The sequence below is a fragment of the Plecotus auritus genome, assembly GCF_963455305.1.
Source record: "Plecotus auritus genome assembly, chromosome: 8".
NCBI lineage: Eukaryota > Metazoa > Chordata > Mammalia > Chiroptera > Vespertilionidae > Plecotus > Plecotus auritus.
The window spans coordinates 55,041,497-55,160,403 of NC_137782.1; the positions used below are offsets into that span (position 1 = coordinate 55,041,497).

Sequence of the window (118,907 nt, forward strand, 5' to 3'; positions counted from 1 at the left end):
CCATGTTGGATGTCCTGAGGAGGGAGTGGTTGATTTAGGGTAGGGAGAGAGTTTGGAGTAGAGGTTAATGTGGGATCCACCAAGGTGATATGTGAATTTGGAGTTGAGGAATGTGGAATCATAAAGACATGCTACAAAGAAAGAAACATTTGTTAGAATTTGGAGGTACGCTGGTCATGAAAATGATTATGACTCTCATGTAAGGGTTTGGGAGCAGGGGGTTAGAGATGAGGTGAATTGAAAGAATAGAATAGCTAGGGGGTCAGATTATGAAGTGAACTTAGGCTTATTCCATGGCAATAAGGAGTCATCGATGCTTTGCAGGCATGAGACTAACATGATATGCTTTCGAAAGAAAAGTCTAGTGTCCATAACAAGGAAGGATTATAGTTTGTAGCGATGAGGTACAATGAAACAAGATTAAAATCTGGACAAGCAATTAAGCTATTGTAATAGTTTTGAAAAGCAGTGATGAGAGCTTCACCAGAGTTTCAGGAATGGGAAGAAGTCAAGAGAATAACTGGACACAGAAGAACTGTGAGGGGCAGGGGTTCAGTTCCGAACATGGAGTTGTGATGACCACAAAGATGACAGAGCGAGGGAACCCTGGAGAAGAAGCAAGCTTGAGGGGAAAAGTAATTATTTTGGTTTTGGTCATATTGAGTCTCAAATGTTCATGAAACACCCAAAAAGAGAGGACAGTAAGAAATTACATATGTGGGTACAGAGCCTGCGTGAAAGACCCCTCTCTGAGGAGCCTGGGTGATTCTTACATTGCACCCGATTTGAACACACTTGCTTCTCTGCTTTCTCAGCTCTCAGCAGATTTCCAAAATAAAACAGCTGTTTGAAAAGAAATGCTGACCTGCTGGATGCAGGAAACGAAGGAGGAAAACTGGAAAACAGACTAAAGCAGTAGACTGCCAAGCAGCTGGTGCTGCCGACCCTCAGGAGATGTGCAGGTCATGACGGGTATGCTCTACTTAAGAAGGCAGGGGCATGCGTCATAGCTTTGAGAAAATTTCCATTAAAAACAAATAGTGTCAAGGTTTGCACTTAAAGGGATAGAGCAAAAAATATTTTTTAATTAATCATATTACTGTGGTAAAATACATATACTAGTAACATGAAATTTATCATTTTTCCCATTTTAAGGATACAATTCACTGGCACGAAGACATTCACAAGGTTGTATAACCATAACCACTATTTCCAGAACTTTTTTCATCATCCCAAACAAAAAACATTGTACCTATTAAAAAACTATTTTCCATTTTCCTCTCTTCTTAGCCTCTGGCAACCACCATTCCACTTTCTGTTTTTATGAGTTAGACTACTCTAGGTAGCTCATATAAATGGAATCATACAATATTTATCTCGTTGTGACTGGCTACTTTATTTAGCATAATGTCCTCAGGCGTTATCCATATTGTGGAATGTGTCAGAATTTCCTTCCTGAATAATAAATATGGATACACATATCACATTCATCTATCAATGGACACGGGTTGCTTTTACCTTTTGGCTATTGTGAATAATGTAATTATGAACATGGATGTACAAATATCTCTAAGCATCTGCTTTCATTTTGTGGGGTATATGCCCAGAAGTGGGATTCTAGATATATGTTCATTCTCTTTTTAATTTTTTGAGGAATTGCCATACTGTTTTATCTTTTTCTTTACTCAACTGCTCCTCATCCTTCGAGGTCATAATCAAGTTCTATCTATTTCAGGACGTCCTCAACGGTCTCCTCCACTCTTTCTACTTGTATATTTTGCACCACACAATTTGGCAGGTGACCACATACTGGCCCATGTTATCTGGTCTTGCTCCCCCTGTGTTAGGTATACATCCCACATAAGATTGCAGATTCCCCAGATGTAGGTACTTCTCCATTGCATGTAGCCCAGAGAAGAGATTTTGGCAGGTGCTCAGGAGAAACCACTGATTGACTCTGAAGTACCTTTAGAAAGAAGCACAATGCCCTAAACCTTTATATCTGATATTTTAGGGCATTGGGTGCAGAGCAATGCTATTTTGGAATAGAACGCAGGAGAAGCTTCCACACGAGGTGGGAGATGTACATAATAGGGATTGAGGCAAAAAGATTAGAGTTGGGTTGGCATTGGCATTGGGTATTAATGAAACAAAACTGAGTTTTAATTTTGGCCTTATTGCCTCCTCCTGTGGTTTTGTGGCCTTGGACAAATGATCTAACTTCTCAGAGACTTAGTTGTCTATCAGCAAAATGAGGTTGGCTTACTATCACTTTCTAAGCTCTTGATGAAGCTGATGTGAATAATACCAGGAAGTGATAGCACCTACCCTTTTCCTTCACAGTTTCTCCACTGTCTCTCGGTCTTATGGATTGAAGGGGTAGACACAGGTCTTAGTCTTCTTTCTCTTTCTTTCTTACTTCCTGGGAGTGTGCCTGAGAGCAGTGTTGATGTTTTTAAAATGTAGATGTTGTTATTATTGAGGGGTGATGAAGCCAAAAGATGAGGCGATGACTGCCATTGAAGAGATCATTTGTTACTCTCAGTTCCCCAGAGACAGGAAGCACAGCAAGCCACACAGGGCCACAAGGGGAACGTCAGGAGGCACCAGCACAATCGGGAGGGTCAGGGAAAAGCCTGGATAAGAGACTTTATGGTGGTTTTTCCATTTCTATAGGTTTCACATCCATGAATTGAAAAAAATATATATTTTAATCCCCAAAATTCCAAAAAGCAAAACTTGAACTTGTCACACGCTGAGCACTACACTGAATCCAATGAATAAAGTGATATAAAGGCATACCTTGCTATACCTATATGCAAATACTATATCATCGATAATAATAAAAGCGTAATATGCTAATTAGACCAGGCAGCCGAACGACCTTCTGGACATCCCTCCAGATGTCCTTCCAGACGACCTTCCGGACGAAGCCGGGGCTGCGTGGGAAGCCCAGATCCTGGGTGCCAGAGGGAAGCCAGTACTGGCAGCCGGGGGAAGGAAGGCCTACTCTTGCACGAATTTCGGGCATTGGGCTTCTAGTTTTATATAAGAGACTTGAGCATTGGCAGATTTGGGTATTTGCGGGAGTTGTGGAACCAATCCCCAGTGGATACGAGGGCACTGGTACAGCATAATACAGTTGATGAGTGGGGACCACAGCCTGGCTCTTAAATACAAAGGTTGTGATTACTGTGCTCCTGGGACCCTTGGCCAAACCTGCCCCTGCGGGGCTAAGGAACCACGTAATTTACCACCTAAGAATAACAGTCATTAGGAAAATAGCCTCTCTTTCCCCCAATTGTCCAAGGATTCTGACTTTCCTAGGCCGTATCAGCTGTCTTCTCTACGCTCTCTACACAGAAAGGTTTTAAACTCCTAAAGATAAACATCTCCAAGAGGTTAAGGAAGTGACCTCAGTGGGAAGAAAGTGAAGTCCTCACTGGAAAATTTCAGTGCAGGATGGCTTTCTTTCAAAGAGGAAACTTAAAAAACAACCCACAAGAATACTAATAAACATCATAATAAAACATATGTTAAAATAGGGGTTGAGACTTAGCTGTAAAACTTCACTGAAGTCTAATCTGGAAAAAAGACTTTGAAATAATAAACCTCGCTCCAAATTAGGAACGCCTGCAAATGTAGTAATTTCTACCTAAGAGGCTTTGTGTCCAAACATGTCATTTGAGATCCCAGCAGACAAAGGAGAATGCCCTTGGAAACAAGGCCGCCATTCAGCCCACAGCCCAGGGCATTGGATTTCCTCGCTGGGCTCAATAACATTTTCAGCCACATTAGGCACCAGCTTCAAACCTGGTGGGAAGCAAATTTAAGTGTCTCTTTTAGGAGAAAACAATGAGAATGCTGTATTTCACAAAAGAAAGGAATCCTATCACTCTTGGACTGGCAGACCTGGAGTCTTAATTATTACATTTGACAGTAGCTTGTACTCCTAGATGTTGAATTTTATAGACCTCTTTGGGCTGGCAAAACTTATCCCAAGAGGGGAAACGCCTTAAGTTCTTGAATTGCATAGGAGAAAATGTTTATTCTATTTGTATTTATCTTTGTATTCCCAGGGATAAGACAATGAATGAATGATCCTATAAACAGAAAAGCAGCCCCATGTTACTGATGCTAAAGAATAATACAGCCCTAACCGGTTTGGCTCAATGGATAGAGTGTTGGCCTGCAGACTGAAGGGTCCCGTGTTCGATACCAGCCAAGGGCATGTACCTCGGTTGCAGGTTCCTCCCTGGCCTGGGCCCTGGTCAGGGCACATGCAGGAGGCAACCAATTGATGTGTTTCTCTGTCTTTCCTTCTCTCTTGGAAGGAGAGGGGAGGGGAGGGGAGGGGAGGGCAGGGCAGGGCAGGGCAGGGCAGGGAAGGGAAGGGAAGGGAAGGGAAGGAAAGGAAAAGAATAATACATTGCCTGGCTGGTGTGGCTCAGTGGTTGAGCATTGACCTATGAACCAGGAGGTCACAGTTCGATTCCCAGTCAGGGCACATGCCTGGGTTGTGGGTTCAATCCCCAGTAGGGGGCATGCAAGAGGCAGCCAATCAATGGTTCTCTCTCATCATTGATGTTTCTCTCTCCTCCCTTCCTCTCTGAATCAATAAAAAAAATATTTTAAAAAATAATACATTTTAGAAAAACATCCATGACTCAAATTCAACAATTGAGAGGAGAAGGGATGGAGCTCTGGCACAGGATAGAGGACACAACAATGCATAAAAGGATATCAGATCAGGGCGGGGAAGAACTTTTGTAAAAAAAAAAAAAAATGACTCAGAAACTAAGGGTTGAGAATGAATGGAAGAAGCTTTACTGTCAATCAAGGATCCCAATCCTAGTGCAGGTCTAGGGTCTAGGGCAGCCGTGGGCAAACTACGGCCCGCGGGCCGGATCCAGCTGTTCTATCCGGTTCTCTTGCTCTCCCCTCCGCTCCTTTACTTTGAATTTATATTAGTTCACACAAACACTCCATCCATGCTTTTGTTCCGGCCCTCCGGTCCAGTTTAAGAACCCATTGTGGCCCTCGAGTCAAAAAGTTTGCCCACCCCTGGCTAGGGGCTGAGGTTGAGGAAGAAGTGGACATCTTTTAAAGCTGAAAGATAATGGACCATCTCTGTCCCAATTTGGGAGAGCAAAGTCGCTGAGTGTGGCTGATGGGTTTGTTGGATAAACAAGTCCCAGACTTGCTAGAAGTGACTGGCTATGGGTGTTGGAGACATTTAACTCCTTCTACCATATATGTGAGGTGCCCATATTGGGATCATCAGGGTTCCCACTTAGGTTTCATCATTGTCAGCAGGTCAGGAGGCCAGACCAGCATTTGTCATGCCCAGGAGAGATCCTTTGACCCCAACAGTTCTTGCTTTTGCATATAAGCTGAGACCCTTGTGCTAGGAAGAATCACTGTCTCCCCTTCCCTCCAGTGAATTTCTTGTCCTAATTTCAGGGTCTGGGAATATGATGTGATGCCATGCCCTCATTGTGTTATATTACATGGCAAAAGGGATTTTGCAGATGTCATTAAGGTTACTAATCAGTTGACTTAGGGACATGATCTGCGTGGGTCTAATCGAATCACAGGAGCCCATTAGGAACAGAGAGTTTTATCCAGCTGATAGCGAAAGGGGAAGACAGAGAGACTGGAAGCATAAGAAGGGCTTGAGGTACCCTTGCTAGCTTGAAGATGGTGGGGGTCACGTACAAGGACCAAAGAGCAGCCCCTAGGAGCTGAGAGTGACCAGCTGGCAGCCAGCAAGGTCATGGGGGCTAAGTCTTACAGCTGCATTGAGCTGAATTTTGACAACAACCTGAATGAAATGGCTTCTTCCCCAGAGCCCAGCTCTGCCGACATCTTCTTTTCAACCCTGTGATGCCCAGTGCAGAGAACCCAGTTGAACCTGACCTACAGAACTGTAAGTTAATAAGTGAATGCTGTTTTAAGTGGCTACGTTTGTGGCATTTGTTATGCAGTTATAGAAATTAATACAACAATTGCCCTAGCTGGTTTGGCTCAAGGGATAGAGCATTGGACTACAGACTGGAAGGTCCCAGGGTTCAATTTCAGTCAAGGGCACATGCTCAGGTTGCGGGCTCAGACCCCAGTAGGGGGCGTGCAGGAGGCAGCCAATAAATGATACGCTCTCATCATTGATGTTTCTATCTCTCCCTGTCCCTTCCTTTCTGAAATCAATACAAAAATATATATATATAAAAAGAAAGAAACTAATACAACCTTCTGATGATCAGACATTGGACTGGATAACATGGAAACATCTGTAATTTGTGGGACAACAAATGCAGGCTGGTGCCGAGAAATGCAGGATTGGAGGCTAAATGACTGGGACATGGACAATCACTACTGAAATGTTCTGAGAAGGGAGAGGGCTGTGGGCAGAGGTGATGAAGCACGATGTCAGGAATGAGGGTGGGGGCTCTAATTGCAACACAAACCCCCAAATTTAGGTGATTGTGGGGCCCCAAAGATGATCTATGGAAGGATCAGTATGCATGTGAGAGCAGTCCTCTCTTTTTGACATCAAAATCAATGAAAAAAGAATCTAGAAGTGCACATTTAGTTAAGGAGAGGACATTGGGCTAAAATGTCCCTTGTTGCTAAAAATTAATGGATTGTCCCCTATGGTGTTTATCAGAGATACATTTGATGACTGTATCTGTTTTGCTGTAAACGATGCTGTTACTACTGCCCAATTATCCAAAATTCTGTTTCTTTTCAACAGTACTTAATAAAACGACAGCACGTTAAAATAAAAGGAGTGCTTAGGAACCCAGGGGAGATTAAGCTGTCAGCCAGCTGAGGCAGGCCCTCTCTTGGGAACAGATTAATTCCTTCTCTTTTAATCTCTGCCGACTCTCCCCCAAAACCCCATGGATGAGGATGTCAGCGAAGAAATACACCTATTGCAGACTTCTCCCTTCTCTGACAGGTGAGAGGTGGAGGGTGGAGAGGGGCGGAGGCTGGGCAATGGCAGGAGAGGGGAGGAAGGGAACAAGTGCTTATTGAAGTAAAGCCTGAGAGGTCCCCAGAAACATCACCCTCCAACTTGGTCATTTGTATCCTGCCGATTAGCATCTCCAAAGACCCTGAGAAATGGATGACAGAAACATCCGTTGGCTTTTGCCATGTAATGTTGCCACAGTAACAGTTTGCTTGGCTGTGACAGAGTGTGTCTTCTTCCAATTCAATGAACATTTGCCCTCTTCCTTTCCAACCTAAACTATCACAGCAAAGGACTGAAGACCGCAGACCATGAAGAAATAATCCAGTGCAAAATATTTACCACTGCACAAATCAATTTCTTAGCTTCCATTCACTTAAGTATCTGTCTTGAATATCGATATGGTCTGAATATTTGTGCCTCCTCACCGCCCCCCAAGTTCATATGTTGAAATCCTAATCCCCAAGATGATGAGATTAGGAGGTGGAGCCCTTATGAATGGGATGAGTGCCCTTCTAATAGAGCCCCCAAAGAGCTCCTAGTCCCTTCTGCCCTGTGAGGGAGGACACAGAGAGAAGATGGCTGTCTATGAGGAAGCAGGCCCTCCAGACACGGAGTCTGCCAGTGGCTTGACCTTGGACTTCCCAGACTCCAGAACTGTGAGAATAAATTCCTATTGTTTATGAGCCACCCATTTGTGTGCTATTTTGCTATAGCAGCCTGAACAGACTGATACAATATCCATGGAAGGTATTTTGGGGTTTGGACATAGGTGGGAAACAGAGGAACCTGGTGTTGATTCAATCGTTGGGGTGTGACTGTCTCCTTGAAGGGGCCCTTGCCATCCCTTCAAGGTCTCCTGTGGGTCCTTGATGCAATGACTCTCTCACTTGTTGCCTGTGGGAAGTTTCCACATTATGGCCTGCCATGAATTGTTCCTGACCACTTGTCTGGTTTCATAGTTGGAATTCTTCCCTCCATCCTGATTGCTGGGCTATTTTCTGCCTCTGGGATATGCTATGCTCTCTCTTCCCCTTCGTTATAGAACTTCTCTTTGTCTAAAAACTTCTGGGCACCTCCTTCTCTCTCTTCTAGGCAAATTCCTACTTACTCTTCAAGTCTCCATGCAAACTCTAGCTGCATTAAGCTTTCCAGGATTCTCTCAAACACGCAGGGACTGGTTTCTCCGTGCCCCCGCCAGCCCTTGATTGGCATGTTGTGTTGCAATTGTCCCTTTCCCCAAAAGGCTCTCCACTAGAGTCAGCGGCTTCAGGCAGAGATCCTGTTGTGTTTTGTAGAGTTTCTTTTTGTATTTGTACCACTAATGTTATTATACTTTCCTAATAAATATTTGTTGTGTGGGTGACATTGGTAAAGTGCCCTGCACAATATCTAGCTCATTCACCACAGGTGTTCATTCAGTGTTGGGCTTTTGTATGGAAAAGGAGTGATCCCACTGAGAAAAATGTAGAACCCTTTAGAGTGGAACCACCTGAAATGCTAACATACCTGGGGTGGGGGTGAGGGGAGCTTATTCGAGGTAGAAGCAAAACAATAAGGCAGAAAAGTGCAGCAGGTCCTCAAAATAACAAACCTGTTTTGTTCAGTGTCATTTCTTTATAACGTTATGAAATGCTGTAGGAGCTAACTGTTGTTTATATCAGTTAGCCTAGGGCAGTGGTCGGCAAACTCATTAGTCAACAGAGCAGCAAACCGTGGCTCGCGAGCCGCATGTGGCTTGCGAGCCACGGCTTGCCGACCACTGGCCTAGGGTAACATTGCTTTTGTTATATATCACTTCAAGTTGCAGAGCCTGTCCACAATGCTAAGTGATGATTTACTGTACATGAGAGGTATTCAGCTGTTAAGAATTTGATGATCTACTAGGGAAGAAAAAAATAAGTGGATATCCATTTCCTGTTGGCCCTGGTACCCACCTTCAATCTTACTCATTTCAAATGCTATCTCCACTCAGCAAAGCAAGCAGTTACATCCTAGTATCTCTTTTCCCAGCATCTGCCCATGGGCCATCATCTACCCAAGAATGTAAGGCCATTTGTGTACTAGGTCACAGCTCTTATGTTCATTAATGACAAGCAAATAATGTGAAAGGGTGTCACTTTTTTTTTTAAACTTGACAGTGGAAAGAACAGGATGTTTGGAGACAGAAGACTCCAAAAGTCCCAGCCTTGCCTCTGCCACAGTGTCTGCTAGAATGACCCAAAACGAGGATGACATCAGGACTGAAGTGACTACAACCGAGATACTTTAGATGCTGTTAAAAGATAATATTTAAAAAGTTGTAAAATTAGCACTTTTATACAACTATGGAATAAGACATGTGTCCAAGACTTTATATATATTTTATTGACTTCAGAGAGAGGCAGGGAGAGGGAAAGAGAAACAGACATATCAGTGATGAGAGAGAATCATTGATCGGCTGCCTCCTGTACACCCCTACTGGGGATCATGCCCGAAACTCCAACCTTCCAGGAATTGAACTGTGACCTCCTGGTTCATGAATTGACACTCAATCACTGAGCCACACCAGCTGGGCACCACACATTCATTTTATATTTGCACAGGTGTCATGATTTTACTCGTTTGAATAGAAATCTGTATGTTCCTATGGACAGGGTAAATTTGTGTGTTCAGTTTTCTATTTAATTTCTATCCCCACAGAGCTGTTCAATAGCTTAGTCAATCAAAAACAGTTCAAACCTTAGCTAGTTTGGCTCAGTGGATAGAGCATAGTTGGCCCTTGGACTGAAGGGTCCTTAGGTTGGATTCTCAAGAGCATGTACTTCATTTGCAGACTCAATCCCTAACCCTAGATGGGGGTGTGTGCAGGAAGCAACCAACTGATGTGTGTCTCTCACATCGATGTTTCCCTCTCTCTGTCTCTCCCCCTTCCTTCCACTCTCCCTAAAAATCAATGAAAAAATATCTTCAAAAGAATGCCCAAGGCTCCACAGCAGCTTGCATTGCTTCACAGTGGGGCCTCATCTGGACACCTCCAAGCCCCAAACAAAGAAGAGGAATCTGCAGATCTCTCCATAGCTCCCGCTGGGTGGCCTCAGGCAGAGGCTAAATTTGCACCTCCTTGGAGATCCAAGAGCCAGTGTATCCAGTGGTCAGAGTGGGACCATCCAGATTACAATTCTTCAGATCCATAAGGGACACACACAGGGGGCAAACTCAGTGAGCACCAAAGCCCCACTAAAGCAAGTCTTGCCTCATAAGGGTGTCTCCAGCACAGAAGTTCTCCCATCATAGACACAACTGATCCTCACAGCCAATTGGCCTGGAGGTCAATTCCTCCCAGTGATACCAACAACAATCAAGGCTTAACTACAACAAGACTGTGCACACAGTCCACAAAGGGGTGCACCAAGAGTGTCTACCTCAGGTAACTGGGGAGGCTGAGCCACTGGGCCCTATAGGACACCTAGCACACAAAGCACTCTATCAACACAGGGAAGCAGCCAAAATGCAGAGACAAAGAAACAGGTCACAAATGACAGAAATGGAGGAAAACAAACTACTGGATATAGAGTTCAAAACCACGGTTATAAGGTTTTTCAAGAAACTTCTAGAAACTCTGAGAAATTTAGTGAGATCCTCAAGGATATGAAAAAGGACCAACTAGAAATTAAGCATACACTGACTGAAATAAAAAATAATATACAGAGATCCAACAGCAGACTAGAGGATCCCAAGAATCAAGTCAAAGATTTGAAATACGAAGAAGCAAAAAATACCCAACTGGAAAAGCAAAAAGCAAAAAGAATCCAAAAATATGAAGATAGTGTAAGGAGCCTCTGGGACAACTTCAGGCGTACCAACATTCGAATTATGGGGGTGCCAGAAGAAGAGAGAGAGCAAGATATTGAAAACCAATTTGAAGAAATAATGACAGAAAACTTCCCCCACCTGGTGAAAGAAATAGACTTAGAAGTCCAGGAAGCACAGAGAACCCCAAACAAAAGGAATCCAAAGAGGACCACACCAAGACACATCATAATTAAAATGCCAAGAGCAAAAGACAAAGAGAGAATATTAAAAGCAGCAAGAGAAAAACAGCTAGTTACCTACAAGGGAGCACCCATACGACTGTCAGCTGATTTCTCAACAGAAGCTATGCAGGCCAGACGGGAGTGGCAAGAAATATTCAAAGTGATGAATAGCAAGAACCTACAACCAAGATTACTCTACCCAGCAAAGCTATCATTTAGAATTGAAGGTCAGATAAAGAGCTTCACAGATAAGAAAAAGCTAAAGGAGTTCATCACCGCCATACCAGTATTATATGAAATGCTGAAGGGTATTCTGTAAGAAGAGGAAGAAGAAGAAAAAGGTAAAGATAAAACTTATGAACAACAAATACATATCTATCAACAAGTGAATCTAAAAATCAAGTGAATAAAAAATCTGATGAACAGAATAAACTGGTGAATATAATAGAATCAGGGGCATAGAAAGGGAGTGGACTGACAATTCTCAGGAGGAAAGGGTGTGGGGGGTGCGGGAAGAGACTGGACAAAAATCATACACCTATGGATGAGGACAGTGGGGGCAGGGGTAAGGGCAGAGGGTGGGGTGGGAACCAGGTGGAGGGGAGCTATGAGGGGAAAAAGAGGAACAACTGTAATAATCTGAATAAAGATTTATTTTAAAAATATCTTCAGGTGAGGATTAACAAAACAAAAACAGTTCAAGAGGCACCACAGCCCCAGCCCTCTGCCCACTCCCCCTCCCCCGCAGACTCAGCTAACTCCTGAAATTCCACTAGAAGCCCCACACTCTGTGCAAGGACACCAGGATTGTCTTTTGCCCACTTTCCTGACACCCACAGCTGGGTATTCCTGCCCATGAACAATTCTATCTTGTCCTCTCTTCTTGACAACCACACCGCACCTTGATCCCACATCACCCTCTTCTCCGAGGGACCAGATCTCAACCCATTTCCACCAGCCTTAGCGGAAAAAGCTGTCCCTTCCTCCTCAAGGACCTTTCTCTTCCAAACTGCTCTCCTTGAATGAACTCCCCTCTCTTATTTTTTTCAGCGGTTCCCCTCCTCCTCCCCAGCTGCTCGGCTTAGACACATCTTAAAATCCCTCTCAACTTCAAAACAAACCAGCAAACAAAAATATGGAATTGCTCACCTCTAATTGTGCAGTAATGCTGTGCAACAATAAAAACCTTGACATTTTGATGGCTTACAGCAGGGATCAGCAAACTTTTTCTTTAAAGGGCCAGAGAGTAAATATTTAGGCTTTGTGTGGGCCACATATGGTTTCTGTTTCTATTCACTTTGTTTCTTCTTTACAACCCCTGAAAAATATAAAAGCAGTTCTTAGCTTGTGAATAGTACAAAAAGAGGCTGTAGGCTGGATCTGGTTTAGAGAAAAGCATTTGCTTTTCACTCCTGTCTCTGAGGCCTAGTGTAACGCCCCCTTCTCCCCCACACCGGTGTTGGGTGTGGCCACATGATTGCTTGACTGATGGAATATTAGCAAATGCGGTAGGAGAACATATGTTGGGTACCTGCTGGTCCAAGAAGGATGAAAGACAAGAAGGAGCAGACCTGGACCCAGACACCAGCTTGGAAATAGGGTGAGCTGGGCCCAGCTTAGATCAGCCAAACCTCAGCCATCCTCTGACGTGTTGCAATCTGGATGATTGACTACTTAAGCGGGAACTGCCTACTTAGGGGAATTCGTTAATTGCAGTCACTTCTGTTTTGCTGGTGAAAGTCTTATTGGTGTTCCTGCCAAGTGTGACCATAATTAGAGAAAGGAGGTACTTGTAAATCTCAGTTTCCTGGGCCTCACCTTGGAGGTGTGGGGGAGGAACAAACTTTTCTCTACCTTCAAGCTTCTTCCGCTGGTCTAATAATCAATTAGATGTGATACAGACTAGCAAGAGAAAAATAACCCAATTTAACACATACATAGGTATGGGAACCCCACATACATTAGAGAGTCAGAGACCCCACATACAGAGAGATTCAGAGACAGAAAGGGAACATGGGGACATAAGACATCCGAGGTAGGGATGAGGAAGGTTACCTTGGGGACTTCTCAGGGTCATTGCAGGAAAACGAGAAGAGCAGACGCTTGGTAAATAGACATTTGTCCTGTCCTAAAATAGGTCAAAAAAGCTTATCTCTGAGAATCTTTTGTTATGGGCAAGGTCCCTAATTCAAATTCTCCTGGACAGTTAAGGGAGCAGTGGAAGTTCCTCTTCAGCCTTCAGTTAAAGTTGCCTTTGGCTCAGAACCATTTGCATACCACAGAGGCACATCTTGGAGTGACTAGGTCTGAACTCCCACAGAGGGACTAATTTGGAATATCTGGGGGAAGACTGGATAATGTGCATTATCACTAAACTCCCTGGGGAGTTTGAGAACTGCTATCTCAGACTTTTCAGGAGTTCTTTGGTTCAGATTGGTAATAGTTGCTTTTTGGGCACCTACCATGCACCAGAGTCTTTGCACTTGCACTTGATCTTATTTTTAAACCCTGTAACAACTGCTAAGGTAGGAATGACCATCCCCATTTTACAGCTGCGGAAACGGAGGCCTGGAGAGGTAAATACCTAACCTAGGATCACATGTCTACCAAGGAGCAGGGTCAGACTTACCCTGTATTTCCTCCACTGTGCCTGCGGCCTGCTGGCATACTTAATTTGGTTTTCAGCTTTGGTCTTCCTTAACATATAATTATGCAAATCAACCTGTGTCGTCAGTCATTCTAGCCAAAAATAAAAAATAAAAAGTGTAGTGAAGCAAAAGAGAAGGGAAGAGCCAGGGGAAGGGAGAGGACAGTACTGGGAAGCTCTGCCTCTGGACTGTCAGGCAAGGCAAGGGGAGGGGCCAGGGTTAATAGGCCATTTCTGGATCCCAAGGACACAGAGAAAGGGGGTGGGGAAGGGAGAAGGGTCAGTAAAGAAAGCAGGCCCAGGCTGAGGGGTTGTGTGGCCACCAAAGTGTCTCAGTAGAGCCAGTACCTCCAAAGAAAGGGAACATTCACAGGTGGATTACATTCCCTTCTAATTGCCTGCAGAGGTGTCTAAAAGGCTGGTTTTAGGCCACCCCTCAGATTCTGACTCAATAGGTCTGAGTTACACCCAGCGATCTTCCTTTTCAGCCAGCTTTCTAGTTTGATGTTGGTGTTTTTAAATCACATTTTGAGAAACGCTGAACTAAAGAACTGATTCAGAAATCAGTTCTCTTTGAAAAAAATTACATGAGGAATATGTATAGTTTAAATTCTATAATGCAGAAGAGTAAAAGGAAAAAAGTCACTTGAAATCCTACCAGTCTGGGATACTCCTATCAACATTTTGATGTATATTCTTCCACATTTTTCCTGTGTGCGCGCGCGCGTGTGTGTGTGTGTGTGCATCCAATATATTAATGAGAATGTACACCATATATTACTCTGTAGCTTCCTTTTTGCACTTAACAATATATCTTAACACACCATTCCATGACAATAAATATAAATTTATATTATATTTATGGTAGATTTCAGGTATTAGTGGGGATAGTTGCTTTGAGGGATAGTCTGGGTCCCTATCTTGCAAACACCCCATTCTACCGGTGGGTAAGATCAGAACTTGGGTTCATTTCTGAATCCCAGCATCCTGCATCCAGCTTCACTGTACAGACCCCTCATGGGCCGGGAGGTGAGGAGCTCTGGTTCTGGGCAGGGAGCTTCCTTCCCTGCCACTCTGGGCAGATGCCCCAGGAGCTTCTGAAAGCAGTTGGGAATTTTCAGCCGCTGACACGAATACTGACAGTTTCCGGCTCTAAAGCCACTGTGAATCTGCAAGGCTTGCAGCTTTGGGTTACCCCGAGTGTCCATCCCAAGTCCCACCCCCTCCTGCCACTCACGGGGACCTCCGTGGGGACTGGGTTCAGGACTATCTCAGGGATTGAAACCACAAGCCGCGTGAAACCAGAGAGCTGCCTTTGAACTGCAGAACCCCAGGCCCCTGCAACAATGCAAAGTTCAAATCTATGGCTACTTGGAAGTGCATTTGGGAACAATCAGGGGCCCCCTGACTTCTGACCTGTGACCCCAAACCCGCCCTCTCTGCCCCAGAGCCTGGGCTTGAGTCCTTGGAGCCAAAGAGGGGAGGTGGGGGGTGGAATGTGTTCTAAGGCCTGTTTTTGAGAAGAAATAAACTTAAAATACAATCACAAGTAAACTTTCAAAAAAGTAATTGGGATAATTAGTTTCAGTCTGAGAGATAAACAAACAACAAAGCAAACGCTTTAACCTCCAGTTCAGGGTTGTAAAGGGACTGCGTCTGTATTTTCCCTGGTGCTTTTTATGACCTAGTGGCTGGCCCCGCTCTGCCCCTGGACTGGGGCGGCACAAAGCCTCGCTAATCACAGAGCAGTTTCGGAAATGAGGGTCTAGAATGGAATTTCCTCAACACGCCCTCCGCCCTCCGTCTGCAGTCTCCTCTCTGAGCTGCCCCCTCTGAAGGCCAGGGCCCAGCTCTGGGCCCAGCTGGAGAACAAAGGAGCTATTTCTCTGAGTTTTCCCTGGAGCCCAGCCAGGCTCCCTGCTACAAAAATTCAATAAAAGCAACTCCTATGCTCCCTGCCCCGTGATAAATCAAGGGCTGCATATGTATGCGTTTACTGTGTATAAATATCTGTGGGGGGAATACAAAAATGTAGATTGTAGCGAGGGGCCTTGCCCTCAAAGAGCTTACTGTTCATCACAGTGTCATAACGAATGGGCCACAGGGGAAAAGGCAACTCACAATTCAACACAGCAATTTGATCCTTTAGCAAATGAGAGTCAGAGGCCTCCAGAGTTCAGGCGATGGGAAATATCTGTTGAGCGTCTCCTCTCCTTGACAAGATAGGGGATCGCAAAAACCCTGCAGTGGTAACTTGTCTCAAAAGGTGGCTGCCATGAACTCTTTCCTTCCCAGCATGCACCTCCACTCCCTCTTGGAGAGGAGACGTGTGTTTCTTTTCTTCCTCGAGTCTGGGCTGGCCTATGACTGCTTCGACAAATGGAATACGGTGGAAGTTACCCTGTGGTGTTAGTTCCAGGCCTATCCTTCAAGGCTGGCAACTTCTACTTCCTCTCTTCCACTCCAGCTGACATTTTGTGAGGAAGTCCAAAAAGCCACATGAAAGTCCAAATGGAGGACAACTGAGGCCCCAGGACCACCGCCCCAGCTGAGCACCGGCTTGCCAGCTATGTGCGCAAGCCGTCTTGGCAATAGACCCTGGGATCCAAGGATCTGCCTCAGCTGACACGACCTGGAGCAGATAAGAGCTGCCCTCCAAGCTTTGCCTCAGTGCAGAACTTCGAGCAAATCAATAATAGCTGTTGCATTCATGCATGTTCTTTATTCTCACATAATCCTGTAAAGAAGATTCTATTAGTACTACTCCCGTTTTGTAGACGAGGGGTGAAGACTGAAAAGGTTAAGCAAATTATCCAAGACCACACAGCTGGGAAGTGGGGATGTCTCAAGTATACAGTGACATCTAGGGTTGGTGCATATACCAATTTGGCAGGAATCAAGGATATTAATTAGGAAATTGTGTGATATAAAACAGGAAGATGGATGGGTTGGGATTGAATTAAGGAGGGACCCATGTGCCAGGATAAGAAGTTAGCATTTCATTTAATAATGGCCACTTAAAAGTGGCCCTTGAAGACTTTTGCATAGAAGTGACAGGATAAAAAATAACTTAAACAAGCCCTGGCTGGTGTTCTCAGTGGTTAGAGTATTTGCCCACACACTGAAGGATCACAGGTTCCATTCCCAGTCAAGGGCACATACCTGGGATGCAGCTTTGGTCCCTGGCCCCGGTTGGTGTGCATTGCAGGAGGCAACCAATCAATGTGTCTTTCTCACATCAATGTTTCTCTCTCTCTCCCTCCCACCCTCCTTCCCAGTCTATCTAAAAATCAATGGAAAAATATCCTCAGGTGAGGATAAATAAATAAATAAGTAAATGACTTAAACAAGTGGTTGAATGTAGGAAAGTTTGAAGGGACAAGAGGCTGTAAGCAGATGGTCCAACCAAGAGGTAGAGTTGTTCAGGAGGGAAGTGATGGGGGATTGCTGCATAGGGTGCCAGGACTGGGTATAGAAAGAGACACATGCCAATACCTTAAAAAACAAACAAACAAACAAAAACCAGTGTTAGGATTCCTTAGCCAGTGGTTCAAAAAATTTGAATCCGGGTATCCTAAAGAAGAATGTACCACTAAAGAAATTAGTGATGCAGGAAGACAGTCCCTGTGGGGAGAGAAATACATCTTATGCACTCAAATGGTTATTTGTGGAAATGGAACAGAATTGAGGAAGATGCTGAAACTGAAGATCTGACAAGGAATGAAGGTGTGGAAATTATGGTCCTGCCATTTATATTCCTGAGTTCTCTCTCTCTCTCTCTCTTACATAACACACACAATGACACATATATACACACATGTACCCATATACAAGTTCAGAGAGCAAGCAAAAGTAGTACATACTGAATAATAATAAATCAATAAGTAATAATCATAGTAAAATAATAAATAATGAGGAGAACTGACTGCCAAAACATCTGGTTCTGAGAATAAAAGCCATCTGGAAAGGAAAGCTGGATGGCCCTGGAGCACCCACAGGGGTTACAGTAGAATCTGAGGAGGGGCCCTCCTGTAAGGCACACTTGAGGACAAATGTCCCAGGCCTGAAAGGACTGTGAAAAAAAAAAAAAGATTATTGTCGCCAGTACACATTCTTTGAAAATGTGATTTTTAATGACCACATGGTATTCCATCTCGTGAATAACCACACTTTATTGAACGATCCCTGTGGGCTTTGTGCATTTATGAGGCTGATAATTTTGGCCATTGTAAATAACACTCAAAGGAGGGCCTCTGCAATAAATGTTTTGCCTGCATGTGATCATTCTTTGAAGATAGATTCCTGGAAATAGAATTAGTGGGCCGAAGGGGCATAATTTAAAAATATTCTTGATACTCATGGCCAAAGAGCCTACTAGCAACAACCAAAATGGCCATTTCACACTTTGTCCAGCAGCATAAGGGGCCCATCCCACTTGTTAGAATGAGGTGAAAAGTGAACAAAAAGCTGCATCCTCTGTAGAACTTACTGTGAATTATGTGAAAATATAACCCCACATGTTAACAGTGCCTACCTAGGTGTTGAAGTTCATGGGGGATCTGTCTTCTTTATACTTAACGTATATTTCATAAATTTCCAAAATAGTATGCATATTACTTAAAAAAATGTTTGAGCAGAAAAAGTAATATGACAGGAAGAATACTTTGCTCAAGTCAAGAAAACTGTGTTGTCCCAGGTCTGCTGAGGACAATGCAGACTTGGCCCAGCCCCTCGGCCCCACTGGGCTCAGCTCGCTCATCTCTGGACCAGCCGCCAGTGGTTCCCAACGCAGGGGCTCATTGCAGCCTCCAGGGACTTCAAAACACACCTCTCCCTGAGTCCCACTCTACACTAACAGAATCCGCATTTGCAGGCGTGGACGGGGCCTGGGAACGAGCATTTTAAAGTGCCCCATGCGCCCTAGTGTGTAGTTTGGGGACGATCCCCTCTGAACCAGAGGATCTCAGGGCGGCCTTGAAAGCCTCCCTGGAGACTTCATCCCGGGGGAGCTGTGGTTCTCTCGGCGGCGGGAGGAGATGACTCCGTGGTGCTGCGAGGGAGGCACACCTGGATGTGTGTGTGCATCTGCGAGGGAGGCACACCTGGATGTGTGTGTGCATCTGCGAGGGAGGCACACCTGGATGTGTGTGTGCATCTGCGAGGGAGGCACACCTGGATGTGTGTGTGCATCGCCTCGGCTGCAGGTAGAAGGCAATCAGACTCATTTCCACCCACGTTTACGGTGAGTCAGAACCAAACAAATCGCGTCTCTCGCTAGGGCGGCCGGTTCCTCCTGGATGCCACGCTGGAGAGACCAGCGGCCTGGACCCTCCCTCCCGGGATAGGGAAGCAGAGCTGGTGGTCTCCCTCTGGGTGGCTTGTTGTTGAGGAGAGGGGAGTGGAGGTGGGGCAGAAGCGAGAGGTCGGCCTAGGCCTTCCTCCGGGCCAATGGGGCGCTGCCACCTCACCCTGGCGGGCTCCCAGCCTCCTGCGAGCCCCGGAGATTAGGGCAATTTAATCCTCGGCTCCTCTCCTCTGGCTATTTCGGTGGGAAGGGGGTTGGGCGGCTGCTGGTTCCCTCAGCAACAGGCCTGGCCGGGCTCCACGTGGAGGAGGCCCCAGCTGGGAAAAGCAGTGGGAAGGAAGGGTGGGGCCGCTTCCAGGGCCTTCCCTTCGCAGGGCTGGTGGGAGCTGCAGGCACCCAAGAGCCCTTAGTTCCAGAAGGGGGGCCTTTTAGGTCCTCAGTCCCGCCCTGGGAGGAGGCGGCCAGAAAGGGGCCCGTGGGCACAAGAGAGCTCATTGTTCCCGGGCTGAAAGGAGAGGAGGTGTTAGAAAGAGGACGGGGACTTTCTCTTTGATGGAGAGAGGAGGCCAGTCCCTGACAGGCCTGCCTGGCCGCTGTCCTGGCCCTCAGACCCGAGTCCTCACGCTTGGCATTTGCTGAGCAGTCCTGTCAAAACAACTAGGTATTCTTGTTAGCATTTCTATTCCAGGAGCTCCTTAGTCTTCTCCCTCCGAAGTCCCCTCTCCTGTGAGTTTGTCACCCTCGACCCTGGGTCCCAGTTTGGCTCTGGTCCGCTCTCCCACTCCGCTTCACTCAGGCCTTCTACTGCATGCTCCTCTGTCCCCATGCATCTTTCCTATCACACACACACTGCAAAAACAGAAACAAAGTCTCCTGCCCTCTTTGCAGTCCTAAAAGGTTCAGATGGTCTTTGTGAACTAGACCTGCGATCCCTTTAGGAAGATTCTGTCACTTGTCACTTTTAAAATATGTTTTTATTGAATTAAAAAAAATTTCTTAGAGACAGAGAAACATTAATGTGAGAGAGAAACATGGGTTAGTTGCCTCAGGGCCAGCAACCTGGGTACATGGAATCAAACTGGCAACCTTCTGGTGCATGGGACAGCGCTCAACCAATTGAACCACATTGGCCAGGCGTCAGCAGTCACTTTTAGATCCCTTGGCACTTAAAGATGTGAGCTTCCGGATCTAAATTTTGTAGTAAGATGTTAGTGTATGTTGTACATGTGATTAAATGAAGTCCTTTAAAAATAAAATATATGTCTTTGGGAGGGATAACATGCTGTTTTTAGTAATTCCCATCATGCCATTGGTTTCCACCTGGCAAATGCCATCTGTTAAGTGTCACATTGAGTAGACTCAGTCACCCATTCGCTGAGGTGCCTTTTTCTTGTTGGCTTCATCACCAAACACAGGGGAACATCAAGCAGAGCACTGAAACCCTGATGCAACCCCCGCCCCCACAGTCCATTCCTCACAGGGAGGAATGGGACCTGGACCAGCATTTTTCTCATGATGGCCAGCAGAGCTTTCCTCAGACATCCAGGTACCCACGAAGCACTCACTTCCTTACACTTCACTCTTGACTTTTGCAAAGTGGCGTCGTTGTGAGGATTAAGGTGATCCACATGTGGCCGATGTTTAGCACAGGCCAGGTGCACAGTAACCTTAGTAATACCATCTTTGACCTTTTCCTCTTGGGAATGTGCCTGTGCAATCTCCACGGCTCACCATGAGTTAGTGCCCAAGGATTATTAACCTTGATTTACAGATACAGACAAGGAGCTCAGGCAGCTTCTCTAACTTGCCCAGGGTCACCCAACCAGTCGGACAGCACCGTCTGGATTTGAACTCCAAGTACTCAGCCACACATAAGCTTGCTCCAAAGAGCGGACGCCTCTCCTGCATCAGGACAGTGTAGAAATGGTTTGCTAACCTGAGTCCCTGGAGGTTTGCTCTATGGAGACGGGTCCATTATGTCAGTGCATTTGAAAACTGCCGGAGGCAGTCCTTCCGTGGATGGCTTTTAATGCCTATTAAGCAGGTGGAGAGAGAAGATCAAGGAATGGTGATGTTTTTGCTCTCCTGCTGTCCTGATTGTTCTGCCCAGGTTCTGAGGCAGGACTGGAGTTTAAAGGCCTTTGAGGAGAACTTTACACGGAGACAGACGAGGTGGGTCTTCCATGCTGGTGTGATTTTAGGGTCCCTCCTGCATGTGTCCTCCAGCTCCAGAAGGTCTAATAGGAAATGTGCCTGCAGAGCCAACATTAAAGAATCATTCCTCTGAGGCTTTGCCTTGGCTAGAGTGCTCTTTGCAGATGAATATGCCTATTAAGGAAATCATCAGAATGACAGGGCCATCTTCCTGGGAAGCAATGAAGCATTGCCTGTAGGGCCAGAGAAAAATGGGGTGGAGGGGGGCTAGAAAACACAAGTGAGGGAGGGAATGGGGGGACAAAGGAGAGAGGATCCCACGTCTTCCCAAGGCGTCTTGGCAAATGGCTTTGATTTGGTGTTTGTTTCATGATTTCAGCTGGGTTTTCTTGCTCCTTTCTGCTGATTTTTGACAAAGAATGGAAAAGAGAAGAAGGGGATGTAGGTGAATGGAGGGGGTAAAGGAGAATAGACATTGGCTAACAAGCCGAGTGATGGTATAGACGAGAGGGAAATTGTTTTTCACCCACAACACGTGTGCACACACACACCTCATGCCACACACATGCACCAACAGACACACCACGCACTACAATATGCACCCCCCACATCACCATGCACACCACACACACACACACACACACACACACACACACACACACCCTGAAGCACTTTTAGAGAATAACAGTGCCACCTGGTGGCTATTTATATGCAAAGGCCCTCCCCCAAATCTGAACAGAATGAAGAACCCAAGTTGTGTTACTCTGTACTTATTTACTCTGCTTTCCCACAGTTGAAAGTCCCTCTTCTCCCTCCTGTCCTTTTCTGAGAAGTGCTTGACAGCATTCCCGGTGGTGCTGGGTGAGAAACAATACTCAGAAAACAGCTTTCAAACAGGTCCTCACTGTCTTACTACTCGGATGCTGCTGGTTGGGGAAAGGAGCAGCAGGGCCGAGGGGCAGAGGATGAGGGAGAAAAGTCTTGGTTTTAGGACCTGGTCCCAGCCTCGGATTGTTTACTGTAAGTTGCCAGAAGAACAGAGACCCACACAGTAGCCCTCTCATCAATGCCTGCTTCTCTGACTCAAGCTTGGTCTCTCCAGTAATGGCTCATCTCGCTTTACTACAATTAAGATAAATGGCACCCACTTGGGTCACTGAGTCCCCACCCCGTGCTAGGCCCCGTGCAAGGAGCTCTTCCCATGGTTGGTGACATCAGGGTCAATGCGAACACCCGCATAGGGCTTCCTCGGTCCCCAGGAGGCACAGGAAGCCTGGGTCACAGGTGATCTTTATCTCCCCAAATCAGCAAGATCCTGTCTGTAATGAACTTAGCTCTTTGCCTGGTACATCATCCCTGTTCTGTGACAGCAGCCATGTACATAATATGCATGGCACTACAAGTATGTAAGCATCTACTAGCTACGACTGGGGAGCAACATGCATTTTTAAGCATTTCTGGGATTTTCCAAGGACTCATTACAAGACATCAGAATCCAAGCTGTGAGATCTTTTATTTATGTAGGAGTTCAAGGAGTTCTTTCCAAGTGCTAACTTGTGAGTCCTCACCAAGTCCCCTGGAAGCGACTGGTTGGGAAAGAGGACACAGGTGGCCCATTGATCTGAGTAATATGGCATTAGAATTAGAGTCGGGAGAGGGAACAAGCAGCTCTTCAAAAAGTCTCTCCTCCTCCCTCCCCTCCAGCCCGGAGCAGTAAAACTCCCTCATAAACAACCTGGTTTTGCACTGCATATCCTAGGTAAGGGAGACTCCTTATCTGTCCCAAGGTGGAGAAGAAATAAAATTCTGAAAAATAATTCTGGCTTAGTCAGTGAGCAGCACAACACAGGAAAGAGTTGGAGAGCTCACATTGTCCCTTCTCGTTCGGCCCAACGTTTGAATGGAGCTGAACTCAGGTTAGAGTGAGCATCAGGAGTGTCTCAAGGGGAGGACGCAGGTAGGAGGGCTGGGAAGGAACTCCAGGCGGGTGGCAGGGGTTTTGGGGGGAAATCCATTTCTATGCCTTTTCAGTTTCGATTGGGTGCCTGTGATCCTTGGCTTGTGGCCCCTTCTTCCATCTTCATGGAGCATCCATGCAAGCTCTGCTTGTGTCAGCTCCTTTCACATCGAGCCTCCCACAGTTCTGTCCTGATGATCCTTGTGATGACATTGGTCCACCACCCAGACAATCCAGGATGATCTCCCCACTGAGATTGTGAATCACATCTGCAAAATCCCTTTGCCCTGGAAGCTAACCTTCCCAAGTTCTGGGGATTTGGATGCAGATGTCTTTTGGGGCCTCTGGCCTCCCACGCTGGGACATCAGGGCAGAGAAGAGAGACACAAGGACATCATGAGAAGGAACCTCTGTCATATAGAAATCTTTCCACAATGTCTCTCTGAATCCGAGGACTATGGAAAGTTTCTCCCTTGAGTCACCCATTGGAGTTCTGAAGTGTGCAAACGGGAGCTCTCTTTCTTGTGTCCCCACCGTGGGGGCCAGGGAGGCCGTTCTGGAACTCTCCTGAGCAAGGGGTGGCTTGAGGTCTTGGAACAGCACCAATTTCTTCCTCCAGGACGCTGAGAAAGCCCTTTAAACGCCAGCTACACAGGTGGGTAGGGAGATGCCCTTGGCAGATAGCCGTGGCCACAGTGGTCATGGGCTGTAGAAAATGAATATTACAACCGAAGCACATGAAGTTCTTTTTTATCGTCTCTGAGAAGACTGTTTCGGCCTTGCGTTAGTAAGAGCAGCCCTGATGGGGCCGCATACCCTAAATGTCAGCATTTCTTTCTGCTTCTCAGAGAACCAGATGTGAGGAGAGTTCTCAGCAAGGAAAGCTAGTTCCGAATGCCTTCAGGCTTACGAAGTCCCCAAATTGGCACCATTCAAAAGGAGGGCAGCTAGCCTCCCAGAGAGTAAGACAAGGAGGCGGCACCCAGAACCTCCAGGATGGTCCTATTGTCACATCTGGTAGTGGGTTCTAGGCCCTGATCTGAACCCCGGCTCTCCCGGCATCACAGCGTGACTGTACCCACACAGGCCCTGGGCACACCAGGTTTATCACTGCCTGGCTAGTATGGTGGCTTTCAAGTCCCCAGAGGGAGGCTCCATAGAAACCATGCCCCTTGGGTCAGCACCGAGGTTACACGATCCTCACGCCCTCAACATCCTGCCGGTCACTCCCCCTGGACCCCCGATTTCCAGCTGTCATTCCCCTTTGCGGGGCTGTAAGCTCCATCCAGATGAAGTCTTGGAAAGCCCCAAGTTGAGGGTAAGCACTCTTTCCCTCTTCAAAGCTCTGACTTTTTGTAGTCTTTCAATCCTTTTATTGTACTGGGAGGAAATTTGGTGAGGGGGTATCAGATAAGAATCTGTTAGGCTGCAAAAACCATAAAGTACGTGATCAATCCTGGCTAAACCGCTAGGGCAGGTCTCAGTCTCAGCACTAGTGGACATTTCGGGCCAAAGAATTATGGTCGTGGGGGCTCTCCTGGGCATTGTGGGGTGTTGTGCACCATCCCTGGCTTCTAACCACCAGACCAGCACTTCTCAACTAGGGCAATGCTCCACAGAGGACATCTGGCAAGGTCTGGAGACATTTTGGGGTGTCACAATTTTGGGTGGTGCTGCTGGCATCTAATAGGTGGAGGCCAGCAAATACCCCACTGCTAAAATAATCCCCAGTTCCCAGGACGGCTCCCAGCAAGCAGGAATGATCTGCCCCCAATTTCAATAGTGCCAAGATTGAGAAACCTTGGTTTAAAGAAATTGAAATAGACATTGAAGTTGGTCTGACAGGTTGGGAGGAGAATGACAGCCCCCAAACACAGAATTCATATCCTATTCTCTGCAAAATCTGGCCCCATGAGGAGAAAGCCAGAAATAGTTCATTTTAACTAGTAATTCTGGGATGAGCTGGCTCACCGGGGCTCTCCTGGCAAGGGACTCAGAGGGGTACGGGCCAGGAGAGGGGGCACACACTTCTTTGTAAGGGTGGCTGGGGAAGCTGGAGACAGTGAACACATGGGCACACTGCTCATTGGCAAAAGGGTCTGCAAACATGCCTTCGGCAGCGTGGACACTGATGATACCCTGGAAAACAAACAAAACAGATACCGAGAGGAAGGGATGCGAGCGCGGCCCACCCGGGACGGGGCAGAGCTGTGCCACACGCAGCACCTTTTGTCATTTGGATTTTTGTACAAACACTCATATCTGAGAGGACATTCAAATATCATCCACTTGTACATGCAAATAAAAGCAGGACTCAATTATGAAAAATAAGGAACAGATGGAGGAAAAAAGGAGTGTGTGTATTTATGCACAAACCAGTCAACTGCCGGGCACTAAAGGTTGAACCTTTTGTTCTGTAAGTACAGTTAGCTGATGAGAAATAAATAGACGCGTGTTGTCACCAATGAGAGCAGCGCTGGGTCCCTCCCCGCAGTCCCCCCGATGACAGTGGGTGGGTACAGGGTGAGGGGGAAGGTCAGATGCATAAGGAGCGAAAGAAAGGAGAGGTTAATAAAATCACTGTGTGCTCAGCGGCATGTACACCTGAAATAATACTGTTTTCAAACCTTTTTCTTTTCTACCGCCCCCTATCTCGATACTGTAGATAAGAGCCAAAATGCATTTTAGAAAACCACGTACAGGGAAATAGAGAATCATTTCCTATGTCCAGTTCTACGTTTCTTCCTGCCCTTTCAGGTCAGGGGAGAACACAGACTCTGTGTCCTGTCCCCCGCCGGGTACTCTCAGGTCCAAGGCCCTTAGAGAGATGGGCAGCAAAGTCAAGAATGAAAAAGAAGGGACAGGCCGGGGACAGTCTTCCACAGGCAGCGCATCCCAAGACTTGTCGGGTTAGGAAAACATTCTGGCTTTTCTCAGGCCCTTTGGGGACATTCTCTTCCCCACCAAGGCAAGTGGTAGGGAGAGGTTGGTGAATACCCTTGTGGCGGCACGGTGGTTGCGCTGGCGACCCTGTTAAAGCTTTCATGTAGAAATTAATTTACCCGTCAGAATAGATTTGGGGCAGTTCCAGCTCATCAGCACTGGTGCCCCTGACACTGTCCGAATGGGAGAAACTCACCTTCCTGCCACTTCTGAGCTCCCCCAGGATGGGAGCGCCCCCGCGTAGCTCATCGCTGCCCGCCAGCGCATTGTTGGCAAGGTGGGGGCATGCAGCCATGTCCCTGGAGCCGGGCTGCTGGGTCCAAATCCAGGCACCACCATCAGCCTCCTCGGTGGCCTCAGGCACATCAGCCAGGCCTTGGGCTTGTTCCTCCTGCGGCCACAGGCATAATGACAGCGGCGCCCTCGCAAAAGCCTGATAAGCAATGTAGTCAGCACAGTGCCAGGCTAGTAGGAGGGGCTGTCAGGGGTCCTCAAACTACGGCCCGCGGGCCACATGCGGCCCGCCGAGGACATTTATCCGGCCCGCCGGGTGCCGCTGCCTGTCCTGCTTAGCAACCGACTCATCCCGGGCCCGCAGTGCGCATAGGAATTTGTTCATAGTTTTTTTTTTAAACTATAGTCCGGCCCTCCAACGGTCTGACGGACAGTGAATTGGCCCCCTGTTTAAAAAGTTTGAGGACCCCTGGATAGTGACCACTGTTAGTATTGGGATTCAGGTTCTGTCTTGCTCGTTTTCTAGCTCATTGAAGGCCAAATGTCTAAGGCATTTATTTCTTTGTGTCATGATTACTCGTCACTTCCCATTTACATATCGTACAGACCAGTTTCAGAGGACCTGGACAGCCTTTGGTCCTGTTTCTGAACGTGGGCAGGGACCCCTTTGGCGGACTCATCGACCCTTCCAGGTAACTGTGGTCCCACCTGACCAGTGTATGGGAAGGTGTGGGGACAGACATGCGGTCTACAGGATAGAACACCCCCCAGCGCTCCCCTGCCCCCTTCCCCCGGGCAGCGTTGTCCTGGAAATGCATCAGTGCACAGGGGCCTGAAGAACCTCTCCTACCCACCTTGGATTTCCATCTTCCTCAGTGAAATTATTCTCCAGGCTCTGCCTTTTCTTGGAGGTTCACTTGAGGTGTCTCTCTGCCTCAGCTTCTGCATGTGAGAAATCACATAAACATCTAGAGTGGGAACAATGTGAGTACACGTAACATGATTGAACCGTACGCTTCAAATGGTGCACGCTTTATCTTATGTACATTTTACCCCCGTTTAAAAAAATTATCACAAAACATAATTAGAGTGGGGAGGACCTAACACTGTTATTCTTTTTTTTTTTAAAAAAATATTTTTTATTGATTTTTTACAGAGAGGAAGGGAGAGGGATAGATAGCTAGAAACATCGATGAGAGAGAAACATCGATCAGCTGCCTCCTGCACACCTCCCCCTGGGGATGTGCCCGCAACCAAGGTACATGCCCTTGACCGGAATCGAACCCGGGACCCTTCAGTCTGCAGGCCGACGCCCTATCCACGGAGCCAAACCGGTTTCGGCAAACACTGTTATTCTTTTTTTTTTTTTTAAATATATTTTATTGATATTTTACAGAGAGGAAGGGAGAGGGATAGAGAGCTAGAAACATCGATGAGAGAGAAACATCGATCAGCTGCCTCCTGCACGCCCCCCACTGGGGATGTGCCTGCAACCAAGGTACATGCCCTTGACCGGAATCGAACCCGGGACCCTTCAGTCTGCAGGCCGATGCTCTATCCACTGAGCCAAACCGGTTTCGGCAACACTGTTATTCTTGATTGGCACTCCGTTTTAAGAGGCTCGAGTCCAGGGTCACATCTTTTATTTTAAATAATTTCATATTCAGGGTCACATCAGGGAAGCCTGCCATCCTCTGTTTTTCTGGCTGGATGTGGAGATTTCCAAGCTCAGCTGGAACTGGAGGTTCTTTGGCTCCTGTGCCCTGACTCTCCCCCTACCCCCCAAAGAGGGGCCCCAGCTGGGCAGGAGGCAGGAGCTTCCCTCAGAGGAGGTCTACTGCCATGTGGCCAAGCCCAGGCCCAGGAGAAGCGGGTTGTCTCATGGTTTCTCTATGCTGTTTGGTACCAGGGTCTTGGGAGTGAGAGGACAAGAGAGGAGACAGCAACAACCACGTGCAAGGGCGGGTTCACCGCTTGGCTGAGCCTGGCGCCACCCACGCTGCCCTTGCAGCCTTTCCTTGGCTCCCGAGGCCTCCCTGTATCCCCTCTTCCTCCCCGCTTCCTCCTGTCGTTGCAGTAAGTCACTGGCTGGATGGTAGGCCCTGAGTGTGTGTGGAAGCTCCAGGTTGTAAACACACAAAATTGCCTCCTCAGTCATTCTTCCCACTGAACCTTGGGAATGTACATTGGCTCCCAGACCCGATAGCCAAGTACAAACTCAAGCCTGTACTGCCCTCTGCTGGCAACTTCAGCTTATGGCCTCCCAGAACAACCAGAGGGAAGACGGAAGGTGAGGCCTGGCTCCAGAGCAGGAGCAGGCCCAGCAGGCCTGGAGGGGAGCCTCCAGTCCTGCAAGGGGTGCCCCGAATCCCTGAAGGTCCCCACACAGGTTCTCTGTGGGTCCCCCTCTCCCTGCTCGGAGCCCTAGCATTTCTCACAGGCTTGAGCCCTCCCCAGTGTGGGTGCAGGCTGGCATTCCTAACAGCAAGCCATGTCCAGATGACCAGGACTACACTCTCTCCCCTCTGGGCAAGGGAAGCTCCAACTGTGCCCTGTTGGCTCTGGCCCCTGGCCTCCCTGCGGGTGCGGCTTCACCCTGCTTGTTCCTCCAGGGTGCACCCTGTCGTTGGCTTGTCTCTCTGCCGTTGCCACATGCCCCGATTCCTTTCTAACACAGAGTTCTAGGTGTCCTGTCCACTCTCAGTCCCCATCACTACATGCGTCTCTCAAGAGCTCTCCTGCTTCCAGGTCATTCCTGCCTGACCAGACAATTTCCAGAACCTATTAGCACGATGCTGTCTTGCCCGGCTGACCTCCTTCAAAGTCTGCTGATTGCCAAGAGGGTGATTACAAAACTTAGCATCTAACACAGAGCCCTGCATCATCAGCTCTTAACACTGGATTCTTCTGAGTGTCTCCCCTTGTTCCTGCCATGCTTACGAAACTGCCTTTGACTGAGTTGGCTGTCTACACAGCTGGGTTTCCATGGAGGGTATGGGCGGGCCAGCTGACCCAGCGTGCTGCCCACCTGGCCTTCCCCAACAAGAACTCTTTGCCTTGTCTGCTGGTGGGAATGCCACTGTGTGCCTTGAAACCATACACGTCCCAGGGCCATGAGGAGGTCAGGGGACACCAGTGTAAAATAGGGGTTTAAGAAACTTAATGTCCAGTTAGCTATAACTCATTCAAACGGGAGGGTATCAGATGGCACCTTGCCGTGTTAACAACACCCACCAGCAAGCCTCATCTTGAATGACAGAGTTGATTTGAGGGCCAAGTTTTGGGCAGTTGGCCAACACTGCTGGTCAGTACCTGCTCATATGGCCCTTGTTTGTCATCAGCAGCTATGAGGGACTGGCCTGCTGAACTCCTCCCTTTAAAAGGGAGGCTAGAGGCCCTCACGACTCAGGGGATCGTCCCGCCTTCTTTCTCAGCGCTGTAGTCTGCTCGAAATCACCCAGCTGGTGTAAGGAATGGCTGTGTGCATGTGGGCAGAATCTCCAGAAAATGGTGGCATCTGGTGAGAGGGGATCCATGGTTGCTGGCTGAGAAACCTTCTGTCAGTGGTCGGCAAACTCATTAGTCAACAGAGCCAAGTATCAACAGTACAACGATTGAAATTTCTTTTGAGAGCCAAATTTTTAAACTTAAACTTCTTCTAACGCCACTTCTTCAAATTAGACTCACCCAGGCCGTGGTATTTTGTGGAAGAGCCACACTCAAGGGGCCAAAGAGCCACATGTGGCTCGCGAGCCGCAGTTTGCCGACCACTGTTCTACGCAAACCGAAGCTAACTTGGAAAGGCCATCTACTAGTATAAACATAAAAGCAGATTTGCTCCAGATGAAACAGAGGTGAGGAGCCCCACTCCCACTGTTTCAGAGAGAAGCTGCTCTGAACAGTTTGAAAACCACTGGACTCCGTATGAGGTCCACTGTTAGCACAGGAAATTGGGGAGGGAGACAAAGCCACCTGCCAACACTGGGCACAGAGTAGAGGCCACCGAGGCTAGATGATAACATGGGCACCCAAGTCTGCCAGCAAGGGCGACAGAGACACATAGAAGATAATCTATAATAATAAAAGTGTTATAAGCTAATTAGACCAGACGTCCTTCCGGACAACCTTCTGGATGAAGCCGGGGCTGTGAGGGAAGCCCAGGTCCTGGGTGCCAGAGGGAAGCCAGTGCTGGCAGCTGGGCGAAGGAAGACATACTCTTGCATGAATTTTGTGCACCGGGCCTCTAGTCCTATATAATAAAGAGGTAATATGCAAATTGACCATCACACCCTCACAAGATGGCTGCCTACAACCAGGCCAGCAGGGGGGTTAGTGAGGGACGACCAAACGACTGAACAAGCAGGCTGTGTGGGGCGACCAGGCCGGCGAGGGGGCCATGAGGGTTGACCAGGTTGGCAGGGGGAGCAGTTTGGGGCGACCAGGCCAGCAGGGGGGCAGTTGGAGGCGAACAGGCCAGTGGGGGGGGGGCAGTAAGAGGCGACCAGGCCAGCAGGGGGAGGTCAGTTAGGGGCGACCAGGCTGGTAGAGCGGGGCAGTTGGGGGTGACCAGGCTGGCAGTGGGGGGTGGGGGGGGCAGTAAGGGGTGATCAAGCCAGCAGGGGTGGGGCATTTAGGGGCAACCAGGCAGTCAGGCAGGTGAGTGGTTAGGAGCCAGTGGTCCTGGATTGTGAGAGGGATGTCTGACTGCCGGTTTAGTCCTGATCCCCAGGATCGGGCCTAAACTGGCAGTTGGACATCCCCCGAGGGGTCCCAGATTGGAGAGGGTGCAGGCTGGGCTGAGGGGACCCCCCCCCCTGTGCACGAATTTCATGCACTGGGCCTCTAGTATAATATAGAAAGGATGTTTTTAGGGAAGACATAAATCTTTGTAACACAGTAATGACCATTCTATACAAAGTTGAAAAAACGTGGTAAAACTAAAGCTTATGAAAATACTTAAAAAATATTTTAAGCACCTTTCCCTGTCAGAACTCTGTTGAGCATAACATAGCAACATTACTAATTTCAGGCCAACTCCTTTGGAAGTTTTTGGAATATAACCTGTGACTTTCACACCTAGAGTTGGTAAATTACTTTCTCCTTTAAGAATAATGTTTGCAGCCCAGCCAGTGTAGCTCAGCGGTTGAGTGCCAACCCATGGACCAAAGGGTCACTGATTCTATTCCCGGTCAGGGCACATGCTAGGGTTGTAGACCTGGGGGGATCGGGTGGTGTGGGAGGCAGCAGATCTCATCGATGTTTCTATCTCTCTATCCCTCTCTCTTACTCTCTCTCTAAAAATCAATACAAACCTATTTTTAAAAAAGCACGTTTCCATATTTAAGACGTTTTTTTATATACTTAGAATGAAATATTAAGCCACACTGTTCACACACTTATGCCATCAAAAATCACTGTTGGCTCTTTTTCTGCTTGTTGGAAAAACACCAAGATTAAGCTATCAAATTCAAGATGCCATTCCTTCTGTTTTCAGAGTAGGATGGCTTCTTGCAAACTGCATTCAAACGATGATTTATATCTCTTAGACAAGTATAGAAAACTCCAGCAAACCTGAGCATTTACTGTCACATGACTTTTTCAGGGACTCAGCATTTATGTTCAACAATGCCTGTGTATCTCGTGGGTGTTGGATAATAAGCAGCAGCCCTGTGGAGAAAACAATGGGCTAGGTTCTGGGTTGGAGCCTCCCTGCCTCTTCCACTCACCAGTTGGGCTCTCCAGGGTGAAGTGACATCTCAGTTAGCCTAACAATTAGTTTCCTCATCGCTAGAGGGCAAGGCAGAGTTAAATGAGCCCTGTGTGTCAAACATCTGTACCTAGCATTCAGAAAGCCACACGCCCACCCCAAAGCTTATTTGCTTTCCCTCTTTTACATAAACATTTACTCCTTAAGCTTGGATAATATTTTTTATTTTTTTATTTTTATTTTTTTAATAAATCTTTATTCAGATTATTACAATTATTTCTCCTTTGTCCCCCCATAGCTCCCCTCCACCTGGTTCCCACCCCACCTTCTGCCCTTACCTCCCCCCCACTGTCCTCATCCATAGGTGTATGATTTTTGTCCAGTCTCTTACTGCACCCCCCATACCACTTTCCCCCTGAGAATTATCAGTCCACTCCCTTTCTATGCCCCTGATTCTATTATATTCACCAGATTATTCTGTTCCTCAGGTTTTTAATTCACTTGATTTTTAAGTTCACTTGTTGATAGATATGTATTTGTTGTTCATAATTTTTATCTTTACTTTTTTCTTCTTCCTCTTCTTTAAGAATACCTTTCAGCATTTCATATAATACTGGTTTGGTGGTGATGAACTCCTTTAGCTTTTTCTTATCTGTGAAGCTCTTTATCTGCCCTTCAATTCTGAATGATAGCTTTGCTGGGTAGAGTAGTCTTGGTTGTAGGTTCTTGCTATTCATCACATTGAAAATTTCTTGCCACTCCCGTCTGGCCTGCATAGTTTCTGTTGAGAAATCAGCTGACAGTCGTATGGGTGCTCCCTTGTAGGTAATTAACTGTTTTTCTCTTGCTGCTTTTAATATTCTCTCTTTGTCTTTTGCTCTTGGCATTTTAATTATGATGTGTCTTGGTGTGGTCCTCTTTGGGTTCCTTTTGTTTGGGGTTCTGTGCGCTTCCTGGACTTGTAAGTCTATTTCTTTCACCAGGTGGGGGAAGTTTTCTGTCATTATTTCTTCCAATAAGTTTTCAGTATCTTGCTCTCTCTCTTCTTCTGGCACCCCCATAATTCTGATGTTGGTACGCTTGAAGTTGTCCCAGAGTCTTCTTACACTATCTTCAACTTTTTGGATATTTTTTTTTCTTTTTGCTTTTTCGGTTGAGTGTTTTTTGCTTCTTTGTATTTCAATTCTTTGACTTGATTCTTGTGTTCCTCTAGTCTGTTTTTGGGTCTCTGTATAATATTTTTTATTTCAGTCAGTGTATGTTTAATTTCTAGTTGGTCCTTTTTTATATCTTCGAGGGTCTCGTTATATTTATCGGCCTTTTCTAGGATATTCTTGAAAAGTCTTATAACCATGGTTTTGAATTCTATATCCAGTTGTTTGTTTTCCTCCATTTCTTTCGTTTGTGATCTGTTTCTTTGACGCCGCATTTTCACTGCTTCCCTGAGTTGGTAGGGTAGATTTGTGTGCTAGGTTTCCTATATGGCCCAGTGGGTCGGCCTCCCCAGTTAACCTGAGGTGGACACTCTTGGTGCACCCCTTTGTGGACTGTGTGTACAGCCTTGTTGTAATTAAGTCTTGATTGTTGTTGGTATCACTGGGAAGAATTGACCTCCAGGCCATTTGGCTGTAAGGATCAGCTGTGTCTATGCTGGGAGAAGTTCGGTGCTGGAGACAGCCTTATGGGGCAAGACTTGCCAAATTGCAATAACCTCTGTGCTCAGCTTGGATGGGGTGGAGTCTCAGGGCGGAGCAGACAGTCTTGGCTTCCCGTCAGCCTTGCCCTTGCGCGCACGCGCGCGCCTTCAGACCTCTGCCTTTCCCGGCTCCCGAGTCTCCGCCCGAGAGTCCAGATTCCCCCCACAAGAGCGTGGGTCCCCAGGGGCTCGCCTGGACTGGGGTTCAGTGCAGTCAGAACTGGGGCTCAGTGCAGTCAGGAGCTTCTGACTCCCTTCCACTAGGGAAAGCCTGTGGCAACCTCCGCAGCCTTTGTGCGCACTGGCACGAGCGCGCCTTCAGACCTCTGCCTTCCCCGGCTCCCAAGTCTCCGCCCGAGAGTCCAGATTCCCCCCGTAAGAGCATGGGTCTCCAGGGGCTCGCCTGGAACTGGGGTTCAGTGCAGTCAGAACTGGGGTTCAGTGCGGTTGGGGGCTTCCTTCCTCCTTCCGCCAGAGAAAGTCAGCCAGGCTCTCAGCCACCCTTCCTCTCTGCGCACACAAAGACCCTTTGCCGTACCTCCAATTCTCTGTGAGCTTTTCTCTTTCCTTCTAGTTGTAGAATTTTCACTCAGCCAGCTTTCCTGTGGTTCTGGATGGTGTCCGTTCTGTCTTTTAGTAGTAGTTTTGAAATTGTTGTGCAAGGCAGCAGTTTAGGTGCTTACCTATGCCGCCATCTTGGTTTCTCCTTAAGCTTGGATAATATTGATGAACCACTCATTCTACTAAAACAGTAGCTGCAAGCAGCCTTTTACCAAGTGAGTTTGGGTGGAAGAGTGAACAGGACTCAAGACTCCTTACGGAAGACAAACTTTGTGTCAGATGCTGAAATATTTTTAATGGTGTCAAATTAGAAAAAATATTATATATTTATACAAACATTCTCATGTTCTGGGTATATTTTTCTTTACTAATATTATAGAATTATGAGAGCTCTATCACATAATTCAAGGGTAAGTATTAGTCCCGCCAGCGTGGCTCAGTGGTTGAGCTTCGACCTATGAACCAGGAGTCACAGTTCGATTCCTGGTCAGGGCACATGCCCAGGTTGTGGGCTTGATCCCCAATGTGGAAAGTGCAGGAGGCAGCCGATCAATGATTCTTTCTCATCACCGATGTTTCTATCTCTCTCCCCCTCTCCCTTCCTCTCTGAAATTAATAAAAACATATTAAAAATATATTTTAGTTAGGCCTGGATAAAATTCACAGTGTCAAACTAGGTAAACATGGAGAAATGCACAGAAGTAACATGTAATTTCTGAGTGTTTGTCATTAGTTTACAGTTAAAAGCAATGATAGTATATAAATAACCACAGAAGGTTCAAATAACAGAAAACAACAAAAATTATTAGTTAAAAACCCTTCAAAAAATAGATCTCACATTATATTAAACTTGTGTTGATCTGTGTGTCAGTAGATTAACTATCTGGGCTGTGGCTACATGATTGAATTTTCTTGAGTTTGACAAGTCAAAAATTGTGGTTACTAAAGATACCACCTCATTGTTGCTTCTTGTGCTAGTCAGAGACTTGAAGAGTAATAAGCATTGGTGAGGGAGGAGAAGGAAGGTGTGAAGGCACCTTTTCTGTTGGTATTTTCAACACACTTTCCTTCCTAGGCTATGCTGCTGCCTATTTGACCTGTTTGCCTTTGGATAGCTAGCCTTTAATGTCTTATATTCATACTAGAGGCCCAGTGCACAAAATTCGTGCACGGGGTGTGTGTGTCCCTCAGCCCAGTCTGCACCCTCTCCAATCTGGGACCCCTTGAGGGATGTTTAAACGGGCAGTCGGACATCCCTCTCACAATCCAGGACTGCTGGCTCCAAACTGCTCGCCTGCCTGCCTGCCTGATTGCCCCTAACCGCTTCTGCCTGCCAGCCTGATCACCCCCTAACCACTCCCCTGCCAGCCTGATTGATGCCTAACTGCTCCCCTGCCAGCCTGTTTTCCCCTAACTGCCCTCCCCTGCAAGCCTGGTCACCCCTAACTGCCCTCCCCTGCAGGCCTTGTCCCCCCCAACTGCTCTCCCCTGCAGGTCTGGGTCTCCCCCAACTGCCCTCCCCTGCAGGCCTGGTCCCCCCACAACTGCTCTCCCCTGCAGGCCTGGGTTTCTCCCAACTGCCTTTCCCTGCAGGCCTGGTTGCCCCCAACTTCCCTCCTCTGCTGGCTTGGTCACCCCTAACTGCCCTCCCCTGGAAGCTTGATCGCCCCCAACTGCCCTCCCTTGCAGGCCTGGTCCCTTCCAACTGCCCTCCCCTGCTGGCCTGATCGCCCACAACTGCCCTCCCTTGCAGGCCTGGTCCCTCCCAACTGCCCACCCCTTCTGGCCATCTTGTGGTGGCCATCTTGTGTCCACATGGGGGCAGGATCTTTGACCACATGGGGGTAGCCATCTTGTGTGTTGGAGTGACGGTCAATCTGCATATTACTCTATTAGATAGGATAGAGGCCTGGTGCACAGGTGGGGGCCGGCTGGTTTGCCCTGAAGGGTGTCCCAGATCAGGGTGGGTGTTCCCTTGGGCATGGGGTGGCCTGGGCGAGGGGCCTGTGGTGGTTTGCAGGCTGGCCACGCCCCCTGGCGACCCAAGCAGAGGCCCTGGTATCTGGGGTTTATTTATCTTCTACAATTGAAACTTTGTAGCTGGAGCGGAGCCAAGCCTTCTGCTTGCTCTGTGGTGGCAGCCATTTCTATTGGGATTTATGTATCTTCTATAATTGAAACTTTGTAGCCTTAAGAGAGGCCTGGGCCGGCCAGGGTGTGCGGAAAGCTTGGCTTCCTCCATCGCCGGGGGCAACCCTAGCCTCCTGCACTTTCCAGCTCCGTGGCTGCTGCCATTTGGATTTATGTATCTTCTATCATTGAAATTTTGTAGCCTTGAGTGGAGGCCTAGGCCGGCAAGGGCAGGCGGAAAGCTTGGCTTCCTTCATTGCTGGGGAAACACAAGTCTCCCTCCTGCTCTCTGTGGCTGTAGCCATCTTGGTTGGGTTTATTTGCATATTCACTTCTGATTGGCTGGTGGGTGTGGCTTGTGGGTATAGTGGAGTGATGGTTAATTTGCATATTACTCTTTTATTAGATAGGACTAGAGGCCAGGTGCATGAAATTCGTGCACTGGGGGGGGTGTCCCTCAGCCCAGCCTGCACCCTCTCCAATCTGGGACCCCTTGGGGGATTGAGCCTAAACCAGCAGTTGGACATCCCTCTCACAATCCAGGACTGCTGGCTCCTAACCACTTGCCTGCCTGATTGCCCCTAACCTGCTTCTGCTTGCCAGCCTGATCACCCCCTAACTGTTCCCCTGTCGGCCTGATTGACACCTAACTGCTCCCCTGCTGGCCCAATCGCCCCAACTGTCCTCCCCTGCTGGCCTGGTTGCCCCCAACTGCCCTCCTCTGCTGGCCATCTTGTGATCATGTGGGGGCAACCATCTTGTGATGACATGGGGCGGCCATCTTGTGAGGGTCAATTTGCATATTACCTCTTTATTATATAGGAGGATAATCTCGTGTACTGATATTTGACTTTTATTAGAAAACACATTGTTTATAATGGCTACTTTTAAATAATTTTTAGTTACTGTCCAGAGAATACCCCCTACCCCAGAATCAAATATTAGCTTTGGATATGTGAGCTTTTACTATCCGAAGCGATATTATAATTAGCATTGAATGGTCACCTTTACAAAGTTCCAATGAGGTATAAATCCTATGTTAATATTATAAAGCAATTGGTGTAAGAGATTCAAGTAAAATAAAAGCAATGGCTGATAGAAAAGACAAAAACTGTACCATCCCTGTAGCTATTTTAAAATGTTTTAAAATTATACACACTCAGCTTAAAAATTCAAATATACACAAGAGTATAAAGTGAAAAGTAAAAGCCCCTTTATCCTACCTAACTTCTAGCTCCACTTCCTACTACAGCACAGTCAAATATGGAAGCTATTAGCTAGATGTGGCTAAATTCAACCAAAAATTTAAAAATTCAGTTCCCCACACTTGCTGTATTTCAATCGCTCAATTACCACATGGTGTTAGAGGCTACCATTTTGTTCATTGGTTACTGTTCTACAATAACCATAATTAGGCAGTAGCATATATACAGGGTGTCCCAAAAAATGTATACATACTTTAACAGCTGATAGCTCAATTTTCAAAATGAAATATGTTAATAAACACTGCCTTTATAATTATTCAGTGTACACACTTTTTGGGACACCATTTATATGCATGTCTTATTATAAATTATACAAATTATATATTATGGATACAAGTCTCTTATCAGATATGATTTTCAAAACTTTCCTTCCATTCTGTGGCTTATCTTTTTACTTTATTGATAACATCTTTTAAAGCACAAAATTTAATTTTGAAACAGTACAATTCATTTTTTTGTTTTGTTACTAGTGCTTTTGGTGTTGTATCTAAGAAACTATCACTTTGTTCAAGGTCACAAAGATTTACTTCTGTTTTCTTATAAGAGTTTTATTGTTTTAACTCTTATATTTAGGTGTATGATCCACTTTGAATTAAAATTTGTAGGAGGTATAAGGTAGAAGTCCATTGACACATGGTTATGCAGCTTTCCTAAGACTCTCTGTTGAAAAGACAACTCTTTTCCACTGAATGGGATTGATACCATTGTCAAAAAGTCAGCTTATAAATATATGAATTTATTTCCGAACTCTAAGTTATATTTTATATTCCCTTGACCTATACATCTATCTTTATCCAGTTCTAAACTGTCTTGATTACTGTAGCTTTGCAATAAGTTTTAAAATTGGTGTGAGTCTTTCAACTTTCTTTTTAAAGGTTCTTTTGGCTATGGGTCCCTTGCATTTCTGTCTGAATTTTATCATTAACTTGTCAATTTCTGCAAAAAGAGCCAGCTGGGATTTTGATGGGAATTGAATCTGTAGACCAATTTGGGCAACACTTCCATCTTAACAATGTTAAGTCTTCCAATCCATGAACAAAGATGTTTTCCCATTTTTTTAGATCTTTAATTTCTTCATTATTCATAGTGATGCTACTATAAATTGAATTTTTTAAAAAAAGTCAACTTCAGAATGTTCATTGCTAGTATAAAAATAAAACTGGAGTCACCACGTTGAGGACCATGTTGCTTCCAAACATCCTGCTCACTGGTACACCATGGGTCGCTAGACAAAGAACTTGTATCAAGATCAGTACCGAAACACATTAACATGGGTGATTAAGCTCAAGAAGTCTAGTCACTGGATGCATGGAGTCTGGCAGGATGGCTTCCCCAAGAGCACGCCGAAGGATGCACAGATGATGGCACAAACCCTGAAGAATTATGGGGATTACAGAATGAGCCAAGAGTTATCAATCAGATGTTGGCATTTACCTATCTTCTGATATGTGACCACAATTCTAAATGATGCAAAAATTCCTTCAAGCCATGCTAAGAAAGCTGCTATTGATGCAGCTGATGTGCAATTGGCAACCCACTGTCCTCCCCCAATAAATTTTTCATTGGATATTGCAAGGCAACAAAATCAAACCCATTGCCATTGATCAAGCCACATTCAGGCCCTAGATTGCCACCTGATAGATATTGCTTGGCTGCTCCAAACTATAGACTTGGAAGTCTTTCCAAAAAAGGCATCTATTTCTGCAGAAAGAATAACAGTTAGTTAAGCGTTGGTTTAGTTACTAGAAGACCAAGTACTCTCTCACACTTGGCACATCAACCCCACAAATCATGTCAGTTTCAACTAAAGCAGGGACTCCAATGTCCCTCACAATACAAAGGTTTATAGTACAGATGCCCACTTCATAGTTCCCAGCTGTGAAAGCATCAATTCCTGTAAGATCAGCAGTTCAGAATGCCCTAATTAATCCATCAACTGCGTCCAAAATCATTCTTATTACCACTAACATGATGTCATCACAAGATACTGCCAATGAATCATCAAATGCATTTAAAAGAAAACATGAAGATGATAACTTGCAATCTGGCCTTGATGTATGTAACGTGTGGTCTTGAACCCACTGTACTGAGATTAAACATGCGTGTTGGATGTTTTCAAAAACTTTAATAGTATTTAATAAGTAAATACAGTTACCAGTGTTTAATTGAAATGTGTTTTCTTTAATAGAATTTACAATGGTTTTTCATCAGCCTTTAACTGTAAAAAAATAAAGTTGTCATTCATAAAAAAAGAAATAAAACAGATTTTTATATATTGATCTTATATCTATCCTATAACCTGTTGAACTCATTTGTTTTAAAATTTGTTTTGAATTCTTTAGGACTCCCTATACAATGAAACATGTCACTTGTAAATACATTTAGTTTTCCTTCTTTTCCAGTATGCTTGCCTTTTATTTCTTTCTCTTGCCTAATTGCCATGGTTGGAACCTCAAGTACAGTGTTAAATAGGAGTGGTGAGAGAGAACATCCTTGTGTTCTTCCTAATCTTAGGAGAGCATTCAACATTCAGTCTGCTGCCATGAAGTATGATCTTAGGTGTGGGTTTCTGATAGATGCCTTTTATCATGTTGAGGAAGTTTCCTTTCATTTCTAGCTGTTGACTAAGTTTATCATGAAAGGGTGCTGAATTTTATCAAATGCTCTTTCTGCGTCTATCAAGATAATCATGGCAATTTTGCCCTTTATGACATGGCACGATTGATACTCATTATTCACAATTCTGAATTTTGCATTTTCCAATTTATTTGTAATCCCAGAATCAATATTTGAAGCACTTTTTTGATCACTCACAGACATGTACAGACCAGTGAAGATTTTGAGTTCCTTGATGTGCATGCTCTCAGCTGAGGTCGAACAATGCAATGCCTTCTTGTGTCCGCTCTCCTACAGAGATGACCAGAGGCTAGAGAAGACGGGGACAGGGCAGTGTAGTGCAAGAAGGTCTGGCTCTGGGGCCATTTGGATAGCTTTGAATTCCCAATCTGACGCCTGTTAGTGGAATGGTCTCAGCAAGGCACTTAATACTTCTGAACCTCTTTCTCTTTTGTAAAATAAAGAAAACAGAATATACCAGGATAAGTTGTTTTTAGGATTTAAGGTTGCTTCTGGGTAGAACCAAAGGCAATACAGTTATCTCTTAAGGTGAGTAAATTTCAATAAAAAAATACATGTTATCAAGGAAGACATGTCCAATGTTTGTAAGAGTCAGACCAACAGCGACCAAGATTATCCAGTAGCAAACTTATCTTAATGTCTAGCTTTAACTTAGACAAACATTTCGTCACCTCTCATGTGCTTTCATGACCTTAGAACAAAAAATTTCAGCTTGTTCTACAAAAATTTATATACAAACCTTTTAACTCACATTTGTAGCAAAAAACCCTAAAGTTTGTACATTTCTAGATTATTTACAGATATGTATATTTACATATCTATTTTTAAATCTATCTACAAAAATAATATCTATCTCAGAACCCGTCAGGGAGGCAGTGTGTAGTGGCATAAACATGGGCCTAGAAATCTGGAGGTTTCAGTGCCAGCTCTCACTTAAACAAGATGCCTCAATTTGTTTCTCCTGCTGATAAAATGAGGTTAAGCTTGATGATCATTGGTTCTAAAAACACAACGACTTATTCTACAATAATGCCATTCCCACTGTTCTTACTTCAGAGTGGTCAAAATGAAAGTATTTTTGTTATATACACGTAAACTGATATACATCTACACCTCACTCTTAGAGAACAAACCAGCCAATTCACAAAACCTTAAAAGAGAAAGGAGGATGAGGAAGTCTGTGATTAAATAATATAACTGCAACATCTCTAAGTCCTGAGCTTGCTGTGAAACAGCTGTTATTAATTTTCTCTTTTACATACACATACGTGCTTTTTCACAATACCTCACTTTCTATAAGACTGTTGCATATGAGGCATCTAGTAATTCTGATAACTTTCAAAAACAAGGAGGTCACTTTTCAGAAATCCGGAGCCCATCAGAGAAGCTGAATGGTATTTCATCAGTTGTCTCGACCGGCACGTTACTTCTACCAAACTGACATGAATAATGGTGTGTATGATGACTTGAAATAAATGCATCTGCAGTCCGGCTGCATCGACAGCTATCCGATGGTACGGCACTACTTGAATTACCAAGATGTGAATGGTAAACACCAAGGAATGAGTCTTGAGAAGAATGATAATGTTCGGCTCCCACCGAGGTGGATGTAGAGCTCTGGTAAGGGCCACTGCACATAATACAAGTTTGAAAGCAAGTCTTCCTTCCTGAACCTCGGTGGATGTCTAGTTTAGCAATGAGAGGTTTCCCAACATTCACTTCCTGCTTTTCCTCTATGGTATCTTCCAATCCGGAGTACTGATATGATAAGCATACTGTGAAGATCAGATGTTCCTGAAAAGGAAAAGGAGTAAGTATATTCATACAAGTAAAGAAAAACCAAGCAACAGTGAAAATCCACTCGCACTCCCCTTTTTCAGGTTCAAAATCCTCAGGCATCCTTTACACCTTCCCTACATGAGAAAGGCCGGCTATAGTCTTCTCATTTCCCCTCAATCAATATTTTGAATTCATATAATTCTAGTCCTTACTATTAAAGTAGTCAAAATCACAGAGATCCTGTGTTATATTCCTGATGAACAGTGAAAAGGTATCTTCCAAGCAGTGGGGTTTCAGAAACTTCTCCTTGGAGATGGGGGTAATTCTTTAATGAAACAATACTCTGGCTTTATATCCAAGCCAAAAAGTTATCTGTTTTTAAAATATTGTGAAATAATAATCCACAATCATAGGTGGTATAACTAAATCAGAAAATGGGCTGATTTTCAAAGCTCAAAGGAGAATATAGATTAGCTATGAACAGGGTGACAACAGGTTATGTCTGTTGTCCATCTGCAAATGTCAATAGGGCCCACTTCATTCCCTAAGTTTTGGCTAACACATTCAATGGTCATGCAGCTATGAATAAATTACAAACTCAGGTTTGGCAAGGATATGCTTTTATGAGAAAGCTCAATCATAAAGAGGTAATGATATATAAGTTAATAAGAAATGAAAAATAGATAAAAATAAATTCTGATTCTAATTTGTTATTTGTTTTGTAGATTATCATGATGTTGGAAAACTTAGCCACAAATCCTAACTGAATCTGAACACCACATTGAAATTTAAGACACATACTTTCTGGAAGTTCGGAAAAAGAACAATAAGAATAACAAATATTTAAGGAGTGCTTGGTAAGTTTTCTGATGGTAAACAGCTAACAAATATTCTTTCTTTTTAAATTTGTTTTGTAGAAAGTCACGGAAACCAGGAAATGATTATTTGAAAATGCTGAGATATTTAAAAGCAGACTAAGCTCTATGTCTCTAACTTTTCAGCAGCATGGAGGGCAGTCACATATACTCTCATGTGAAAACCCTCAGGCTGTCAACAGAAATAGAACACAAGCTGAAAAGGGTCACTGCTAAGACTCACGTATATCAGTTATCTCTACTTTATTTATTTATTTATTTATTTATTTTTTAAATATATTTTATTGATATTTTACAGAGAGGAAGGGAGAGGGACAGAGAGTCAGAAACATTGATGAGAGAGAAACATCAATCAGCTGCCTCCTGCACAACCCCCACTGGGGATTTGCCCGCAACCAAGGTACATGCCCTTGACCGGAATCGAACCCGGGACCCTTCAGTCCGCAGGCTGACGCTCTATCCATTGAGCCAAACCGGTTTCGGCAGTTATCTCTACTTTAATTTCATACTCAATGAAGCAGCACATCCTATACAAAGGTCACATGCCCAAATAAATTTTCGCTTTCATAAAGTTTTGTTAGTTACAAACAGGAAAAAGTAGCAACCTTTAATTTTTGCAGTGAACTGAGTCTCGTGTAGAGGCAATGCTTGGGAAGCTCCTTTGACACTAAATAGCTGCCGGTTTCTTCAGGCGTCCCTTTATTTGCATCTTTTGGGTCAATATCTAGGTCCTGTGAAAATCAGTAAATGTTATTAATGAAATCACAACATTGTCTATGACAATAAAACATCTTAACAGGTCTTGCTCTCTCATGAATACTGGCCTAATTAGGTAATCATTTATTCAGGACTAAAGAAACAATGAAAACAATGTTCTAGGAATAACAGGAATCTTAAATTTTGTGCTGTTACATTTAAAATGTTAGCTCTGAAAGGATAGTTACTTTCAAACTATCCCTAGAAACACTTCTTAACCTACTCAAGATTTCTTTTTTAAGTTTGAGCCCCATGTAGTGGCTCCTGGATTCTCTCCTTCCTCATTCATCACTTTGGGGAAGGTGTAGAGAATTTATATGACTCATATATTTAAGAAGAATAAATGGACATGCCAAAGACTGCCTTTCCCTTTATCTTCTTTTAGAGCCAATCTTTACACATTTCTAAACTTGACAAATTTAAGGTATGCTGGTGATTAGTTTTCAAATAATATGACCATTGTTACTAAAATACAAATAAGTATTTATATATGTTCTATACATGTATACATATTTCTTTTATATTTACCATCAACTTTAAATTTTCCAAAATTTAGTCTTTAGTAATGAGGATATGTCATTAATTGTAAATAATAAAAAAAGGAGAGCCTTACAAGTGGAAAATCGGTAACATAGGCATCGCACATTATTATATCTGGCGGTTTGTGGACTATACTTGTGTAGATTATCATGACGTTGGAAAACTCAGCCGCAAATCCTAACTGAATCTGAACACCACATTGAAATTTAAGACACATACTTTCTGGAAGTTCTGAAAAAGAACAATAAGAATAACGAATATTTAAGGAGTGCTTGGTAAGTTTTCTGATGGTTAACAGCTAACAAATGTTCTTTCTTTTTAAATTTTATTTTATTTTTGACAGTATTACAGACACCTCCCATTTTCTCCCTCTCCACAAAACCCCCGCCCCACCCAGGCCTTTCCCATGCTGTGTCCATGGGTTATGCATATATGCATGTATATTCTTTGTTTAATCTCTTCTTATCCTCTCCCCTCTACCTCACCCCTGCCCACAAAGGTCTGTTATTCTGTTCCATGCATCCATACCTCTGGACCTATTTTGTTCATCAGTTTATTTTGTTACAAATATTCTTTATAGGGCAAAATATAGTTAGAACACTTTCTTTTTTAAAAAATTGTTATATAACTAACAAATTGTTAAAGATATATACTGCCGGAAGCTAATTCCAGCATGTCAGCAGGGCTGAATCATCTGGAATGGCTGTAGGCATTTCCCCAAACCTGAAAAGGATGCACAAATGATTGCTTGCTGCCAGACAGCTGAGAGCATTTCAATCTACATGTTATTGCCTCCTGCTGGTCAAACACCTGAACAGTCGAAGGCAGTTCCTCTAATCCGACAATGGATTCTGTATATTAAACCCTGGCCTTTGATGTGTGTATCTACCTTGCCTTAGGATAATTTGTGTTAATAAAGAGCAAGGGGTTCTGAGACAGAGAGAACTTGGTTTCTGTAGCTAAGTTTTCTCTGGCTCCCCAAAATGCCTTCCAAAATTATGTTTCGTCTCTGGACTCTTTATTAATTTACACACAGCGCCTTCTCCATATTTCTGAACCCCTTCTAGATGCTGGATCAAGACCCCCGGCATTAATACACAATTAAAAAACAACAACAACAACAACAACAAAAGCCCAGTATTCTGCTAGTCAAGTAAATAAAAATCTTTCATTCACTGTTTTCTTATGGTTCTTGTCCCTTCACATATATAATTGTGAAGTATGCATACAGTTGTAAAAATATTTTTCCTGTTGCTGCAATTTTCATGAAAAAAGTATTTAAAAAATGTTTTAACACCAGTCCATCATGGTTGATTTTGGATTTTAGTAGTATGTTTTTATTGATTTTAGAGAGAGAGGAAGGGAGGAGGAGAGGAATAGGGAGGAAGGAAAGGATGGAGGGAGGGAGAAAAACATCAATGTGAGAGAGAAACATCAATAGGTTCCCATAACCTGGGTATGTTCCCTGACCAGGAATCCAACCTGTGACCTTTCAGTGCACAGGACAATGATCAACCAACTGTCCAGGGTGAAAATAGTTTTTAATAAAGCATAATGTCACTAAATGTTTTGTTACCTTTAAAATTTTGCTACTGTTAAATATAATATTTCTGGGCTTTATTGTTTTTGTATCATAGTAATTTCTTATATATACTAAATTCTTTAGGGTTGTTGGATATAACTATTTGATAGAGCCTTACAATTGTGACAGTTTCACATTTACAAAGAATATAACTATACTATAGTTTCTCCATAACATTTCTACAAGGTAATATTAATTTTTAAAAAGTTTGCCTATTTGATGGGGTTAAAAAAAACACAACTTATGCCAACATAGATTTAATTTTCTTTTCTATGATGACTATTTTAGTTTGTTATTTTCTATATTTGTTTCTTAATTATTAATATATTCTCTACTATGTGAATTGTTGAATTTGTATTCTTTAATTATTAATTAAGGGTGGTCTTAATGGTTTAATTTTACTATTTTGCATGAGCTCTGTATTATAAAAAATTATCTACTTATCAAATTTGTTACAAATACTTTCTATCTTACCTTTCAGTTTCATTTTATAAAAAGGTTTTATTTACTGTTGATCTTTACTACTGTGATTTTGTTATTGTTGATTAGAGATTTTTTGAAGGAAGAGAATCAATTTCAATTACTTATCCCATTATCTGTCAAGATAATTTATGGCATTTTACATTTTAATATGTTAATTTACCTGAAAATATATTCTCATATATTATAAAAAATATATTATATAGGAGTTCAACAAATACAATTATTTTCAATTATCCATAAAGAGGGATTCACAGCATAGGTGTTTTGAACATAGAAAATCCAAAATCTTTATTTCAGTCAATAATTTAAACTTACTTTTTCACAAAATCACAAAGAATTACCAAAGGTAATTAAGTTACAGATATGAATGCCACCTCACCTTCCTTTTCTCTTCATCACCAACCCACTTATTCATCCAAGTGTCAAAGACAAAATGCTCAATGATATTTATGGGCAGATAGTATTTGCAGACCACCACGTGTGTCTTGTTACATGTGTGATCTCATTCAATATCAACAGCCCTATCCAGTAAGTGCTATTTCTTCTGCCCATTTTATAGATAACATGTTTATTAAGTGGTAGGGACAGGATTAGAACCCAGGCTTGTCTGAATTTTAAAAGAGAACACAACAGCTCACATACAGGACAATCTAAGAGATGGTACATGAGGTAAATTGAAAATTATTTTTTAAATGATTATATTCTAATTTTGCCAATGGTTAAAATAATGAATTAAATACTATACTATTTCCAACACCAAATAAATCAATGTAATATCTGTAACCAAAACATTTGTTCAGTTTTATATTTGTCCAATTAGCTAAATTATTTTCACTACAAAATTGGGAGGGCCCTGGCTGGTGCAGCTCAGTTAATAGTCTGGCTTCGTCTTGTGCACCAAAAGGTTGCTGGCTTGATTCCTGGTCACAGGGCACATGCCTGAGTTGCAGGCTTGATCCCTGGTAGGAAGTGTTTAGGGGGTAGCCAATCAAAATTTTTAAAAAAATATATTTTTGTTGATTTCAGAGAGGAAGGGAGAGGGAGAGAAAGATAGAAACATCAATGATGAGAGAGAATCATTGATTGGCTGCCTCCTGCACACCCCCTACTGGGGATTGAGCCTGCAACCTGGGCATGTGCCCTTGACTAGAATCTCACGCGGGATCCTTCAGTCCACAGACGCTCTACCCACTGAGCCAAACCAGGTAGGGCCGATAAATGTTTTTTTTTTTTTAATATATTTTATTGATTTTTTACAGAGAGGAAGGGAGAGGGATAGAGAGTTAGAAACATCGACGAGAGAGAAACATCGATCAGCTGCCTCCTGCACACCCCCTACTGGGGATGTGCCCGCAACCAAGGTACATGCCCTTGACGGGAATCGAACCTGGGACCCTTGAGTCCCCAGGCCGACGCTCAATCCATTGAGCCAAACCGGTCAGGGCCCGATAAATGTTTTGATGTTTCTCTCTCTCCCACTTCCTCTCTCTTTAAAAATCAATACATTTTCTTTAAATGGGAGGAAAGCTGTATAATTAGGAGGAAAAAACTTTATGATTTAATATAAGCACATTCTAGAAAGAGCTCACAAAAAGCAGCCTTTGCTGTACCGTGTGCCTTGGCCCACTGCAGGTTCCGCACCAGAGACTCTGCAGAGTACGCGGTTCCTTGAATTGGATCAGTCAGTGCTCTCTTTTCAGACAAGCTACTTCGAATCTCCAGAGCCTGTTTGCCTTTGGTGAGATGGCATTTACCCATATCTAAAAGATAAGAAGTAAATATTATTTTTTAGAACATAATCCTTCCATTACCTTTTAAATACTTAGGTCAAGAACTCTCCCATACATCAGGTTATGCTCTCAATAGCATTTATGCACTCAACAAATATTTACTAAGCACCGAAGTGTGTCAGGCATGGTTCAAAGTGCTAGGATGTGGCAGGGAGCAAACATAAAATGACTGAACTGGCTCGCTTCTAAAGGCCCCTCTCTAGCTTTTATCTTCTATAGTTCTAATAATACACCCTCACTAGTAATATTCTAAGCCTTGAAATTCACAAAGAGCTGAAAAGTATATTTCTTCACTGAAAGGGTAATTTTATGTCTATACTCTGCTGAGAAGTAGATTTAGTTAGTAAACATATGACTATACATCTATGAGAAAGTTAAGATATCCTGTCTTTACCACAGATTTCTTTATTTTTAACAAAGGAAATTATGTGTTAAAACCACCAGCAGGATTAAAGCACCGCCACTGCCCTGCCCCGGCCATTACCCCAGGTACTGCGCATCCTCCCACGCACGTTTAATTTCTACTCGTGGGGAGGTGTTGGTAAACAGTGTCTGCCCAAGTTTTAGGTTTTGAACTTAACACCAATGTTAGGCCATATACATTCTTGGTATATATCATATATGGGTGAACTGGTGCTTTTTATTAAGTTTTTAAAATAGTTAAATTATATTTAAAATACAAAATTAGAATAAACCATTTTAGAGTTTCTGAAGCACCTTCATAGATGTTTGAAAATAACTGACATACTTTCAAAGGCTTTTTTTTTTTTTCAGCATCAGAAACTTTTCTTCAAATAAGAGCTTAAATAGAAGCTCAATATGTAAAACAGATAAAAGCAGAACTTGTCTGGTTGAAGGAGGTCTGAGCCCCAGCTGTCTATGTTGAATGGGAAAGTGGTTAAGTCAAGTGACCCAGCTAAAAGATCTGCATTGATAAAAACATGACAATAAACAAATGTGACTAACAGCTGTTAGTGAAGCATTCAGACACTTTATATTCAAACTGCCATCTTTGGAACATGAAACTCCAGTAACTAGTTTGCAAAAGAATTGCCTTCTTTTTGATACGGCTTATAAAATGATATTTCAAAAAATACATGTCAATCTACTGATGTAACACTACCTATTTAGTACCTGACCCAAGCACAGCATGTACTGGCCGACAGGGAAGGGAGTGGAAGGAAATGAAAGACCTGGTGTTAGATCTCTAGGATCATGTCCTTAACACGTTTAGCACCGTGTCAGTCACCGGTGACTGAAACGGAAAGGGAGACAAAACAGGCTTGGCGCTTAATGTGTTAAAGCAAAAATTTAAAACCACTAAGTTTATCAAGAAAAAAATGAACCCAGTTTTTTTCCACCATGGCCTCAAAATTTCTGTGAAGTTTCATCTGTCTGATGCTGAGAGAGAATGCTGGTTGAATAATTCTTTTGCAAACAAACTTGGCAACATGAGGCACTAGGCATAGAAACAAGGTAAAGAGCTGTGAGGATCAATTTTTATTCATTTCTCATCATGTCTGGGTTCAGCCCTGTAGTTCAAGTAGCGCTGCACAGGCGGCATGTGGCTAAGTCAAGAGAGAAGGAAGGAATTAAATAGGAGTGATGCTGAGCATGACATTAAAAATTATTTTATAAAATAAGTATTAATTCCAAACCTGCACAATGATAATAGGAATAAAATAATTACCACACAGAGAACCCTGAGAAGGTTTCTCTTTATTTTTTATTTTACCTTCTGCAACTTCATCCAGTAACACAGTAATTTTCTTGTCTTCCAATAATCTGTCTTTTAAAAATTTCATGAAGATTCCATTTGCCAATCCAGAATGCTGGATTTCAAAAGCTTCTGCTCCTTGACACCTTAAAAATAGCAAAAATAAAAAATGTTTTAAAAGCAAACACTTGCCATGTGGGGTAAATACTGATGAGCCTCAATTGTTTCCCTGCCTCTTGCATGATATCCTAATTAAAGAGTTAATCTTTACACAGGAACTAAATGCTTTGGTGCTTAGTAAAAAAAACGGTGCCAAGATATGAAGTGCTAAAGTAAGTTATTTAAAATTTGCTATAAAAAATATCAAGGAGCTCTGGCCAGTGTGGCTCAGTTGGTTGGGTGTTGTCCAGTGATTCAAAGCGTTGCCAGTTTGATTCCTTGTCAGGGCACATGCCTAGGTTGCAGGCTTGAACCCCAGTAAGGGGAGTGCAGGAGGCAGGCGACAGATGTTTCACTCTCACATCGATGTTTCTCTCTGTCCCTCTCTCTAAAAATTAATAAAAATATATTTTAAAATGTTAAAAATATCAAGGAGGAAAATTAATTCCCATATGTCTATGGATATTTCTAGGCTTCTAATTTACAATAAAAAAATAACAAAGAATAAAGGAATCTTAAATATAAACATAAAAGTTTCTTACGTGGCATATCCAAACACAATGTTGGCAGTGACTTTCAATGCATCCAAGATTGGAATGGTATCATCGTAGTCATTTCTATTTAAAAGGTAGGAGGGGAGAAGGCCAAATACAAAGGTAAAAAGTTAAACAGTATTTTTACAAAGAGCACAAGTAACAATGTAATAAAAATATAACACTATTCTACTATACATAATTAAAAATTATAGATTCAAAATTCCTTTATCTAATCACCTACATATTTACCAAAACTAACCCAGGGTATCTACACTGTTTAGACATATTTTCTCTTGTATTTACAATGGAGTTACAGTTGAACTCTGGCATTGGATTTTGGCTAGCAATGATGAGCAAGCAAAAACGTGTGACTCTGAGAGGCATAATCATTAGTTCCCTTCCTTAGTAACATGGGTGGACAAACGGGATCTGGCTCAGCTAAACTCTCTGGATCTGCAAAACCAGGACTGACAAGCGTGAGCAGCGCCCAGCACTAGGGATGCTGTTTCTATGAGTTTCCAGAGCAGGCGTCCTCAAACTGCGGCCCGCCGAGGACATTTATCTGGCCCGCCAGGTGCCACTGCCTGTCCTGCTTAGCAGCCGACTCGTCCCAGGCCCGCAGTGCGCTAGAAATTTGTTCATAGTTTTTTGTTGTTTTTTTTTAAACTATAGTCCGGCCCTCCAACGGTCTGAGGGACAGTGAACTGGCTCCCTGTTTAAAAAGTTTGAGGACCCCTGTTCCAGAGGAATAACTGCAGTGGCCTTAGAGGCGGTCTGAGCAGCTGCACCTTTTGTAGAATGAGTAAATATCCAGACCCTTCAGTTCTTTACTTTTGTTCTACAGCAAATAGGAAAAAGTTAAAATAATTAAGTACACACAAAGAAAATATAGTTTCCTCTAGGTTTCTTCTTAATCAGCTTCGATCTATACACTTCACAAACTTAAGGGGTTCTTAGCATGTGTAGGTTTGCCTTAGATGTAATGTGCCAAGGTTGATATTTAACTCCAACAAGCTTCGTTGAATAAAGATGAGAGAGCTTACCTTTTCCTACACATGTCCAACAAGAACACATTGAGCCCAGTTTCTTTTTCTTGCATCAATTTCAGTATATTCTGCACACAGAGACAGTTTTCAGACCTATATGGATTTGGAGCATCAATAGGAACCATAAAGCTGTTCCCAAAGTTTTCATAACCATGTCCCGCATAGTATAATAATCCTGAAGAGGGGTAAAAGGGGCAAAAGTTAATTCTAAATCATACTCTGAACATGTATGTAGCACTCTTTAAAAAGTATAACTTTGATTTTCTCCAAGTTAATGCAAACTTATTTAAGAATTTCCCAGTTATAAATACAGTCCATGTTAACTAAATGTACATTGAAAATTATTTTGACAACAGCCTTCATTTTAGTACTGTGTTTTTTCCCATTCATACAATTGGGTTATTCAATTCTTCCATTCATTTAGTAGATCAGTATTTAAAGGGAAGACTCTGTGCCAGCCACTGTCCGGGCTTCAGGATTACCAACAGAGACAAAATCCCTGCTTTCATGAAGTGGCAATCTTGAGAACACAAACAAATAAATACACATATGTCAGATGGAGGAAAAACAATGTTCCAGGGAGAACTATAAAGCAGGGCAGGTGAAAAGGAGTGTGGGCTGGGGCACACTCCTATTTATCTGTTTTATTTTGGGTAGTCAGTGAAGGCCTCCCTACTATGGGGACATGTGAGCAGTGGCCTACAGGATATGGCGGACAAGCTGAATATTAGGGGCAGCACATTCTAGGGATCAGGTGGAGGAATCTCCAAGTGGGAATGTGCTTTGCATGGGGACAGTTGCAAAGTCCTGTGGATGAGTGGTGTGAGCTGGGGGTGAGCAATAAAGTTTAGTACTGTATTTTAAACCAACATCAACATGCTGTTTTGAAGCGTGTTTTAATTCATAAACATAATACATTTATAACCAGCAGTGTATAATGGAATTCAATTCATCTCATGGTGGATATAGAAAGGAAAAGGCTGAGGACTTTCTGACTCATTTGTCTCCTCCCTGAGACCAGTAGCTCCTGAAGGCAGGGCAGTCCACATTTACCTGTGTATTCCTGGCATACAGTGGGCGCTCAGTAAGTACTTAATAGATGAATGAATAATCACAATTGAGATGAAAAACAACCACAGTATCAAGCAAAACAAATTCCATAGGCATTTCAATGCAATTAATAAGGGTTCTGATAATATAAACAACTTTTTCTAAGAAGAGAAGGGAAATCTGATTTCACGGATCATTACTTCTTCTTTTATGTTATGAGATATAAATATCATTAATTTTTCATCTAGAATCTCTTGAATTAAAATCTAAAATTTGGGTTAGTTTCAGTAATCAATAGATGAGCCATTATTTCTTTTTTTTAAAAAATATATTTTATTGATTTTCTACAGAGAGGAAGGGAGAGGGATAGAGAGTTAGAAACATCGATGAGAGAGAAACATCGATCAGCTGCCTTCTGCACACCCCCTACTGGGGATGTGCCCGCAACCAAGGTACATGCCCTTGACCGGAATCGAACCTGGGACCTTTCAGTCTGCAGGCCGACGCTCTATCCACTGAGCCAAACCGGTTAGGGCTGAGCCATTATTTCTTTACTGAGAAATGATACTATGAAAACTGCACCAAACAACTCTAAAGATTTTCTTGAAGTTTGTTTTAGCTGTAAAAAAAGACACAACAAAAATATCAGGATGGGCTTCCTTATAAAAATATTTGAGAGAAGTACTTGTGAAGACAATATCCCGTAAGCATGCAATCTCTAGAACCCACTAATTTTGTTCTCTTAGATTCTGGAATGAGACTTCTTTATATAGTATTCTAAAGTTAATAGTAAAAAGGCCTTTAGATAGGGAACAACAACAAAAACACCAATATAGTGGTTACAGACCCAACTCCAGCAGAGAATGTGGCTTTGAACATACACACACACACACACACACACACACACACACACACACACACTTGCAGGATCCAGGTCTTCTACTTATTAAAATAACGAAAATGATCCTTTCATATGACAAAACAGACAACACATTAATTCTGTATGGGTTTAATTTATATCTCATGTGTGCCCTGAATATAATCACGTAAGTACTGCAGGAAATGAAAAAGAAAAGGAAGACTAAGTTCTTGTCCCCGAAGTTCTTGCAACTCAGTCAGGCAAACTCATGTTGTTAGTTAAACAACAAAGGAAATTAGCGTATAATTATTACCATAATTTTTGCAATCAGGGCAGCCCTGTATGATATGAGTGAAGCACAGAGAGGAATATAAGTGTGAGGGGTAGTAAACGCATGGTTTTGGGAGAAAGGGTACAATCTGGAAAGGCAGAAGGAAAGAGTTATAGTACAGGTAGGGAGAACAGAAGCCAACAGGGCTCGGACCTGAATGACAGCTAACAGGAAGAATACTATTCTGGCAAGGAATTAAATAATCATAAATGAAAATAAGAGCACACAGATAGGGAGCATTTTAAAAATTATGACAAAGGAAGTGGATTTCATTCACTAAGCAATGAAGATCAAGCAAATGAAAAGACAACCTAGAGAATAGGAGAAAGTATCTGCAAATCATATATCTACAAGTACAGCTTGTATCCAGAATACATAAAGGGCTCTTATTTTCAACAATTAAAAGGATAAATACCCAAGTAAAAAATGGGCAAAGGATTTAAATAAACATTTCTCCAAAGAGAATATACAAACGGCAAATAAGCACATGAAGCGATGCCCAACATCATTAGCCATTAGGGAAATGCAAAACAGAACAAAGGTACCACTTTGCACTTTCTAGGATGGCTATAATAAAAAAGACTGGCAATAACAAGTGTTGGCAAGAATGTAGAGGAACTGGAAACCCCATTTATTTCCGGCAAGAATATACAATAGTGCAGGCAATTTGAAAAGAGTTAGGCAGTTCCTCAGAAAGTTAAACTTGAATCAAAGTGTTTCCTGGAGAGAGAAACCAAGATGGCGGCATAGGTAAGCAGCTAAACTGCTGCCCCGCACAACAATTTCAAAACTACAACTAAAAGACAGAACGGACACCATCCAGAACTACAGGAAAGCTGGCTGAGTGAAATTCTACAACTAGAAGGAAAGAGGAAAGCTCACGGAGAAGGAGCGGCAAAGAGCTGAGGTACGGAGACACGTGTGCGCAGAGAGGAAGGGCGGCAGAGTGCCTGGCTGGCTTTCTCTGGTGGGAGGGGGAAGGAAGCCCCCGACTGCACTGAATCCCAGTTCCAACTGCACTGAACCTCAGTTCCGAGCGAAACCCTGTGGACCCAGGTTCATACAGGGGGAGTTTGGACTGTCAGGTAGAGAGAAAGGCACACGGGACTCAGAGACTCAGGGGAGCCGCGGCGGCAGGGGTCTGGAGGCGCGAGTGCGCACAAAGACTGACTGCGGAGGTTACCACAGGCTATTCCTAGCGGAAGGGAGTGGGAAGCTCCTGACTGCACTGAACCCCAGTTCCGACTGCACTGAACCGCAGTTCCGGGTGAGCCCCTGGGGACCCACGCTCTTATGGGGGAAATCTGTACTGTAAGGCGGAAACTCAGGAACTGCGAAAGGCAGAGGTCTGGAGACTTGCACGCAAGGGCAGGGCTGACGGGAAGCCAAGACTGTCTGCTCCGCCCTGATACTCCACCCCTTCCAAGCTGAGCACAGAGGCTTTTGCAATCTGGCAAGGCTAATCCTATAAGGCTGTCTCCAGCACCGAAAATCTCCCAGCGTAGACACAGCTGATCCTCACAGCCAACTTGCCTGGAGGTCAATTCCTCCCAGTGATACCAACAACAATCAAGACTTAACTACAACAAGGCTGTACACACAGTCCACAAAGGGGTGCACCAAGAGTGTCCACCTCAGGTTAACTGGGGAGGCCGACCCACTGGGCCATATAAGAAACCTAGCACACGAAGCTACCCTACCAACTCAGGGAAGCAGTGAAAAATGGGGAGACAAAGAAACAGATCACAAACAAAAGAAATGGAGGAAAACAAACGACTGGATATAGAATTCAAAACCACGGTTATAAGGCTTTTCAAGAATATCCTAGAAAAGGCTGATAAATATAACGAGACCCTCGAAGATATGAAAAAGGACCAACTAGAAATTAAACATACACTGACTGAAATAAAAAATACTATACAGAGACCCAACAGCAGACTAGAGGAACGCAAGAATCAAGTCAAAGATTTGAAATACGAAGAAGCAAAAAACACTCAACCGGAAAAGCAAAAAAAAGAAAAAAGAATCCAAAAAGTTGAAGACAGTGTAAGAAGACTCTGGGACAACTTCAAGCGTACCAACATCAGAATTATGGGGGTGCCAGAAGAAGAGAGAGAGCAAGATACTGAAAACCTATTGGAAGAAATAATGACTGAAAACTTCCCCCACCTGGTGAAAGAAATAGACTTACAAGTCCAGGAAGTGCACAGAACCCCAAACAAAAGGAACCCAAAGAGGACCACACCAAGACACATCACAATTAAAACGCCAAGAGCAAAAGACAAAGAGAGAATATTAAAAGCAGCAAGAGAAAAACAGTTAATTACCTACAAGGGAGCACCCATACGATTGTCAGCTGATTTCTCAACAGAAACTATGCAGGCCAGAAGGGAGTGGCAAGAAATATTCAAAGTGATGAACAGCAAGAACCTACAACCAAGATTACTCTACCCAGCAAAGCTATTATTCAGAATGGAAGGTCAGATAAAGAGCTTCACATATAAGAAAAGCTAAAGGAGTTCATCACCACCAAACCAGTATTATATGAAATGCTGAAAGGTATTCTTAAAGAAGAGGAAGAAGAAAAAAGTAAAGAGAAAAATTATGAACAACAAATACATATCTATCAATAAGTGAACCTAAAAATCAAGTGAATTAAAAACCTGAGGAACAGAATAATCTGGTGAATATAACAGAATCAGGGGCATAGAAAGGGAGTGGACTGATAATTCTCAGGGGGAAAGGGGTATGGGGGGTTCAGGAAGAGACTGGACAAAAATCATACACCTATGGATGAGGACAGCGTGGGGGGAGGTAAGGGCAAAGGGTGGGGTGGGAACCGGGTGGAGGGGAGCTATGGGGGGAAAAAGGAGAAACAATTGTAATAATGTGAACAATAAAGATTAAATTAAAAAAAAAAAGAAAGTTAAACCTAGAGTTATCCTATGACTCAGCAATTCCACTCCAAGTTACCTAGGCAAGAGAACTGAAAACATGCCCACAAGGATGTGTATATGAATGTTCACTGCAGCATTATTCATGATATCCAAAAAGGGAAACAACCTGAAGGTCCATCTTCTGATGGATAAACAAAATATGGTCTATTCATATAATGAAAGATCACCCAGCCATAAAGATAATGCTACAACATGGATGGACCCTAAAAGCACTATGCTAAGTGAAATAAGCCACATAGAAAAGGCCACATATGGAATGATTCCATTTCTATGAAATGCCTCAAATAGGCAAATCCCTAGAGTCAGAAAGTAGATTTGTTGTTGCCAGGGGCTTGAGATAAGGAGGAATGGGGAGTAACTGCTAATGGATATGGAGCTTCTTTTTGGGGTGATGAAAATGTTCTGGAATTAGGTGATTGATGTACGACTTTGTAAATACACTAAAAACCATTAAACTGTACACTTTAAAAGAGTAATACTTATACTCCTCTATCAAGTATTCAAAATATGACTCTATTCCCTGTCAGTCTCTTTACTGCTTCTAGAGAAAGATATGTTTATTTTTTAAACTCCATTTTTCTGCTCAAGGCACTCTCTCTCCTTTCTATCTATCCAAATCTAACCAATCCTCAGAGTTATGTCGACATAAGTTCCGAATCCCCAGCCAGTTGTCACCTGGTTTCTGCTCTTCTCACACTCAACCTCTCCCTACGTTAAACCCTCTTGCGGCACGCTGACACTAAACACATACTAGCTTTACGGACATTTTACAGTTCTATGTATATTTAATTTCTCTGACAAAAAGTGATCACAATAAAGACACTGATCTTATAACATTTTCATGGTTTTCAAAGCACCTTCATATACACAATCCCATTTTAATCCATATAATAATATTTAAATGGTTTATCTCCCTATAAGATGAAAAAATTAAATTTAAAAAGATTACGTGATTTGTTTAAAATAATACAGCTAGTAGGTGTTTGGACTCCATATACAGCATTTTTTTTTTTTCTCACTACATTAAGGGACTTATGATTTGAGAGTAGATCATGTTCCTTATTTTCTGGATATCCCTCAATACCTAGCATGATCCCTATCTGGGCTATGGATATAATAGGAACTCAGTAAAAACATAATGAATGTATTATATTAACAATGTGAATCAATCAGGACAGAGGTAGATCTGGAAACCTTTTTGTAAAGGCTCTGATTTCCAGTGGGAATGGTAACATTTCTACAACTGATCTTACTTAGAGACAGCCATGCAGAAAGCTGGATTTCACTCCCACTGTATTATTTAATACCCCTGGCTCTGAAAAGCTTGTCTTGTAACAGAAGCAACGAGGAGTAAAAGTTTAGTCTCCAAAGCTAAGTGTGGCCCATTATTTCATTGCCATATGCCCAGCTCTGCAATTACTGAAATGAAGGTACTTTCAACAAAATACCTTTTGCCTGCCCGAAAATAACTTATAAAAAGTGTAAGCATTTGTATAAAAGTCTACATCCAAATTATATGGCAGGAGATTAAGTTTTTTATGTAAAATGAACTAAACCAAATCATTGTACTTTAAAATTTCCATATCTAGTACTGCTTATTATTTTAATTACCTATCCCATTATGCAAGGAAAAAGGACAACATATATCTTCTTCTATACTAATGAAAGGGTAATATGCTAACTAGACCAGACATCTTCCAGACGTCCTTCTGGACAAAGCCACGGTGGTGGCGGCCAAGGCGGAGGCGGTTAGGGGTGATCAGGCCGGCAGAGGAGGGCAGTTAGGGGCGATCAGGCCGGCAGGGGGGAGCAGTTAGGGGGCCATCAGGCCGGCAGGGGGGAGCAGTTAGGGGGCCATCAGGCTGGCAGGGGGGAGCAGTTAGGGGCATCAGGCTGACAGGCAGAGGTGGTTAGGGGTGATCAGGCAGGCAGGCAGGCAGGCAAGTGGTTAGGAGCCAGTGGTCCCAGATTGTGAGAGGGATGTCCCGGATTGGAGAAGGTGCAGGCCAGGCTGAGGGACCACCCACCCCCCATGCATGAATTTCATGCACCGGGCCTCTAGTATCTTTATAAATGACAAAGAATTTAATGTGGTTAGAAATACAATCCTATAAATTAGATCTTTAGAGAATTTTATTTCTTGGGAATATGATTTCCAAGAATATAGTTAGTTACAGGTATTTATTTTTGTTTCAGTTGAGTTAAAGAGCAGCATACCTAGCACAGTGCTCTGGTTAGAAGACCCTCTATCACCACCATCAGCACTATGGACCCATATATGTGAGTATACAACCTGTCATTTGTATTGATGACATCAATTAAAAGCAAAAATCACCTAAAATTGGCAAGAATTCTAATAAGAACAATATTGTTTTGACAAAACAAAAAAACATGAAAGTAAAGACACTAAGCTAATTAATTATTCATATGGAACTATAGCATAAAGACCAAATCTATTATCTTTTACAATAAAACTCTTCAACTCAACAGTGTATTTACTGCACCTTTCTCTGATTTTTAACTCTTAATCTAACTTGTTCAATGGAAAAATATTGGATAATTATTAAAACGAAGATTATAAATATCTTACCATACACTCCTTTGTCTAAAAGTAGTAAAAATTCATCCACAGCGTTGCGCATCTCATATTCAGTCAGATCCAACAGTGAAACGACTTTGAAATCCAGCTGTCTTAACAAGTTGGTCAATTCATACACGTCCACCAAAGGAGCTTTAAGCTTGGGGTGCTCCCAGTAATTCATGTTTCCTATCAAAAGGGCAACCTTGTCTTTTGCTGTTAAAAAAGGGGAGAGAGAGGGATTTAAAGAAGGATATAAAGATTAAAATAAGACCCATGGAAATGGTATCATTATAATAAAAAGTATGCTTTACAAATAGGAGTTCATTATTATTTAATTTCATCTTAGGATGATCACTTTATGCAGCAGACCAATATACTGAGGACTACTAAGACTAATAAGTCAAACAACTGAAATTAAACTTACTGACACTTTTGAAAATCAGGCAAAAGATATTTATTAGCTGCATATGTAGTATACTGATAACTAATATAAATGTATACTTTTATTGAAGTATAACAAAAGTAAAGAATCCTATAAAGATGTAATATGCAAATGGTCGGTACGCTGTGAAGTGTAACGACTGACCGCATAATGACCGAATCATGGATCAGCAGGAGGGTGGGGCAGCGAGCTACAAGTGGGTGGCGGAGAGCTACAGGAGGAGGCAGGGCAGCAAGTTATGCGGGGGTGGGCAGGGGGCAGAGGGAGCTACAGGAGGGCGGCAGCGAGCTACTGGCGAGCTACTGGCACACGGATTCGTGTGCAGGGCTACTAGCATTATTATAATTCAACTAGGCTTTTAGAGCAAATTTTAACAAGGTATGTTTGAAATTGGGTTCCCATCAAATTAGGTCTGTTTTGCTGCCAATGGAAGATGCTAAGCTAAAGACAAAAAAACAAAACAAAACAAAACAAAAAAACACCAAAAAGAGGAACAGGAAGAATTTGAATCAGAGCAAGTAAGGGGAAATACCAAAGAGGACAGAAAAGCAGCAGCTTAACAAGTGACATACTGTCTTCTCTTGGCCTTAAAAATATTTTTTTCCCATTTGGGTGTGATGCAGTTACTTTAGGGATATGTGAAGACTTTTGTAAGAATATGCTTTAAAAAAAATATATATATACATATATATATATATATATATATATATATATATATGTATATATATATATGTATATATATTTTTAAATTTCAGAGAGAGGAAGGGCGAGGGAAAGAGAGAGAGAAAATCGATGATGAGAGAGAATCATGGATCAACTGCCCCTGGCACGCTCCCTACCAGGGATTGAGCCTGCAACCTAGGTATGTGTCCTGACAGGGAATCAAACTGTGATCTCCTGGTTCATGGGTCTACTCTCAACCCGAACCACATCAGCCAGGCTGTACAAATACCTTAACAATTTATTTTCTGACCTTAGTGCACTGAGACTTTGTTCAAAGTCGTATTCTTATACAAAGAATTTTTCTGTTTTTAAGGGACAAGAAGATCTCCACCAATGCCTTAAAAAACTATCAGCTAGCTTAATCAGGTGTGTAGTTTGTCCAAAAACAGCTGTGGAAGGCTGGACATAGCTTAGTGCTTAAGAGGTCTTCAAAACTGTACCTTTGCTAGTTTGGGTCAGGTTAAAAATTAAATACTTGAGACTATGCCACAACTGTAGGAACCTGTTACAATGTTTTTTGTTGAGGATATTACAGTGTGAATCTGTGAAGGAGACACAGGGAGCAAGGGAGATGGAGTCACAAGAGCATCGGGCAGCATCCACACTGGGCAGGACTGCAGGCCACCTCCTCTGACACAGGCCAGGACTAGGTGACCAACCTCTATCACAAAGTGCTGCTAAGTGTTTATTTAGAAATGGCTATGAATACCACTCTTATGCAATCATGCTAAGCACAAATAATCACATTGCTGATTATTTGTATAAAACTTAACATCACTGTATTTCCTTTTTAAAAAGTTTCTTCTTGAATAAACCAGACCAAGGTAATCACTATATGGTAAGACCATTAGCTACTAATCCATAGAAAGAACATTTTCAGTGCATTTGTTGGTGAGTCCACCCAAGCTCAACGCAGAGAAGGGCTCAGTTCAATCTACTTCTAAGGGAAAAGGGATATGTTGTCTCTGGTTTACACCATCATGGCCCAAATCATAAGGTTCCTAAAGATATTCAGGTATAAAGTGTTTGTAAATCATAGTGGGTTTTTTGGTGGAATATTATGATAATTTAATTCTAAGCTGTATCCTAAAATAGGTTTTATTAGCAGAAAACAATTAGAAGGTATATAAAAGAAAAACCCACTGGAGTCTTTGGGGGGGGAAAAACAGTTGTCAAACTATGCATGACAGGCTGTTTCTGCTAATATCAATTCTTGCTTTATTGGTTTTGCTACCTGATTGCAAAGAACACTTGGTATAGTTTACTAAGTGGAAGAGTTCAATAGTCTGAGAACTATATGCATTAAAATGCATGTGTTCATAATTGACCATAATGCTTCAAAATATGTTCCCTAATGATAAAACTTTTGGATTATTCCTTTTATTTATTTTTTTTACTAGAGGCCCGGTGCACAAAATTCGTGCACGGGGTGGGGGGTGTCCCTCAGCTCAGCCTGCACCCTCTCCAATCTCGGACCCCTCGAGGGATGTCCGACTACCCATTTAGACCCGATGCCCGGTGGGATCGGGCCTAAACGGGCAGTCGGACGTCCCTCTCACAATCCAGGACTGCTGGCTCCCAACTGCTCGCCTGCCTGCCTTCCTGACTGCCCCTAACCCAGCCGTGGGCAAACTATGGCCCGCGGGCCGGATCCGGCTGTTCTATCCGGTTCTCTTGCTCTCCCCTCCGCTCCTTTACTTTGAATTTATATTAGTTCACACAAACACTCCATCCATGCTTTTGTTCCAGCCCTCTGGTCCAGTTTAAGAACCCATTGTGGCCCTCGAGTCAAAAAGTTTGCCCACCCCTGCCCTAACCTCTTCTGCCTGCCAGCCTGATCACCCCCTAACCACTCCCCTGCCAGCCAGTTTGCCCCCAACTTCCCTCCTCTGCCAGCCTGGTCACCCCTAACTGCCCTCCCCTGCTGGCCTGATCACCCACAACTGCCCTCCTTGCAGGCCTGGTCCCACCCAACTGCCCTCCCCTGCTGGCCATCTTGTGGTGGCCATCTTGTGTCCACATGGGGGCAGGATCTTTGACAACATGGGGGCAGCCATCTTGTGTGTTGGAGTGATGGTCAATCTGCATATTACTCTTTTATTAGATAGGATAGAGGCCTGGTGCATGGGAGGGGGCCAGCTGGTTTGCCCTGAAGGGTGTCCCAGATCAGGGTGGGGGTTCCTTTGGGGCGTGGGGCAGCCTGGGCGAGGGGCCTGTGTTAGTTTGCAGGCCGGCCACGCCCCCCGGCGACCCAAGCGGAGGCCCTGGTATCTGGGATTTACTTATCTTCTACAACTGAAACTTTGTAGCCTGGAGCGGAGCCAAGCCTTCTGCTTGCTCCATGGCGGCAGCCATTTCTGTTGGGATTTATCTACCTTCTAAAATTGAAACTTTGTAGCCTGAAGCGGAGCCAAGCCTTCTGCTTGCTCCGTGGCCACAGGCATTTTTGTTGAGATTTATTTATCTTCTATAATTGAAACTTTGTAGCCTTAAGCAGAGGCCAAAGCAGGCCAGGGCTGCAGAAACTTGGCTTCCTCCATTGCCAGGGGCAACCCTAGCCTCCTGCTCTCTCCAGCTCCGTGGCTGCCGCCATTTTTGTTGGGATTAATTTATCTTCTATAATTGAAACTTTGTACCCTAAGTGGAGGCCTGGGCCAGCCAGAGTGTGCGGAAAGCTTGGCTTCCTCCATCGCTGGGGAAACCCAAGCCTCCCTCCTGCTCTCCCCGTGGCCGCAGGCATCTTAGTTGGGTTAATTTGCATACTCACTCCTGATTGGCTGATGGGCGTGGCTTGTGGGTGTAGTGGAGTGATGGTTAATTTGCATATCACTCTTTTATTAGATATGATAGTTTTTTAAAAAATTTCTTTAACGATTAAGGTATTACATATGTGTCCTTATCCCCCCATTACTCCCCCTCATCTCTCCCACTCATGCCCTCATCCCCCTGTTGTCTGTGTCCATTGGTTAGGCTTATATGCATGCATACAAGTCCTTTGGTTGACCTCTCCTCCTTATCCCCACCCTCCCCTACCTAATGATAATTTTTAATAGTTAGCTTCTAAAATGTCTTTGAGCATTTTCTTGAAATAAATGGTAATAAAAATGATGAGTAAATAAATCTTACCTTGTCCAATCTACTTGTAAAACAGTTCCTGAATGACAGGCAAACTGGAGAAGATTTAGAATACAGAAGCAGATGGCAGTGGTCGAAATGAGAGATGACAAACACATTCAGTAAATTAGTTGTAGGAAGGAAAGGAAAAGCCAGAATTTAGAAATATGATAAAGGATGAAACAGTAAAATTTGAAGTTGAGAAGATAAGAGTGAGGAATGAAAGAAAATGTCAAAATAACAACTATATAAGCAATTTATGATGTTTTTCAGGTGATAATATAAATGGAAGAAACTTTCTATAGAAAAACATTTACTGTAAGAGCCACCCACAATTTCTTGAACACAAACGACTTATTGGAAAAAGGAAACACAAATGCAAGTTGATTAAGCAATAGAGTAAAACCACTTCAGAAAAAGTATTTAACTACATGATCCTAGACATTTTCCAAAGCTCAATGCAATGTGTTCTTTAAAAATTGGTACAGTGTTATATCATTAATTCTATGTCTAATAATCTACTAGTGTGTTACTCATTTTATCTAAAATGGATTAATATTCATAAGTACCTGGAAAAAGGTCTGGCACATATTTATTGCTATGTAAATATTTGTTAAAGAAAATCTTTGACCATCTACCAAAAATTGAGTATTAGCATCAAATCTGACTGGTTGAATATACAGTCCTTGTTGGTCTCATGAGTATAATCTTTTATTCTCCTGTGTCCTACAAAATATAGTAAAAAATCCTTATCTGGCAAACAAAGCCTTCATATTCTAGTTCATGCCTACCTTTCCAGCTTCGGTGAAAGATGGCCCCCAATGAGACACAGTATCCTTGCTCTCACATAGTGTAGTCACTCCCACCCCAGCCCCCAGCCTCTAACCCCAAATCTGGGCTGCCCTGTGATTCTCTTTGAACAACATAATGTGGTGTGACATTTGCCAGTTCTGAGTCTCAACCTGAAGAAGTCTGGCAGCTTTCATTTTGGGGACCCATGCAAAGAAATCAGCCACCTGGTAAACCTACATGGGGCAGGAGGACAGGGAGAGAGTGAAGTAGACCGAAAGCTCACACAGTAAAACAGGGGAGCACATGCCTCTTGAAAAGGGCAGCCACTATTTAGACACAACTGACAGCTGCCACTTTTCATAAGAACCTAGAAACCTGAATTTTTATATGATATCTGACCAATGGCAACTGATTATGATTGTTAAAAACACTGCATGCCCCTCCCAAAAGCTCAGCCCGTTTTGTGCTCTTTTCTCTGTGGCCTGTAGCAACCTTATGTTTGCTGCCCCTTGGTTTTAACTTCGTATCTATGCTAATGGCACTCATAACTATATCTCTAATCCTGGCCTCTCCACAGAGTTCCAGATCCATGTACACAATTGCCTGCTGTATATTGTCACCTTGATGTGACACAAATACCTCAAACTGGTTAGGTCCCAAACTGTTAGTCATCTGTCCTCTGAAGCTTGCTTTTGAATCTGTATTATCCAACTCAATGGACAGTGTCACTACCTACCTACAGGTCCAAGCAAGGATCCTAGCAGGCATAGTGATTCTTCTCTATAGCAAGATGACAAAAAAGCTTACTGATTCCATCACCTAAAGATCTCCTGAATTTGTTCTTGTCTTCTGCATTCTCACTGGTAAGCCTAGTTTAGATTCTCATTTCTTCTCTAGACGATTACAACAGTGTTTTAATTGTTGTCCTAAGCAAAACATCTCTAACTACTTTACGTTCTACACCAATACAAGACTGGCTTTGGGAGAGATATATCTCAATCACTCCTCCACTAAAAAGTTCCTTCCAATGGCATAAATAAGAAATGCGGCTCCTGAAGATATAGTCTCACCCTTCTTCTCTCACTTCCTCCTCTTTATGCTCCAGAGCAAGGTGTGTTACTTGCAGTTCCCCAAATTCAACAGTCTCATTTCTTAGCACTTAGGATTTCAGGCTCCCTCTGTTTGGAAGGCCCTTCTCCTACTTATACTTCAAAATGCAGAACAGCTACTGCAACCTCTCTGCTGCTTTTCTAATCTAACCCCACCAAAAGATAGTATTACTCACCTCCATATAACATATATGTCTGTTTGCATGTTGCCAAAACAAAAAAAATTATTCTACAGAAATTGACTTGGTCCCAGAAACTGAATTCAAAATCATTTTAAGTCTCCTGTTCTGTAATTTATTTTACAAATATCCAAAATAAACCATTTGGTCTCAATGTCATTCAAGTATTTATAAAAGTTGTCAAATTGAAATGTCTTAAATTCCTTTATGCTCACCATAAAAAAGATATATGTATAATTATATTTTGAGCAGGTATTTTAAAGCTTTACTCACCCAAAGGCTGGTCAGCTGTTTGCTCTTTATTAGCTATAAGAAAATAAAAATGCAAAGAAATAAGGTGTTATTATCCATGATATAATTATCTCCAAGGTTAGGATATATAAAAACAGTGAATACCATCAGTGGCATTAAAAGACAGAATATGGTTTCTAATAGCTAACTTATGATGTTAAGATTCCCAGAATTTTTTTTTATATATGTTGTTGGGTTCGGTTTATTATCATTTTGTTGAGGATTTTGTGTCTAGATTCATGAGAAATATTATATCAGTCTACAGTTTTGTAATCTGTCATTTTTGTTGTTGTTAACAAAATATCACCCAAGGATATTTTTTCCATTGCTTTTCAGTGAGGGAGGGAGAGAATCACCAGTAGAAGAGATGAAATCAAGGATCAAATCAATGATTTGGAATATGATGAAGCAAAAAATATCCAATCAGAACAGCAAAAAAGAAAAAAGAATCCATAAAAATGAAGATAGAGTAAGGAGCCATTGGGACAACTTCAAACATACCGACATTCGCATCATTGGGGTGCCAGGAGGAGAAGAGAGAGAGCAAGATATTGATTTGAAAAAATGATATTGATTTGAGAAAACTCCCCTAACCTGGTGAAGGAAATAGACAAACAAGTCCAGGAACTATAGAGACTCCCAAACAAGATGAACCCAAAGAGGCCCACACCAAGACACATCATAATTAAAATGTCACAGGTTAAAGACAAAGAGAATCTTCTTTTTTTTAAATATATTTTTATTGATTTTAGAGAGAAAGGGAGAGATAGAAACATCAATGATGAGAGAGAAGCATTGATTGGCTGCCTTCTGCATGCCCCCTACTGGGGATCTAACCTGCAACCAGAGCATGTACCCCTGACTGGAATCGAACCTGGGACCCTTCAATCTGCAGGTTGATGCTCTAACCACTGAGCAAAACCAGCCAGGGCAAAGAGAGAATCTTAAAAGCAGCAAGAGAAAAGCAGTTAGTCACCTACAAAGGACCTCCCATAAGACTGTTAGCTAATTTCTTAACAGAAATTTTGCAGGCCTGAAGGGAGTGGCAAGAAATATTCAGTGATGAAAAGCAAGGACATACAATTAAGATTACTCTACCCAGCAAAGCTATCATTGAGAATCAAAGGACATATAAAAAGCTTCCCAGGCAAGAAAAAACTAAAGTAGAGTTCACCACCACATCAGTATTACATGAAATGTTACAAGGTCTTCTTTAAGAAGAAAAAAAGATAACTATGCACAATAAAATGACAATAAATACATATCTATCAATAATTGAATCTATAAAACAAAATAAATGAACAAGCAGAACAGAAACAGACTCATAGATAACAGATAAAATTTTGCCGGTTGCAAGATGGGAGGGGTGTTGAGGGCATGGATGAAAGGTGAAGAAATAAAGAAGTACAAATTGAGCCCTAACCGGTTTGGCTCAGTGGATAGAGCGTCAGCCTGCAGACTGAAGGTCCCAGGTTCGATTCCAGTCAAGGGCATGTACCTTGGTTTCGGGCATATCCCCAGCAAAGGGTGTGCAGGAGGCAGCTGATGGATGTTTCTAACTCTCTATCCCTCCCACTTCCTCTCTGTAAAAAAATCAATAAAATATATATATATATATAAAGAATACAAATTGGAATAGTCATGGGGATAGAGAGTACAGCATAGGGAATATAGTCAAATCATTGATATTCTAATAACTAGGCATGGTGTTGGATGGGTGTGGGATTTACTGGGGTGATCACTTATTAAGTTATGTAATGTCTAATCACTAGGGTGTATACCTGAAACTAATGTAATATTGGATTCTAACAGTAATTAAAAAATAAAAAAACGATTTAAAAAATATGGGCATGAAACTAAGCAAAGTAGTTACTATGCTAAAATAATGAGCTATAACACGTCAGGAAATTAGAGAAATCTCTATAAATATTAAATGATATAACTGCCTTCTTAATCTAGACCTGTCCCATCACTGCCTTTCAGAATGCCCATAACCTAGACATGTCCTCTGTCTTTACAGAGTCCTCACTGTTACTCTGCCTATCATCTCAGTTAATGCTTTCTCTTCGGCTGAACTTGTTTAAGAAATCTGTTCTGATTAAAATTGGCAAAGAGCCCAGTCGCCGTGGCTCAGTGGTTGAGCGTCAATCTATGAACTAGAAGATCACGTTTCGCTTCCCAGTCAGGGCACATGTCTGGGTTGCAGGTTTGATCCCCAGGGTGGGGAGTGCAGGAGGCAGCCAATCAATGATTCTCTCTCATCATTGATGTTTCTCTCTCTCTCTCCCTTTCTCTCTGAAATCAATAAAAAAAAAATTGGCTGAAGAATGATGAATATTCCTACCAACAGTCAATTTCTTAATGGTTACTGACCAACTACTTATTTATATAATGCATATTATTCCCACTAACACAACTCTTATTTCAAATAAAGACATCTCACCCAACTATTTCTGATATGTTCTATGAATGAGCAACTTTGAACACTGTCCCAGGGGTCTGGCAAGTTCAGAACTGTTACCCTGTTACTCTTTTAAAGGCTGCTTCTTGTCTTTCAAATGAAATATTACTCACTTCCTCCATTAACTGTCTTTTTATGATATAGACTAGTTCACAATGATAAAAAATGCATTCATATTTTATGTTGCCTCAGTATACTTTTCAATCCTTATATAGTCTTACAATCTAGAATATTTTAAATCTTTTCACTTGCATGAAATTGTACTTCATACAAGTACTAATTTCAACCCTAAGTCATATTATTTTAATAAAGAAAAAAGTTACCAGTACTACTATAGCAAAAAATTATCTATAGTATCTTTAAATTATTGTATTCAATAACTTAAAAATATAAAACTAATGCTTTATGCTTATATTACTCACCAGGATGCCCAAGATGATGTAATTCATCTGAAATGAAATAAAAAAAATAGATTAGTTTTAAATAGCTTAAATGCCAATTTAGCACAAATAATAAAGCTAATCAAAGAAGGTTTTGAGTTATTAAATCATGTTAAAATGTTTCAATAATTTAAAACTTTTCAAATACATTATCAGAAGCCATGCAAAACTGAATAGGAAAGTATAATGTAGTGGATATCATTTAGGACTTCTAAGCCATTATTACTTTCATTAAGTGACAAAAGGCTAAATAGATTCATTCACAATTTGTTCAAAGTTTTAGGTATTCTGGCCAATTATGGAACAAAAGCAGGCAAGAGATAGGTCTGTTTGTGGTCTCAATCATAAACTTTTTGAAACTAGTTAATCTCAAATGATCTTTTCTTTTTAAATAAACTTTTAATTTTAGAACAGTTTAAGATTTATAGAACTAACGTGAAGAGAATATAGAGTTCATGTAAACACCCATATACCAGGTCCCTATTTTTAACATCTCATGTTAGGAAGGTACATTTGTCCTAACTGTTAACGTTCTTTTTTGTTCCGAGACCCATTCAGGACACCACATTACATTTGCTTAAGTCGCATAGGCTCCTGTTTCTTGTGACAGTTTCTCAGACTTCCCTTGCTTTTGATGACCTTGACATTTTTTGAGAATTACTGGTGAGGTATTATGTGGAATGTCTCTCATGTGGGATTTGTTGATGTTCTTCTCATGGTTAGACTGGTGTAATGTGTTTTTGGAGGCACAGTGGTTTCAGAATTGTTAACCCGCACTCCCTGGCTAAAGGACATCATCTAAGCCAATATCATGACATTATAGCCATCTATGTTATACCATTCATGAGATGGTAGGTAGAACTTATTCTTATATGTGGTATAAAATCAATTAGTGAGTAGCATCAGCTAGAGCAGGGGTGGGCAAACTTTTTGACTCGAGGGCCACAATGGGTTCTTAAACTGGACCGGAGGGCCGGAACAAAAGCATGGATGGAGTGTTTGTGTGAACTAATATAAATTCAAAGTAAAGGAGCGGAGGGGAGAGCAAGAGAACCCTCTGCTCTTTTGGCTCCGCGGGCCGGATACAACAGCCGAACGTGCTGGATCCGGCCCGCGGGCCGTAGTTTGCCCACCGCTGAGCTAGAGTATATGGCTATGTACAATTTCTTTTCCCTTTTATCTTACAGACTTCTCTCATTTCTGATTACTTCGGTCAGTAACTTTTTCTTCCTTCCCCTCTTCAGTGAGGTCACTTTACACATTTGTAGTAAGTTTGGATTCTTTTGTCATATTCTGCATTCCACCCTGGGATCTACCCTCCTCTGACCTCCTACTAAATGATTTTTTAAAAACTTGCATACATCCAGCCCAGTGTGGCTCAGTGGTTGAGTGTCGACCTATAAACCAGGAGGTCATGGTTCAATTCCTGGTCAGGGCACATGCCCGGGTTGCAGGCTTGGTCCTATGTGGGGCATGCAGGAGGCAGCCCATCAATGATTCTCTTCATCATTGATGTTTCTATCTCTCTATCCCTCTCCCTTCCTCTCTGAAATCAATAAAAATATATTTAAAAACAAAAAAACTTGCATACATGTATTCACCATTACAGTGGTCATAAAGAATAGTTTCACTGCCCTAACAAATCCCCTGAGCTTCACCTGTTCAATTCCCACCCCTTGTCCTCATCAAATACCTTTAACAAAATACCTAAAATGAAATAGGTAACATCATGTTCCATGGGTAAAAAAGGTATGATATTAGGACACTTTTCATGACATGAATCAACTCACCAATTATAAAAGGTCTCAATTTTGTATATCTTTTAGAAAGAAAAGTTGGGTCTAATTTTTCCATCTGAAATTTCTGGAGTAGTTTCATGGTTGGATTTTCATCTCTAAGTGTTCTGAACAAATTTATTTGAAAATTATTATTTAACAGTGTGTTTGTTACTACAAAAATTATAGGGAGAATCTTGCAGATAAAGAAGCATCACAACAGGTGATAATTTACAAGCATCACCCTGAAGCCAAACAGAACGGTAATGCTAGTTTTATTTATTTACTCTTAGAAGTCTCCTATGTTAGGAAGTTTTCAAAATAATGCAATTAGGCAAAAAAGAAGGAAGAAAAGAAAGAGGAGTTGGTTAGGATTTCTTCATGTAGCTTCCTTCAAAAAGGGTTCAAAGACCACAGGATTGAAAATGTCTTATGCTAGAGAAATCACATTCACAATTATGTATTAGGATGAAAATAGTAATTATAGTATTTCAGAGTGACGCCCATAGTGATATAAAGAACAAGAAAACCAGGAAACGTAAGATTTAACATGATTTTCTTACTTTTCCCAAGTAGAGCCTAAGGTTATAGTTTAAAGAGGCAGAAATCGAAAAAATACTTTGCTATCCACAAACCTAATTTTGTAAAACAATGTGATATCATACTAAGGGAACTTAAGTTTTAAAATTTACTTATTACAACTTATGTACAATGCTTTGGTTAATTAGATCAAATTAGAAACTTACATTGAAAGAGATTTTCAATTCTCTTTATATATTATGGTAAAGGTGACATGGTAGATGGCCTTGTAGCTTCAAAAAATGGGTCATATCAATTTTATATTGAAACAAACAGAATATTTAGTATTTGGTAAAACATGTGTTAAACAATAATAATCTGTCTTGAAACTTTTAGAGAAACCACATTCAAATTTGAGAGGCATATTATCATGGCTAAAGGATAGATAAGAAATCTGAACAAGTCTCCATGACAATATAGTAATCTATATTTTTCACAATTTTTATAAAGGTAAAAATTAGCATTAAGAATTGCAAATGTTTACTATTCATAAGATGTTATGCAGGAAGTTTATTTTGATATAGAGTAGAAAATCAACTGAATAGTAGTTATTTTAATAGTGTGTCAGTTTAGCAGTGTCTGTGGCACTTTACAAACCCTCAAAGACTAAGATACAATATCCTTCGAGTGAAATTATTTCTTATAGCTAGTATTTTTTCCATCACTGCACTCAGTAGGCTAGAGCACGCCACCAATTCCAAGAGGAGCCAGCATGCAGGATATTTGGTTTCAAACCAAAGATTACACTACCTTCAGTGCACTCCACTGCCTCATCTGTTCTTCCTTGTTCCAGAGAAAACAAATGTGAATATATTGTAATTCATGATCTTAGGAAGGGCAGCCATCAAGCAAAGAGAGAGATAAGTAAGACAGAAATATGCTGGCAAACCAACATATGCATCAACACCTCTTACTATTAACAACATAACTATAAATGCATTAAGCTCAAATAAAACAAACTCCCAAATTATGTACTTCATAATGAATTGTTGATTGATCATTCTTTCCTTCACATGTCTGTGATGTTTGTTTTTTAAAAATGTTTTCTTAAAAATCTTTTTCCATGAAATCAAGTTCTTTATAATTAAAGTTTTAATACATTTTCTGCCATAAATGTTTAAAATAAACTATAAAATGCAAAAATAACCAAAAAGGTCTAAATAAAAAAATGATTTTTCTAGTACTTTCTGGTCATCCTATATAATAAAGAGCTAATATACTAATTAGACCGAACAGCAGAACGACCATCCGGATGACCTTCTGGACGAAGCGGGACCTGCGAGGGCTGGCTGAGGCTGCAAGGGGCTGCGAGGACTGGCTGAGGCTGGGAGGGGCTGTGAGGGGCTGCGAGGACTGGCCGAGGCTGTGAGGGGCTGCGAGGACTGGCCAAGGCTGGGAGGGGCTGCGAGGACTGGCAGAGGCTGCGAGGGGCTGTGAGGGGCTGCGAGGACTGGCCGAGGCTGTGAGGGGCTGTGAGGAGCTGCGAGGGGCTGCAAGGACTGGCCGAGGCTGCGAGGGGCTGCGAGGACTGGCCGAGGCTGCGAGGGGCTGCGAGGACTGGCCGAGGCTGCGAGGGGCTGCGAGGACTGGCCGAGGCTGCGAGGGGCTGCGAGGACTGGCCGAGGCTGGGAGGGACTGTGAGGGGCTGCGAGGACTGGCCGAGGCTGGGAGGGGCTTGAGGGCCAAGCCCTTTGCATGAATTTTGTGCATCAGGCCTCTAGTAGTATATAAAGCTAGATCATGAATTTAGTATGTATTCTCTCAAATATCTATATGGACAATGTTAACTCCTGATACTTACCACACCATTAAGTAGAAGGGGGTAATTAGTAGAATTTCAATTGCTTAAACGTTTTATTTTATATAGTTTCTATTATACTCCATTTGTCAGAACACTGAGTAACACTGCTTACCTATGATGATTTCTACCTTCTTGCTATCTTGACTGTCTCGATCATTATGTACACGACACCAATAGGTTCCTTGATGTTCCAACTCCACATAAGGCACCTATATCAATATCAGAATGCACACATTTCCTCCTCAATTTTAATTTAAATTGGCTTGGAGAAAAAGCTATTTTGTATTTTAAAAAACCCCTACCATGCCGGAAGCCAATTCCAGCATGTCATAATTGCAAGAGTTTCATCAAAAGGTTGACGGAACTTGGGGACTCAACAAGGGCTGAGTCACATATGTTAATGCCTGTTGGAAATGGCTAATGGCATTTCCCCAAACCTGAAAAGGATGATTGTTTGTTGCCAGACAGCTCAGGGCATCTCAATCTACATGTTATTGCCTCCTGTTGGCCAAACACCTGAACAGCCAAAGGCAATTCCCCAATCTGATAATGCTTCTGTATGAAACCCTACCCTTTAAAGTGTGTATCTCCACTTTGCCTTAGGACAATTTGTGTTAATAAAAAGCAAGGGGTCCTGAGACAAGGAGAACTTAGTTTCTTTAGCTAGGCTCCTCTGACCCCCAATGCCTTTCAAAATTATCTTTCGGCTCTGGACTCTTACTTAAGTTACACACAGCCTTTCTCCAGATTGCTGAACCCTTCTTAGTGCCAAAACAAGAACCCTGGCACTACCAAATAAAATTTCAGAATGCTTTAGACAGCCTGAATTATTGCCATTCATTAGGTTAAGTTTTAATTTTAGCAAATGATACAATAAATCCAATAATGATGAGTTTGGTGTTTTACATCTGACATTTTAGTATAAGCCCTTAAATGGGGGCTGGTGTTGTTTTCTGGCACTTTTGCAAATATACAAGTCAATTAATATTAAATAATAAGGACTTGAAACAAAAATACTGAAAACATAAAAACACCCCCAACAAAGATGGATTTTAACGTTCACCTTAATTTTCAATTATACGGTTTATTTTACTTATTAGCACAAAAAATGCCCCCCAAACCAACTTCATACCATGTATATCTTTTTTGTCTCATGCACTAAGGGTGATTCATTTTTGAACCACTGGTAGTGAGGAATAGGGCTTCCAACAGCAACGCACTGCAGGACCAACGTATTGCCTGGCATTAGCTTTTGGGACCTTGGTTCAACACAGATTTGCAACTTGGATTCAGAGATGCCATTAGAGCTTCCTTAAATTAAAAGAAAAACATCATTAAACATAAAGTCTCTAAGTTAAAAATAAAATTTCCCCCTATAATTTATAAAAGTAAATGAGTTTTCAAGTTCATCCTTCATTTTTACAATCTTTAATGGCAATGTTTCATAAAACTATAGCATTTTTAGAAATATTAAGAAATGTTGTCTGGATAGAAGAATGTGGTGGGCAAATACATTCAGAAAATTTGGAGTTAAACAGATTTTTTTAATTGCAGAACTTGTCCAAGCTTTCAAAGTGTTAGTATGCATTGTGCATGTAAGAGGGGAAAAGAGCTCAAGTGGCTTCCAAATGTGTTTGGCCACAGAATCTCTCTGGAGGGGGGCAAACAACTTATTAATATCTTGAGTGACATTCACGTTCAACACAGAAAGATCTACATTCTGCACTTGATTTAACTTATTAAAAAAAGGAGTTTTGTTATTAGCAGTAAATAAATATGGATGGATTATTACTAGCATTTCCTCCCAAGGCAGATATCAGAAAACATCATTTACTGAACACTCATTGTTACTCTTTAAGTCCCTTGAGGTCAGAGGGCTTGTCAATGTTATGCAATACCAGGTTTCCATCATGAAACTCAGAGTCTCACAAACTGCAGGTGATCAATAATATTTGTTGAATGAATAAGATTCTATTTATAACCATAGTAAATTTTATTATATGCACAGCAATAGTCTAGAAAGATAAATAACTCTCTTAATCAATCATGACTATTTTTAGAGATGGTTTATTTATTTAGGTGTAGGAAAAGCTAAATTGAGAGGGAAGAATGAGTCAGACTAGTAACAAAAAGTCTGTTTCCCTCCTATTCTTTTCTTTTGGCAAAAATGACAAAGGATATGGTCTTGACTGTGTGTGTGAATAAATAAAATAGTGTCTCATGGTTACTCTTTTAGAGTAGACTAGCTTTTTCCTTGATCAATACCAGTTACTGGACTAAAAAGATGAATGACAAAGAGTAGAAAAATAGTTTGATGAAATGTCTTATTGCAGCAAATGATATACTATATGCCCTTTTATGTCAACATCCACTCTAGTTTTATTCCACAACACAATTTTTTAGGAGTAATATAGTTATTTGGGAGAAAAATGTACAGTGTAGAAAGAAACTGTAAAGTGAGCAAAACTGTGCCTGGCTGGTGTTGCTCAGTGGCCGAGCGTTGACTTATGAACTAGGAGGCCATGGTTCGATTCCCCGTCAGGGCACATGCCCAGGTTGTGGGCTCGATCCCCAGTAGGGCATGCAGGAGGCAGCTGATCAATGATTTTCTCTCATCATTGATGTTTCTATCTCTCTCCCTCTCCCTTCCCCTCTGAAATCAATAAAAATATATGTATTTTTAAAAGTGAGCAAGACTGTATTAGATTTTTTCCTCCTCTAAAACCAGAGACATTCAAATCCAAGTTGGAAGAGATAGGTCATCAGCAGGGCCAGACTGAGAAGAGTACTGTCATTCGAAGGCATCTGTGTGTGTGTGTGTGTGTGTATTCGTAGAGAAGAGAATCTAAGTACACGGGATAAAATCTTAACAACTGCTGACCTTATACTGGGTTCAGTACATATGTGAGCTTTTTGTAATATTTTTTTTCTTTTTCATTTTATTTATTTATCTTTATTGCTGAAAGTATTATAGATGTCCCCCCCCATGATTGTTTCTTTTTTTCTTTATTGATTAAGGTATTACATGTGTGTCCTTATCCCCCCATTGCCCCTCCCCCCCCTACTCATGCCCTCACCCCCCTGGTGTCTGTGTCCATTGGTCAGGCTCATGCATACAAGTCCTTTGGTTGCTCTCTCCCTTACCTCCACCCTCCCCTACCTTCCCTCTGAGGTCTGACGGTCTGATCGATGCTTCTCTGTCTCTGGATCTGTTTTTGTTCATCAGTTTATGTTGTTCATTATATTCCACAAATGAGTGAGATCATGTGATATTTTTTGATACTTGAAATTTTTAAAAGCAAACATTTAAAATAAATGAAAATAAGGTAATCCCCTTCTCAACATTCAAATTACTTACCCTGGAAGCTTTCTGTTAGTTCTGTGACATCACATACATCCAGCTGTGACCACTGGCTGAATTCAAAGGTGCAGTTATTATTCACTCGACAGACATAAAAGCCTGCATCTTTTACATGCACTGTGTTAAAAATAAGTTCTGATGCATTTCCGTTTGGAATCTGTGAAATAATCAGTAGAGAACATCAGTGAATGACTCAGCAACACACCTTATAAAATGTGCTGTGCAAAATGGATGATGTCTTTGGAGTTTTGAAAAGCATATATTTTTTCCAAGATCTAAACTATTTATTACTTAAAAAACAAATAACATTTTGAGTAATTTAGGACTGAAGTCTTACAGTCTTCTACAAATCCATTCACTAAAGAGCTCTCTTCCACATATCTTCCCCAAACTCACTAACAGAAAAGTACTGTTCTGCCATCTAAAACTGTCCAATTGTTGGTATTTAAAGAACCCTCAATGTCAACATTTACGAGTAAAGTAGCCATATGACATGACAAGCACCATGATGAAGTGGCCAGCACACAGAAAGTTAGGCCTGGCTACTAATTTCAGTTCTGACCAAATTAGTTGTTAGTACATGAGCAAGTTATTTCCCCTCAAGACCCATGTTCTCATCTGTGAAATCCTGTGAGAGGATACACTTCAACTAATACAGGACACTTCTTTCAAGGTCGGGTGAAGCAGGGCTATGGAAAGCATATCAGCGATGGGGAGAAATGGCCATCCAAGGGTTTCCCAAGCTTCGGTCCCCACATTAAGGTTTATTTCACCTTTGCTGCCCCCATCAATTTATCAGCATCACCCAACTCTGCACATTGCCAAGGAGTTTAGTCAAGTGCCAGGTTCTATTATATCAACTCCCCTGCAAAGTACTTAAGCAAGCTAGGCCTTCTCTCTCCAAACCTCAATCAACTGAATTCAACTCTCTCCCCTCTCAGGACTTGCACCAGCGCATGAGCATTTTGCTGAAGATCTGACAACTGGGGTGCACTAAGCACTGCCTGACAATTCTACCGCGGTAAATGCCAGGTTAAGAGGTTTGCTTTCCTATCAGACCATTCATGTATACTTTCTCTCTCCTCAAACATAATGCAACCTGACTTCTCTCAGCCTTTGACTTCAGATAGAAACTCTTTCCTCTTCTTGCCACCAAATTGCACAACTATTTACAACTTCTCTCTCCTCTCCTGTAGAAATGGAAAAAGGTGCCTTTATAACAAAGGCTACTTGGGCTTAGGATCTGTGGGGATCCACTCAGAACCCCAGAGTTGGTATAAAGATTAATTCAAGCTGAAGATATTTGGGATTTAACAAATGCATAAATCAGCCTTCTCAGAGCTTCCCCTTATCTCACTAAAAGCAGAAACTTCTGTGAAATGAGGCTACCATAAATTCTCTCTTCAGGGCAACTTTTACTCCCAGGAAGGAGACCCGAGAATGAACCTACAAATCCCCTCTCCAGAGAAGTTTTATGGCCATGAAGAAGATGGAAAGACCACTTGCACCTTCATGAATAACCAATGTCACAAACTTTCTTGTCTCCCATTTATTCTTCTATAAATCCCTTTGCATTTCCTTAAGAAACCCACTTGTTCTTCCCAGAGAGGCCTTTTCTTCCTCCTCCCTTTTCCCTACTAAGTCAGGTATATAAGCCTCTAAATCTAACCATTCATGGAGTCACTTCTTTTGTAAGTTCCCATATGAATAAATGTTTTTTCTTTTTCATCTGGATTTTGCCAGTTAATTCACAGGCCTCCAGGGACTGAACATAAGAGGGTACAGAAAAATAAATTTTCTCTCTGACAGTCCCATCCTCTCTGACCTTGCTCCTGTAATTTTCTCTATGTTTGACCATCTATTTCTCTTTCTTTCTGTCTCACTCTCAAAAACATACTCTAGTTTCTTGTGTCTTACATAAAAAACAAAAAACCAAATAGGCCTCTCCCTTGGCCTACACCCCTCTTAGCAGCACTGAGAATGCGGACCATCCTCTCCTGGTTTTCTTCTTCTCTCTCTTGCAGATTCTTCTTTAGTTTCCTTACTGGCTCCTCCTCCACTACAGATACTTCAATGTCATCTCCCCAGATATCCAAACTGACTAGCTGATTCATTTCAAACTTAACAGGTCTTGATTCTTGATTTTTCTCCTTAAATCATTCCTCTCCTAATCTTCAACACCTGAGTACATAACATGTCCCCAGATGTTTAACTAAAAAATCCAGGGGTTATCCTTGATCTCTCTTCTTTTTTCCTCCCACTTTTTTGCCAATCTATGGGGCTTGGCTAACTCTATCTCTAAAATAAACTGACTGATGCACTTGAATCCATCCCTGAGGCCACACCCTGGTCCACACTACCTCTATTCCAATCTGGCACATGGGTTAGATGACTGGTCTTCTTGCTTCCTTCAAGCAGTAAGTTTGTGTTTTAAAAACATAAATCCTATCATGTTATTCCTTCTGCTCAACACCTGTAGTGGCTTCTCACTTTCTATCACCCTGTTTATTGTCCTCATAGCTCTTAGCTAAGGAATTTATTTCTTGTGTACTGTCTGCCTCTCCCTGCCGAGGGTGGCAGGGCCCTGGGTGTCAGTGCTCCATCATCAGGCCTCGGAGCACGGTCTGGCACAGGAACATGCTTATCAAATACTTGTAAACAAACAGCTCCTAAAACAGACTGCAAATGTCAGAACTGTCTGACAAATTCGGCTCATCAGAGCCTTCAAGCCTGTTACCACTCTCCAAATCTAAGACGTACTCCTCAGCCCTCCACTTCTGCCTTTCTCAAATCAGGACATAACTTACAAAGGATATATGTAATATAGTACTTTTACCCATTATTTCTCCCGCAAAAGGCATTTAGGAAAATAAAAGCAACTTTGCAACAGAGACAATATGGTAAAATAGTTACCATCTCTTGAAAGCCTAGGCACATAGAACATCCTGTCTATTAAATTCTCACAAGCCCAATGACGAGCATTCACATCGCTGGTAATGACAGCCAGGGTCCAACACGGGACTGTCTAGCACCAGCGCTTACATGCAGTCTTTTTACTACGGTTCACAGCTGCTCTACCTTACCTGCGTGTGAGGTCTGGAAGGAAAAAAACTGTACAAAACCACACATTGCTTCCAAGGCATAGAGTGACCCCATTAAAGGAAAGATCACAATCTTAGAACGAATCTTTAACTTAGTTTCAGGTTTGCAAATGTAGACCAACACAGGTCAGCCAGACCAGTGAGAACTCCCCAGTGGCACAAAGAACTTTTAAGAAAAGAGAATTCCAATATGTGATTTTATTTATTTATTACTTAAAAAAATTTTTTTTATTGATTTCAGAGAGAAAGGGAGAAGGAGAGAGAGAGATAGAAACATCAATAATGAGAGAGAATCACCGATCAGCTGCCTCTTGCACACCCCCTACTGGGGATCAAGCCCGCTACCTGGGCATGTGCCCTTGACCAGAATCAAACCCAGAACCTTTCAGTCCACAGGCCAACGCTTTATCCACTGAGCAAAACCAGCTAGGGCTATTTATTTATTTTTTAAAACATATTTTTATTGATTTCAGAGAAGAAGGGAGAGGGAGAGAGAGAGATAGAAACATCAATGATGAGAGAGAATCATTGATAGGCCACCTCCCACATGCCCCACACTGGGGATCTAGCCCAAAATCTGGGCATGTGCCCTGACCAAGAATCGAACTGTGACCCACTGGTTGGTCAATGCTCAACCACTGAGCCATGATGGCCGGGCTCAATATGTGATTTTAAATTATTTGTTGGGTGGAGCAGGGATACAATGCTTCCACAAGAGGAAAACATGCCCCCTTCCAGACACCTGAATTCTATTTCAGAATCTCACAATAGCCTACATCTTTTGACATAATATAATTATGTGGAATACTTAATATTGCATTAGCCTTCCATGCCAGCTTGGAAGTCTTTAAAGAATTTCTATAGCTATGTTAGAATACTCTGGTGATGTTTCCTCTTTGTTCACATTCTTGCTCCAAGTAATCCCTACTTTCCACAATTTTCAAAGTAGAGAATTGGATTTATTATTGCTTACAATCTATTTGGAAGACAATTTTGGAATCGTGTTACAAAAATAAAGATGCTTGATTACTTCAGTAATAACACACTGATATCTGTCAGATCAAAATTCTAAAAACATATTGAGGCTAACAATGCTAATTCATTTTCTATCATTCTATCTCCTTATGATAGAGGAATTAAAAAACACTAAGAAATTACCTCTTTATTCATTTTGAACCACTGATATTGTACAAAAGGATGTCCAGTTGCCCGGCAACACAATTTCACAAACTGACCAGCTAAGACTGCTTTTGATTCTGGGTTTACAGTGATCTTTATTCCTTAAAAAAAAAAGAGAAAAAGTTAAGTAAATAAAGTCACAGAAGAGGGGTTTTCCTTGTTTATATTTCTGAAACCAAAAAAAAAAAAAAGAAGTATTTTGGAAATAACCTGCATATTCATCCTTGTAACAAATCGCCCATTCACATCCCCCTCCCCACCAGATTTTGGGTTTGTGAAGTTCCAGGTTTCGTAAAACCAGGAGGAAAGAAACTCGCCCGCAGAAAACTTTGATCTGTTGTACTTCCCACAACTGGGGCAGAAAACTGTTTGTCATATTTCTTCAATTCTTAGAAATATTTTTTCAACATTCTAACACATCTGAATCAGGATGCACCTTGTAATAGACATCTGCCAGGTAGCAGTCACAACATAGTTTTCAGTGCCAGCTCTTTGAATATTTGGTCATAAATGCCCATATGGCCGGAACTTCAATTGAGTTAGTGCACCGTTAGTAAGACAAGTGTTGAGTTGAAATGCCACTAAAACTGTCTATAAAAGACATCTGAATTTCAATGCTATGATTTAGTATTAAATGACAATTATTCTGTAAGCAGAAAGATACAGAACCAGAAGAGCAGGATGTAAATTCGATACATGTGACACAAACATTTCTCATTTGAGAAATGACTACCAGCATATTAACTTGGAAAACTTTTGACAGGAGAAACTCCTGGAGTCAATAATGAAAAAAGACCCTTCCCCGCCCTCTGTCCCACCTCTCAATCACTCCCTCTGGGAAGCCTGCTGCCATGGCACAGGGATGCTCAGGCAGCCCTGAGAGAGGCCCAACCAATGAGGAAAGAAACATGGCCTCCTGCTGACAGCCACATGAACCAATCACCGGAGAAGGGAATTCTCCAAACCCAGCCAAACCCTCAGGTGGCTTCTGCCTGACGGACAGCGTGATTGCCATCACAATAGAGGCCCAATGTGAGCCCAAGCCACCCGGCAAAGCCACTTCTGGATTCTATACTCAGAAACTGGGTGAGATAATAAATGATGGCTGCTGTTTGTTTTGGGGTAATTTGTTATGCAACAACAGATAACTGACACAAAAGAAACCAAAATTAGGAAATTTTACATTTGCCAAGGTTATAACACATAACACTGGGTTGGTTGGCTTTTAGGAAGGGAGGAGAAAAGGTCATTAAAACATATTAAATTTGCCCTGGCCAGTTTTGGTCAGTGGTTAGAGGGTCGGCCCACAGACTGAAGGGTCTCAGGTTCAATTCTGTCAAGGGCATATACCTCAGTTGCAGGTTCAATCCCGGGGCCAGGGCACCAGCAGGAGGCTCCAATCCATGTGTTTCTCTCATGTTGATGTTTCTCTCTCTCTCTCTCTCTCCCCCACCCCCTTCCACTCTAAAAAAAAAAAAAAATCAATGGAAAAAATATCCTCGGGTGAGGATTAAAAAACATATAAACTTAATTTCCTGCACCTACTTTTATTTTCTTTCCTTCTCTATTTTGAATATGATCTCTTGACAGTTTATTTTTCTTCTCAACCTACTAATTCAAAGGAACAAAACAAGATTACAACTTAAGAGGAGTTAGTCTAAATAACAGCAATCTTAATACATCAAAAGTACCAAGTTTTATAGGGGAAAAAATTGCAGGTAAGGTAAAATAGGTATGTAAAATCATGCCAGAAAGATACCACATAAGACCGAAATCCAAAATGAGTAAATATTTATTACTTTTAAGGGTCAGAAGAAACCCTAGAAACTCTTTAGTAAATAGAGTAGAGCCTCTCAAAAAAAGAATTTAAAACTTTTGCCAGGGGAGAGTTTTCATATTCATTAATTCTTTATGTTGAAGCCAAGTTAGCAAGGGTGGATAACGTAACAATTGGTAGGAATGTACCTGGTGAAGAAAATGGAACGAGCACACTTGTGTAAGCCAGCAAATTCACAACAGTGTATTTTAATGCTAGGAGAGACTTATAGCACAACTTTAAGATTCAGAGATTATGAATTTCAAAGTTTAGGTGAGATAAGAGGAAATAAGGTTGCAAAAATAGAAGGGAACAAGTATTCTGAAAAATACAGGAATTGTGACCAAATTGGCTTTAAAATGTGGATATCTTATAGTGATCTCAAACCTAGCATGTCCCAACTCCTTCCTGAACAGGGTACCCCTCCCCTAGACCCTGCGCTCTTCCCCATCACAGGGAGAGAATGGTTTCCAGCCTGCACCCATGTGCCCGTTACGCAGGAAAAACTTAGCAGGCAACCCTGAATTCCTCTTTCCTTGTCACTCTCCACATGGAATATACCTTCAGATCCTGTGGTTAAACTTTTCCAGGTCTCATCACCTTCAATGTCATAATCTTACCCCAAGCCACCATCTACTCTTTACTGAACTACCGTTACAGCCTGCTAACTTGTTTCCTCACTTCCGACCAGCAGACCAATGTATTTTTAAAACATGACTTAATCCAAATCACGACTCCAATTAAAATCCTCTACTGCCCTCCCATTGTACTTAGAAAAATCCAAACTCCTTACTATACCCTAAGGCCCTCATGAACTGAACTCTTTGACCTCATCCCTACCATTCTCCTCCTGGCTCACCACATCCAGCCACTTTGGTCCTCTTTCCTTCAGAAAACACACTATTGTCTGTCTGCCTTTCCACTTACTAGTCCTCTGCTGGATTTTCCCTCCAGCCCCCACTGTACCATGGCAGATTCTCCATCTTCTTTGGGAAACGTCTCTAAATGAGCTATTCCACCTGGTTCTCTATTACACCTACCCTGCTTTGTGGTCTTCATTGCACTAATCACCTAAAACCCCTTTCTTAATTTCTGTCTCATCTACTAAACCTTAAGCTTCTTGGGAGCAATGACCTTGTTTTTCTTAGTCAGCAGTTTACCCGACGCATACCACAGTGCCTGGCGCATGATGACACAGTGTTCAACACATATTTGTTGAATGAATATACAATAATAAAAACAATTACTGTAGCAGCAATTTCCTGACTGCTTTATATGGGCCAGACATTTTGATCTCTCACCTTCAAAATAACCATGTGAGTTAGATATTAATTAGATCTATGTTACAATGAAAATGAAGTTAAGTAATTTTCAGTAAATTAACTTGGGTAAATTATTTAACCTCTCTGAGATGATTTTTTTTCCACTGTAAAAATAGCAGAACCAGGATGCAAATAAGGGTTTTCCTGGGCTTTAAAATCCTCATACTTTTGTTATCCCAGTGACTCCTTTTTCTCTAATTTTATTGAGGCATAATTGACAAGTAAAAATTGTATATATTTAATGTGTACAACATGATTTAATATACGTACACATTGTCAAATGACTACCACAATCAAGTAAATCAGGCTAATTAACACATCTGACACCTCACATAGTTCGGTGATTCTTTTTTTGGCTTAAACAACACACATTTATTTCCTCCAGTTCTGAAGGTTGGGAACTCCACGACCAAGGTGCCTCCAGGTTCAGTGTCTGATGAAGACCCACTTCCTGGTTCACAGACCACTGTCTAAATGCTGTGATCTCACATGGAGGGAAGGAAAAGGGACCTCTCTTAAGTCCCTTTTATAAGGACACTAATCCCACTCATGGGGGCTCCACCTCATGTCCTAATCACATCCCAAAGGCCCCACCTCCAATTCCTAGTGCTAATGAACCTCCCATGCTAACCCAGCTTCCACCACAGTGAGCTTTTCTGACTGGAGGGAGCACGTCAGGCAGAGTGCAATGTCTTGCCTCATGACAGTGTTTCTCAATTTACCATAGCAAGTATTTTCTGCTGTTATACAAAGAGAAAAGAGACAAGAGTGATGGAAGTTAAATGGTTTTCTCCCTAAAGTGACTTACCAAGGAATGGATGACATTAGTGGAAAGGGCTCATAGGGCCAGAATGTTTTAAAGGTATCCTTCCTTGCCCTAGCTGGTTTGGCTCAGTGGATAGAGCATCAGCTGCGGACTAAAGGGTCCCAGGTTCGATTCCAGTCAAGGGCACATGCCTGGGTTGCAGGCTTGATCCCTAGTAGGGGACGTGCAAGAGGCAGCCAATCAATGAGAGAGGTCTCATCATTGATGTTTCTATCTCTCTTCCCTCCCTTACTCTCTGAAATCAATAAAAATATATAAAAAAAAAATAAAGGTATCCTTCCTTGGTGTGGGAAACAAGTCTAAACGATTTTTAATGTACATTCAAACTCAAAGTTTACACGTCTGTCCTGTACCAACAATTTTACATGTCCAGTCTTCAACAAGCAAGCAAATACATGTATTTATTATCTACTGCTTCAAAGACTGAGAACTGAAAGGAAAAATGTGATTTGGAAACCGCCCTTGGTGAGTAGTAAAGAAGAGAAGTCACAATACCTCCCATGTTTTAACCACACATATTTCCTTCCTCCCACAGAGTGTTGTGTGACAGGGAACCATGTTCAACCTGTAACCACCCTCGCACTGCCCACAGTTAGAGGTGCTGAACAAAGGTAAGGAAAGAAGATGGCACAGTGCTGTGGAGGGTGCACCAAGGCATACAAAAGTATAGTTTATAGGGTGAATGCAGCCCTCGCCAGTGCTGCTCAATGGTTAAAATGTTGGCCCTCAAACCAAAGGGTCATGGGTTCGATTTCCGATTAAAGGCACAGGTTCTATCCCAGACCCTGGTCGGGCATGCTTGGGAAGCAACCAATTGATTTGTCTCTCTCATATCAATGTTTCTCTCTCTCTCTCTCTCCTTCCCTCCTTTCATTCTCTCTGAAAAGCCATGGAAAAAATATACTCAGGTGAGGATTAACAAAAAAAAGAAAAGAAAAGAAAAAACAAAGGGAGGGGTGGGTGCAAATACATAGCTTCCTGGCAAACAGGCCTATTTTCAGATAACATCTGCAAAGAAGTCAGAGGTTACTTGATTTCTTGTAAGCCAGGGGGAATTTGACTAGGTATGATGGAACACGAGGATTGTGCTTTCAACATACACAAAATAGAAAAATTAGGGTAATTCTTGAGTTGAATAATGGATTCATCTTCGGTGTCTTTAAGTTATTCTCTCACACAAAAAACTTAAATATAGATGTAATTTATAAACAGTTTTCTCAGGAACAGATCTATTGTATCCACTACAGAGCATCCATCTATTTTCAGAGGCCATGAACCAAAAAATTTTTCCATCAGTTTTCATCTAAAACTCTTCCTCAAAGTTATTCTGAAAATTTCTAAGCTGTCATTGAAGAGTGCCCCACAGTGTGCGGAATAAATGCCATTTCCCTTCCTCTCACAATCTGCCCCATCACACAACCAAAGTATGCCCATGTATCTCCCTCTTCTAAGTCAATTCACATTTGCAGCTACTGTGGCTAACCCTAGGCTCATCGTATCCCTCATCCTCCTGCGTTGCCCAGTGACCCTGAACACCCTGGTGTGGAGACACTCTTTCAGACCTCATTCACTGCTCCCTTTCTATCTCTGCTTCTTCCTTACCCTTATTCCATCCATTCCACCTTTGCCTCCTTTCACTTCTTGATATTTTTACTTTGAAAATTTCTGCCACTCATGAAACAAGAAAAGTCCTTTATAAATATGATCTAGTATTTGAATACTTTTTAATTTGGCAAGAAGAAAAAAATGGAAGTCCATGGGTCAAAGAGGCAACTGAGGTAATAATCTATAACTAAGTTCTCCAACAACTCAGAAATTTCCCAGCGTCATGGGAATGACACTGAGTTCAGATCAGGGTCAGCAGGCCTGGGTTCTAATCTACCTTTATCAATAACTGTGACTCTAGCCCAGGGGTAGGCAAACTTTTTGACTCGAGGGCCACAATGGGTTCTTAAACTGGACCGGAGGGCCAGAACAAAAGCATGGATGGAGTGTTTGTGTGAACTAATATAAATTCAAAGTAAAGGAGCGGAGGGGAGAGCAAGAGAACCCTCCACTCTTTCGGCTCCGCGGGCAGGATAGAACAGCCGAACGTGCTGGATCCGGCCTGCGGGCCGTAGTTTGCCCACGGCTGCTCTAGCCAAATGATAACTTCCAGAAACTTCATGCTCCACACAAATGTTTGCTCACCTTTAAATTTTAAATGTTCAAAACAGTACTCTTCTGTTCCTTCACAATGTGAAGATAAAATGTGAAGTAGAGGTATTTTGGATACTAAAGAATAATATTCAACAATGTTTGCTCTTGTTTTAGAGACAAGAAAGTAATAAAAAAATTAAAACTGATTATTAGGAACATAACAATGAGTGTGCTACAAAGGACTAAAAAAAAAGTGAAGTGCTATGAAATAAGAAAGGGGTGGGTCAAATGGAAAAGAGGTCTTACATGCCACCCAATACGTACGAAGAGTGAAACACCTTTTATATGAAGAGCTAGAGGCCCGGTGCATGAAATTCGCACATGGGTGCGATCGAAGTGTGAGCGTCTGGCGTGGAAGGGCAGGTCCCAGCTGACTTCTGGGTCCTGGGAAGCACCTGGGCCCCCAGGTCCTCGTGCACCTCCTTCCACCTGAGTCACGGCGCCCGAGTCCCCACACGGAGATGCAGTGAGCACGGCCAGATGCTGCGGGCCGCGGCGCAGTATGGGCCTCTGGGCCACCCAGTGGCGCTGCACAGAAGCCAGGCAGGCAGTGCGCTCTTTCCTGGCCTGCCTCACAGAGCGGCTCCTGTGTGAACCCACGGGGAGCCCAACCGGTCCTTGTGGTCCAGGCTCACCTGGAAGAGACCACCGCGCAGGTGTGGGGCGGGATCCCCACTGGCGCCCTGAATCTGAGCATGGGAGTTTCCCCAGCGTGCAAGCCCTGGTGTCCCGGGTGAGGGTAGCAGGGGGAGTGAGAGTGAGCTCAGCGGACACCCCACATTCTCACTGCACCTCCGTCCCGTCACCCCTGCCCCCAGGTAGCTGGCAAGAGGTTGCAGCACATCACCAACGCCCACCATGTTCCACACCGCCCTCTGGTGGTCAGTGCAAGCGGTCGAACGCCTGGCCTCCTGGTTGAACTCCTGGTCGAACGACCACCCGAGGGGACAATTCTTTTATTATATAGAATGAGATAAATGGCAACATCACAAAACTGGAGTTGGAAAGAACCTTAGGATTCACCTAATAAAACCCACATGTAAAATTCTCTCTAAATACCCACCATTGTCCAGCCTCTGCTAAACCATTCCCAGGTCAGGGCATTCCTCCCTTGGCAACCATTTCGTGATCTATATAACTCTAACTGATAGAGCCTATAAATATGCACTCAAAATGTGTTCAATGGAAACAAAAGAAACAAATAAAAACATCACATCTAAGTTTACCTACCTTTACTAAGGATACAGATACCAATATTGATTGCTTTGGGATCAGAGTTTTTGATTTTTTTAATGAAAATTTAAAAAGGTCTAAAAAACCATTATGGACTTTTGGTCCAAACATTATGGACACCACCAAAGCAAAATCTTAAACAATGAATATTTGTCATACTTGCTTTATCTCATTAATACACACACACACACACACACACACACACATCAAGAAATATGTGTATATTTATTTTTTTGGCTACACTATTTCAACAGAAATCTTACCCCTAAATAAATCTTCTGGCACATTTATTTAAAGCCCCCGTCCCCTTCCAATTCCCACTGAGATGACCAAGGAAACAAAAAGTAGGGAAACAATTAGTGCTAGAAAATGGGGATGGACACCACCCAAGCATAAAAACTAAGCAATTTCTCTAACAAAGTAGAGGCAAGACCAGACTAGGGGCAAGCTGGCCACCCAGGAGCTGTGGAAAAGCCTAGTTAGAGAGAAAGCAGAAGAGGGTAAAACCTCAGTTCTGTGGTATTCCTTCAGAAAACATATCAGGTGTCAGAGCCCACGGACTGCAAGCTCCCTAGTGTGAGTTACCCTCCACTCAGACCTCATGCTAAGTGAGGGACCATTGAAGTTAGCTCCAATTCAAGGGAACTGCTCCAGTCAGAGATGGGAGGACATTGCCCAGCTACTTCTGGACTACCCAAATACATAAAAGAAACCTGGTCAGCTTCTCAAAAACAGAGAACTCTGTACTACAGCCATTGCCTTTGGCTATCTCTGGCTGTCATCCACTAACCACTGGAATGGAATATGGCAAAGCAAGATGGAAAGAAAGCTAACACTTCCTCTGCTTCCTACATTTAGGTTTGAAAGGCCTGTTCATAGGCTCTCAGCATCTTTGACAATCAACCTACTCACTCAAAACAGACCTCTCTATAAAGACAATCAGAGAAAAATCATTGGACTGTCTGTGAAATAAGAACTAATGTTCTCCTATGAAAGTGTATTACTACAAAAAGAGAAAACAAAATATTTCTAGTTTGCATTTTCAAGGAAAAAACTGGAAGTCAGATAAAATTTACTCTCTATATATTTGTTATGAAGAGGCAATGAGAAACACGTCAAGCATCCAATTCAGTGATAACACAAAGGAGGCATTTATAGGAGGCCTATTTTATCATCTGCATTTGGCCTTGTAAAGCAGAAGATAATCTGAAAATCCAAGTTTCCTGACTCATAATCCAGGATCCTTTCCATTTGTAGTAGGTATTTTAGTAACCTCCCCAGCATCTGTTATTTCCTTTCTCCTTCCAACAGGCCCACTTTTGTTTGGTGATCGATGTGTAGACTTTGTTTGGTGTGCTTTCTGGAAAGCTGACTCAACCCAACTCGACTCTAAGCCAGGCAGTTCAGCACATTCCATTTCCCTGGACAGAGTGACAGGTGTAGGGACAGGCACATGAACAAAATTAATTAACTAGAGTGAATCTTATGATTTTTGCTGGGACAAAGATGAATGCAAGAACAGCTAGTAGATATCTTGTGCATATGCACAAGAAAGTCAGTCTTAGGGGGAAGTCAACGATAAGAAAGGAAGAGCAAAAATAAAAATGAACCAACTCCTTGAAAACAGGGCTGTCCCTGCCTCCTTTCTTGAAGTCCAATCTGCTTTAAGGCTTCTCAGTTAGAAGAACCAACATACTCCCTTTATTATGTCAATCTGAGTTGAGGTTTCTGGTACATGTAATTGATAGCACACCACTACCATGTGCCCTTAATTCTCCAACCCCAAAACTGACAAAGTAAAAAATAAGACCTGAATTATAATTTTACATTCATCCTGTTAACTTAAAAATAGTATCACAAACAAGTGTGTTGTATAATTGCATACAGCAAAACCATGTAAAATAGAGAGCACAGAGTCCTTAGTCCATGGCCCTCCAGATCTTGATTGGCTTCTTTGCTTTAAATGGCACAACGAGAAAAAAGGTGTGCAGTGCTGCTGCCATCAGATGACTGAGCCAACCTGGTCCCTTCTGCCCGACACTGCTGTAGTTGACTACTCTCTGTAGTTGTGGATGACAGGCACTGTTTCCTATTCCTCACATCTAACTTTGGAAGTGAGAAACCTCTCTCAATATTGATATACTCAGAAAAAAAAATCATATGGTTGAGTCAATCAACATTTCAAAAGCATCGTATTGGCAAAAATCTTAAACAATGAGTATTTGTCATACTTGCTTTATCTCATTAACACACACACACACATATCAAGAAATATGTGCGTATATTTATTGTTTTTGGCTACACTGTTTCAACAGAAATCTTACCCCTAAATACTTTAGCATGCATCTCCTTGGAATAAAGACATTCTTCTATAGAAGTACAGTACCATTATCACATAATTCCCTAATATCTAATATGCAGGTTATAGTCAAATTATTCCACTTGTCCCAAATGTCTTAAATAGCTGATTTTTGGAAACACAATCCAACCTATGTTTATGTACTGTATTTGCTTTTTATATGTCCTTTATATGTGTCAACGTAGGGGGGGAATGAGGCTCCATACATTTACTTTTTCCAAAAATATTTTTATTGATTTTGAGAGAGAGGAAGGGAAAGGGAGATGGAGAGAGAAACATCAATGTTAGAGTAAAACAGTGGTCGTCAAACTGCGGCTTGCGAGCCACATGTGGCTCGCGAGCCATGGTTTGCCACTCTGTTGACTAATGAGTTTGCCAACCACTGGTAGACTAAACGTTACCGTGTAGTTGGAAGCTGTGAGGATTAGGCAATTGTGGCATAATGTGAGCAAAGAGGTAAAGGTTAGTATATGACAGTGGTCGGCAAACTCATTAGTCAACAGAGCGGCAAACCGTGGGCGGCTAACGAGCCGCAGTTTGCCGACCACTGGAGTAAAACATCGATCGGCCATCCCCCGTGTGCCTCCTACCAGGGATCGAGCCTGAAACCGGGGCATGTGCCCTGATTGGGAATCTAAACCAGTAACCCTTTGGTGCATGGGACAACATCCATCCAACTGAGCAACACTGGCCAGGGCCCAAAATATTTAACACAATTCTTCTGGTCAAGTAAGATAGTTCCCTCCAAGTTTGTTTCCATGAACTTCTGGAGAACATACCCAAGGGGAAAACCTACCTGGGGGGCTGAGAAGCTGAAGAACTTCAGTGTGTTCCATAGCCTGCAGGAAGTCACTCAGCTCTGTGACTGTACAACCTTTTTCACCCATTAGCTTCAGTAAACATAGGCTTGGGCTTCCTTCGGGCTCCAAGACCTTAAGAGAACACTGCTCCAAGTCCAGACAACTGAAAATAATGAAATTAATTCAAGTCAACAATTTTCTTCAATACTAGAGGCTCGGTGCACGAATTTGTGCATGGGTGGGGTCCCTCGGCCTGGCCGGCAATTGGGGGTGATTGGGGCCATCTCGCCCAGTCCCGATCAGGGCCGATTGGGGCCAGCTGGCTCGGGGGGAGGGACCGCGGGAGGTTGGCCGGCCACGGGAGGTTGGCCGGCCACGGGAGGTTGGCTGTGGGAGTGCACTGATCACCATGGGGCAGCTCCTGCGTTGAGCATGTTTTTTTTTTTTTTAATTGTTGAAAAAAATGGTGGTCAGTGTGCGTCATAGTGGCCAGTTGACCGGTTGTTCGGTCACTTAGGCTTTTATATATATATAGATATTAGATAATATGCCTGCTCTATGTTTGGCACCAGAGGTGTTGTAGAAAATAAATCGCGGGGCATTGAGTGGTGAAAAACTATTTACATTGTGAATGCTACTGTTCTTTCTTCCTTCTTCTGCCATCACCAGGGATTCCTCTTTATTCCCATGTCCAACTCAGCTTCCATGGCTACTAAATCAGGAGAATGAGAGAAATCTAGAAACTTGATGTGTGAGAAATTTGGCCTTGATTTTGATCAAAATTTTTACTTTTAACTTGGGAATAGGAAGATCAGATACATTTTTCTACTTTTTCTTGTACTTACATAAAATATATTGAAAAAATTAACATGAGTATCTATGTGTGTACTCACCTGAAAAAAAGTAAGATACAGAACAGTGTATGTCCTGCATGATACTATTTTAATTAGCAAGAGTATGTGTTTGTTCTTATATATACGTTAACTTTGAGGAAAAATCTCTAAGAAACCAGTTGTAGTGCTGACCTAGAGAAGGGACCAAGGGAACAGAGCTCAAGGCTGGAGGATTCACTTCTCACTCTAAAGCTTTTTGTACTATTGAACTTTACTATGTGCACTCATTTTTTTCAACAATTAAAAAAAAAGACAATTAATGCCATTGACATTCAAAGGACTTGTAAATGCCCGGAAAAACACAGGGGGCAGGCAAACTATAGTCTGTGGGCTAAACCTGTCTAGTCACCTGATTTTGTAAACAGTTTGATTGGAACACAGCTATACTAATTATTTTATGTATTTACAAATGTATATGGCTGTTTTCCTATTCCAACAGAGAGCTGAGTAGTTTGTCTGCAAAGCTGAAAATATTTTTAATTTGGCTCTTTATAGAAAAGTTGGCAAATAATAAGTACTCAATAAAAGCTATTGTTATGCAATAAAAATATGGGAATATCAAAAGAATATGAAGGTCAATTTCTTAATTATGTTTATTTCTGGAACTGTTTTAAATTTACCTTAAAAATGTTTTTGAGTAGCTACTATTTTGGTAATCTGATTTTGTCCTTCAAGGCCTCCTATCATTATATTAACTAGGTATTCTTTTCTAAGTATCCTAGTTAAATTTATATATTCAATAAATGTGAATCTTCACAATATAGATGATCCATTCCCAAATTCTGCACTGCAGACTAGTGGCAGCACAATAAGTCCATGGTAAAATGATGAAAATAAGGACAATGAAACTGTCGTTTACTCAAAGGTAGTTTTTCTATATTTTTAATTGTTAAAGTGTCCTTTCATTTATGAAATAATTGTGATTACAATAGTAGCAAATACAAAAAGCTGATGATGCCATTTAGCCCTTTATTTAGTAAAAATTTATTTTACTAGTCCTTGTAATGGCTAGGTTAAGGAACCAGTATTAGAGACAATGTAAGGTTGACCAATTTTTTAAATAATGAGATTTATAAAAACAAAGATGCTGTGTGCTAAATATTACTCAGAAAGGTTATCAGGATCTGATACATGAAATTAAGAAGCCATCTCGTCAAATGCAACCAAGTGATGCTTTAATTAATGTTTATACTTACATAGAGAAAATGAAAAACAAATTGTCTTTTCCCCACAAAATAAATAAAGATCAAATTGAAGTCGACAATGATTTATCTTCCAAAACAAGAGGCACAGGAGAAAAACAAATTTCTCTATCTCCTTTTCTTTTACTAATTTTCCACACAGGCACTGGCTTTCAACTAAGATGTTGCTTATACATACCCGACTTTTCTTTCTTTCCTTTTTTTAGTTACATTCCTGTAAGACTGTGCTTTGAAGTGGTTTCTACCAGACCTAATTTGGAATTTCTGATTTAATTTAAAAGACTCTTACTGAAAAAAATGGACTTTGCTTTTAAAAAGTCTATATTTATCTTTACTGTTACACGAATATAATCAAATAAAACATATTCACTCTTTAAAGTACTAACCATGGCACTGCTTTTAGGTTCTTTTGCTTCTTTTCTTGGTATATTTACTCTTTGGAATCATTACTCCTTAAGTCAAAAACTACTTACTAATCACCTAAATTGAGCCAGCCTTTTTCCTAGGTATTGAGGATATAGCAGCAAACAAAACAAAACTCCCTATCCTCCTGGATTTTTCTATAGGAGGACACACACACGCACACACACACGCACACACACACACACACACACACACACAAACACTTACTTCTCTCTCTGTATATCCAGCCACCCAATAGTCATAGGTGCTTTGCGGGGGGGGGGGGGGGGTGCGGAGGGGGGGGGGAAAGCAAAGCAGAGGGACAGGCAATACTGGAGCAGAGAGCAGATGTAGGGGGTAATTTTAAATGACATCATCAGAGAACTCATTGAGAGGGTGACTTTTAAGCAAACATTTGAGGGGTGAAGGAGCAAGTCATGTGATTCATCTGTGAGACCACCTAAGCTGAATAATCAGCAGTACAAAGACACTACTGTGTCCAAGGAGAAGCAAGAGAGTGAGTTTGAATGAGCAGAGAAAGGGAGGGAGACAATATAGGACAGCAGGTTTAAGAGTTAAGTGGTAGCTCAATGGTGTTTTCACTGAGCTGTAAGCAGAGGAAGGATAAGCCAGATTTAATGTTTAAAAGAATCATTTGGACTGATATATTGAGAACAGACTGGGGTGGGGCAAACAAAGCAGGAGAAGTTAAGCAGCTACTGGAATAATCCAAGTGAATGACACTGGTGGCTCACCCTAGTAAGTCTAGAAATTTAGAAATCTATGAATCCAGAATGATAGTATTTTGGAGGTTGCATTCTGGATCTATACTGTAGGGACAGCAGACAGGATGTGCTGAGAAAATGGATGTGGTGGGGTGTAGCTGCCATTTAGTTAGAGGCAAGAAACTCCAGGAGAAAGAGGCGTATGTTAAGCTTCAGACATGTTCCATTTAAGATGTCTGTCATTCAAGAAGTGATGGCAGATAGGCTTTTACACAATGTGAATGGGGAGTTCAAAGCAAAGATATGACTTAAGATATGAATTGAGAGTAATCAACCTAAACATATGTACGGTCAGATTAAAGGATAACACTAAGCAGGGGACTAGGTGAAGTGTGGATAGAGATACAAAGCCTGAGCCCTAAGGCAACAGACAGGAGGAAAGCTTTTGTTCCAGCCTTTCACACAAGTTCTCATTCCTTCTACAAACTCCAGAGGGCAGGGTTTCTGCAGCCACAGGAGCACCTTCTGTACAGCAGGTGCACAGAGAATGACCCGTTTCCTAGTCCGTGTTCTGCAGCCCCATTGCTAAGCTCCCTCAGTCAAGGATTTTAGGCAGCTCTGTCATCTTTGGGGCTTCCATGTTCTATGCCAGAATTTGTGTAGCTTGGCCAAGACACTCAGAACCTATGCCTATCTACATGGACAGCAAAGAGTGTTCAATATTAGCTCAGTCTGGAATGGAATTAGGGCATTCCATATGTACATGGTTGTGGGAAACTGAACTACTATATGCTAGGATTTATTATGAGTCATCAATAACCATCTGAAAACATTTACAATTATTCCTAATCCCTGATGGACAGTTCAGAAGAGACTCTTGTGGTTTATTTTCCCTCATCTGGTTTGAGGAAGGATATATAGAGTCAGAAACAAGTGAAAGGAAACAGAATAGGCCACCTTTTGAGGTTTTAGGACCATGAATCCAGTGACCCATAGGAAAACACTTCACATTTTCCTGGAAACTGTTACCCACTTGGACTCTCACACTACAATTCCTAGGTCTAACTCTGGAGAAGACTTCCCTTAGGACCCTTTACTGTTATAGGTGCTCTTCTGCCATTAGTTTGAAAGGACTTTAAAATAACTTTTTTTTTGGTCTTAAGAGAATAAGCATCACCAGTTTACCTTGCCCCACCCCAGCTGCCACTCTCTACCCCCAAGTTCCCAGTGCTAACCTTTTGTTATATGAGCTGAATTCTGATTTCAATAGGTATATGAGCTTAATGTTACCCAATTCGCCGATCTTCAGGGTGCCCTGACTCTCCTCACCACAACCAACCTGCTATGAACTAACCTTCAGCATCTTGGAAGACTGGCGAAACTCCAGCTGTCTCTTATCAGACTCTCCACCCTGAAATTCCCAGATTCCACAAATGCATGCCCTTTGTTGCTTGTCACCTCTTGCCAGGCAATTGCCCTTCTCTCTCTACTACTTTCACTAGAAATGTGGCCTCAAATTTTCTGTTAGTTCCCACCCAAAAAGTTAACACCATCCTGTAGCCTTTAACAAAAGCTGACTGAAGTCTTGGGGAGGAAAACCTGATGTTAGGTATCCACTACTTTTAGACTCCATCAGCCTTCCTTCTTCAGTGGCAGAGCCTTACTATCTTCTCTCTCCTTCATGACCAAGTAGGAGCCCTTTTCAGGAAAGAGTACTAAATAATATCACAAATTAACCCATCACAGACCTAGTGATCTGACCCCCAAAGAAGACAACTTTGTACATCACTGTAAGTTTAGAAATTTAGAAATCTATGAATCTAGAGTGATAGTATTTTGGATTTTCTTTGCATAGCCAAAAGCAAAATGTGTTTTTCCTAGGACAGAAGAAAATTATGCCATCTGTCTGCTCAACTTTGTGAGCTTACCACACTTACTCATTCCATCCTCTTATTGTTACTCCTCTATATAATCCCAAGTCATCACTACTTTGGTTTAACCCAAACTCTGAAACTTGGGGTTTTTGTGAAGATTAAAGTAGAAAATGCACATAAGCATTTAGTACATTGGTATATACTAAGTGCTTAGTAAATGAAAAAATTTTGTTATTATTATTCACACCCAATATAGCATTTAACATGTTATTTGTGAATGTTCCAGAATGATAGTCCATTAAGTCCTTATGAATAGGAGATAAATATTTGTCATCTTTTTATCTTCTGAAACTTCAAGCAAATAACAGGCACGCAATAAATATAATTTTTAAAAATCCTCACCCGAGGATATGTTTATTGATTTTAGAGAGAGAAAGAAACATTGATGTAGAGACAAACATCGCTCAGATCGTTTGCCTCCCTTACATGTCCCTTTTGGTGTATGGGACGACACTCCAACCAACTGAGCCACCCAGCCAGGGCTAAATATAATTTTGAATGAATATCTCTCATCTTAATTCAAAAGTATTTATAGAGTGTCTAAGATAGGTTCTATGCGTGATACATGGAATCTTAAGTAATCATTACTGTTCTCAAGTTTATAAAGAAGTACACAAATAATTATAGTAGAAGACAAAGTTTCGTCATATGAGAAGTTAAAAAGAAACCTGGTAGGGGTTTAAAGGCAGACCAGAAGTGTAATGATGGTATACAGCAGTGTTTCTGAATGTGGTCTAGGAACCCCTGGTGCAGGTCTTGAGACCCTTTCACAGGATGCACCAGTCAAAACCATTTTTCAAAGTAACATTAGGACGTTTTTATCTTTTTCACTCACTCTCTCAAGGAGTGTCCACTGGAGTATCTGGTGTTACAAGACCTGCGACAGTGCAACAGACTGAATGCAGAAGCACATAAAAGAAGCCAGATCTCTGCAATCTAGCCAAGACATTAAAGAGATTTGCAAAATGTGAAACAATGGCACTTTAGTTTTGGAAAAGTTTATTTTTCCACAAAAACACGTTATTTCTGTTAACATGTAATGGGTTAGTCCTCTTAAATGAGGGAATATTTTAAAAACGTCTTAGTTTTAATTTCGAATATGGCAAATATCAGTGTATACTATAAGTATGTGATGTTTAGAACCCACATGAAAAAACTCTTTGGGGTCCTCAATAATTCTTAAGAGTTTAAAGGAGTCCTGAGACTGAAAGTTCAGGAACCACTAGCACAGGGGCCCAAGCCTGGCAATAGGGAAATAGTTTCACTTATAGCTTAAAGCTCACGTCAAGAAGCAAACTTGATGAGCTGGTTTGAAGATACTGAGTTTAGTTTCAGTCTCTCCCTACATAAAAACCTTCATGATGAACTCTTGCACCCCAAACCCTTCCCTCTCTTTATCTCTTTACCTGCACTTCTTCCTAACCTTGCTGAATTCTCCAGGTCTGTGTCTATATCCATTTTAAGTCCTTGGGATCACAGCCCTATCAGAATGGTCTCCAGGGGGCCTTCCTTCTCTCAAAATCCACCTACGTCCTAGGTCAACGTCCACTTCTCTTTCAGCTCAGGGGGAGGAGCGTAGCGAAAGGGTGTGAACGCCGGGTCCAATCTCTCCCATTCCCAGCACTTTCCTGGGTAAAGCGCTCTCCCTGGAAGGAAGGTTAACGAAGTTCTCCCACGCCCTTCCCCCGGCGCCCCGGCCACACCCGCGGCTCTGCACCGTCCCGTGTGGCCACGATCTCTCTCCAGCACCAACCCGCTCTCCCACCCGTGCCCCCCGCATTGCGCTCGCGCCCGCGGCCCAAGTCCGGCCCCCGTGACCTTGCCCCTACGCCCCAGGCCCCTCACCTCAGCCGAAGGCGCCCCCGGCTCCCCGCCAGCTCGGCCAACCTCCGCCAGCCGCGGCCCTCGGGCGCTCGGTCCAAGCTCCCGCTGAGCCTCCGCAGCAGCGGCTCCGGAAGACGGTTGAGGGTCGCGCTGCCCGGGGCGGGGAGAGGCGGCCCCGAGGGCGCGACCAGGGGCAGCTGCGAGGCCGGGGGCGACGGGGCCTGCGGCGGCTCCCCGCACAGTGGCAGGTCCCGCGCCGGCGATGCCGCGACGGCCGCGGATCCCGCCGGCCGCATCGCGGTGTCGGCCCCGGCGCACCTTCCGCTCGCCCGTCGCTCGCTACGGCGCCGTGGAGGTAAGGGCGGAAGGACGGATCGGGCGGCGCTGCACCGCACACGGAGGAGGAAGCTCCGCTCCCCGCCCGGCCGACAGAGGTTTGCTGGGGGAGCCGGGGACCCACCGCACCAGCCGGGGCGAGGGGGCGGGGCTTGTCGGGGGCGGGGCCTCCCACTGCGCGCCTGCGCGCGACCGCGCACCTTGCTCGACCTCCGAGTTGCCTAGGGGCCTGCAGAGGCGCGCGCTTCAAACCCTGAGAGGTGGAGTCCTGGCAGAGCAGGAAGGATTGGGTGATTGCCCGGCTGGAGGAGGAAGCGGTGGAGGAACTACGCCCGGGCGGCTCCGCTACGGCGAGGAAGCCTGCGGCGTCGGGGCTTCCCGAGACCGTGGGAGGAGGATTGCCACGGAAGGGAGCGCAAGGCTCTCCGTCGCTTGCACGCAGTGACTTGAGTGTGCCCGGTGGCGCCACCAGCACCCGCATTGGGCAACCTGCGCGGGGGCTTCCTTGTTTTAGGGATTGATGTGTGTGGCATTGTTAAAGGAAGTGGTGCTAGACATTCAGATAATGGAAATAGTCCGGAATCTGTGCCTAGACAACACACACACACACACACACACACACACACACACACACACACACGGCTGTGTCCTATTTAAAAGATCTTGGAAATGATTGTTTTTAGCAGGGATCGCCTGGTTTCCTCCCAAGTCAGACTGCCACTCACAATTTTCATAAATCAAAGTATGCAACCTTATAGAGATTGCCCTCCCCTGGAGGGGTCCAGCATAGATTAAATAAACGCTGACTACACCTAAGCTCTCTCTCCCAATAGTAGCAGTATTTAAGGTCGGTGTCCCATTTAAAACATAGGATCACTTGGGACAAAAGCAGTACAAGGCTTCCTGGCCCAATTTACTTTTTCATCACAGGACAGCAGGGTTTTCTGAAGCAACTAGAGGCTCTGTGCATGAAAATTCATGCACTGGGCGGGGGGGTGAAGGTGTCCCTCAGCCCAGCCTGCCCCCTCTCACAGTCTGAGAGCCTTCAGGGGTGGGAGGCTATCCGGTGACCAGGGAAGGCGTCGCCCCCATCACAACTCTGTTGCTGCCACTGCTGGCAGCGCAAGCCTCAGCCTGCCCTGGTTACCTGAGCCTGGGGCGGCCCTGGATGGCTGGGGGGCTGAGGGGACTGGGTGACTCCAGAGGCAGGCGTGCGGGGAGGCAGGCCCGGCCTTTCTGTGCGCCTGCCACCACAGCAGGGCTGAGGGGACTGGGCACCACCAGCAGTCAATTAGCATATGCCCTCTTTATTAGATAGGATAATTTGCACACCCAAATTCTCAGTACCTGTTGGCAAGATAGTCGCTTCATGTACAGTCTTCACCACATTTTAGCACAAGCAATCGCTATACCTTTTCAATCACTGTAAGTTCAGAGTTCAGATGCGGTATAACGGCTAAGTGCACGACCTTTGGATCCAGAAACATCTGCTTGATTCTAGTATTAAGACCCTGAATAAGTTGCTTAATGCTTTGCCTCATCTGTTAAAATGAGACTGGACATATAGTACATACAGAGTTGTAACCATAATTAAAGAAGTTGCTGTATGTGAAACACTAATCTCTGCTTGGCACAGAGTAGATAATAAACGATAGCTATTATCCTTGTTTGCCTTGGTCTGGGCAAAGTAATTCAGTGTGTATTAATACCCTGAAAATTGCTACATTAATCTTGGGAACAACATAATAAAGAACAATTCTGCTTCCTCTTTTATATACCGATCATTATCTATAATAATAAAAGCGTAATATGCTAATTAGACTGGAGGTCCTCCAGCCGAAGTGGGGGCTGCGAGGGAAGCTGGTCCCGGGTGCCATAGGGAAGCCAGTGCCGGCAGCTGGGGGAAGGAAGGCCTACTTTTGCATGGATTTCGTGCATTGGGCCTCTAGTGTTTATATAAAGATAGGAGAAAAACAGACTGACTATCTGGCTTTTAAATGCCCCTTAAAAATTCATGCATGTTTATAGATAATATACTTGGAAGTCCCCCCTCATTAGTTGAAAGTGACAAATCTTTGGGAATCCAGACAATTGGCAGGAAGCTTGTGGTTTCATTCTATGGAAATCCATTGATGTAACCTTCAAAACACTCACAAAACTGGAAACTGACTCATAGATGTTTTTCCTTTACACAATTTGTCTCTTGATAGCACTCTAATTAAAAATGCCAAAACAACATATCAACTGATATCTGGATAGGTTTTCAACAGTCCAGCTTGGGAGAAAACCTGCAGGTCTTGGGATCCATCTACAACAGAGGGGAAGGAAACAGGAGTCTTGTGACTTGAATGGCATTCTTCACCTCTCACCCTTATGTCATGCTCTGTACCCTTTGTGACCTCTGACTCAGCTTCTGTGTGGAGGCCACTGAGTCACCTCTCAGCATAAGGGTCTCCACATCCCTTACTGCTCCTTCTTGCTGGAATCCAAAGGATTAGGGGCATTTTCCCATTTTGATTTTAACTTTGGAAGAGTACCTAAGCTTTGCACTGGTATTTCACATTCTTCCTTCACAATAAATCATGCATGGCAAGGACTACATTCACTTATCTACATTTATTCATTCATTGTGCCTGGCTCTGTGCCAAAACTGTTAAATTATGATTTTAATTTTGTTTTGCTTTTATTAAGGCTTTGCTTTTTCAGAGCAGTTTTAGGTTCACAGCAAAATTGAGGGGAAGATATAGAGATTTCCATTGTACCCTCTACCCTCACATGTACACAGCCTCCTCCATTATCAACATCCCCCATTAGAGTGGTATGGCACATTTGTTACAACTGATGAACCTTCACTGATACTTCATTATACCCTAAGTCCATATTTACGTTAGGGTTCGCTTATGGCGGTGTACATTCTCATCTCATGGCACACCTAAACTAATTACTAAAATTCTGTGGCACACCAAAATATACATATTTTTTGCCGATCTAACAGTAAAAAATCGGTATAATTTTGATTCAATCACACTGGACAGCTGTTGTTGTGTTGGCTGCTGTCATTTTTTTATTTGACAGTCTAAGGGAAAAGAGGTTAGTATCCTTGACTAAATACTCAGGTAGTACATGTTTTAAAAATTTCTGCAGCACACCAGTTGAAAATTGTTGATTAAGACAAATGTATAACGACATGTACCCAACATTACAATATTATGCTGAGTATCTTTACCGCCCTAAAACTTCTCGGTGCCCTGTCTAATTCATACCTCCTTCCTCCCAATTCTTTGCAACTATTGACCTTTTTACTATCTCCATGTTTTTGCATTTTTCAGAATGTCATATCTTTGGAATCATACAGCCTTTGCTGATTGGCTTCTCTCACTTACTAATATGCATTTAAGTTTCTTCCAGGTTTTTTTTTATAACTTGATAACTCATTTCTATTTAGCACTGAAGAATATTCCGTTGTCTGGATGTACCACAATTTATTCATTCACCCACTGAGGGACATCTTGATTACTTCCAAGGTTTGGCAATTATGAATAAAGCTGCTATAAACATCTGTGCGCATGTTTTTGTGTAAGCATAAGTTTTCAACTCCTTTGGATAAATTCTAAGGAGTGCAATGGCTAGATTGTATGGTAAGAGTGCGTTTAGTTTAGTAAGAAACTGACAAACTGTTTGTCAAAGGGGCTGTACCATTTTGCATCCCACCAGCAATGCATGAGAGTCCTGTTGCTCTATAACTAGGCCAGCATTTAGTATTGTCAGTGTTTCAGATTTTGGATAGGATAGTGTTTTGTTTTGTTTTAAAGGAAAGTTAAAAATCATGACTCTCAACAAATGTGTCAAAGATTTTATTTAACACAGTAGTGAACAAGAGAACCAGAAAGGTGTTACAACCACTTCAAAGCAGAACCTAAAAACAAAGTAAATATGTAAGCCCAGGAGAATGCTGAAATGAATTAGCTTAATAGATGCAAAACGGGCTTCTTCCACACTGGGAGAGGGATATTAATCGAACCTATACTGAAAGAATTTACATGCTTTTAAGTAAGTATTATTTGCATTACTATCAGTTTTCTATACTTTCTATTTCTCAGACTTTCAAAGTAGCCAAGTCAAAGGCAATGAAAGGCATAAATTAACCCAGATAGATGAGCTAGTTAAGATACCCAACTACATTTCAGTCTTGGTCAATTTTCCTTACAATGCTTAGAAGTACAAGGTGGACTAAATCCACTCTCTGCCTCTGGCAAGGAAAAAGAGTGGCGAGTAATCTGTTGGCAGCAGAAAGGAAGGGTGAAAATACTGAGGAGAAAGTATTTCTGTGGAACAGTAAGAGAAAAAGAATGCCTCACATACAAAGGAACTCCCTCGGGCTATCAGTGGACTGTTTAGCAATGCTTTCTGAGAGGGAAGACATTCATATGTACACCACACTCCCTTTCTTATTCAAGAAGACATAGCTGAGCACTAGTGTTGTGATAAAAGAATACGAGGTATCATGACAGATGTGGCAATATGATTGGAATAGTCCTGAACCAGGTCTAATTTATTAATACAAAGCAAATCATTCGGTAACTCTGATACTTAAGCGATCAGTACTAACAAATCACTGGGGACACATTTCAAAGGAAGGGAAGAACTCAGTTGAGGAGATATTTCTCATGGCCACGAGACACTTTGTTGGGGTTTTCAAAGGGTCCTAACTACATTAATCCACCCAATGGTCTTTTGACTTTGTGACAATAACAACTGCATTGGGCTATAATGCAATTGATGAAGAAATTCGTTCAATAATACCTAACAACTAAAAATAATAATAATCATACCTAACAACTACCAATCAGTACTCTCTTAGAATGTCAGAAGGATGCTGGCTACACCAGAGTTCCTCATCTTTGGCTACACATAAAAATCACATAAGGGCTTGACAGTTCCTCAAAAAGTTAAATATAGAATGACCATGTGATCCAGCAATCCCATTTAGGGGTGTGTACCCAAAAGAATTAAACTCAGAGACTCAAACAGATCCTTGTACACGAGTATTCAAAGCAGCATTATTCATAAGAGCTAAAAGTGGAAATAGCCCTAATGTCCATTAACAGATTAATGGATAAGCAAAAGGTGGTGTATACATACAATGGCATATTATCCAGCCTTAAAAAGGAAGGAAATTCTGACACATGCTAAAATATGGATAAACCTAGAAATCATTATGCTAATGAAATAAGCCAGTCACAAAAAGACAAATACCATATGATTCCACTTATGAGAGTTACTTAAAAGAGGCAGATTCATAGAGACAGAAATTACCAGGGGCTGGTAGAAGAGAGGAATGGCAGTTAGTGTTCAATGTATATAAAGTTTCTGTTTGGAGTGATAGAAAAGGTCTGGAAATGACCTCTTTCCCCGTAGTAATTAGTTTATGTGTACCATGAGGAAAAAAGGTTGAAAGTCGCTGCTCTAGGGAGAGCCTAGGATCTCTGCCTTTCCTTTTTTTTTTTTTTTTAACAGCAAGTTCTTTAAAAAAAAAATACTTTTATTGATTTCAGAGAGGAAGGGAGAGGGAGAGAGATAGATGATGTGAAAGAATCATTGGTCGGCTGCCTCCTGCACGCCCCCTACTAGGGATGGAGCCCACAACCCAGGCATGTGCCCTTGACCGGATTTGAACCCTGGAGCCTTCAGTCCGCAGGCTGACGCTCTATCCACTGAACCAAACCAGCTAGGGCAGATCTCTGCCTTCCATTCCACCTTTGGAGAACAAGAACTTCTGTATGTCAATGATGAAACCAGAGTGTAGAGGGAAAGGAAGTTCTGATGATAGTCAAAGGCCAAATTCTTGTTCCCTTCACAGAGTCAGAATGTTAACAGCAGGAGACATAAATAAGACCAGTAGAGGGCCCAGGAGAAAGGGGTGAAGGTCCATTTGTTAGGCTCACTCTTAAGGGAGAAAGGCTCTTAATTCTTCCAGGCATTCAGCTCCTACCAGCTTCTAACATGGGCACTGCTCCCCATCCATCCCCAATCCTCCCTTGAATTCCTCTCCCTCCCCAGGAAGAGCTCAGAAATGACTTGTTCACCAGGATTCCAAAGAGCCAGGGCTGTTAAGAGGGACCATAGAACTAGTGCATGAAAAAATAGCCAATTTACCTTTACAAGATCATCGGAAGGTGGCCATATGCGATCCTCTGATTGCTCCCGACTTACCTTCAGCCAATCTTTTGCCACTTTTATCTTCCTTGGTATTCATAAGTCTATTCTTCTGTATAAGCACTGGCTCAATCTGATTATTAGGTCCTGCTGCATCCTCTGTCTTATTTGGGACACCAGCCCTAGGTACTTGGGACCAAGGCCAACTAGATCAGGGTTGGGGTGGGGATTTAGACATGTAGCTGAAAGCCAATGTGGGTCAGGTGGCACCTGGAAGACAGGAAGTATGGGAGAGCAGATGAGGCTACCTCTGCTCTAGGCCTTGAGGTACAGTGGTGGTTCCTACTAGACTATGCCATTTGATCAAGGTAGAATTCTACCATAAGGATTTTGACTGATGACTTACTCAGTGGTAAAGAGAGTGTGTATGTCTACTATACTGTCCCCTACATAACATGCTCCTCTTCCATAGATACATCTCTAGGAACCAAGCAGACACTGGTAGGGGACTCAGGATTCCAGGTCCTGGCTATCCTTTCAGACTTCCACTTCATACCTCCAAGGATGACCTATTCTCGGTTTCCTGGGGTTTCTGATGGAGGGACCTTCGCAGACTCTTCACAAAGTGTTACGTGCCAAGAATTGATTCAAAAGTCATGATCCCTGGCTGTCCATTCAGAGCCTGGAAATTCCTTGGCATAGTCCCCTGAGGTCACATTTGGTAGGTCAGATTGGGGTTGTGGACTAGATGGTTTCTAAGGCTCCTTCAATCCTGAGGTTCTGAGTGGAAGGGCATTAGGTCCCAGAGGAGAACACGTGATCAAGGACAGCCAGGGAGGATGTCTGCTGCTCCAGGATTGTGGAGTACTTCAAATTAAGCGAATTGATATGTAAATAAGGTTTATTTGTATGGGATTAAGGGCACTATTTAAATGATCTACAGTTCAAATTGTAATAGTAGTTATATGCTAAAATTAGATGTCGAGGACAAGCATAGTTATTTCAGGAGGATGGGCACATTATTCTGACAAAATGCAAGTAAGATTTATTTGTGGGGGGAAAGGAAAGAGGAAGGTGCATGTGTAGTTGACCCAACGGTTTACTAGTAAAGTATACTTAAGCTCAGCTGGTGTGGCTGGATGGTTGAGCATCGACCTATGAACTAGGAGGTCACGGTTCAATTCCTGGTCAGGGCATATGCCCAGGTGTGGGCCCTGCAAGAGACAGTCGATCAATGATTCTCTCTCATCATTGAAGTTTCTCTCTCTCTCTCCCTCTCCCTTCCTCTTTGAAATCAATAAAAGAAAAAATAGTATACATTAGTTATATGCTAATCCTTATATGCTATTAATGAAATTTGTTTGTAAAGCAACCTCAATGAAAACTTTCTTTTGAAACATTTTTGTAGAAGGCTTGTTGAAATTATGAGCAAAAGGACACTTATTTAAAATATTCTATAGTTTAAGTTTTCCACTAAGTGACCTTAAGGCAGGCGTCCTCAAACTACAGCCTGCGGGCCACATGCGGCCCGCCGAGGACATTTATCCGGCCCGCCAGGTGCCGCTGCCTGTCCTGCTTAGCAGCCGACTCATCCCGGACCCACAGTGCACATAGGAATTTGTTCATAGTTTTTTTTTTTTAAACTATAGTCCGGCCCTCCAACGGTCTGAGGGACAGTGAACTGGCCCCCTGTTTAAAAAGTTTGAGGACCCCTGCCTTAAGGAGTCTTATTTACAGTATATAAATCAGAATTCTGATGCTATTGGGAATTTTTTATGGTGTCTTTCTAAAGTAAGCAATCGATAAATATTTAATAATAACAAGAATAGCTCAACACAAGTACATGTGTAGTCACCTATTTAACACTATTATCATGGTATGTCAGCCCAAAAGAGCTCCTTAGCTGACTTAGCCCAACACCTACAACTTCAGATGAGAGCCCTGTGGCCTAGAGAGGTTTTCTGTTTCTTCTTTTTAAAAATCTTTTAAATATATTTTTATTGATTTCAGAGAAGAAGGGAGAGAGAGATAGAAACATCAATGATGAGAGATAATAATTGATTGGTTGCCTCCTGCATGCCCCACACTGGGGATTGAGCCCGTAACCTGGGCATGTGTCCTGACTGGGAATCAAACCGTGACTGCCTGGTTCATAGGTCGATGCTCAACCACTGAGCCATGCTGGCCGGACTTCTGTCTCTTCTTGAACCTCTACCATAGTAGCTCTCAAAGTGTGGACCCTGGATCAACAGCATCAGCTTTTTATTGAAATTCAGATTCTCAGGCCCCACCACAACCTTCTGAGTTAGAAGCTCTGGAGATGGGCCCGACAATATGGGCAGAAAAAGCCCTCCAGGTGATTCTGATCCATGCTAATGTTTGAGACCTGCTCCCCCACACTTCAGCTTTCAAATATCTTGGGGCAATAACTTCTCTTAGATCACTCGCAGCCACATAGAGAATTACTTCCTGTTTTATGTCTAAATTTATCTCCCTAAAGCTTTGAAGGCGTGGCACACAGACTTCATAGAGTAGAGACACTTCTCTTACCTCCTTTATGGGTAACAGTGCAGGTTGGGCCTCAGCAGAAGGGAAACCAGCCCGAGGAGGAAGATGAAGACAGAGCTGGCAAGGGCTGATCTTTGCCTGCTCCTCACTATGATTATTTGATAATTTGATAATCCAAGGTCCACTCTAAAGAGGACCAGGGCACAATTTAGTTTGAGGTCTGGGTGTTTTTTTGTCTGTTTGTTTTGTTTTTGTTTTATCCTCATGATTTTCAGAGAGTGAGAGGGAGGGAGGCAGAGGAGAGAGAGAGAGAGAGAAGCATTGATGTATGAGAGACACATTGATTGGTTGCCTTTTCGCATGCAAGGAGTATGATTGCTGGATCGTATGGTAATATTATGTTTAGTTTTGTAAGGAACTGCCAGACTGTTTTCCAAAGTGGCTGTACCATTTAGCATTTGCACCAGTAATGAATGAGAGCACTGTTGCTCAATATCCAGGCCCAACATGTGGTGTTGTCATATTCCGAATTTTGGCCATTCTAATAGGTGTGTAGTGGTTATTATTATTATTTGTATTATACCACCTGTTTTGTAAACTCTGCATTTAAGTATTCCTGCACCTCATAGAATGTGGTGGCTATTTCAGGTGCCTCAGCTAAACATTTCCTTTTAACACCCTGTTCCATTTATCTTCTTCAGCTTGTCATTTTCCCAAGCTCATTGGTAGCCACACAAACTTGTAGGTTTCAAAGCTCACACATCTTCATCATGTTTAGCAATGACTTGGAAGGGCTATTACCTCCTCCCTTGAGAAGTATTTCCCCTTAATCATACCCTTCATATGCTGTCATTGAGTCAACACCCTAACCTTTGCACATTCTTTAATCACATGATGAAGACTGTGTTAAGAAAACATCGTTTTCGTGTGGAATTTCGCCAAGGAATTTTATCACTATAATTTACTTGCACAATATTAATCAACTATATTTTCCTTTTTCTGGATACCAGGATATTATTCACTCTATGGATTGTTTGTTCATTTAGATGTTCCTACATTGTATGACAGATTCAACTAAGAGTGTCTGTCCTCTGGAACAAATTTATTTTGTTATTATTTTTTTCTGCATGGGAGTAATATTGGCAGCTTGATCATATTTAGCTCAGTGGTCATTGGTAACATCTGTTTCACCAATAGTAAATCAGTTTCACCCCCAGCTGTCATCAGAACTCTTCAAAGGATATTGCTTAATTCTAGTGATTTAATATTCAGGTCATTTGTCAAGTGAGTTTTATTTATTTATTTATTTATTTTTAATTTTTTAAAAATATATTTTATTGATTTTTTACAGAGAGGAAGGAAGAGGGATAGTCAGAAACATTGATCAGCTGCCTCCTGCACACCTCCTACTGGGAATGTGCCTGCAACCAAGTTACATGCCCTTGACCGGAATCAAACCTGGGACCCTTCAGTCCACAGGCCGACGCTCTATCCACTGAGCCAAACCGGTTTTGGCTGTCAAGTGAGTTTTAAAAAGCTTTGATTTAATTGAATACCTTAGACCTATTTGCTTTAAAAGATACTTGGAAACAAGAATACCCCTAAAAAATGGAGGAGAAAGACTAAGGCAAAGAAAGCTTAAATGCCCCAATTGTTTTAAATGTGTGGAATATGACTACACACTTACACTGTGTTTATCTGGTATGGAATGAAATAACATGGACTCTAATTTTGACTGTAAACTTTTGGTTTCACCCTGTTATGTTTCCTCCCTTTGTGGTTAGCTACTTGGGAGGGGATTTCCGGAGATACAGGTTATATAGTTTGTTTCCCAAAATATTTTGCATTGTTTTGGGTAAGAGTATTGTCTACTCTGTAATACCTAGGTCTCAGAGAGTTAATACACTTATAACCATAATCACATGATCATAATTGGTCTTAGTGGTGAGGCAGGTGCTTCTGTCATGACACATTCTTTTGTAAGAAAACTTTTAAAAATATACTTTTTAAATTTGGTAAAATATACATAACATAAAATTTGCCTTTATAACTATTTTATGTGTATAGTCCAGTGGCTTTAAGTTCTCATTGTTGTGTGCAATCACCACCACTATCTATTCCCAGAACTTTTTCATCACCCCAAACAGAACCTATATAATCATTAAATAATAATTCCCCATTTCTCTCTACTCCAGCCCCTGGTAACTGCTATTCTTTTCTGTTTCTATGAATTTGCCTATTCTAGGTGCCTTATATAAGGGGAGTCATAGAGTATTTGTACTTTAGTGACTGGCTTATATCACTTAGTATAATGCTTTCATCCATGGTGTAGCATGTGCCAGAATTTCCTTCTGTTTTTTTGTTTTGTTTTGTTTTGTTTTATTTTTTCTTAATCCCTTCACCCATTTCACCCAGCCCCACAACTCCCTACCCTCTGACAACTGTCAATCTGTTCCTTATCTATGAATCTGTTTCTATTTTGTTAGTTTTATTTTGTTCATTAGATTCAACATATGAGTGAAATCATATGGTACTTGTCTTTCTTTCTCTGGCTGGTTTATTTCACTTAGTATAATGTTCTCCAGGTCCATCCATGCTGTTGCAAAGGGTAAGATTTCCTTTTTTAAAGGCTGAATAACATTCCACTGTATGCACATAGCATATTTTGTTTATCCATTCACCTGATGATGGACATGTGGGTTGCTTCCACCTTCAGGCTATTGTGAACAATGCTGCTATGAACATTGATATGCAAGAATCTCTTTGAGTTCCCACTTCCAATTCTTTTGGTACTTCTTATGGTAAGTCTTATGGTACTTCTGTTTGAAGAACTTTTTGAGGAACCGAAGAAAGAAAAACTGGAGTGTCATATTTTTTCTTCATTAACAACAAGTTAGCTCTATAGGCCTCGAATGCGATGTGATAGAATTTAGAACCATGACGTTTGAGGTCATGTGTACATCCCCACAGCCTATGAAGTGCTTTAGAAGTTGGTTTTGTCTTCCTGGTATAGAGCATGGGGGTGGTGGTAATATACTTTGGGGAATCTTGTCTAACCCCATGGTATCTCTTTACAGAAGAGCTCCAAGTCTCTTCCTAAGAGGAACATGATTTTTTAGGGCAATTCCCAAAACTCCTTGGATTGATCCAGATTGGAGCTTTTACAGAACTGAACTAAATCCAAGGGTTGCTCCAGGCAAGACTAGAAAACCACCATCTCTTTTTAAACTGACAAATCACATTTATCACCAAGTCCTGCAATTTTTATTTCTCCATACCACTTGATCCTATTTCCTTTCTGTTTCTACTGCCACCATCCTAGTCCAAGTTACCCGAAACTCTTTTGTGAACTCCTGAAATAGCATTTCTCATTGGTCTTCCCTCATGCATGCTTATTCTTCACACAGTGGTTCGAATGATCTTTCTCAAATCCAGATCTGATCATGTCACCAATAGGATTTTGCTGGAGAGGAACCAGACAAGACAATTATAAAGTTCATCTGGGAAAGTAATCAGATAACAACCAAGAAGGTATGAAAAACAAGAGTGCTGAGAAGAGACCAGCCCTATCAAAATAAAATTTAAAAGCCATTACTACTAAAATGGTTTTACATCAACACATGGGTAGGCATATCAGTGGAAAAGAATACAGAACTATAAAAGAACCCAAAATAGAGGAGAATTTAGACTATAATGAAGGTGGCATTTTGAATCAGTGAGGAAATACTGATTTTTGAATAATTGGTTATTGAGACAAATGGGGAAAATTATTACCTTAACTTGTGCATCACATCAAAATAATTTCCAAGTATATCAAAGGTTTAGATAATATTTTAAAAAATGAAACTGTAAAAATACAAGAAGAGAATCCAGGCAAATGTCTTCATATTTAAAGTAGTGAGGGCTTCCTGGAAATGAAAAAATCTCAGAAGACTTAAAAGAAAATGTTAGTAAATTTATCTACATACAAATTAAGGTTTTCCTCATGGCAAAATATCAAGTAAAATAAAAATGCAAGTGACAAATTGGTAACTGTAGTAAAGACAAAGGGTATTATTCTTAAATATAAAGTACTCTTACAAGTCAATAAAAAACTATCAATAAAAAGATGAGCAAAAAACATGAACAGGCAGTTCACAGACAAAAATCTTCAAATGCTTTGAATATATGAAAAGGTACTTGACCTATTTTTAAATAACAGAAATGCAGTTAAGTAATAGTGATTCTACCTATTTAATTGGTAAATAAAAAAATTCTACTGCAACAATCTTATGAGGCAGCTAGTAAGTGAAGGAGCTTAATTAAAAAAAAAGTCAATTCATAAAATTACCTTCAATAGTTACAACAACCTATAAGAGACATTATTGGTAAAGTTAGGCATTCTTTAGAAATTGTGCAAAGACAAGAGAGGAAGGAGAGTGTTAAGTGCCAGAGACACATTTAATTGATTTTACAATTTGCCTGTGGTTTGCCCAATCTTCAAAGAAGAAAATTCAATAAAGAACATAGGGAAATATGTTTTAATAAGAAATATGAGTTTAATTTGCAATGTGTGGTATAGTACAAGGGTAAATGTCTACTATATACCAGTACATAAAGCTCTTTCAAATCAATAAGAATTAGAAATCAATAGAAAAATGGAAAAGTTCAAGAATAGCCAACTTAGAAAGGAACACATATAACCTGAAAGCTCATGGAAAAAGTAATCTTTCTCATTAAGAATTTTAAAAATTATACACCTGAAACTAATGTAATATTGTATGTCAATTATAATTGAAAAATTATAAGAAAATAATTTTAGCCCTGGCCGGTTGGCTCGATGGATAGAGCGTCGGCCTGCGGACTGAAGGGTCCCAGGTTTGAATCTGGTCAAGGGCACATGCCCAGGTTGCGGGCTCAATCCCCAGTACAGGAGGCAGCCAATCAATGATTCTCTCTCATCATTGATGTTTCTATCTCTCCCTCCCTCTCTGAAATCAATAAAAATATATTTTAAAAAAAGTCACCTCTTATAAAAAAAAGAAAAGATTTTTAAAATTAACTAATAGAATATGATACTTTTCTAGACTCACTAATTGCCAAATTATTAAACTGAATAATGAAAAAGATAATAAAAGATATGAATGTGACCAATGTGATTAAGGAGTAGGGAAACAGGCATGGATTCATTGCTGATAAATGGGTGAATTAAGTTACTTTTATATAGGAAAGTACCATTGACCTAGACCTAGATATTTATTTAAGTGGAAATATTCCAAATGAAAAATTATAGTACAGATTATAAAACATATAAGGAGAGCATCATCTCACATTGGCAAATAAATAATTATAAATAATATCATATATAATTATAAATTTTAATTGAACATATATTTATAATTATATATAAATTTTAGGAATGTATACCAAACTGGTAATTGGCATTATTTAAAGATATCAATGTTGGGATTTGGGTGATTCCACCTCTTTCTTTGGTTTATCTACAGTTTCTTCTTGTATTTTATTATAAAACCTGAACTACTTATATAAATAAACAAAAACAAGTTTTAAGATAAAAGTAGAATCATGGTTAAGAGGATGAGCTCTGGAGTCAGACAAGCCCAGATGACAGGTAATCTTACATACATTCCTTAAACTTCTTAACCTTGGTTTCCTCACCTGTAAAACAGTGATAATAGCATGCCTACATTAGTGGGTTTTTGTGAAGATTAAATTAAATAACTGATGTAACTTACCAGGTGTATTTAGCAATCAATCAAGTAATTACAGAGTTCCTACTCCTAAGTTATAGGGCAGTACAAGGTATTTGAGGGAGGACATGAAGCTTGGACAGGACTTCAGAATTCGAGAGAAGGAGAGAGGTAGCTGGGAGTCAACTGTGCTCCAGAAAGCTGTGAGTTAGTTTTGCTCCAGCAAGGAGCTTACAATTTTCCTGATAATTTATCAAGTAGGCAGAATTGATTGATCTCTTAATTGACCAAGGAACTATAAAAGTAAATGGTAAGAACAAGAAACACGTAATTTGCCAAAAATCCTGATTTAATACCAGGTAATCTTAACTATGCTTTTAAAATGAATGCTATTAATGTGGAATCTTGGGCATTAAAGTCTTCAAGGCTGCCTGACCAGCAGGCAACACATGGTAAAGGAGTTCAGGAGCTCCATCTCCTGACCTTTGCAGAGCTCCCAGGCCGCCTTTACATCTGCCAGAGGATGGGCTCCTATATGGTCTTGTTATATAAGGGAGCAGCATAATAACACTGTCAAAGGAGCAAGTGTCACACGAGGTGGCTGGTGATAATTCTGTCTTAGACTTTTGGCTCTCTGGGTATCTGTCATGAGGAATATCATGTTCAGGAGGATTTATTTACTAGGCCACAAGGGAATTGAAATTCGAAGTAATCATTCAAAGTCATAGGTTTACCAAGTAGGTCTTATCCTTTTTAATGTGACTCAAGATAAAGGTCAGATAAAAGGCACCCAAATCTCAAAGGAAGAAGTAAAATGACCTCTGTTTGAAGATGACGTGATAGAAAACCCTAAACACCACACACACACACACACACACACACACACACACACACACACACACATACACACACACACAGTTAGAACTAATAAATAAATTTAGTAAAGTTGCAGGATATGAAATCAACATATAACGTGGAGTTTCTATATTCCAAAAATTAACTATCTAAAAAGGAATTTCAGAAAACAATACTATTTATATAAGCATAAAAGACAATAAAATACTTAGGAATAAACTTAACCAAGGAGGTGAAAGACTTGTACACTGAAAACTATGAAACACTGGTGAAAAAAATTAAAGCAGACACAAATACTGGAAAAACATCCTGTGTTCATGGATTAGAATTAATACTTTTAAATGTCCATACTACCCAAAGCAATCTACAAATTCAATGCGTTCCCAAAATCACAGACATTTTTTTTACAGAAACAGAAAAGCAATCCTAAAATTCATTTGGAACCACAAAAGACTCCAAATAGCCAAAGTAATCCTCAGAAAGAAGAACAAGGCTGGAGGAGTAACACTTCCTAATTTTAAACTATATTACAAAGCTATAGTAATAAAAACAGGATGGTATTGGCATAAAAACCGACAAATGGAAGAGAATAGAGTCCAATGGAACAGACTAGAGAGTCCAGAAAGAAACCCATGCATATATGGTCAATTAATCTTTGACAAGTGTGCCAAGAACATGCAATGGAGACAGGATAGTCTCTTCAATAGATTTTTTTTTTTTTGGAAAAACTAGATATCCACCTTCTTTAGAAAACCTGGATATCCACATGCAAAAGAATGAAATCCACATGCCTAACAAACCCTTATCTTTCACCACATACAAAATGAAACTAAAAATGGATCAAATTTTAACATAAGACCTGAAAACATAAAGCTCTTAGAAGAAAAAATGGGGAAAAACCTTCTTGACATTGATCTTGTCAATGATTTCTTAGATCTGACACTAAAAGCACAGGCAACAAAAACAAAAATTCACAAGTGAGACAACATGAAACTAAAAAGCTTCTGCACAGCAAAGGAAACAAAAGAGTGAAAAGGCAGCCTATGGAATAGGAGGGAATATTTGCAAACCATATATCTGACAAGAGGTTAATTAAAAAAAATATAAAGAACCCCTAAAACTCAATAGCCAAAAAAAGTGATAAAATATAGGCAAAGGGCTTGAATAGACATTGCTCCAAAGAAGATAAACAAGTGGCCAACAGGTACATGAAAACATGCTCAACATTGCTAATCATCAGGGAAAGGCAAATCAAAACCACAGTGAGATATCATTTCACACCTCTTAGGCTTGCTCTTATCAGTAAAACAAAAGATAACAAGTGTTGGCAAACTTGTAAAGAAATTGGAACCCTTGTACCCTGTTGGAAATGTAAAATGGTGCAGCCACTATGGAAAACAGTATGAAGGTTCTCCAATAAGTTAAAAATAGAACTACCATATGATCTAAGCAATCCCACATCTGGATATATATCCAAAATAACGTAAATCATATTTTTTCCTGTGTTTTTTTCTAGATGTGATTCATTATAGTATTTATAGTTAGGTCTCTCGTCAATTTTGGGTTGATTTTGAGTAAGAGGCATAGGTCAGGATGTTTTTTTGCATATGGATATCAAATTGTCCCCCAAATAAAATGTCAATTTATTGAAAAGACAATCCTTTCCTTTGTTGAATTATCTTGGTACCTTTGCTAAAAATTAATTGACATATCTCAATTAAATAATGACATAAATGTAAGGGTTTACTTCTGGATTCTCAATTCTGATACATTTATATAGACTATTCCAGCATATGACAGTGTGCCAATATCTCACTGTTTTGATTATTGTGGCTTTTTATTAAGTTTTAAAATCAGGTAGTATAAGTCTTTCGACAATTTTGTCCTTTTTCAAAATTGTTTTGACTATTCTAATTCCATTGCATTTTCATATGAATTATAGGATCAGCTTATTAATTTTTACAAAAACTCTGTTGGGATTTTGATAGGGATTGTGTTGCATATATAGATCAATTTGGCGATAATTGCCACTTGATAATACTGAGTCTTCCAACCCAAAAACATGGATTGTCTCTCCATTTATTTAAATTTCTTTAATTGTGGTAAAAATTACCATAAAATTACCATGTTAACTATTCTTAAGTGTACAGTCCAGTAGTGTTAAGTATATACACATCATTGTGAACAGATCTCCAGAACTTTTTCATCTTATAAAACTGAAACTCTGTACCCAAGAAACAACCTCCCCTTCTCCCTTCGAGAGTTTTTATTAAATAAAAATTCAAAATTTCTATATTTCAAAACTTCACAAATAAAAGGGCAAACCACAAATTAAAAGATAGAATCTATTTGCAGCCAATTATATATGAAATGCTTTTACATGTGCAAAAGGAAGTCACTCAAATAGCAAAATGGACCCCCCAAATTGAAAAGATGATTCATAAAAGCAAAAGGACCAATGAACAAAATATTTAACTTCATTAGTAATCAAAGGAATGTGCATTAAAATGCCAATTTTGCTTCTCAGGTTGGCAAAAGCATGTTAGGTGATAGCGCTCAGTGCCAGGTTACTCTCAGTGAGGTGGGCAGGCTCACACCTGCTGGTGGACACACCACGCAGGACAGCCGCTCGAGTTTTGTTTGGCAATTACTTCAAAACCTTAAAATATTCATAACCTTTTACCCACTAATGCCATTTTCACATCCTGTCCTTAGACAAGAGCAACGTGCCCAAATATTTATTTATAAAACTGCTTTGCAGATCATTATTTATAAAAACAAAATATATAAGCAACCCAAATATCTGACAGAACACTGGCTGCATAAAGTATAACGCAGTCAAATGACAAGACAGTATGAAGACTTTCTAAGAAAAGTATATGTATGAGCATGCACAAAGGGAAAATAGAAAGAAATATACCCAAATGGTGGCTAGCTATGCATGGTGGGAGATTAAAAATTTTTTAAATCAAAATATTAAACATTTTCAGTAACGAGTATGTAATATTCAGTAATAAGTGTGCATTGCTTTTTTTGCATCCAATTTCATACTGTGACCCTTGATAATTCTTTTTAAAAAATTTTATATGGTTGAAAGTATTACAGATGTCTCCCATTTTCTCACTTTTTGCCTCCCTCCACCCCACCCCACCCCACTCCAGGCCTTCCCCATACTTTAATCAGAAGAAAAACCTTAAAAAGGAGACTTCTATAAAAGGACTTAACATATAGAATATATACATATCTTTAAAAAATTTAAATATCCATACACTGTTCAACTAGTTAATTTGACTTAGCATCTGTGAAATTGGGCCTGGGGTTCAACATATACACTTGTGAAAATAGGAATTTTGCTTCTATTCTGAAAGTTGTAATACTGTGTGTGTGTGTGTGTGTATGTGTGTGCTAATGAAACTGAATAAACTGGCAGAATTTTATCATGGATGCTTGGATTTTTCTCCCCAGGTATTTAGCCTGTCCTATGTAGTTAAGTTGGATTTTAACCTGGTTTTGACACTTGTAGTTGTAGGGAGCAGAAATACGGCACCTCAGGAACATGCGGGATTAAATACTTCTGTACAGTGCGGTGTGAACCTAAATACCACTTACAGTTTTGATACCATGGAGGGAAAGGAAATCCAAATTCCAAACAACATTCCTAAATTCCTCTGACAAAATTAAAATTTTAATTGCTATTTTGAAAATATTTAAAAAATTCAGGATCTCATGAAGAACTTAATAGAAATCTGTTACCTGGGATGAAAAGCACCATGAAAGAACATTAATTTACATTAATGTTCTTATTTAATAATCTTATTTATAATTAATAATCTTATTTACATTAATATTTTTGTCACCACTGTACTTGAGGCCAAAACATGCCTGTTGAGTCGACCTACCTGAGTGACTGGCAGCCCTTTAAAGCACAGGGAACTGAATGAAGGTTGCAGATGCCTAAGTCAGATCATGTCCAGTGAGCCAGGCACCACACATAGTGCAGAACATACGAGAACCCCAGGACCCTGGGTGGGGATGAATTGTTGAGAGAAGGAGAGGGAGTCGGTGCTGGGAGACCCTCCCGAAACATGGACTGCTCCCCGAAGCAAGAGAGACTTGCCCAGTTCCAGCTTGGCCCAGGGATCCTGGCAGAAAATCTGATCTGACCTGACATGTGATTGGTACCCAGACTCAGCCAAGAATGTGCTCTACTGGGAAGGGCATTTATCACTCGTACCATTAAACACGAATGTTCGAGGACCTTCTCTGCCAGGAGGAATAAAATGAGCAGATAAAACTCATGTACCGAACCAAACCCAAGTTTTAGAAGCAAAGAGCAGCTTAAGAACCTAATGAATCTGCTTTGAATATCAGATTAACTGGGAACTGATGAAGATGCCAGTCCTCTGCAAGCCTAGAGTGGCCTGTGGATGGAGCGGCACCCATTCATTCGAGAGGCCAAGAAAATAAAGCCCAAAATGCCTTTCTAGAGAAGCAATTAAAAGACATCTGAGCCGAAACCAGTTTGGCTCAGTGGATAGAGCGTCGGCCTGCGGACTGAAGGGTCCCGGGTTCGATTCCGGTCAAGGGCATGTACCTTGGTTGCGGGCACATCCCCAGTGGGAGGTGTGCAGGAGGCAGCTGATCGATGATTCTCTCTCATCGATGTTTCTAGCTCTCTATCCCTCTCTCTTCCTCTCTGTAGAAAATCAATAAAATATATTAAAATAAAAAAAAGATATCTGATACAAACATACATTTCCAACTCTGCACAAATGAAGGTTTTTTTTCTTTCTTCTCCTATAGCTTCAGAAAGAGATTGCTTAAACATGTATTTCATACTACTTACTGGGAATGATGCTAAACACGTTTAGGTCTTTTACTCAGAAACTCATGTTTTGTTTTGTTTTGTTAGTGCTACTAGAGGGGCTCAAATAAATCTCTCCTTTCTCTCTTCAGTGTCTTCCCTTCTATCTCCTTCTATCCTCTCCTTCCAATAATCACAGAAAATTCAGAACAGCATTGTGGCCTAATTGAGTTTAATCCAAAGGTCTCTGTTTCTGCTTCTCTTCCATTCCTGCTCCCCTAAACCTAAGATTAAAACAGAAATTCTATGACTGCAGACTAATGAGATGAATAATAAAACAAATACAGGCAAATCCATTTTGTATATATAAAAATTCCTCTCTCCTTAGCTTTATTTTACAAGGAAATGTA

The 118,907-nt window shown here is 41.8% G+C and overlaps 1 protein-coding gene and 1 pseudogene across 3 annotated transcripts; one reads left to right on the forward strand and one right to left on the reverse strand.

The window, feature by feature from the left end:
- The first annotated feature begins 38,896 nt into the window (after positions 1 to 38,896).
- On the forward strand, positions 38,897 to 39,457 carry LOC308256548 (transcription initiation factor TFIID subunit 9-like; annotated as a pseudogene). The gene has a single exon. The product of its transcript is annotated as a transcription initiation factor TFIID subunit 9-like (transcript).
- A 244-nt stretch (positions 39,458 to 39,701) lies between these two features.
- On the reverse strand, positions 39,702 to 98,583 carry MALT1 (MALT1 paracaspase). Of its 2 annotated transcripts, none has more exons than XM_080686458.1 (17): positions 98,170 to 98,583; positions 91,165 to 91,331; positions 80,593 to 80,714; positions 76,331 to 76,490; positions 74,105 to 74,283; positions 73,085 to 73,181; positions 71,922 to 71,954; positions 68,800 to 68,826; positions 65,899 to 65,931; positions 59,276 to 59,479; positions 51,486 to 51,663; positions 50,449 to 50,523; positions 49,766 to 49,893; positions 47,851 to 48,000; positions 44,249 to 44,406; positions 43,485 to 43,610; positions 39,702 to 42,019 (listed from the first exon to the last, which is right to left on the reverse strand). In XM_080686458.1, exons 1-17 carry the CDS (start codon positions 98,442 to 98,444, stop codon positions 41,579 to 41,581), a joined length of 2,553 nt encoding a protein of 850 aa, XP_080542584.1. In that variant the 5' UTR covers positions 98,445 to 98,583; the 3' UTR covers positions 39,702 to 41,578. The 2 variants fall into 2 exon arrangements, with proteins under 2 accessions (XP_080542584.1, XP_080542585.1); XM_080686459.1 differs by having other exon boundaries at positions 59,276 to 59,452; positions 98,170 to 98,534.
- Positions 98,584 to 118,907: the final 20,324 nt, after the last annotated feature.

Bases quoted from the DNA above. Each gene is read 5' to 3' on its own strand.
- MALT1 (XM_080686458.1), bottom strand. From the start codon at position 98,444: ATGCGGCCGGCGGGATCCGCGGCCGTCGCGGCATCGCCGGCGCGGGAC. The intron at 71,955-73,084 runs GTAAGCAGTGTT...CTCTGGAACAAG, and splicing joins GAAGGTAGAAATCATCATAG to GAAGAACAGATGAGGCAGTG. The intron at 43,611-44,248 runs GTAAGGCTCTCC...TGATTTTCACAG, and splicing joins ATGTTACCGATTTTCCACTT to GACCTAGATATTGACCCAAA.